At 49.1% G+C, this 141,329-nt stretch overlaps 8 protein-coding genes across 11 annotated transcripts; 4 read left to right on the top strand and 4 right to left on the bottom strand.

Annotated features, from left to right (window-relative positions):
- Positions 1-24,577: 24,577 nt before the first annotated feature.
- On the bottom strand, positions 24,578-26,801 carry LOC105696509 (histone H1-I). Its single transcript, XM_012419039.1, has 6 exons — positions 26,763-26,801; positions 25,959-26,272; positions 25,678-25,825; positions 25,423-25,605; positions 25,006-25,327; positions 24,578-24,816 (listed from the first exon to the last, which is right to left on the bottom strand). The coding sequence occupies exons 1-6, from the start codon at positions 26,799-26,801 to the stop codon at positions 24,578-24,580; spliced, it is 1,245 nt and encodes a 414-aa protein (XP_012274462.1).
- Positions 26,802-53,126: 26,325 nt separating this feature from the next.
- Positions 53,127-55,017, bottom strand: LOC105696667 (nascent polypeptide-associated complex subunit alpha). Of its 3 annotated transcripts, none has more exons than XM_012419299.2 (6): positions 54,902-55,017; positions 54,147-54,411; positions 53,951-54,070; positions 53,778-53,873; positions 53,549-53,707; positions 53,127-53,341 (listed from the first exon to the last, which is right to left on the bottom strand). In XM_012419299.2, exons 2-6 carry the CDS (start codon positions 54,399-54,401, stop codon positions 53,327-53,329), a joined length of 645 nt encoding a protein of 214 aa, XP_012274722.1. In that variant the 5' UTR covers positions 54,402-54,411; positions 54,902-55,017; the 3' UTR covers positions 53,127-53,326. The 3 variants fall into 3 exon arrangements, with proteins under 3 accessions (XP_012274722.1, XP_012274732.1, XP_023289166.1); XM_012419309.2 differs by having other exon boundaries at positions 54,894-54,991; XM_023433398.1 differs by lacking the exon at positions 54,902-55,017 and adding an exon at positions 54,668-54,686.
- Positions 55,018-56,086: 1,069 nt separating this feature from the next.
- Positions 56,087-97,957, top strand: LOC105698708 (zinc finger protein 423 homolog). The gene is made up of 10 exons (XM_023433410.1): positions 56,087-56,293; positions 60,760-60,855; positions 61,287-61,352; positions 66,720-66,791; positions 89,685-89,923; positions 91,180-91,322; positions 92,977-94,765; positions 94,932-96,017; positions 96,222-96,446; positions 96,525-97,957. Exons 1-10 carry the CDS (start codon positions 56,254-56,256, stop codon positions 96,906-96,908), a joined length of 4,140 nt encoding a protein of 1,379 aa, XP_023289178.1. The 5' UTR covers positions 56,087-56,253; the 3' UTR covers positions 96,909-97,957.
- Positions 97,958-98,870: 913 nt separating this feature from the next.
- LOC105698431 (lysophospholipid acyltransferase 5) lies at positions 98,871-101,307 on the top strand. The gene is made up of 9 exons (XM_012422678.2): positions 98,871-98,927; positions 98,992-99,136; positions 99,235-99,342; positions 99,432-99,554; positions 99,650-99,765; positions 99,850-100,008; positions 100,072-100,314; positions 100,397-100,705; positions 100,772-101,307. The coding sequence occupies exons 2-9, from the start codon at positions 99,022-99,024 to the stop codon at positions 101,042-101,044; spliced, it is 1,446 nt and encodes a 481-aa protein (XP_012278101.1). The 5' UTR covers positions 98,871-98,927; positions 98,992-99,021; the 3' UTR covers positions 101,045-101,307.
- A 21-nt stretch (positions 101,308-101,328) lies between these two features.
- Positions 101,329-104,725, bottom strand: LOC105698436 (extensin-3-like). The gene is made up of 2 exons (XM_012422692.2): positions 102,134-104,725; positions 101,329-101,465 (listed from the first exon to the last, which is right to left on the bottom strand). Exons 1-2 carry the CDS (start codon positions 102,587-102,589, stop codon positions 101,346-101,348), a joined length of 576 nt encoding a protein of 191 aa, XP_012278115.1. The 5' UTR covers positions 102,590-104,725; the 3' UTR covers positions 101,329-101,345.
- A 6,891-nt stretch (positions 104,726-111,616) lies between these two features.
- Positions 111,617-118,283, bottom strand: LOC105696690. Its single transcript, XM_012419384.2, has 7 exons — positions 118,210-118,283; positions 116,126-116,416; positions 114,056-114,355; positions 113,837-113,960; positions 113,364-113,514; positions 112,627-112,864; positions 111,617-111,902 (listed from the first exon to the last, which is right to left on the bottom strand). Exons 1-7 carry the CDS (start codon positions 118,281-118,283, stop codon positions 111,776-111,778), a joined length of 1,305 nt encoding a protein of 434 aa, XP_012274807.2. The 3' UTR covers positions 111,617-111,775.
- Positions 118,284-125,570: 7,287 nt separating this feature from the next.
- LOC105698799 (putative sodium-coupled neutral amino acid transporter 11) lies at positions 125,571-130,267 on the top strand. The gene is made up of 7 exons (XM_012423366.2): positions 125,571-125,706; positions 125,789-125,842; positions 126,719-126,806; positions 127,250-127,459; positions 127,534-127,786; positions 128,205-128,553; positions 128,709-130,267. The coding sequence occupies exons 1-7, from the start codon at positions 125,656-125,658 to the stop codon at positions 129,165-129,167; spliced, it is 1,464 nt and encodes a 487-aa protein (XP_012278789.1). The 5' UTR covers positions 125,571-125,655; the 3' UTR covers positions 129,168-130,267.
- Positions 130,268-137,410: 7,143 nt separating this feature from the next.
- On the top strand, positions 137,411-139,219 carry LOC105696728 (glycine-rich protein DOT1). Of its 2 annotated transcripts, none has more exons than XM_012419429.1 (3): positions 137,411-137,425; positions 137,846-138,514; positions 138,953-139,219. In XM_012419429.1, exons 1-3 carry the CDS (start codon positions 137,411-137,413, stop codon positions 139,217-139,219), a joined length of 951 nt encoding a protein of 316 aa, XP_012274852.1. The 2 variants fall into 2 exon arrangements, with proteins under 2 accessions (XP_012274852.1, XP_012274860.1); XM_012419437.1 differs by having other exon boundaries at positions 137,846-138,518; positions 138,969-139,219.
- The last annotated feature ends 2,110 nt before the right edge of the window (positions 139,220-141,329 follow it).

Genomic DNA, 141,329 nt, shown 5'->3' with positions numbered 1-141,329 from the left:
GGCCCGTTCCGGAACGTGGGGCCCATCGCGCCGATCGTCTCCCGGCCGGGCGAAAGGGGGAGGATTAAGTGGCCCATAATAAGAAGTCCCGAATGCGAGGTGGGCCAGGTTGGGGGGGCGTAAGTCCACCTCCGTGGGGCGGGGGCGGGGGACCGCGGGCCCCTAAAGTAGATTCGTCCCGAGCGCCGCTCTATACCCGATGAAGCGCGGTCCGGCCGAGGGCGGGGGAGAAAGGGAACACGGCCATGCCGGGAACAAGAAGAAAACGTAAGGGAGGAAGGGGAAACCCCGAGTGTCGGCACCTCGCCGCCAGAACGGACCACACACGTCGACGAGGGGTTCTCAACCCGCGGATCCCTTCGCGGGATTTGTAGGTTAGGTTTCTTCACCCCTTAACGCGCAGATTTTTTTAAAAGAACCGGCCAAAGAAATCAATTTTTTTTTATATGTAAAAAAAAAACACTAGAACGTTTTCTTGGCAAAGAAAGAAAATTCTGGATTTTATTCGAGGGTGAAAAATTATAGTAGCATAAAATACAACGCCGCTCGAATTAACTCGAGTGCATGAGTTAAGGGGTTAAAAGTGTCCGATCATTCCAAAACGTCATATATATATATATATATATATATTGTTACTTAAATTATGCATGATTGCAGGTACTTTCAGATTTTTTTTCGAGACTTTAATAATATTCGAGAGTGGATATTTTTTCGAGGGTACCTGGGATCGTGCACGGTGACATAACCTCACTCGTGGTGGGCATGGCGTTCCCATGCGCGTATCACTACGCGGCATCGATAATCGTAACAATTTTCTGGTGGCACCTCGCGCCGACCTCCGCCAATTTTCTACTTATGTCCGTCCACTCTCTCCTCAAGTTTCGCGAACGTATTTCTTTAATCGACGGAAGGACCAACCTCGCGAGTCTTTAAGCACACGCGAGTTCGCAAACTGCCCCGCGTCCTTCCCCGAATCCCGAAGTCCCCATGATAAGCGTTAAACATCGTTGTCACGGAAACTTTTCCACTTACTTTTGTAAAGGAAGAAAGTTTATCTTTCCTTAGATGCCCCGAGCAAAGCTAATAATCCGTTAATATCCACATTTATGCGCGAAACACTTCTCGCATGGTCCATCATTGACGTAAAGAGACTCGGTCGCGTTCCGCCCCAAATACCCGAATAAAATCTCACGGTCGAGCGTATACCTCTTCCTGGACCCCCTGGCGATAAGAAAACGTGAAAAATGTGTATCTTAGAAGTACGTGTCAATTTGAAGACAATAATTGCACACTTACGAGGCTTAGGCGCGCCTTGAGGCTTATTACCCTCGGCATCCTTCTTCGACTCGTTAGCCGCGCTGGACTCGATTTCTTCCTCTTCTGCGAACGTATTTCCCTCCCCTCCCGGTGGAGGAGATCCTCAAGGATTCCCTCCGCTTCTTCGGAAGGACTATCACGGATTCCTGCTTGTCGACGATCCGGCGACCCGATACAGTTCGGTCCCATCTCTCTTTCTCTCTTCCCCTTGCTCGAGCCGCGGTACTCGAAGAAGCCGCGGTTTCTTTTCGCCAACCATGCTCCCTCGGATCTCGGCTATTTCAATTAAACTGTATATTTATTTATAGCGGTCATAATGGCGCGCTAGCCGGATTCCTCCACCTCCTTGCGGTTCTCTGGTTAGGTCGTGGCTGGAAATAGCCACGTTTCTTTACGGGAAACAATCGCAACATCGTTTACACGTGCGCGCCGAGCCGCGAAATCCGGCGTTATGGGCGTCAAAAATTCGGGATTGTTGCCGTTCTTATTTTTTCTTTTTTTTTAACGCCGCTAACTGCGTTCTTTGTCCGTGAGGTACGGCTTTTCTGACGGGTAATGAACGCGGGACATAAAGGGGTTAATGTTTTCGGGAGGTGCTGAAAGCGCAGGCTCGACGGGGACGGCAAATCAAGCCTGATTGCCGCTTGTTGTGCCAGGAGACGTTTATGTCCGATCATTATGCGATGCATTTTGGACGACTGGGTCGTTATGGGCTCAGCCAGGCCCGAATGAGTCTCGCGCCAAGTGCACTTGGCGCGAGACTCTTTCCGCGCCCTACGGTTGATCCTGCGGAAATCCTCCCCAACAAAGGGGTAGCTCAACTCCCTTGCCAACGTTTACAGACCTAGGAAACAATTGCAAATAATCCACGTATGATAGATACCGAGGAAAGGGCAAAGCTGCCTTCCGCACCAAGTACATTAGACGCGAACCAAAATCGAATTATGGCTTCCTGCGCCCTCGGTTTAGAAGAAGGGGAAGAAAGAGACACCCGGATCTCGACTTCGCGGGGAATGCGCGAATTTTCGCATCCTCCGGAATTCCCCGGAGGGGTCCTTCGGGTTAATATTTTCGAGGGATTCCGGGACTCCACCCGGGGTGAGACACGAGAGGGAAAACAAATCACGGCGCGTGTCTCGCATACCGCCACCCTTGGGGAGCACCCTTATGTAAAACGCCAGACGTCTCTTCGTCCTCGGGCTTGGTCTCCGTATAGAAACGCGGGACGCCTGCGGACCTCGACAATTACTTCTTCATCGACACCTCTTTGATCTTGAAACTCGGCGCGGAGTTCTCTAACACCTTTCTTCTGATCCATCTTTTATGCATGTATTGTGATTTCTGCTGTCGCAAACAACTTTATTTGGAGGGCACCAGAAAATCCCCATATTTGTTTATGATATATCAAACATCTATCCATAATTATTGCTATCAAAATATACATCGAATCTTCGGTTTAGTGATACACGGCACGAGCACGAAGGAAAATTGGATTTAGGCGAAATGAAAGCGTCAAATCTTGGAGTGGGAAAAATTCTGATATCGTTCCGATGGCGTCGTACGTGGTCTCATTCGCGATATATCTCGAATATCGATGAATACGTACACGCAGATGGCTCGTAAAAGTGCATTGTATCTCGCGTAAGGGGAAAATCTCGCCTCTTTGGGTGGTGATTTGTCGAGGCCCTTTCCGGGGCGAGTAGCGCGTTCCTAGCCGGCAGCGGCCGTGACTATCGTTTAATCCGAGCGACGCGGGGCGCCACGGGATATGAGCTGAGTAAATACTGCGTGGGAGATAACCGGAGTGGTGCCCGTTTAAATTAACCCTCTACTAATCCGCCTCGGGTGCCCCGTAAATTATCCCGTGAATTATCGCATCGCGGATAATTGTTCCCCGCTCGGTGACGGTCGCGCCCCTCGGCAGAATCCCCACCTCCTATGGAGATGCGCAGCGACGGGGATGCTGTGCATCCATACGTGCATGTTCCATAACCTTCTCTAGAATTATTGTACAAGAGTACCTTGAGAGTTTTAGCGATCTAAGCGTTTCTTTTCCATTTTTTTGAGGGGCATTTTGGTTATCAATGTCGGTTGACGATTTAGGTCCTTTGCATGTGTAGCATGTATACATGCAAAGCAGGTATTGCATGTATACATTCAAAGCATGTATAGCATGTATAGCATGTATGCATGCTGTGCATCCATACGTGTATGTTCCATAACCTTCTCTAGAATTATTATACAAGAGTAACTTGAGAGTTTTAGCGATCTAAGAGTTTCTTTTCCATTTTTTCGGTGGCCATACTAGTTACCAATGTCAGTAGACGTCGAAGCGCCGGGAATTTAAATGCCGTTCATAGAGATGAGGAATTGGCATATATATCGGATATAAAAGAAAAAAAAAGTCCGAAATCGCGGAAAACCACGATACTTAAAATCGAAGGGATTTAAAATCCAGAATAGGAACGAAAAATTAAAAATCGAGAAAAACGGTGAGACCTAAAATCGGGAGAAGACTCGGAGAGATCCTCAAAAGAGGAAGAGGGGGATGCAGGGTCCTGACACGAAGGGTATTTTTGAGGATCCATACAAAAAAAAATCGAAGAGATTTAAAATCCAGAATAAGAACGAAAAATGAAAAATCCAGGAAAACGGAGAGACGTAAAATCGGGGGAAGACTCGGAGAGATCCTCAAAAGAGGAAGAGGGGATGCAAGGTCCTGACACAAAGGGTATTTTTGAGGATCCATACTAAAAAAAATCGAAGAGATTTAAAATCCAGAATAAGAACGAAAAATAAAAAATCGAGAAAAACGGTGAGATGTAAAATCAGGGGAAGACTCGGTGAGATCCTCAAAAGAGGAGGATGCAGGGTCCTGGCACAAAGGGTATTTTTGAGGATCCATACTAAATAAAACATCACTCGCGGTGGCGGTGGCGAACAGTCGTTAGTACGGCTGACATGTAGCTCGCACACGATCCGGTCGGTCGCGCGGTCGGTTTTGTCCGGTCCGGGATCGGCGTGTCGGTGATAGAGAAGCAAATCGCAGGGGCGTCCGTCACTGTCAGCGGCTCCGCCGACCCGGGGGGACGGTGTCCGGTCCCCGAGAAAAATCCCGCCCGAGAAAGGGCAAGAGGGAAGGGGACTTCTCGAGATGTACTCCGCATTCCCCGATCTTGTTTCGGCCGGAGGTACAGAAGTCGGGCCCGCAAAAAGGGTTAGCCACGGAGGAGGTGTTTCCGTTTCCAAAAGTTTCCAGAAGAAACCGGGACTTCCGGTCCGGGAAGAGAGGCTCGAGACGGAGGGATCGATGGATCGAGGAGGAAGGGATTTTTCATTCGGTTCTTCCACGCCACTTCTAGCCGCTTTTTCCTCCTCGATCTCCCACCGGCGATACGATCTATCGATTCCGCGCCCGTGAAATCCTACCGGGAGCTTTTGTGCGGATCCGCCTTTGCGGGATCCGCGCCAAGGCCGCGGGGAGCAAAGAACGACCGCAGATGGATCCGGGAGATAGTCCGAGATCGCACGCATCCTCCGATCGCGATTTGAATAACAAAACCCGCGGCTCGAGAACTCGAGCGCTCGGATTTCCGAAAGCCAAGGCTTCTCGAGGAAGGATCTTTCCTCTCTACCGAGCGATTACTCGATATTTTCCATCCCCAAGCTCGGAAACTTTCGAATTGACTGACAATTTAACCCTCTATGGGCCGAATTTTTGTTTTAAATAGTAAAAAATTGGGGGAACGAAAAATCAGCAATTAGGAACCTATATATGCAAATGAAAAAAAAATTTTTCATTTAAAATGGGACCTGAAAGTTACACGGGCTCATAGAGGGTTAAATTAGTACCGACTCTACCTTGCGAAGTCATGTGCCCATAACTATGAAAGTGGTCTGTCATATATTTTTTGTTTCGAAATTACATTGAATTAATTTAGTTCGAAATAATGTGGCGTGAAATAACTGATAAACTCATTTTTTTTTTTCAATTTTGACTTAGACCACTTTCATAATTACGGGCACATATCTCAGGTAAATTGAGAAAGAGCGAGAAATAACCCCCTTTACGAATGATCTATCTTCTAATTCCGTTATCTTCGTTATCGGAGTCCATGGCACCTTACTTCCATGGTTTCGCGCAGGGGAGGGAAAATGGCGGCGCTCGACGAAGGTCTCTCTTGAGTTGCTGAAAAAGTGAAGAAAGGAAAGAACCGCGAGCCAGGATAGGAAGCGATCGGGACGAATGCGGATAACAAGTTCGGCCTCGCGGGGCATCACCATGGGAACCGACATCGATCGTTGGGAGTGCCGGGAGCTCGCTTCTATAAAGCGCCGACACGGCCGCGAATTTTTTATCCCGCCTAATGGCGGCCCGATAAAGTGTAACGAGACTCGACGCACCCCTCGATTCTTCGATTTCGTTGCCGCCTTTATTTCGTCCCTTCGCCTTCTTTCTACGATCTAGCGACTTTGGGTAAAAACGTCGGAACACCGGCGAATCTCGAAACTTCAAGATGGCGGCGAAGAGTTGAGCAGAAACGGGAGAATTATGACGGCTTGAAATTTTTCGAAGAATTAGAACGTAATCTTCAGAAATATAGATAGTTCTCGATGCAGAATTTTTTTTTAAACAAAATGTTTCGTTTATATCCTTACTAATTCCTCGTCGAGGTATAAAAACGACGAAAAACCGGCGAATCTCGACATTTCAAGATGGCGGCGAAGAGTTGAGCGGAAAGGCGAGAGTGATGAGGGCTTGCAATTTTTTCGAAGGATTAGAATGTGATGTTAAGAAATATAGATAGTTCTCGATGCAGAAATTTTTTTTAAACAAAATGTTTCGTTTATATCCTTACTGATTCCTCGTCGAGGTATAAGAACGACGAAAAACCGGCGAATCTCGAAACTTCAAGATGGCGGCGAAGAGTTGAGCGGAAACGAGAGAATTATGAGGACTTGCAATTTTTTCGAAGGATTAGAATGTGATGTTAAGAAATATATGTAGTCTGAGGTTTGAAAAGAGGTCGCGCGTCCTCGTCCTTGAGAACATCCTCCTTCAGGTTCCACCCCCGATGGATTTAGTGAATCCATCCCCTAGGGATGCCGAATTCCTCGAGAAGGGCGCAGCAGTCGGATTCGTTAAGTTTCATAGAACCCTCCCGAAGAAATCAATTCGCCGCCCTGAATAAAGGACGAGGGTGGAGATACGTCCAAGAGGGGCGGAAGGGAAGTGCTAACGTATCAATCATTCGGCTTTCCTGACCTCTGACACGCATGAAGTGCACGTCGAAGAATGTACTCCGATATACAATGCCCTCCTCCGGGAAAAGTACCCTTGGGGATATTCCAAATGGATGCGGAATACGGAATTTCTTCTAAGGGGTAATTTCTTGATAGAAATTTCTATCACCCTTTCGCGGTTCCCGGAGAAAGAAGCGCCCTCGCCGGTTCTTTTTCCCGGAATTAATTACCAGTTGGCAAATTAGGAAAGGAGCACCCTGGATCCTGGATGATCTCGATCTGGGATTTTTGCTCGGCCCGACTCTGAACTCTCTTCATTAACGGCCGGCTTCCTTTGCGCTTATCGGATCCTACGGTTCACAATGAAGATCCCGGTCTTCCCGAGAGGTGTTACAGTTCGCGTTTAATTAGGGCCAACCCTGTGGACTGAATAAGTTAATTACAATGGCGAGCATCGCGCTGCTCCGAAAAACTAACCGCGCATTACTCACCCCGGGACGTACGTGAATATTCAGCTCTTCGGCTCTTTTGCGGATCAGCCGAACCTTCGGACCTTCTTCGGCTCTCCTTCTGGAACAGATCGCGAAGCTTCCCGTCGTGAATCGTCAAAACTTATCGTCCCGTGGCCCCCGTTCGTTAAGGACTGCCTTTTAAACGTCCGCGTGAAAAGTGGCTTCCTGCTACTTTTTTACGATTTCCTCGACGGGTCGCTTTCTGCTTTGCATTTCCCCCAGCTGTTCCAAACGACTCGGAACAGTCGGTGGATATACCTAAAACATTATTTAATTAAACATGTATTCTCAGAAACGTCGATTTACCTGGACGGCATCCTGAAAATTCCTGGAAACCTCCTCCACCTCTATCGGGATTTCCTTAAGGAGATGAACTCTTCGTTGCATTTTCCTGCAGTCGTATCTTCTTATGTATTGAAATGTTTGTATGTAAAAAATTATGAAATATATATCCGGACTCGTGACATATAAAAAGTCAAGATGGATGATTTTACTATTATCCGTTTCACCGGTCGAAAGCATTTCGACGACCTTTCTGTATCTTGTACCTTTGCAGTTTGTCGGAATAAAAGAAGCGTCCGTGTTCGAACATCCGGAAACTGCTTTTCCTCGGATTGGATTTAATTTTCCTCGCATCCTTCCGTGCGTAGAGAGCGTCGTCGCCGCGAAGAATCGACCCAGAAAAGTCGAGGGCAAAATTGGCAGCCTGTCGGGGTGACAAATCAAGCTGAAAATTGAATTCTGCAGAGTCGAGGGGTCGAAAGCCCCGTTCGCCTCTGGGGATGTTCATAGAAATCGTTGCCACGCTTCAATGCCACTAGCCAAGAATTCCTTGCAGCTCCGAATCGAAGTAACCTAAAAAAAAAGCAATGGAAAGTTCAAATCGAAAGTAAAACTCCTTATTGTAATTCCCAAAGAAAATTAATTACAAATTAATACCAAGACTGACTTCCGATGTTAGATCGACGTACCAGATCGATCGGAGAACCGATTCCAGGAATCGATCGCCTGCCTGCGTTCATAGGATGAATCGAGGCGACAGGCATCTAAGTATAAAAAAAATCGGGGAGGAAAGATAAATAAATTTCTTTCGTTGGAAGTAAAAGGTCCCTTTCTTTCCCAAAATTCAAGAATAAAGAAAAAGGTCCATAAAAATCGCCATCTGACAGTACCAGATCGATCGTCCATCGATCGATTGGCCCTGCGAAGGAGAACCGATTCCAGGAATCGATCGCCTGCCGTTCACGAAACGACGCGACCGAGAAAGAGACACGCGACGCGATGGGCAATGGCGACGGGAACGGTAACGTTTCCGTCGACGGTAACGAGCAATTCGGCCGGTGTGCCCGGCATTTATGTCGGCCGATGCAAATTTATTTAAATCCGTCGCAGGGCACCAGGCCGAGTTTAAGTGCCGCCAGCCATTGTATTCCCGTCTTAAACGTTCCGCAGGGCGAACTCCGGCCGATCGTAAAGCCGATCCTAGGCCCAAAATCGACGGGTGCGGATTTAACGATCGGTCGCAACTTCGACGCGAGTGGAGAATAAATTAAAACGAATGAAAAGCAAGTATCGCGCGTAAAAAAGGGTCGACTGTCAACGAAGAAACTGGAAAAGAAATGGGTTCCAATAGCAGGAATTTTCCTCGAAAAAAAGCCCCAGAAGGTATTACGTTTTAAGGTGTTACGAAAGCGGCCAATCGACTGATACATTTTTTCCAGGAGAATGTAGAAATTCCGAGGAAGGTCCCAACAGCCAACTTCATTTCTTTCTTTTTATACATATATAAAAGAATTATAAACATGTCCATGAGCCAAGAAAAGTGAAATTTCGAGCGTCGGGACCTTCTTTGGGACATTCATATTCACGTGGGATGGATTTCCTATGATTCGGTTTGGAGGGAAGTTTGAAAAACTGATTTCTAAGGTAACAATATGATATTCCTGAACGAGCGAGGGATGCGTTAAACGAGGCGCAAGGTTAACGGCGAGTTCTCGGCACGCTCCTGCAAACAAGCTCTCGAGTTTAGGCGCCATGACGGGACCCATGGAGAGGATATGTAATCGTTGCGACAACATGGCTTATCTCGTTAAGCCATGGGCACACCATAGAGCAGGGCCAGGTAACGAATTTCCTGTCGCCTCCATAAATACGCACAATGGCGCATCGGGGCTGTGGAGACTTCAACGAGCGAATCGGCGCGATCGGCCCTGCGATTGCAGTGGAACTTCAATTGTGTCCAACCAACGAGGAAGATCCCCATGTAATCGAAAAACTCCGAGCTAAACTCCCAGAAAGGTGGCCTCTAAAGAAACACTCTGCCAAAAGATTGATACGGCGCCTCGACTTTTGGAAAGCTCTGCGCGCCGAATTTCATCTATTCTCTGTAACAATAGTTTTTAAAAGTCGATCCTAAGTGAACGCGAGGAAGAAATTTAAAGTCAGGAGAGAGAGGACATTTCGATTGGTTTTAATGTTCACATAGAGGTCTGATATGGGAATTATTTAGGGGTTTATGGGAAGCGTCTCTTGAGCCGCGCGGGAAAGCTCTGCGCGCCAAATTTCATCTATTCTCTGTAACAATAGGTTTTAAAAGTCGATCCTAAGTGAACGCGAGGAAGAAATTGAAATTCAGGAGGGAGAGGACATTTCGATTGGTTTTAATGTTCACATAGAGGTTTTATATGGGAATTATTTAGGGGTTTATGGGAAGCGTCTCTTGAGCCGCGCGCGGTACCAAAATGGCGGCGTCTCGCGATCCACCGAGCGTAAAAACATTGCGTGCGATGGCAGCAACGATAGCAACGGAAGCCGGTTAGCAGTAAACGATCGGACTTCTCTGCTTCCGAAGTATCCGTCTAATCGAGGCCTGTCAGGAGCCTTCGACGGAGCGAGAAATTGTCTAACGAGAGGCTTTTTGCGAGATAGAGGTTAGGTGTTAAGCGCGTCGAGAGGCTCCGGTGCCAAAAGGATGTACAAGCCGGTTTACGGTTCACTTAGCCCCTTGCTTTGCAATTTTATACCGAGCCCAGCACGTGCTCTCCGCGTTCCCCGAGTACCTCTCGTTATTACGAAATGTGAGGTTAGGAGTCCGGCCAAACTTAGGGAAAAAAAAATAAAAATTAAAAAATGACCCCAAAGAAATTTTCAACCATTGAAATTTCATCTCAGGACTTTCCTTACACCCTTTCATATTCACGTTGTAGGGTTAAGCCCTTTTGCCGTATGGGTGAATTTCACCAGGGCGGGCAAGCAATATTGGACCAAACGTCGGACGCACTTATGGGTCCATACCGCTGGAAGGGTTAAAACGATTCGGCAGACTCAGGTCGAGGTAAAGTGGAAACTAGACGCCACTTTGACACCCCCTTAAAAGTTCCTTCTGAAAGGCTAGGTTGACCCGGAAGCCACTTTCATCCCACCTTAAACACCTCTGAACCGAGATCTCCAAGGAGGGGGCGGGGTCCGCTGAGGATCCAGGATCTCTCGAGATCCTTTAAGGCGATCCGCGATCCTTCATCGCGTACGCATCGCGGCAATTAGGCTGCTCCACGAATCGGTCAACGTCGTCGGCAGACATTAATAAAGACGCGGGAGAACCCCAGGACTCCTTCGTCCTGGTAATCTACGACGGGATCGGCCCGATGCCCGATGGCCTTAAAGCGAGTCTTCCTTCTGGCCCTGAGACGAGCTCGCCGATAATTATTCATCGAGACGTTAATATACTGCCGTATTAATTAGCCTAAGCGTGTAACCGGTAGCGAACTTACCGACCTGATAGCGAGAGGTCGTTTCGCGATTGTCGATCTATCGCAATTAGCTACCGACACCTGAGAGAGCTTCGACCTCTTCGGGGGCGAGAAATCAGCTGTTCACTCGGAAATCAGGGAAAATTAGTGATAACGATTTACATTGTCAAGTGACTGCCTTTCATTTCGTATGATAACAATGCGAGGGATGTTCGGCGTTAATTAGGTTTCTCCTTGCAATTTACACCTGATTTCCGGCATTAAGGTGGTATGAAAATTCCGTCAAAGAGGTTTCATGAAACTTCTCGCAGAAGTATGTCGAATCGTTTGACATTTTTCAACGTGAATATGGAGGCTACAAGGAAGGTCCTGATATTCCTGAAATTTCAAGTTATTAAAAATAACTCGTTTTCATTTGTTATTTTTAATAGAGGTTAATTAAAAAAAAAAAATAAGGTGCACTTCACACGATTTTTATAATCCCCCTAATTTCGCACACATCGAAATGCGAGCAACGAAAATTTGAAAACGTCAATGAACAAATGTTTTCATTTGTTATTAAAAATAATGGTGCGAGAAAGCACGTCGGATTATTACCGCGGAAAATGTATTTACATTCGTAAAATCCAGAAAAGTCATGAAATTCAAGAGAGCCATGAAATTAATCAACAGCAAGTGCAGATCATTAAAAGATCAATGACGGTTAACTCGAGTAGTTGCGATGTCTACATGAAATCGCTCCATCAACGGGTCGATTAACTCGTATCGGCGGAAGAGAATTGTAAGGTTAATTGAACCATAAATTAATTACTCGGGGAATTGTACATCTTACGGGCCCGCAAAGTAGAGGGACATTACACTAGAACACCGCTCAATTAAACGATAGTTAGAGATTAATGGCACTATTTGCAAGTGCACTTATTGCATTCGTTTCCGTCACCGAGACTCGTGTAGACGATTTGAATGCGCGCAATTGCGAGGCCAATTAAAGCATCACTCTTCCACAGGATGTGCGCACTTTCAAGGAAACCGTAAACTCCGATCGTGTTATAAATAAATTTCACGCAATTTTTAGACTCTAACGAGCCCTTAAGGATTCTGGGACAAGACGGTAAAATACTAGTCAATTAAACCCTGGTTAAATGTTCGCAACGCCACTTGAGAGGTGTACAAGTACTTGTCTTTGCACCCTAAAAGATGAAAGAGACAAGTAACGTTACCTATTTCCGAGTTCCAATTTGTCTCGATTAATTAATACATAAAATCAACCCCCTGGGACTAATTTAGTATCACGTTCGCATCGTTCATTTTATAGTTTCATTATTTACTCGGCTAATTAAAAGGTTCCCTCTGATAAAGTGCGGAAATATTGGCGCGATATTTAACTTAACGTAGATAAAAAATTGTGCGGAAGCATTGGCAGGATATTTAACGAAACGTAGATAAATAATTAATTTCTACGAAAGTAAAGTCATTTACGTCGAGTAGAGCATCGATGAAAGGGTCCGGGGGTTAGAGGAGAGCAGAGAGCGGGATGTTCCTTGATACCGATTTTATGCGGATGGACCGAGGGATGCTGCGGTGGTTTATGAGAGATTAGGGTGTTCCGCAGTCACGGAGAGGGTTGTAAGATTTGATCCGAGTAAGCGAGAGCAACCAATGCAGGGGCACGTTCGACCAACAGGAGTCTCCTAGGCGTCCTTCTGGACCACCAATGGGGACGTAAGTCGCGCCGAAATTTCATTCGAGATTTGCATTTCCCGTCAGCCGGTTAACGCTGCTCCAGGCCGAATAAATTCCCCCGGAATGTTCACAGCCTCCCAGCGCAAAATCGAAGCTTCGTCTAATGATGCGACACGACATACGCTACGCATCCCAGACTAAAGAGACTTCCCGAGACCAAAAATCGAAGAACGAGACGTGATCCTTTCTCATGCGTTAAAATGGCTTCTTCCTATCCAATTAAGGTGAAGTGAACCCCTTCAAATCATTCGATTCGAATACAACACTTTTTTTTAAGGGCATTAGACCAAACTGTCCCAAACTTTGACACATCACTCCTGATCATCTAAGAATTGTCCTGACACATTGAAAATTTGGATTTTTTTAGAAAATTTTTTAACTTACCCCAGACCAGAAGCAAAATGGCGTCGAGCTCTTATGTTTCGATCAATATACAACACTTCACCTTAATCGTGGAACTTTTTCCCGCGGGGTACTCGGATCACCCGAAGGGCCTAGCTGCGTGTGCCCTGTTCAGCGGCTGACGCGATACGCGTGGAACCGTCCCCATGTCCGCCGGAGTTCCATAATTCCCCATTGGATTTTTGGAATCTGGATAAAATTACCCTGAGTTACTGTCAAGATGCTCGATGCCATAGGAACATGATTAGGTATTTGACGGGAATTGCAACCGACTTCCCTGACTTAGAGAAGGATTTGGGCGACCTCGATTTCCCAGCCAGGAATACCCTCTCGCGGTTTCTATTCTAATTAAGTCGGCGGCTCTGTAAAAAACTGTCTCGCCGTCTTATCAGGACATCTCGAGATCCCGATGCGAGCCAGTATTTTCTGGATCGCGGGCCCATTTAGAATGCACGCATTCCAGGGTCCCAGAGATGCCGTGTTCTTCGGAGCATTCCTGGAGCGTCCGGGCCGTGGGGCCCTCTGGGCCCGCGAATCGTCCCCGGCACGCTAGCCGTCGTAATGACGGACGAGGTACGTCGGGGCCTTAATACAAACACGCCGAGATTAGGGAACTATCTAATTACAGGCATATAAATGAGCTACCCCGTGGCCGATCGTCCGGGGTGGGGGTCGCTCCCAAAAGGGCCCATCTCGTGAGGTGGCGCGGGGCCCGTCGCTCCTGCCGCTGCCGCTGGACCACCCAAGATGAAATTCGCTACAGTCCGTGCGATCCTCCCCACCTCTTCGAGGGTTCTCCGATCCCGACTTCTTCCAGGGTTCTCTCTTCTGAAGTGGGCCCGACGCCGGGCCCCGGGAACGGAACTCGGGAAACACCGGGACGGGCCGCATAATTACACCGCTCGGGCGACGGAGCAAAAACCGCGGCCATATTCTTTTTTAATAATAATCCCCGCTACCAGCTCGGCCCGGGGCCATCACTCGGAATCGCTCTTCTCTGGAATCCTTGCCGATGTCACCTGGTGGAGAACACTTACAAATAAATAATTTCGGCCCGCAAAGAGATACTAATTTTCTCACCTGGTGAATGAAAATAGGAAATAAATTATTCCGCTGGGTGGAAGTACTTCTGTGGAAACTATTGGAATTTTTTAGGTTATGCTTTTGAGATGCGGTTGGAGGATCCTAACCTCAAAAATGGGGCGCCGTCTGGTAGCGGAAACTTCTCTCGAGGGTCCTCGCTATCCCGGAGGCTGGGGATGAGATCCCAGCGATTTTCCCGAGAGAGTTATCGGCTCGCGTGAAGGAACTATCGTTACTTAGAGACCGGGTAAGAGGTAATAAATATCGCGATAAAACGCGATCGTGACGAGAGGGCGGCCAGGTAAATAATCGCAGATACGCGGGTGTAGAGCCGAGTCCTTCTGATATTTGCCTTCGCAGAGGCCAGAGGGAAATAGGAGGAAGTATCTAGACTCTAAATTATCTACTCCGTGATTTATAACCAGAGTTTGTCGAAGGTGCACCGAATTTTTCCCGTTACCTTCCTGAAATACGGTCTCTGGTTCGCCTCGACCTGCGGCGGCCATTTTCCGCACGATCGTTCGATATAACGTTGCTACGAATGTAAATTGCCTTATGAAAGCAGGAAATATTAACCGGAATCTTATCCTCCACTTCTATAATCCCCGAGGTTTATAAAACACATTATACGCGTTATTAAAAGGGAGCATTGTTTATCTGATACTTCTTGTACGGAGAGGGAGGAATACCAGCGGCGGCCATTTTGTATGCGGCGATTCGACGTAAAGGTTGAATTTAAAAAATCCCACTTGTAAAAGCATCAAATATCAATCCGCAGATCCTCTGTTCCTCGACTCCGGTTTTATTTTCGAGAAAGCAGAAGCCGTGTATACGTAATTATTTAATTTCCCGTAATGGCGTCGGTTCGCAGGTCCGCAACGCACGGCAAACTGCGGGAGGCAGTTATCGGACAAGAGCATTAATTTATGAACTTACCGAGGAGGAAAAGTATGACGGATTGTTCCGCGAGGAATTCGCGAAATCGCGGCCGGGAGAAATATTTCACTCGGTGTTAAAAATCGCGCTTGAGTTACAACAATGGCGTCGCCGGTAATTCCGACTCTGCCGAGTTTTCGGCCTCCATTATGGAACCTGCAATTTTCCCTCTTTTAGCGGGAAAAGTTATCGTCTCGTGTGAACGAGCTATCTCTGCTCGGGGACTGAATAAGAGGTAATAAATCCGGCGATAAAACCTGTCCGGGCCGAGAAGGCTACCTGTAAAGAATCGCAAATGTACAGGTGTAAAGTCGAGTATCTCTGATATTCGCCCGCGAGGAAATGGCCCGACTTATTGCCAACTTATCTTTCACTTAGTAATTTATACTTATATTCGTGTCAGTCGGGACTACTCCGGATTTCTTTTCCTCGCTTCGCCTGTTGTTTTTTTTTCTTTTCCCAAATTAATGATCGAGCGGCGTTAGGCAATCGTCGGCGCCATCTTGAAAAGTCCGAAACGCCGACGCGATTCAAGATGGCCGCTGCGCTTAATTTATTCTCCACTCCACGCGCGTATTACGGCGTCTAAAGGTGCCAACTTTTTAAGCCCTTCAATTCCGGCCGATTAATAAGCAGGGAAAGTTACAAGCACGAAGTTACCATCTTTACCCGGAGGCTGAGTAAGAGGTAATAAATCCGACGATAAACCGCGATCGTGACGAGAGGGCGGCCTGTGAAGAATATTTCAATATTTGCCTTCGCAAAAGAAACACAGAGAGCTTATACCTTCGATTTATGTACCGAGGGTGGAGACTTTTTTTTCCCCTCATTTCTCAACCCTTCCGAAACATCCAATTCGGAATTAACAATTCATTTCCTATTGGCCTCTCCTCCCCCTACGAGCTTTAGAAAATATATCTAAGAAGTTAAATTAAATGCACTTGTTATTTTTTCTTTTCCCAGGACATGGGAAATTATTTTTTTATTTCAAGATGTCGCTTTCCTCTCTTTTTGATGTCTGACAATGTTCGATGGTGTCAAGGAATACTTCAAGGTGAGCGATAGATACTTTGTAGAGTGTTTCTTCCACCTCTTCGTGGTCCGGTCTCGCAAGAGTGTCGGAAGATCGATCGTCGCCACTCGGGAAGATCGATCGATCGGATCGATGATCCACTCTCCGCACCTGCGCGGTCGGATGGCATTAAGGTTTCCATTCTCACCTACGCACCTCGATGACCACGAGGTGCGACACCTTGACGGACAACCTGGACAACATCCTCGTCAGGGCATCTCATTGTCCGAAAGAGACCCGATAACGTGACCCAAGTGATACAGATAAGCCTAAAGAAAGAAAAGCAGGGAAATATATTTCGTCAAGTCAAATAAAGAATAAATGTAGAGTGCAATAAGAAATTGTAAATTATTCTTAAAAAAGGAGCTGTAGATGATCTCCACTTGCGGGGATATTTTTCTCGGACTTCTATGCGGAATTAAAAATTTGCATACGCCCCAGGGATTATTTTATATTAATATTGGGAGGGCGCTGCCAAGATGAGAGCACCTAGAGATGTTACCAAGAGGAGGGAAGGTCCAGTCGGGTCCAGATCCGAAGGCCCAGCCTCACATTCGCATCCTCCCTGGTCCTGGTCGGCACCCCGCCACTTCCAAAGCGCCGCCCATTTTTTTATTCCCTCGGAAGATCCCGAGAGCACCGCTCTTCGAGGTAGCCCACCTGAATTCGAAGAGATCGCCATACTGGAAGGACCATCTCACCTGGTCCCTGAGCAGATCTTCATGGGAACCGCGAAATGGAGAGAGTGGGAGCTATAATTTTCGGCATAGGGGAAAAAACGTAAGAAACAAAAAGAGAGAGAGAGAGAGACACCAGCCAGGTTGATTTCGTCGCGCCGACCCAAGGGATACCTTTCTTACCTATCTATCCTCTTTCCGCTTCTGGAACACAAAGGAAAGTAATTAGAGTCGAAATAACCAAAGACGGGCCGAGTTAACCTGGAAAATGCCTTCCCCGTGAAAAACGGACATTCATGGAATAAAATGTTAGAAAGGAATAAAATCTAGTGGAGGACCTAGAAAAAGATATAATTACGCTGAGACTATTTTTCCTTCGGGTATGAATATTAATTTCTGGTGAACGGAGAGGAAAGGAAGAAAATGGCCGCGAGAGGATTTAGCTGCAAAGTTAATGTCCTTTTCTAGGTATTCGACGATTAATGCTACTCATATTTATCCATTTCTCCCGTTATAGGTCGAATATATGTGAAGGAAACCCCGCCGAGAATGGTGGACGCGCCTCGGTCCTAAATCACGGGAAGAACAAAATGGCGGCGAAGAAGGTCGCCTTAATAACTCGATAGAGATCCGCGGTAAATACATCCGCGTATATAAAATTCGTAGATATAAATTCGTAAAAACTTGCCCGGTCCCGAATTCGGATAATTATTCCCTAGAGCGATGTGGAGAGTCCCGAAGGACGCCACGCTGCGAGTGGCCGAAGTCCCTCTTAAATTAGAAGAAGAACAAAATGGCGGCGGGAGGGTTATAGATAGGCTTCATCGTCCCTTTCCCCGGTATCGATGGCAACCCGGACCGCAGCGGGCCCATAATCGTCTCGGTCTTTGGAGCATCGCTGGGAACATGGGACCACGACGATGAGTCCATAAAACAGAGGGGCAATGGGAACTCGCATCTGCCGACCACCATAAGGCGACCGGCCATTCTCCAGGAGAAAACCCGGAGCAGAGAAGTCCCCTTTTTCAATGGCGGACCGCCGATCGATCCCGCCGCAGGAATATAAATATGAGACCGTGGCTTTCTTACCAAAGGGCCCTCCTTCCACGTGGAAACCTAACCTCTTCCAGAACGCACGTGCGATACAACTATTTAAATCCCAATTTACTCAGTAGCGGCACGTGGGATTTTCTTACACCGTGAAAAAGTGCGATTGAACGAGATCAAGATTTCTTGAACAGTGCCAAAATGTTCCTTCGGTTCGATGACACATTTTGGTCCCTCTTGCCACGTGGAGGACCTAACCTCTTTAAGAACGCACGTGTAATACAAAACTCGTCGAGTTAATTGAATAGATATAGATATCCGGAAACGTATTTAGCGACGATAAATGCAAATGTTTTCCGTGTAACTTGTACATGGTGAACGTCATACTTGCAGGGAAGGCATTCAAGTCCGACAGTGAACAACGGAACCGACTTACGGAGGAATCCATTCACGTGAACATAGAAGAATCGGCAAGAACACGTCGTGAGAAAACCCACCGAGCACCCGAGACTCGAACCGCATCCGCCTCTTTTATCGACCGAGTACTCCGAAACTGTCGCGGACGTAATACGCGCGTCTTCCGTCAGGAATTATGATCCTTTGTACGTGACCGGAGAGCAAGCAAGCAACAGGGCAAGAAGACCGATTCCTCCTGCAGTTTTATCCTCGTTACCGCGAACCTGCACCTGCACACCCAGGTTCGACTCGGAAGAATCTTTGCGCCGGGTCATCACTTCCATTCCTGACGAAGAACGCGCAAATAGTGCCAATACGTGTACCAATTAACACCGCTTAAGAAGACCTAACCTAAAACGCGGAAATGTATACCGCCAACCCTATACTCATGTAACAGACAATAAAAACGATTTGAATCTGGTCCTGTTATTCTTGCCCCGTAACAAGTGAATAATAAGTGCAGCAAAAGTTCCTCTTGAATAATTGCTCTTTTTAACCAGCCAATTTCGGGCTTGCTAAACAAATAGGAATTAATATCTCCGTATTTAAGAATGTTTTTCATCCCTTTTCAGAATCTTTTTCAATAATTTAATGGGTGGTAGGTTAAAAAGGCAATAAGAGGAATGACGGTGTTTAGAACGAAGAAGCGCAATTCTTGGTTATTTGTAAGGTACCCGGGTACGATCGATAGATAACAAACAGATTCCGGTTAGGAGAAATGCACACCCGTCGGAATCGGTGCAAAAGCGATCCCGCGATGTGCAGTTTTATCGGCCCTACCGCGAACCGATAATCCGACTCGTCTTTGCGGGATATTATTATTTCCTACGTGAGGGGAAACTTAGCCGGGATCACGTACAACGGATATTTATCAGACGCTCCACCATGTTTCATCGAATCGCCTCGAAAGAACTAGAATGGCAAATCTTCCGATGGACGTCGACCTCGCTCACTTAATACTAAATATCCGCGATAATGCGTTAATTATCTTGAAAGTATTTCCCGGATTCAAATATCTACAGGTGAATATGTAGACAGATAGGAAAAACTCGTCCGCGCGAAGTTTCATTCAAGAATTTAAGAAAATCCAAGATGGCGTCACGACATTTCTTCGACTTCAGGTGCGAAGTTCTTAATTCAGGGTTAAAGAAAATTACCTCAAAAGTATTTCCCGGATTTAAATATCTCCAGGTGAATACGTAGAAAACTAGGAAAAACTCGTCCGCGTGAAGTTTCATTCAAGAATTCAGGAATCAAATATGGCGTCACGACATTTCTTCGACTTCAGGTGCGAAGTTCTTAATTCAGGGTTAAAGAAAATTACCTCAAAAGTATTTCCCGGATTTAAATATCTCCAGGTGAAGACGTAGAAAACTAGGAAAAACTCGTCCGCGTGAAGTGTCATTCAAGAATTCAAGGAATCAAATATGGCGTCACGACATTTCTTCGACTTCAGGTGCGAAGTTCTTAATTCAGGGTTAAAAAAAATCCCGGAGGTGGAGGGACTATCAAGGGTGAAGTTCGGGATTCTCTCGCTAAGGCGATGATGGGCGATGGAAATTTAATCCAGGAACAAAGGTGCTCGCGGAGAGGAAGCGAGTCCTGGAAACCCTGAAGGCGAGATGCGGATCTCTCGGGCGAAGGATCCTCCAGGACTCGCACTCGTGCGTGCTCGGGGGTACTCGTATGCGTGTATTCCTGGTAGTTTCCACACGCATAATCACCTGTCTCGTCCATCATGAGCCGCGAACCTGGCCAGATGTAATATGCTCGAGCCCACGCAAAACCCGTCCGACAATCCCGACGTTTCAACACACGCCTACGAGCGGTCGGCTCGCTTTCAAAATGTCGTAAGTCAAATTGCCCGAAGTGCACCTTCTCATCTTCGAGTACTCGGTTCGAGCTCGAACCGAGTTTGAGTTCGAGCCGAAGTAAAGCTACGATAAAGCTCGAGTGACGGTCGCAAGAAAAAAAATAACACGAGGAAGGCTCGAGTAAAAAATGATTAAAACGCGAGCAAGCCTCCAGTAATGCTCAAATCTACCGACTAACGAGCCAAGACCCCGGAAACAATTTTTTAGCGAACTCCATCTCGCGGAATATCACCTCTATTCGCGAGAACGTCGGATCGATATCTCGAAGACATGGGTCGGGAATCTTGTTCTCGTCAAGGAGGTTGACAAGGTGTCCGGAGCAACCTTCTCCTCGAGATAGACGTCCAGGCTCGCATTCAGCTATAATTGATCGACGTACCTCGTACAATTCGGAAATATCCGTATTCCTTGGGAAGTCCTTAATTTCGTTAAGGCAGTTGTCACGGGCGAAATGCAAGAATTCATTTTTCATAACTGAAATGCATTTTTTAGTCGATAACGGAGCATGATTCTATATCAAGTTCAACAATTGTACTGTGAAATCACGGTCTGATTTCGATTAAAAAAGGGATTTTGGTTATGAAAAAAGAGAAATTCTTAAATTCTGCATATGACCCCTTAATGATCTCGAAGGCTGACGGCATCAGTTTTCCGATTGCGATCGAGAATGAGCAGAGCACGTTAATTTTCTCCTTAATGGATCGTGAATAAGATCTGGGAAGATATTTCAGAACGTGTCATTTCCTCGATGTCGAGGCGGTATCGAGGATCTCGACATCGAGAGGTCGAGGCGATCCTCGAATTCCCATGATCGTTCCTCCACTCTTCCACGTGTCACCTTTCAAGGCTGATATTCGATAAAGATCCTCGCCAGCGATCTCCATGATGCGATCGGCCATGATTGGCTCCAATGGAGGGAACATGGTTCTCCTGTAGACATTATGGATCCCCGAATAAGCACCACCCCTTGGAACGAAATTCCTCCCCATGGCAGCTGCCCGGCGGGGTAAAATTCCGTCTGGGTTGGGCCCAAGACCCCGAAGGGCCCGACAAATTATTATTTCAACCATCCTCCATCGGGCCCCGTTTCCAAATAACGCGCTCTTCCCATGAAACCAGATAGGTCCTAAATAAAAAAAAGAAAAAAAAAATCACCACCATCAAGCGATGATTCCTCCAGCCCCATAAACGGTGAAGACTAAAAACGGAAAAATCGACGCCGTTCTACTGCACTTCGGGGATTTGAATGCCCCATTAGTCTCGATGAAGCTTAATTTTTCTCTGCTTTGTATAAAAGAAAATCAGGATTATTAAGCGATAATTCCTCTAATCCCATAAACGGTAACGAGTCGAGGCATAAACACAACGCGAATATGAAGAACCGTTCCACTGCACTTCGGCGATTCACGTTCCCCATTAAATTCCATGAAGCTTCATCTTTCCGGTGTTTTAGAGCGTCGTAAATAGCGGGAAACTAGGAAGAATACTCGTAAGAGGAGGAGAGGTTGGAGGAGGCAGAAAGAGACGGGGATTTTTCCGCCATTTCCGATGACGATCCCCATGGGATCGGCCATGATTGGGCCGACTCGGGGAAGACGTTCTATAAGGACGCTTATAGGAGCGGGACCTCGAGCAGCAGCAGCTGCGAAGCGATGTAAGGCCCACGTGGGTTGGGCCTAGAAGACAGAAGGGCCCAGAAAAGGTATACCGGAATAACGATCGGCCATGGCTCCCAGCCGGTTCGGAAATATCTTATGGGAAAGGCCGCTCCTCCCGATCGGCCTCCACCTCGGGATGAAGACGTATCGAGGGCTACGTCGAATTCCCGTCTCCATCTTCCTCCGGAAATTCGACCTCGACTAAAACTCCGCGTATTGCATGACTAAGTGACGTACTAACTGGCCCTAGGATAATAACGGAAGCAATCATGGGAAGGAGGCAATAAATCCAACGCCATTTTGTGCCCAGTCGAAGGGTTCGGTTTTTGCGCCGAGAAATGGTATTTGGATGTGATATCGATGCTCCAGTCTACGTGGAGGTCAATGAGGTTTCCGGAAATAACCTGCGTTATTCCAAACGGGATTTAACCCTCGGATTAAGTGTTAACGAACCTCCTCGAGAAGGAGACGGCGCCTCGTGGGTCTCGGGCTTGCGCAATGGACGCGAACACGGACGCGTGCAGCCACGTAACCTCGCACCTGACAGCTAATTTATCCGTAACCTACGAGTTTCGACTTTCCCACATTATCGCCTCGACAGCCTTAGCCCCTCCAGGGGCCGGGTGAGACACCGGAAGAGTCAGAATCGGTGAAAACTGACGAAACGGTCGAAGACGTCGCGGAGCGTCTCCGCCGCCATCTTGGATTGCCGAGTCCCTGGAAAAGAAGCAAGAATAATTCCGCATCAAATGTACGGATTATCCTGGGGTTTAGGAACCTCGGGGAGGGATTCAGCTCCTCCAGTTTGATTGTAAGAAAATTAAATGGGATCTTTTTCTTAGCGCCGACCTGCCGGGGATAAATAAACCGTAAAGGAAAAGCCGGGCTCTATTCCAGGGCCTCCATTAAATTAGTCATGGATCGTTACTCCGTGCAGGCACCGACAATTCACAATCCCCGAACCCCATTAGCCGGCATTCCTTGCCCGTAAACATCGCCTGGTTGATATTATTCAGCTAGCGAACCGATCGCTTGTCCTATTTCGCAATCGACCGACTTCGAGCGAGTTATTGCTGATCGTGTTTGCGCGCCGATTACCCGCGATTATACGCCAAGAGACCGCGGAGATTGGAAATTCGTCGCTGATATATTAATCCAAAGCCTTCTAATTAAAGCCACTCATAAGGCGACCCCGCAATTAAGAATGTCGGTTAATATCCTGAATTATGGATCTATCGAGTACCTGGACAGTGTTTTTCCCTATCCTCGATAAAAATTCTCTTTTTCAATCCGGTGTCGTAAATCCACCAATATCGCGAAACTCGACCGAGTTCCGCACCAAATACATCTACGAGGGCATAAAATTCCGATACCGATATTTTCCTGGGATCGCGCACGTGCAGTTATTTTTTAATTAATTTCATAGGTTCATAAATAAATTTTTTAAATGTTAGGAATTCATTCTTGCCAGCTATATGTTAAGTGGTAATGGACTTCTGGCTTCGTCGATCATCTCTTGTCGTTGTTTCGTCTAAGCGGGCAATTAATTCGATTTAAAGTACCGTGTAGAAAATTATTACTTAATGTTATGGAGCGATTACTCGCGTTATCAAGGCCGAGGGAACGATTTCCGCAAGTGGAAACGCGCCCAGTCCGCCCACTTCCGGCGGTGCGTTTCCGGCGCGATTCGTCGGGAAATCATTGACGGTGATTAGGGTATGTACACACGACACGCCCGCGTGCAATTACACGAGGTCGCGGCCGCCGGCCGTAATGCATGTGCATTGCATCGTGATTTATGGACTCGTCCTCTCCGTCGAGAATCGTACTCCGGTTCACCAGGAGTCCTTTACGAGAAATCCATCCTTATTATTAAATTAAAAAATGTCTCAATTAAAGCATTGAATTAATCAAGGAAAGAGTATTTTCATTAATACAGGGATTTGGTCACAACGGCAATTTCCTGTTGTATCACTTAATGTTCATGTACTTTGATTCGATGCCGGGAAGTACTTGTCATAATTAATGACTAATAAAATAAAATGACACAATAAAAAAAAATCGATATTTTTCTTCTTTCGGTTTCTACCTAAATTTCTGCAAGTTTTCCCATGTCGCGCATGTCCCGTAGAACCGCCGACTCTTTGCGAAGGGATAATTGCTTGAATTATGGCAATTACTCACTTCGTCCTGACGGTCCTTGACAGTTCTGAATTTTCTTCCCTTCAGGGCGAGCTCCGAACCCTTGACAAGAGCTTTGTTGCTGTCGAGGATGACAAGGAACGGAAACGAACCTTCGTGCATCTTCGTCATTCGACCCGAAACAGTTGTCATGCGTGGAAATATTAATTGCAGAATTTACATTTAACCGAAGAAACCTCGATGCAAAGCCCCTTCTGAAAAAAAAAAATAGAGCCGTGAATTAAAACAGATAAGTGTAGGAAATTCAATATCGGGTAATTAATTTATGTACGTTTACACTGTTTCTTTTTTAAATCGTCCAAACTGCAGACGCCTTCGGGACAGCAACACTTGGGGTAAGGATCGGATTTGCAGACTTTTTTGCGATTTCCTGGACACTCGCAAATCTTGCACTGTCCGCATATCACGACCGACTTCTTTTTCTTCTTCTTTCTCTTATCAGCCTCGGAGTTTTTTACGCAACACGACCGGGGTGTCCTTTTCTCGAGTCCTGTGGCCTTCTTCAACTTCTGATCCTGGCACACTACGGAAGCTTTGCTGGATTTCTTCCCGAATGAAACGTTCGAATTAGAGGAAATTTCCATTGAAAATGCGGTTTTGCAATGCTAAGATTTACATTCTTTAGAGTCAGAAAAGTTCTCTTCGCAAACGCCCTCAGGACAACAGCATTCCGTGTCCGAGTCATTTTCCTTTGCACCTTCGTTCTCGGGACACTCGCAGATTTCGAATTCCCCTCTGCAGTTTTCTTTCTTCCTCTTCTTCTTTTTCTTGCCAGATCCGGTGGGACAGCAAGACTGGGAGCTCTTCTTCTTCTCCGGTTTCGGCGTCTCCGTTTCAGGACTCGCTGGAAGGAAAAAGGATCCTCGTCCACGAAAAAATACCAAGGTGCGAAAAAACAACCTCCATTCATTTTACGAGCAAGAAGGGTCTTGTTCCTGATATTTTTTTTTTTTTGCCAAGCACGCACCTTTTTCCTTTTTCTTCTTCTTCTTCTTCTTTAGGTTTTCCACGCTGCAGACTCCATCGGGACAACAGCATTCTGGATAAGGATTAGAGTCGCTGGACTTGGCGGTATTTTCAGGACACTCGCAAATCTGGAAGTCCTTGCACTTGCCCTTCTTCTTCTCCTTCTTCTTCTTCTCCTTTTTCTTCTTCGGCGATTTTTTCTTCGCGTCTCCCGACCTTTTCGGGCAGCACGACAAGGAGCTCTTCTTCTTCTCCGGTTCTTTCCCAAAATCCCGGCAAATTTCCGAAGATTCGCTGGCCATTTTTTCAAACGAGCAGCTTTTTGCAATCTTCACGTTCTTTGAAGAACTTCCCCTTTCCCTGCATTTCTTCTTCGTGCTCGGTGAACTCTTCGAGACGACATTTTCGTTATCAATGTTTCCATCCAAGGAAATATATTAATAAAATTTCGATCAAAGGATTGCAATATTAAATATCTAGTTACCGACATGGCGGACTTCTTCGACGAAGATTTGCTGCTTCTGCAAGCAGATGCACTGCACCGGGAAATTGCACTTCCGCAATCTTCCAAATCGCATTGGAAATCTTTCTTCGAGAATTTAGAGTACATCTTCTTCATCTTCTTCAGGGACTTCCTCGACTTTTTCTCCAGGAATGGCAAAGCCTTCTGAGCACGGAAATACATTCTCAATCTCACAACCATGAAGTAAACTAACTATTCGAAATATAATTAGCTGACCTGAATTTTTTCCGGATCGAAGAAGCTTTTAATCTTGTCTTTCAATTCCTCCGAAAAAAATGGCTCTTTCGGCTCAGCCTTAGGTTCTTTGTTCTTGGGTTCTTTGAGTTTGGGTTCTTTGTACGGCTTGCAAATCTCCAACCTTGCCCTAAATCGACCTCCATTAATTAGCATGTTATTAAAATATCTTTCCACGTATATCGTATATATTCGTAAATATGAATTCATTAGAAAATACTTAACTTTTATATGGATACTTTTTAATTTTCATTTTTACTCACTTCGGCCTCTGACACATGTTGGGCAATGATTTTTTATGCTCCTCGTAATCCATTTTAACCTGCTGGGAACATTGAGCACTGCATCCTAATTTGCTCTTCATCGAAGTAGATGACTTCGAGTATGTAGAACTTTTAGACCGTTTTGAAGATCCTTTCGATGACTTTTCACAACTAGCAAACCTGACGGAATCCTTGCTTTCCGGTGGACACTTCTCATTCGATTTGCTGTCCACAGATTCAGCGCAAACATCCGGAAGCTCGAAAGCTAAAAGCTCCTCATTTAATGACAAACATTTTGTAAAGTCGATAATTAACTAAAAGGAGCCAAAAGGTCAGTACGAGTCTCCTTACCGCGGCTTTTCTCCTCTTTTTTCTTGCTCCTCTTTGAGCCCTTCTTCTCATCTTTGTCTTTTTTCCTCTTCTTGTCGGACTTTTCCTTCGAATCTTCTTTCGACTTTCCATTCTTAGACTTCTCATCTTTGGACTTGTCGCTCTTTGACTTCTTCTCTTTAGACTTCTTCGGCTTCTTTTCTTTCTTCGGGGCTTTCCCTTCTTTCAATTCTTTTCTTTTCCTTGACGAGGCACATTGCCAACCTGTAGATGACTTTTCTTCAACCGCCGAATCGCGAGTCTCGATTTCTTCCACTGATAAGGGAAATCAATTTTAAGCTGGGAGAAAATAATTTAAATCAGGATAGAATCTCTTACTCGTGGAATAATGTCTGCTACATTTCTTACGACGGCGCCTCGTTCATTTTTGAGCTTTTCAATTCCATTTTCGAGACCTCCTCGAACCTAACCTACAATAGAGACTCGAGAGATCTTCTTCCCCAGAAATTTCATATCTCTATGATAAGGAAATTCTCAAGAATTTCTTTTAATCCGTTTCAAGGAATCCAAACAAGTAGAATTTGTCATCAATTGCGTAAATTTCGTGCGAATGAGTTTCGAGTGGAATTTTGCTGCCAAGAAAAATGTCAAAGACAGTGACAAAGAAAGCAATGAAAAGAACGTCGTTCGTAACGTCATCGATTTTGGAGGGGCCTCAAATGTCAAAAATGTCATTCCATCCAATCCTTCTCAAATTTTGTAAATTCCCATTTTTATTCAGAATAATTTTTTGTCTCTTTCGGCTTCTTTACGCCGAAATACAGGATTGATTTTTTTGCGAGCCGTTATCTTGTACAAACCTAATTAATAAACCAGATTTATCCTATTCGTCTGAGACATCGAGATCATTTTTTTCTTCTTCTTCTTGTACTTCTTCATTAACGCAAATGGAGGTCGAAATGGATTCTCTTGGATTAACACTTTCCCTCAAAATCAAAAAAGTTTTCGACCCCATGGGTACGTCTCCTTTGACCGAGGCTGACACGCATCTAGCAATTGTGATAAGCATTCCGTTATCAACTTGCTTTATAATAAAGAAAATTAAAAACCTTCAGTAAGAACGGTGGAAAAAATCTGTAGTAAAAAATAGACAAAAACCAACCTCCTCGCAGTTGGAGTTCTTCCTTTTCTTCTTTTTCTTCAATATCTTCCTCTTTATTATATTTAGCCACATTTTTGGAATTCAGATTTCCCAGTTACTTTATCTAAAAATGAGTATGACAATTCGTTTCAACGTTTACATGAAAAGAAATTATTCTCGTACCGTCGAGGTCGATGATTAATCGTATTTGGGATAAATCGATGATTACCGATGTTCAGGCGATAGATATCTTCTACTATTTTTGTCTTTTGACATTGACCCGAACAGAAGTCGCAGAAAATTTCTGGTCATACTCGAAGGGTGTCCCATTAGCATAAGCTCTTGCGTATATGGATAATCCTTTAGCCGGTGGATTCTATTACAAAGAATGATACATTCACATCTGTCGGTACATTTGACTTTGTCAAATTGACATTGCCAGAAACGGGCACCCCGCCCTATTACTTCTTATAAAAAGAAAAATAAGAATAAACATTTTTCAGGATCAAGTATCAATCAACATCCACGAAGAAATAATTCCTCTAATCCATGGAAATATTTTACACGGCCTGAAATGATATTCATCAGGAATCATTCCTAAGGGAAGACGCGAAATAAAAATGGTAAAGTTATCACGGGAATAAATCGTAATTAGCAAACAATGCCCGTCTCTGTTCATCACTCTCGTCTCATCTCCACCAGTTTCGGTTCCCACGCGGTGCCCACAATGGTTTTCTCGTTCTCCGTCCATCCCTCCTTGGTTTCTGAAAGTTCATCAATTCTTACATCGTCAAACACTTCCTCCACCTCGAAGACGACTCACCCTTCCTGCCATTGAGGTCCTGGTCCTGGCTAACCACAGCATCCTCCCAGTCTTCGGCTTCCTCTTCGGGACCCTCCTCGGCTTTATCTCCTTCCCTCCTCGCCTCGTTGCACTTTTTGCCACACTTCGTCCGGGGTCTGGCCCTAAGAATCGCGAGGAAAAAGATTCAAATCTTAACCCTAACAGACTGCTAGGAAGTTACTCTTCTAGTTCTGCTCGGCGACACTTCTTCGAGGAACACGAAGAGTCCGACGTCTTCGGCTCCGCTCCATTGGACGAGGTCCGATTTTGCTCATTTTCCGGAACCGTTTCCGCCTTTTTCTCCGCAACAATTGCGGAACCAGCATTATCATTGTTTGCAGAACTTTCCATTGTTTCCTGATTGTCCTGTCCAGTCTGCGGTGGCTCCTCGGGCTTGGCTTCAGGGAGGAATCTTTTTGTCGGATCATCATCCTGTCAACATAACGATTTTACATTTTAAATATTAAAAATTATGTAGATACATTGAGATTTCTTTGGGGAAGGATGGCATTTTTTAAATCGATCCTCTTATCCATTATCTTATCAATTAAATGTTCTAGTTTAGTCTAGGGTTCGAATCCATTGTCACCTCGGCTGGAAGCAACTTGAAGACCACGCAAATCCCATCAAAGAATCCATGAATATGAGGCTTCTGCTCGTTGCAACAAAGTGCGTCCTTTTGTTTCATCGCCCTTTCCCAGGACTCGTCGTCTCCTAGGAAGTTCTTCAGCATCCCGATCTCCTGAAGACAATTTAGAAGAGCTTGCCGTGCGCTGCCAATGTCGGTGACAATTGTCACCGGAGTCTGGGTGCTGGTGTCAATTTCTGGTCCATCCTCTCCTAGACACCCGACACCCTGGACAAAGAGCAGAAACATCCCCCTAGAATCCCTTCTCCTCCCGAAACTTTCCACGGAGACAAATTGCCACAATCCTCCCAGTAACCAAAACTGCAAAATTAATAAACATGATCCATATATATGAATCATCACTTAGAGAATAAAAAATGATCGCGTCCAGTTTCAATGTCAGTAATTAGCCTAACAATGACGCTTACAGAAGTTGCCTGGATGCTGTAGCTTTGCGTTTCACTTTTCGTTTCACTCCCAGTTCCTTTCACGCGACTTGACATCGAATCGTCGTTTCTCTTGGAGTTAATCTTCTTAGTTAATTTCCAAATAGTTATTCTCGCTATTGTGGAAATTTATCTCCGCTTTATGGGAGTTTGTCAAGGATCTTTCGGTCACCACTTCGTCGGAACGTTGGGCAGCTTCCACGTCGTTGATGTACCTCTTCAGTTCCTGAATCTTCCGGAGAAGCTTCTCGATCTCGCGATGTCCACGAAGAGAAGACTTGGCGTCGCAAGGCGTCGCGGGCGTCGCTTTTCTACACCTCTTCTCTGCTGGTTTTTCACGCTGAAGAGCGTTTTGCATGCACGATCCTTTCTGTTCCTCATCTTGGTGATGAAGAAGTAGGACCGTGCTCTCGACTCGCTTCTTCAGCCTCTCGTATCTCTTCAGATGGACCTCGTCGTCCCTCGTAGTGCAGCTCTTCCCCGAAGAAGATGGACTTTCTGCGACAAGATTTGAGCGATCGGTTTTTTCCCGTACTCGAGAAAAAATTGGAAAAATTAAAATAAGAGCAAATCTTGCCTTCCCGAAGCTCCCTACAGGTCGCTGGATTATTCCTGGTGGTATTCCTCGCATTTCCTGCGGTAGAGAGGGGGATAAAAAATTCCACATTCAGAGATGAGGATGAACAATCGAAATAATGGATATTAAAGTCAATCTTGCCTTCGGGTGGTTTTCTGCAGATCGATGGACCGACACTTGTAGAAGTAGTCCTAACGTGTACTTTCCTTCGATTTCGATTACCCTCTGGAGCCATTTTTTGTGTCTTTTGTAGATGGTGGACCAGGTTAAGATTATGGAACCTTACGCTACGTGCCTGATAAGAGGACTCTTAGTTAAGACGAGACCATTTCAAAGGAAGGTTACCTCAAAGTGGAAGATTTAATTGTTTCCAAAGCGGCGACTTCATTGCTCACTTCTGAATAATTATTTCAGGCCATAAAACCGACGGTCGGCTCTCCTCCACTTATAGGACACTTCCATTTTGCCTTCCTTGGGATCGAAAAAGTGTGCCTGTAGAATTGAAATTTTACACGGGAAGTCACTTGACATTTGACGTGACATCTCAGAGCCGTCTACAGGATTTTACCCCGTACTTATACCCCATGAAAAATGAATTCCAAACCAACTGCAAGAAATTCCCGAATTTTCATTGATTTATTAAATCCTCGGTACCATCGAAAATCCACAATTTTTTTGTTAAACATGCAGAGGAACCTCCTATTCAAAATAGACAGAGTCCTCCATGGTAATGACACAAGGACCACTCTAGGGAATACCTAAACTTCGTTTCGGAATACCAAAAATCCGTGGGATCGGGTTTTCGAGTTTTTTGACGGTGAAGACGCGCGCATGCGTGAAGTCTCCTCCTTGCAGGCGTCGAATAGAACCGTGGAATGGGAAAGTGGACAATGGGAAATCATGAAAAGTCAGGAAGATCGGCCCGCGGAAAATCGGGACCCCGTGGTTCTTTGAGACCTCCTCCATTGAGTTGCAAAAGAGCGTGTCGAGTCGTCGCGCACCTTCTCATGGAAGAGACCGAATAGGATCCTGTAAAAGCTGCTTAAAATCGCTGGGACTGCAGGAAATTGGGTCATTCAAGTGCAAAACAGGCGTCGCGCTCGTTACGGCCAGTCTCGCCTTCCCTCGGGAATGGGTGCATAATTTTCTCTTAATAGACCTCGAGGGCATCGTAATTCCTGGAGGACGGTTAAAAGAATAAATGTTAAAATTACCGAGCCAAGGGAGAAATTATGCCAGTCGGCGAGGCATCGCTGGGCGATTCCTCCTGGAATATTAAATTATTTCCAGAGATTTATCCCGGGACCGAGAATCGAAGGGCAGCCTTCGTTGCATCTTCCGGACGGGAAGAGGTAGTTTAAAGGGACGCTTACCTCCTAAACGGAATTTTTAATAAAGAATTCTCCTCGCATCGCAAAGTAAAATAAAATGAATAGCCATCGATTGCATATCACCTGTAATCCTATATAACGTGTATGGGCAATGCCTAGGGTATTAGAAAAAAATGCAATAAATTGCTGCTCGATATCGTGGGATTTGTACCTCGGTACCAGAGACCGATTACCTCGATATCAGAAATTTCGGAGGGGTCAGCCATTGGGAGTACATTTCTCGGGCAGAAAGGGACGCTTTCGAAAATTCCATCCGCAGAGACCCTCGGGGATGAGAAAGGGCTTCGACTGCACGCGGCTCGAGAAAAGGTAACAATTACTTTATTTTGACTTTGCGGCCGCCGCTTTTTGTCCGCCATTGTGCGGAGTTCTGTCCGGGCGAAGATGGAACACCGAGGCGAGACCCCTCCAAGGTGTATTACTTGTCCGGAACCTGTCAGCCTGCCGGCTGAAGATCGGCAAGGATCTCCTGGATCGCGACAAATGGCCCCTGGCGCCCTTTGCGGCCTGCCGAATTCTATGGGGAATTTCTTCTGGGTCTTCCTCGGGGGCCACCCTAGCAAAGCACGCAGGAAACCCCTGGGCGCCTTTCAGAAAACGCGCTGCCACCATCTTCCCGAACAATCCATTCAATGAAGATTTACAGCGAGCGAGGTGTCGCCGGCCTGGAGGAGCACTCTTTGGGAACTTTCCCATATTTGCTCCTTTCCGAAATTTCGATCCAAAGATGCCCCAGGGAGATTACGTGACTCGATATCACCTCCCTCTCCTATTCTAAGCTCCTTTAAATTTTTCCGACATTTTTTTTCCAGCCCAACAATGGCACGATATGTAACAAAATCTATGAAAATAATCTAAATCGTGTATGCCCGTGAAGAACCACCGTCGCATTACTGCAATTTAAATGTACGTAACCCAAAACATGGGATAAATTCATTTATTAATATCTATATCATTTATTAATACCTATATCTATACTCCGGATTTTGTACGTAAGTCTCTGCTTGGAACGATGGCGTAACATTTACTAGGAGAGAGTGGGGTCCATCGGCGAGATGGAGAGGAAGCTGCGAGAGGACCTCCCGATGCTCGAATCTCCCGGTGGAGGAGCCAGTAAAATCAATCACGCCGTGAGATTGTCAACGCCGGGCCGAAGAGTTCAAATACTAATCGCCTTACGGGAGTCGGCCTCGGCCACACACCGTAAAATCCACTTGGGTGGGCCCACCATAAAGCGCGTTGCATTCTTAATATTATGCAGGACGCTCCTCTCTCTCTTTCTCTCCGTCATTGTCCCGAAGCATATCGTGCCGGTTAACAAAAAGGCGAGAAGAACGCCGAGGAAAATCGGCAAAGCGTCTCTGGGCCCATTGTCCGGTCGGGAGGAGATATCGAACGTGCTCGGGAAATCGAATGTAAGGCCAGAATCCCGAAACGAGATGCACAAAGTGGGCATATTTCCATACCTTCCACCCTTTTCCACCCTTTGCCACGGTTTTACAACCCTGCTTCCCATCTGTCGCGTCGAGAGCATCCATAGTCGTCGAAAAGAACTCCCGGCGTCTCAGGCGGAAGAACGGCAAGGAAATGTTCTTGGGGCGGGACTGCAACTGGCTACGTTGCGTAATCGCGAGCACTCGTAGAAACAAATGCCGAGAAGAGCTAAAGAGGGCACGAAGATGCACGTTTGAGCATTTCTCCTCGTTTCCAAGATAACTCTTGAAGTGGGTATCCTTTCCCGAGGACGAGACAATCGCCGCCATTAGTGGAGTAGCGGAAGCAAGAAAGTGCCCCCGTAGCGGCTCAAATGTAGCATTATATCACGTATGAAAAATCTAGAAACACGGAAAAGTGTATAAACATTTAAATCTCACTTAGAAAAACCGGGGCTAAAATGATACACATATCACGGCGTGTATCGTTCCAGTCTGATAAGGCGTTTAGTAGTAAAATGAAATCCTGCGCAGTTGTCTCACCCCTAAGTAAAGGACCGGATATCTTGAGATCAGCCCTAGATAAAAGAAAAAACTCGTCCCGGGGACGAGTTAAACTGGCCGAGGCGAGTTTCAGGACACCCACGCAATCTCAGGGTGGCCACCCCGAAAGGGCAGGGCGGCGCGTTTCATCCCCCGAGGGTCATAGATCACCCCGCTTGTCGCCCTGTTTACCGCAAAACGTCCAAACAAGCCGGTCTCTTCGTCTATTAGGCATCCCGGGTCCTCTCTGAAAAGATAGCCGAGCCGGGCATATAATAATGCCTGCAGGTGTCCGTAGGTGTATACCTCGCCATGACCGCGGATGACCATTGATGTCACCGCTCCTCTTTGGGCGTGTCCTTTGCAGGATATCTCCCCGAGAGGCCGTTTCGGGCCCGAACGGACCGGCAGTTTTCTCCCCAGGACCCTATCGATCCTATCTGCCGACACCGAGACATCCTTTCCTTGATCCGCCGACCCGGTCCTCCGGGGACCACCGGATCCATTTGGTCGCAGCATCTCCGCGAGGTCCATTAGTCCGGGACGTCTCATTTTTAAATCGGCTCCCGACGCTCCCCCGGATTTCGCATTCCGCTCCACGGGGACGTTTAATGGAAGTGACACTTTGGGAAATCTCGCCCGGAGGTAAAATGGAGAGAAGATCCCCTTATTAAAATTCCACCCTTTAAATTGTCATGCCGAGTCGACTTTAATTTTTTTTTTCGAAAGTAGTTTACCCTGTTCCTTGACTTTTCAACTTTACCTTACACCCCGTTTTGGAGACATTTTTGCCCAGCCGGTGATTCACTCCCTTCGACAATTGTTACAACGTTGTAGAAGTGACACCTGAGGAATCTCATTATTTCTACTCCTCTTATAAACGTTTCTACACTATTTTCATTCCTACTACAAAATGAAAAAGAAATTCGCTGCGTCGCTTGACGTCATCAATAAAGATTAACAATAAGGGTTAAAATTCATGCAACAATTTTTCCAGGAATTTTGAGAAGAATTACCCCTAATTCGATGATTTTTCGGCTTCGGAGGTCTAAGCCAAGTCGAAACCCTGGAATATAATGGTACGTCGCTTAGCAGACATATCCAGCACCACCCTGGGGGTATGTATTCATTACCGCGCTCGCATGTAGGGGCGTGCTCGTAGTGATTAGCTGTTTGGTTACGCCCTGGCAACAGCACGTACCGAGATGGAGGAACCACGGCTGGTTGCCGGTCGTTAGTGTTCTCCTCCAAGGTGGAATCCGTAGTCGTTCCCGTAACGAACACCCTTTTATAATTAGGACCTCGCGTTACGTCCCGAGAGGGGGAAGTCCCTGGAATCCCGGGAGAGCGGGACTCCTCCTCTCCGTAAAAAGAAACCCAAGGACCGTGCCACCTTTCCACGTGCACCGTCCAGATGGGCGCAGCAACCGGCTTTGTTTTGCCGTAGCTGCATTCAGCTGTTTGGTGCACATGGAGGGAAAAGGCGAGCCAGGACGAGGCTCGACGAAAACGACTTCTAACTCGCAAGGATGACGCGCGAGGGCAGCACCTACAAGAGCGACGCTACCCCTTGGTCGGTAGGGACTCTTTTGCTCCCCTATAATCAAGGGAGTGATGTAAATAATTATTGTCAATATACGTGCATCCGTAAAGGCGGTTGAGAGAGAAAAATCGGAGTTGATCCATCCATCGGTTCCAACATGGCGGCTCTCTCAGGAGAGAAGTTTCTCTCTGGGAACGAGCAGCTGCAGGGCTGTCTACCGTGTCTCTGGATCGTACATCACCGGGGCTGCATTCTTTATTCACAGTCAGACGTAATATCTGCCCCGTTGTTTGTACGGCGAAACAACATCAGCCGCTTTAACGAAAGCCTGGATTTATAGGGTGAACCCTCGAGGAGGGAGGAATTCCAGCTCGTGGAAGGGTGGTTCCCCAAAATCGCTGACAAGATCTGTCACGAAGGGCGGCTGCAGGATAACGACGTCCGTCAGGAGGATAATTGTAGGGAAATGAAACTCCTAACTAATTTTTCTTTTTTTTAATGAACTTTGATCAAAAGAATTTTCACGGCCGATACGTAGATCCTTCAACTCCGGGTGCACTTCATCCTTGAACAGGATAATTATGGAACAATGGTGAGCCTTGAAGAAGGACTTTTTTTTTATCATAGGAGTTTGTAGTCCCCTCGCGATTGATAGGTAGAAAGTGCACGATCCCTCGGATCCTTCGTTTCCTTGGCAGGGTGCATTTCGTCCTGGGCATCGGGATAATTGTTTCAGAGAGTGGACGAGGACGAAGGACCGGCCACCTAGGTCGGCCCTTCGGGGGAGCCTCAAAGCGCCGGTCTTGGGGCCTCCGGGGCGCATAATGGCGCCCGTTTGTCAAAACATGTCAAAACACAATCGGTGCCTCGAAATCCTCTCGTCCAGTCACGCCCTGCGATGCATCACGAGGCTCCTTGCTCTCCCTCCCTCGTCCTGCATCCTGCATCCTTCGCCCTCTCCCTCTTCTCAGGGCGCTATGCTCTCACCCGCTTCTTTCTTCTCGGACTTCTCGCTCCCTCTTCCTCCCTTCCTATTCGCTCCCTCTTTCTCACCCGTTCCTTTCTTCCCCGGTGTTTTCGGTTCCACCGTAAGGTGTTTCCCTAACCTGGTCCTTCTCCATGCTTTGCCAATCCTCGATTGGCATCTCTCGACGTATCCTGGATATGAAAAAGTAAGAGGAAATTAAAACAAGATGGACGTCGTTCTTCACCCCTCAAGGCGCGGCCAGGGCGACTTTATCGCCCGAGGGTCACGCATGCGCCCTGGAATAATTCCCGGCTTTATCAAGCCCGGCGATTAGGAGAATTTTATTAGGTGACAGGGACCGCGTCTGCGCCTCGCGTCGCGCACCCCGTAATGGCCGGCGGTCACGTGAGCGCGATCGCGTCCACCTCGAGGATTTACGGGATATTATTTCCCGACCGAGAGCTCGCACGGACCTCCGGAAAGCTCCAGGGTGTAGGCCAGGAGGGAACGTAGACGGGGCACGGGGTGGCACGTAATCGATACGCTAACGAGCCTGCAGTACGCGAGTTCATTGTTGCCTCGAGTTGCATAAGCCCCGCCATGTCGTGCCTTCGCGGGCGCGCCGGGAGAGGTCGCGCCTATCGCCTCCATCGACTAGACTCCCGAGAAAACCGAGTCGTCGACTTTATTTCCTCGGGAAGAAAATAAATTCCAACCTCCAGCTGAGAACCGACTAATGAGGAAATTATGAATTACCTTAATCTTATGGAAACATTATCACGGCCAATGCGGTCTAGGAGACGTCGGACTCCATGTGCGGCTCCGGTCTTCGGACTTTAACATCGGCGAGGCGTTATTCCGGCACCTTTTCAGCGTAATGTCTCTCGGGCTTACCGCAAGTCCGTGCATAATCGAGCAAGGTGTAATTATCTCAGGCCTTGTACCTGGTACCTGGTACCAGGGCGCCGGGTACCATCCAAGGCGACGAGGAGCGTATGTACTCTTCAAAATCGTCGAATGACAGCGTCTCGTTAGCTCCTCGCTCTTCAGCACCTCCATTACGGAAACTCGTCGAGTACTCTCGCCTCTTCGACATAGTCTTCGCTCCCCGAGGCAGCATTTCCTCTCGGCTGTAAACCGAGAGAGGTTACTCGTTAATGTACAAGTAGAGGGAGATTTTTACATCTCCGCATGTACCAGATCCAAGAACTGAGAATGGTACTCACTCTTCATGTCTCTGCGCCTTAACGCTTCTTTTAACTTCCTTCCTCATTGCGGCGGCTCCGTACAAGGCCCTGCACCAATTTTCAATTAATCCTCGACTACTTACTCCATAATGCACCGAGAAAAAAGAATATATATGGCTAAATCATTGTTGCAAGACCATTTTTGGGGGGTGCGTTTTAATCGAGCGTTCCAAAAACTCGGCCATTTCTCTCCGTGGAGCCTTTCCGAGGAAAATGCGACATGTGCACGGCAAATCGCGCTAAATGGCACAAATGGACCACCGCATCTGGCCATAACGGCGTGATGAATGCCCGACGTAACAAAACCATCCCCCAAAGCCCGAACAAACATGGCGGCCGCGGTCTCCCGCAAACTACGGGAGGGTTGGTCCACGAGGCGAAGGTACACACCCAAATTTGATTTTCTTGTCGCCTTACAATACTCAATTATCTCCGGGGGCAGAGCAGGACATCTGCTGCTCACCCTCCGAGGCTGAAACGACTTGTCTGGCCATTAACTTGAGCCATGGGTTCATGAACACGTTATGGCGAACCCAGGGAGGGTTGGTACCGCCGGTGGACGTTTCTTCCCCCTAGTTTGCACTTCCACGAGGTGGCGGGATTTCCGCATCTTCGGCACTTCCGGTCCGGAAAACATGTCTGCAGATTCAGCAAGACGTTCGTGTATAATTTTAATTCCAGGGGAAATTATTCAGATTGTCGAGCCGCCGCCATGTTGAATTTCCTGTGGCTCCATTGACCATTATACTGACGCGAGATATCTAGAGACTGTATCATCGAACCAAAGGAATGTTTCGTTAATTCAAGGGGTAATTAACTCCACTCAGATACCCTGGAATAAATTGGATTGGCAGCATGCATTCGGAATAATGACCATTTATTTCGGTGGAATATTTACCTTATTTCTTTGGTACTGTTCGATGAATTTCTTTCCTCGGCGCAGGAAGAAAAGTCTTGAATCCTGAAGTTCCAGGTGCGGCTCGGATGAGTTTGTTAGTCTCACCTCGGTGTCAAAGATTTGTGTGGTCAGAGAGCAATTCTTGCAGAGGACATATTTCGTAGAGGTAAGAGGGACCGGAACCCACCTACTCACCTACAGGGAGCACATCGAAGACCTAGTGGCATTACGCGTCGAATCGGGCCATGTCTGGTCCCCGGTTGGAGCGAACTCGTAACATAGGCCGGTCCTTGTATCCGCCATTGTTCGGCCCGCGAGAGGAGGCATGCGGCCATGTTCCCCGGGGTGTACCGGGCGACCGGTAAAAAGAGGACGCTCCGAAGGTGGAGACGCCGCGAGTGGAGAGAGAGAGAAAGAACGAGGGAGATGCTCTTAGCTGCAGGCCACTCCGAGACTGGTTTGGCCGCAGGTAATTATAGCCCGTAACGATCGGTTCGTCAAATCTGATCACCTGGACCCGCTCTCGGCTCGGCCAGGCCTACGCTAAATGAAGCTTTTATAGGCGCTGCCCGGATTGAGTTTGCCGCGGGATCAACACTTCGTCCTGGACCTTGCCTTCAGGGAGGAAACCGACGCCATTTCTTTTTCTTCCCTCGAAGTGACGCCCGCAAAATCCCACCACCTCGGCGTGGAAATAGAATTAATTACCGTAACACATTGAGAAAGGCTCATATCATAAGTACCCTAGACGATATTATACGACGAAACACCAAGATGGCGGCAGCTCTCTCCTCGACCTTGCTTACATTTTTTCAAACATTTATACACGCCGTTAGGATGGAATTTTCCACGGCACCTAGCCTAATAACAAAATACTAACAAACTCACAGAATTACCCTAGTACTTTTACTCTAAGCATCTGTGAAGATAAAAATTACTACCACCCCCCATTCAAACGACATCCCCAAACTTGGTCCCTTGGTTTCCTAAGAAAATCCTCCCAAGAAATCATCTAAGAGCCGTGCCCAACGCAACGAAGGTATGAAAGAACCTTTCCCTTTTAACCGTATGTTATAGAGTGAGGCGAATCGCTTTAAAAAGCCTTTATCTTAATCGATATGCAGCCCGTACGTGGTAGGTGACGAAACACCAAAATGGCGGCCGCGCGGCGTGGGCACACACCGCGTCTACGTGACCGGGCCGGGCTCGATCGCCGCGATGGTTGAGTCGTCACGTAATAACATAATGATAGGTGTGCCTTTTGTTTCCCAGCCGGGCGATATCCCTCGATAAAATCGTCCCCGACACTCGGGCGTTGCGTCACGCGATAAACGCGAGGGTGGCCGGCGTTGGTTAGATCCGGATCTCGCAAACTCTTCTCGCGGCCGGATCGCGGGAAAGTAGCCGTGTAATCTCCGTAATCTTTCTAATATCCAGGGCGCATCGTAATTGCGCTTTTAACTCACGTGTCGATTATGCCGAGCGCTTTCGCGATTCATTTACGGGGGGCAGGCTCGGGTCGTTTAGGTTAGGTTAGGTTAGGTTAGGTTAGGCGCCACCGCGATACTATTAATCCCGCGGGATAGGCGGCGGTGCTTTTTGCTCGCGGAATCGCAACTGCAAGGGTGGCGTTCTGCGGTTCGGTTGCGGTTTGATTTATCTCGAGCCGCTTCTCACGCAACCGCGATAATTCACGGCCTTTAATTTCTATTTTCCTCGGGCCGGGCTTGCCCGAAGAAACGGGGGCCTGGAAAAAAAAAGCGGGTTTTTTAGCGCGTTTTCTCGGTGCGTATCTTCGAGAACGCTTTAAGGGTCGTTTAATATATATATATATCAAAATATGAAAATATTTATAAAGCTAAGGATGAACGCGATGCTGGTGAAATTTGTTTATTTGAAATGACATGAAAAAATGTACAGCGTTGTTTAATAGGTGCATTGATCGTAGAGGGGAAATTGGATGCCCGGTAAAGAGAGGTATACGCTGAGGAAAAAGAAACGTTCATTGGACCGAAGAAATATTCTGTAAATTCATATAATATATTATACTGGAATAAATGTGACGTTCCTGTTGAATTATGATCGATTTCTTTGAGTTTGAGTGAAATAACTATTCTTTGAATGAAGAAAATAATTTTTTTTCTATGATTGTATTTTCTCAGAGGAGAGTAAAGAGACGCGGCGCTCGGTCGAAGTGCATGATCTTGTCGGAGACGCAACCTCGTCTCCTGATATTCCAAAGTGATGGGCTCGATCTCTCGATACTAAGATACAATGGACTCGATGATTCTCAATCTCCTGACATGCCGATATGATGGGCTCGGTGATTCTCAATCCCTGAATATCTCAGGCCGATCTGAACAAAGGAGAGAACGCACCGAGTAGCGTGAAAAGTCCGCTCGGAAATCTTTCCACCCCGTCCATTTTCTTCGAATTGATGGTCTTCGGGAGCTGGGATGATGTGGAGGTACACGCGCGAGAGAAGGAGAGAGAAGATGTATTAACAATGTCGGAGGGAGAGAGAGGGAGAGGACCTCGCAAATGACGAGGCGATGACGGGGCGTTACTTCGGTGACGTGGGAAGAGAAATGGATAACGAGCGGCAGCCAATGGAGGAGCCCGGAGGAAACGAGGAAGAATATCGATTATGGCTGTCGGATACCAAGTACAACGTGATACCGGATAATTCCTACAATCCGCATCTTATTAATACCCTGGACAACAACCTGTAACTGCTAACAGGCGAAACGCGATGTCCACTTCGTCCTCGCGATCCCAAAGACATTCCCTAGATTGCACGTTAAAAAAATCCCGCGCTTGATTTTCCTAACTGGAGTTCCATAGGGAACCAAAACTCCCTATACAGGGATGATAAACGATATTGCAAAGCCTCCGAGTGAAGAAACTCCGGGTTTAATTTCCCAACCCTCGGAAATGAGTTCTCCACGGAGGACCAAAATGGCGGCGCGTCCCGTCGGCGTCGGGTTTCCGCGATATTACAAAGCCTCCAATTGAAGAAACTCCGGGTTTAATTTCCCAACCCTCGGAAATGAGTTCTCCACGGAGGACCAAAATGGCGGCGCGTCCCGTCGGCGTCGGGTTTCCGCGTCGGCGGGAACCGGCGACGCCTTCTTCGGACTTCGGATCTAATCTCGGTGGATTTATCCTCGGCGGTGCCTCTCCAGCTCTCGGTGCCGGCACCTCGTCGAGCCATCGTCGCCATAATATCGCAGCAGCAGCTGCCGTTTTCAGGTACGCTCTTTGGTAGGCGGCGACTTATCTTCTTTACGAGCGGCCTGCCTTCGAGTCCCGAACTCGAGGCATTCCCGGTCAGGAATTCGAGATAAAATGGAGGGGCCCTCGAAAGAGCGCGACCAGGGTAAGAGGAGTGGCCATTTTGGGCCTTAATTAATTGGACGAGGCGTCGGGTTACCAGAGACCCTAACCCCGGGGAAGCCATGTTTCCCGTGCCGATTCTTCGGGAACGACATTTAAATTTCGGCCCTCCTCCGTCCCTCGTCCTTTTCGGGCTCTTTCCGCCTCTCCTCCGCCTTTCCGCGCTCCTTCTTTTTTTTTCAGTTTCGACCTCTCCCGTCTAGGATGCAGCCGAGAGACGTCTCCATATATCGGCGAGTTTATCGCTCGTTTTAAGTATACGGCCACGTTATCCTTCCCTTTGAGTATTCCTAACCTCCGTCCGTTAGGAATTCATCAAGACTCCTCTTCCTCGTGATTTATATTCCTCGCTCTTCCGCGTTTCCGCCTGCCAATTCATCCGGACAGCCTGAAAGGGATGGACGAAAAGGGATGCACCGACCCTTAGAAACTCTAACCTGGGTAAACCGAGAACGAATGCCCCGCTAATTGTACTTGACGAGTGTCCCTCCACCTGCCTCGTCAAATGAATTCATAGAATTCATACGCGCTCCCTAGACCCGGCTCCACTAAAATGCCCCCTGAGAAAAAAGAAAAAGTATCACCGAGCCAATGAAATATCTTCTCAATTCAACGAACAATCACTTAACTCGAGTAAACAGGAATAAATTGGACGCGCCACATCTTCGGCCCTACGACAATTAATCCGAGTTTATCCGCGTGGAGTAATCGCTCATTAGCGTTTATTCATTTCAGAATTGACGAAATGTTTCTTTGGTTCGATGAATTATTTTTCTTATTATCTCAGTGCATGTACTGTACGACCGCGTAGGAAATAGTAACGTTACGCGTTACGGTTACACGTGTAAACGGTATATCATTGCGCAACCACGTTTGGTGCATATGGATACGTCCAGGATGCATCCAAGATATATGTTTCGCTTAAGGTGCGTCCCGGAGGCGATTGTAATCTAGGCGGGCCCTCTCTTTTTTCTTCCTTCCCCTTTCCTTGCCTCTCCTCTCCGTTTCCCTCGATTGGGCCGCGTCGGCCGACACAGAGCGGCGTTAGATAGAAATCAAGCCGAGGTCCTGACTCGGTGGTACCAAGGTTTAGCATCGTCGGGATAGGATAACGTAGGACCCACTTAGCCACTAATGCTGTCGCTACCCGCCCTCCCGGGCGTAAATTATTTCCCGCCCGGGTCCGACTCGTCCGTTTGTCTCCCTCTATTCTCGAGGTCCTCCGGCGATCGATCTCGACCGGCCCCGTGTACATCGACGAGGGCATTAAATCCCCGAACACGCGATCATCGCTTTTTGCGGAGGAATCCGCGCAAAGGACCAGGGTCCGGCATCAGAGATTCACCGCAAACCCGAAAAATCCGGTCATTTAACGAAATCGTTCGATTGGCTGCAATCTCTCCTCTACGAAAAACATTATGCGATCAAATAGCAATAAATCTCCTATATATCAGTGAAGAAATCATATTAACACTAGCAGGATGCAGCGAATGGGGAAGAAACGCCCGGCGGCCATTTTGGTTCTCCCTGGTCCCCGGATCCTGGGCAGTGATTTATGGTATTTCCTCACGAAATTATGTGATCTAATAGTAACGAACCTCCCCATTAATCGCAAAATCGTGGAATTCACGGTTTTTGTATCGATTACCAAATTTCATTGACTAGTATCAATGCGCAGCGAATGGGGCGAAGAATAAGTCGCGCCGGCGGCCATTTTGGTTCCTCTCGCAGACGCCAATCCCGGTCTCCGGATCCTGGGCAGTGATTTGCGGTTTTTCCCGGCATCCCAGGGACCACGCGTCATTTCCTGCCGGCGATAATTTGTACCGGGCGATTTGTAAGGCGTTTTTAGACAGCCAGCTGGTGGACGGACGACGGATGCCCTATTATGTCGGTGACTTTTGAGAGGCACGCACCGGAGGAGGAGGAAGAGGGCCCAGAAGAGGAGTTACGAGGACGACAATGCTTCCTTGCAGGGCCCCAAGGCCCACGCGACACGCGCGCTTTTGTTGGGCCCCATTGTTGAGGTGCGCGGAGCTGTTTGGACAAATCCGACCCATTGTCGGAAGCCCCGGGCTCATTGTTGGCAGACTTGTCCGGAATGGCGCGCGACAACCATCGAGTGGGCGGCCGGATATGTTTTCGGCGCATCCGTACACCTTCGACGGGCATCCAAGGAGGTCCTGCTCCTTGGTGGAGGTCCTGCTGGCAGGACACGAGCTGGCCGTGTTTCCCTGCCGCACTTTTGGGACCATTAAAGCACCGGTCAAATTTTCCCCGAGTCCTTGACTGCAGCTGGCTCCCGATTTTGAGTCTTTTGGGTCTTGGGCTCTCCAGGATCCTCAGGCTTCCCGGACACCGGCTGTAAAACCACTGATCGTCCTCCGCCTCCTGTCAAAATAAAGGAAACCTATATTATACAACGGCAAACATACATTCAGAGCCATCGACAACAAAACCCACGTATATTACCCTCCGTTACCACAAATGTGCTCCCCCAACGTCCAGCTACGGCGCTAGCACCCAACACAACTTTTTTGTACTTCTAACTCTAATCATTAGATAATTAATTGATTTTAATTTACAGAAAAGTTCCATGAATTACTGCCTCCTTAGATGTCACATCCCCTTACGATAAACAATGCTCCATTTTCTGTTTCCAAAAAGAAGAAAAAAAAAAGAACTGCCGAAGAGGGTGATTTCTCACCTCCTTAAAATTACCCTTCGCATTTGGAAGTGCCCGTCGCACGTGTCGACGTCCACCCTCCTGGAATCATCCTATCCGTGGTTTTGGCAGGTTTTTTTTCTGGAACACGCCGCAGGAATGCGAACCGGAAGTCCAGGAGGGATATGTCGAGCGTGGCGATGATCCGCGTGCGATGCGCCATCTGGCCGATATTGAAACCAACCCCCGACGGAAGAACCTAAATCATTTTCCTATCCCTCGGGCGGTTCCTGGGGTCGCTAACTACCCCACAGGCCGCACCCTAAGCCAGGAGGCTCCACCCCTCGAAAAGACCTAACCTCTTCGCCAGGAACACCCTGCCGCGTTTTCTCACGTGGATTCGCGAGACTTAACGATCAGCGCGTGACGCCGCAAGGGGTGGTCCTCTCCAAAGTGAAAGAACAATGCCAGAAACCAGAGAAAGGCCGTTAAAATGAAATTTCACATTTGCGGACAATGGTGAGAAAGAGACACTACGCGGAATCACGCTCTATCACGAGGATTAGTAATTAAATTTAAATTTCAAAGTCAATAAGCGCGGTCCCGACTCCTTCGCGGGAGACAAAATGGCGGCGCGTGGAGGAACGAGAAGCGGTTATAGAAACACCCTCCTCGGGGTCGCAAGAAGCCCCTAAAGGCCAGACGAGACGTCCCTGACGTTAAGCCGCGTCCGCAGGGTCATTAAAATCGAGCGTGTCCTTAATAACGCGAAACGATCGACGCCGCGAGCCTGGTGAACGTAAAAGGCTTGGGTTTCCGCGGCCATCTTGCCGAGCGTGTGTATACGACTTCCAGGAAGAAGCGACGACGAGGCGATTCCACCACCAAAGCGGAAGGTAATAATGCAATTACACATCATGACCACCGGACGAGGCCTCATTAGCGAGCGATATTTTAATCGCAACCGGCCCTAACGACGCGGTGATTGCACCGATTCGCGACCAAAATGGCGTCCTTGTTCGCCCCTGAGTGGCGACAAGAAATTCAACGCGTTTAGTTTCGCGGGATCGCGAGGGCGTGGCGAGGTTCCAGGGGAAGAGAGAGGATGAAAAGGGAGAGAGAGGGCCCGCTCGGGAGCGGCACTCAATTCAGATAATGGAATGACTTGATCGCTGCCTCTGCTTCTTCCTGTGCGCGCCGAGGCCGCCATCTTGGATATTACGCGCCAGTTTTCCCCGAGTGAAAGGGACGGACGGATAGAAGGAACGTACGCGAGGGATGAATGGATTATTACAATTATCTCATGCCCAAACATGTCGGAGACATGCGTATGCAAGAGCGCGGGTGTTTAGCGCGAAACTCTGCCAAGTTTCCTGATTGAGTCCTGCGCGTCCAGGAGTCGAAATCGAGCGGGCAGGATCGGCGCCTATCTCGAGAGCTGCACCCCGTGCAAGGAAGTCTCGTCCTACCAGGACGAGACATCCGACAGGCAGCTACTCGGAGGAACGAAAAAAGAGCAGACCAAACGAGACGGCATCGTCATAACAAACAAGACAAGAGCAACGCGCACCATCGCCGGTTCCACGGCCCCCGAGAGCTCCCACACGTCCCGAGGACCCTTCCCATGAGTAAGAGAGAGACCGACGTATGGGCCGCGGCGAGGGTAAGACAGAGAGAGAAATACTTAACAAGTCCCAGCGCCAAGGAAGACAACAAGGAACAACGGAGGCAGAGGCAAAGAAGGAGGACCAAACACCGTGCGAAAGGGAAGATAGACCGAGCACCTACAAGGGGAGAGAAGGCGAGACAGCGAGAAGAAATGAGAGAGACGAAAAGACAATAAAAGACAAGAAAAGACTCGCAACGAGGGAGAGACAGAAATAGAGAGATCCAGGATTTACGAGATAGACGAAGAGAAGAAGAAGAGAGCAGGCATGGCTCTCTTGGGGGGAAAGGGGAGGAGTGAGGGAGCGAGAGAGTGAAAAAGAGAGAAAGAGAGACGAAGAGGAGGTGGTGCCGAGCGGAGAGCTTAAAAAGCCCTGCGTGGCGATGGCGGACCGGCCGATCTAACCCGACTTAACTACATAACTACATCTTTCTTTTACCTTCCCGAGCGAGGCCCGCGGCCTCTTTCTTCTCTCTCCCTCTCTTCGTTCATATCTCTCTCTTTTCTCTCTTCCCTTTCTCCGGACCCGCGCCTCTCCTCCGTGGACCCCTTCCCCCGCGACCTGGCGGCGTCTCTCTCCCTCCTTATGGTTTCTCGCACAGCTCCTTCTCTCTTCTCTTTCTCCTTCTCACCTCCGTCGCCGTCTCTCTTTCTCTCTCTTTCGCGCACCGCCTTTCCGTAATAGCGATCCGCCAGAGCCGCGCCGCTAGCGGCACGGAAAAAAGGCGGCCCTAAAAGAACTTCATATTTTTTATGCTCTGACAGCGACTTGGGTGGTCCAAAATGGCCGCCAATGATATAATATAGCGCGCTCTCTCGCTCTCTCTTTCATTCTTTCCCTCTCTCTCTCTCTTTCTCTCCGGCCCCTGACGCCGCTGCTCGTGCCGAGTCGCGGCGATGCTCACCAAGTGGTATATACCTGTGCAAGACCTGCTCGTGTACACGCGTACTTGTACCCTTATTACCCAGGCGGGCTGCGGAATGGAATTAGTAGGTACTCCTCGAGATGCGTTTCGGCGCTTTTTACCGACGATTCCAGATCCTCCGGGTGTATGCACGCCGTGGGAGCTGACTTCTGTGGCTCCGGATATCAGGAAACACAAAGGAAACTGCTCGTGGAAATTCAGATTCTCCTTTCCATAAATTTCCATCGGCGAAATTGTCCGTAGTCTGTTACCTGACGGGGAAATCAACGTAATTCTCAAGTCGGACTGGAATAAAGAAATGAATTAACGGAATGCGAAACTTACCTCGCGAGGCGACCGGAAGTTCGGCGTCGTTAATTGTCTTTCGCGTACCTGGTACGGCCGCCATGACAGGTCGATACCGACTGGCTTCGACTAATTGGCCAGGGAAGAGAAGCCTCCTTCGACTTTGCCGATCCGTGGTGCACGATTTCCTTCACTTTGACCCCACGACCTGAAATGCACGGCCCAGTGTACTCGGGACATGGAACGAATCGCTGGGTGATGGACATTCGACGCGCGAGAAAGACATAAGTGGACATTGAGAGTTCGGAGGTCGTTCCACCGCGCTTCGCGAGACCTCTTCATCGGGGGCCTCTTCTTCAGGAAGTTTAAAAGCCAGCCACCGTGGTAGGAAATCTCCCAGCGAGGCGAAACTGGCAGCTTTTAATTTAAGAACTTCCCTCATACTCCCTAAAGGAAGTACGTACGCTATGTGAAGGACATTTATAATTTCTGCTTCTAGGACTACGTACAAGAGGTGCGCCAATTTCATTACGTTTTCAAATAAAATCCACGTTTTCAATAATCACTTTCATTACGGTAACTCATATCACGCATGATTTCACGTTGTTGCAGCGGGAGGTCACGCAATTCTACCTCTATTTATTAATTTAAAAAAAATGCATGTTAAGTCAATGATACTGATTTAAATTATCCTAGACCTTCTCGATCCTGGTGCCCGTTTCTGACACGTTGAAAGGTGTATTTTGCAGGATTTTTTTATTATTTTCAATATTACCAGGGGTCGAAATGGAAACACCTCGAACGCGATCGAGCACACCTCCGAGTACGAGTTGCAACTTTCGATCACATTGGCCAGACTCTATCGATGGAGGTTTGATTTATCGGAAAGTTATCGTGCAGCCGGAACGTAAATGGAAGCATCGAATACCCAAGCTTCGAGGCGCCATTATCGTTTATGGCTTCCTGTCTATAGCGGAGCACGAAACGGCCCTTGTACGGTACGACGTGTGCGGTCTAACGATCCGTTCAACTTGGTCATCTTACATCTTTATTTATTGCTCCTCGACGAAAGTCAGCCGTCAAAAAGTTGATCCTCTCGCATAGCCGCGATCAGTCCAGCCGACGAATGGATAAAAAAATCCCAGCAAATCGTCCAACCAACGAAGGGCAACCCTGATAATATCTACTCCCCTAAAAAATCACAAGTATAAAATGTGCAAAATAAAACAATGACATCATATTTACTAAATCCACAAGCGCATATTACCATCGAAATTTTATAACACTATATTGTGTATACATAATATATATTACTGCGCTTCCAGGGCATTCCATTTGTCCCTTTAGTTTCTATGTACTAGTGTATGAATTTTATGAACATTTTGAACGGCAACAACCTTGGCTGCGAGCACCGACCGGTTACCGGGATCCCCGGGTGCCGTGTCGTTGGCGATGCCCATGGCGGCCATGGAGGCGTCGAACCGATACTCGCTAAACGCGAAACGATCGGACTTCTACGGTGGTGAAGGTAATTTGCAGCCGCGTCCGATGTAATTGAAGAGGAGCAGGAAAGAGACTTACCCAAATAGAGGTGAAAGAAGCAGCGGCATGAATTATACCCTGGAAAAGCACTCGAGACTCCGCGGGTGAAAGAGTGCAGACAAAATGGCCGCTCCTCTCGTGGCACTCCAACCACGGCAAAAACCAGAACAATTCGCTCCCCCTCAATAGCACCAAAAAAAAGACAATTATCGTTCAGTCAATATTCTCATATAATTGTTTAAAATCCATATCAATACATAACCTGGGTTACTAAATAACATCCGACGGTGAAATCAGGAATAAAAGAGTGCAGTCATAACGGCCGCTCTCTCCGAGGTGCCTAAATGCTCATGCGAACCAGAAAATCACTCTTCCGAGCTTCGCTCTGGGAAATACAACAGCCATTACATATTCTTACTCGATTTCCGAAGACATTTCCAGTTATACAAGCGTCCATGTTAATGAATTAAGTTTAATTGTGCCGCCAAGCGGGAGAGCAGGGTCAATCCAAGATGGCGGCGCGCGGAACGTCGGTACCGGAGAATTCGCTCGTTCGGATCGCCGTGATTTTTGAGGAAACGTGGGATTAATTGGTGGCAGGGCCTCGGAAGAGCTCATTAAAGGCGGAATCCGTCGGCTGGGGGATAGAGACGCGTCGGAAAGCAGCTTCAACCTTGGCCGTTCTTGGGGACCGGTTGGTCGGTATCCGCGAGCCCCTCCTTGCCGATGGCAGCCAGAAGGCGTCGAACCGATCGTCGCTAAACGCGCGAGAGAGGCGATCGAGTTCTCCCCTTCCCGAGGAGCGAGTTCTACGGTGGAAAAGGTAATTTGCTGCCGCGTCCGATGTAATTGAAGAGGAGCGGGGAAGGGATCCGGCCAAATAAAATAGTCTCGCGAGCCGGGGCGATACAGCCGTCAGATCCGAAGCGAGAACCGTGAAGAGTGGCCGCGGCGGCGAGAGAGAAGGACGCGCTTATGCGGGCCGCGCGGGCGCGAGAGAGAGGGCACTAGCCGAGCCATGTGGCAGGCGCAAACGGTGTGAGTAATGGCGTCGGCCGATCGCTTCCAGGGCCCTAAACGCGGACGCTCCTTACTCTCCGGCAATAACGAGGGGAACTATCATCATCGGAATCATTATCATCGGGTCCTCCAAGGGCCCGCCGATACCTGGTGGGGGTAATGACAAAATTATACCGAAACCTCGGCGAGGTGCATGAAGATATAAGGGCATCTCGGGTGTTGAAAACGTTCCCTTATCTCCAGGCATTACCGCTGATGAAGATGACGCTCCAGGCCCGAGTATTCGGCTAAACGGAATTCCTAATCGAGTCCGACCATTGCTCCAGATTCGCGGACCGCGGATAAGTTCGTAAGTCTTGAGAGGTTCGATCCGAAAAATCGGATGGAAATAATTATACGACGTCGTCTCTTGGATGGAAGGTGTCGAGATTATTCGAAAACGTTGGGAGCGATGTAATCTCCTTCCAGGTCGATCCTTGGGGATCTGTGGAAGACAGGAGGGGTTCTTCGGCCATACTTAAGAGCCCTAACCCGAGGGTTGCTCCACCTTTTTCAGAACTGACGCTCCAATTCCGAGGCTCCCCGGGTCGTAACCATCGGCGGACACGCCGCCGCTCGGATAGGAAGTCGGCGAGGAGAATTGGTTTCGGTATACCTCCCAGGATTTCCCGTCGGCGGACAAACATTACGGAACGAAAGCCGGCCTCGTAAAACCCCGAGGAGTCGGCGGGGAATTAGTAAACTGCCGCAAATGGTAGCTCTGCGGTGCCGCCTATCCCGAGGTAAACGAGATATTCCCTCCACGTTCACCCTTATTATTTTTCAGAGGTGCCCACCTTCCACCTGGATTACCGCGAAACGCGTGCTCGGCCGAGACCGGTCAATTAAAATCCCGATTATTATTTCTCTCGCCACCTCGGCCATTATTTCCTCTCGAGGGCGTCGATATTTTCCGGGAAGCTGGGAAGAGCTAGACGAGCGATCGTAGATGCACCAGGTGAGATCTTCTCCGGGAAAAGCTTTTTATATATACATATATATATATTTCGTATCATTTCAAAAATCCACCCCGGGAAAAGTATTTTATAACATTATATCCGACGTTCTCTTTGAACCGTTCACGTGTACCTATATATGTACGCACATTGAGGAACAAAAAAATTCCCTGAATCTTGAAGATATCAAAAAAATATTCAATTCATTCAAAGAATATTTTTATTTCCCTCAAGCCTAAATAAATTGTCACGGATCCGAAGAGACGTTGCACCCGATTTATTCGAGTTTATTCGAGTGAAATTAATTATCCTTTGAGTGAAGAAAATATTTCTTTTTTCAGTGTCTACTGTACGTCGAAGGGACATTGACAGTCCTGCCATGTATCAGCCCGTTAAATGATCTCGTTAATGACTCGGTACCTTCCGGCTTATCACTGGAAGCCTTCCCTGATAAAGGTACCCATTCAATCAGCTCTCAAAATATTTCTTTTCTCAATGTGTACTGTACGTCGAACGGACATTGACAGTCCTGCCATGTATCAGCCCGTTAAATGATCTCGTTAATGACTCGGTACCTTCCGGCTTATCACTGGAAGCCTTCCCTGATAAAGGTACCCATTCAATCAGCTCTGAAATTCGAATCCGCCTCTCGAGGCAGCGACAGGCTTCGCCGGAATCTCGTTAAACGTTCCCTCGCGGTTGATTAACGGCTTATCATAAATACGAAGCAAGAGCGCTTTCGTTTTCTCTCATTAACGCGCCTCGGTCCCAAGGCAGAGATCCTAGATTAATACGTTCACTTCTATTAATGATAGCCGCCCGTTCATCCGCGCTCTCTCGCACCTCGGCCACAATAAAGTTGCACGACTCGCAATTAGCCCTATCTCGTAGAAGCGATTGCCGGTAATAACGCCCGCTCGAAATTACCCAGGAGATGACCGAGATGATGACGACGTCGATGACAACGAGGAACCGGCTCGCGAATGGTAGCTGTAACCTGTTAACTCGGCCTAAGTGTTAATATTAATACCGATAATAATTAATCCGTGCGTATCATGTATACCCTCGATATGAACGATACCTATATTTCAGGTCTATCGTGATTATGGAAGATGAGCAACGGCTAGAAATCTTAAAAACAGTCGACTACCATCGCGATGGACGTGCCCCTTTAACCACTGAAACGGAAATTGGATTATTTTAACCCGTCATCGTGTCATAAATGTAAGTAAAAAATTTCCCACTTTACAACGTGAATATGGAGGATGGAAGGAAGGCGGTGGCGCCCATGAAATTTCATATTTGAAAAAAAAATGTTTAAAGTATCTATGAACAAATTTCATGGGCGTCAAGACCTTACTTATAGTATTCGTATTCTTATTGTAGAGTTTGAAAGGATTCGGTACACCCAGTTTGGCGAAATTTCATTGTTTCGTAAACGTGACCTCTTCGCCACTTCCACATCGCCTTAAGGGTCAACGCAATTTCCGTTTGTATTAATTATTTTTTGTTAATAATTGTGGGAGTCAATTGCAAGGTCCACGGATGTTTTCTAGATATAAGTTGAAAGCTGACGTCGAAGTCGCAGATGGAGGCGCAAGCCGCTGCCATTCCCAGTTTTCGGAAATCTCGTTTCTTCTACCGACACACATTCTCTTCCGTACGTGACGACCGGGCCAGCCTTTTTGCAGACAATAACGCGTCCTAAGGACCGAGGCACGTGTCGCCGAGTGGTGTCATATGAGACCGAAATCTCAGATATGAGAGAAGATTCCAAGGGACAGTAGTTAGGGCTGGGGTCGTAATATCGCGTTCTTCCCTGGGATACTTTGGGCGACACGTGTGTGAAACTGCTTGTAAAACTGCCCACGAACGTACCGCACGGCGCCCTCGAAAAGAAAATTTTCACCCATACCGTCCTGGAAACTCGAGGGAAAATCCATTAAACTCTCGTCAGCGGGCTCACCATTCGTTTAACTTATCCTCCCTAAATAAATTCTTCCCAACGATTGCGCTTTTTTCTCTGTCCTATCTTCTCTTATCGGGTGTCGCAAACGCTGAGTTCGGGAAAATATGAATTTTCATACAAAGGTACGCTTTCAGTGATTTGTGATTTTTATACCGTAATTTGATTAAATGAACATTAATCCCAGGTGATCTTTTACTGAATTACCGCGATGATAGCGTACTTAGAACAATGATTTTTTTTTAGCTTTTTCTAACAAGGAGAATTTTACAATCTTTACAAATATCATAATTGTTTCATTCGATTTGCTGGTAGTGCACGTTACCATGCTTACCGATTGAGTTAACCTTGTTTGCACATTGCCAGAACTTTTAATGTGGCGCCATCTGTCTATTGAAGCGTGTAACATGATGACAAAGCGCGCGATGTTTGAAACTCTAAATTACATTTTTTTTTAACAAAAAATTTCATAATGCAATTTCAGCCGCCGAAATAATTTGTCATCATTCTACACTTCCACATTGAAATTCCTTGTTTATCACATTTCAGTTTACTAATTTGATGTGTAAAAATACATAAACTTATAATCGAAATAAACTATAAACATTCCATCTACTTGCTCAAAACATGTTTAGATGAAAGCACTTTGGAAAGTTGTATGTTGAAATGAAATATCAATAAATAACACATTTAAATACTGTTCGAGATAGAAACTGAAATGTTTGGCATTCTTAATATGTGTTTACTTTTTGTATGAATTATATATATATACATGTCATTTTGTATTTGGATCATGATGTTAATCAAATGCAGATCCCTCCCACGTAATCAATTATTCCTTGCAGCGAAATAATATGACGGAAGAAAGTATAATGACTGGCTGATTCAACAATGACGAAGTGGTGACCTTATGGCGAGATCACATTGTCAACTCCTGCAATAAAGAAAAACCAAATTAGAACAAGAATAACCTCAGCGTAAACAGAAAGTTTCACATAAAAGTGATCAGACTGCCAAGTTTCTCTACATTGTATTAATTCTGACTGTGAAATTTTTTAGCGAAACCATTCACATTTCTCATCATTTGAAATTTTGTGTTTGGGTAAACACTGATACAGTACCCTCAATTTTTTAGACTCACCATGATCGCATTAACGATATCATTATCGTTATTTTTCAAAGCTTTAACAGCTTTGCCCCGAGTGACGTTAGCCTGACACATGACAAGATCTATGTCTTTGCCACTGACACCCGTTTCATCCACTTCTTCTTCAGATTCTTCGAGAATGGGCGCGACGACCTTTAAACAAAATATTTCGTCAAGTCTTTGCTAAATATGAAACATGGAAGAACCAAAATTCAATATTTACCGTTGTACTGCCGCCGGCCTCTGTGGCTGGTATAACTGGTGGTTCCTTGAACTTCTCGGCAGCTGCAACTTGCGCCTGCTGACTCAAATCTTCAATCTGAAAGAAATCCATTTTGACATAACCATAGTTGAACTCGACATACATTTTTCCACCGTTTGTTGTGCTATTCATACCTTAGCTTCTCCAAAGACAATATAGGTATCCGAAGCCGGATTTTTCAGAACATCTGGTTTATTGATCACGAACAATATGTTCTTCGATTTACGTATTGTTACTCGGTTAACTCCTTGTACCTATAAGAAACATTTAACAGAATAAAGAAATGATTCCCCTAATAAGCCATTCATTTATCCTCGTCATTCAACTAACCGGTTTAAGTCCGAGTTTACTCATGAGTTTCCTGGCCTTCTTCTCACCACGACTCTGTTTAGCCTTCGAAACCATGTCAATGGGGAGACCGGTAACGGTCGTCCCAGGGAATCCGACGGTACCGCCTGCACCGGCATCTTCCAACTCCGGAATGGTATCGTCGGAATCGGAATCGGTCCCAGAACCAGCCGCTGCCGCCTCAACCTTGGTAGGTTCGGAGGTCGCTGCCTTGTCCAGTTCTGTCAATTCCGGCATCTTATTAACGCTGTAATAAATTCATTGTCTAAACATTAAAACCATCCAACAAATACGCCAATAGAAGTCACCCCTAATTGCAATTTTCGAACGTCCAACAAAATATAACAATGGTTCTTATAGGCGAATAAGCTCGCCATGGCACCCAAACAGGTCGCGTAGAAATGCAAAACCTGAAAAATCCAGCTCCAAAAAAATATAACCTCTATCGAAAAAAATGCTTAACCACCTAACAAAGACGCTAATGTAGTAGAACTTGTTCGTACCTAACTGTGTACCGACAGACCGTTATTAAATAATTGTCATACGAGGCTTATTTGCACAATTGTCGCGAACGAGCCGTTGGCGAAACGCTGGGAAAATGCATGGCCATATCAATAACGAAACGTTCCCGCCGCCCTCAATACCGGCATCATGACGCTGTTGAAAATGTCCACTTTTCTCCTGCCCATTTATTCTTACTCGTAATTCCGCGATGCAAGCCATATTTACCGATTTACCTAGGATGATGCGAGGTTGGCTCCAAAACCCAGTTGAATCCAATCCTATTTCTGGCTGCCGTCGACTGGACACTCAATACACACACACGTAATCGCACACCCTTTTAACAAATTTAGATGGTTTTAGGAACACGAGCCCGGCCTCGCCCAATCCAGGAGCTGGATCGCGGCCAGAAGTCGCGATATATAGGGGTAACTCATTTCTGGTAGAGATGAGTTGCGCCGCCATTGAGGGGCAGGTGGCAAGTACATTAGCCGCCCGCACCAACCACCAGGTGTGGGGATTGACAAATATATTTTACCACTTTATTTATAGTTATTGCTTTATTATCACAGAAAAAGGAGCGGATTTTCACGTGCGCTCTAAAATTGGCCACAAAGTCACCCTGCCCGTAAGCAATCTCCCAACTCATCTCTGTATCAGAAACCATCCATGCTCCACATATCTAACTGCCGAACTGCTGCCATCTAGCGGGTCATTTGCAAAACTAGTCCACACTTTGCACGAATACGATTCTGTTACCCTATCAGTTTAAATGCAACTTACCGACGGCGAAGCACAGTTCATGAACTTTTTTGATATCGGAAGGAAAGGAAGAATTCCAGGAGAGGTATACACCGACAGTACCCGTCATGTACATGATAACATAACCTGTGCATGGAAGTTCGGTGCACTGCCGTTACGTGGAGGCGACTCGACGATTGTTCAGTGTTGCCAGGTCGAGATGAAGAAATTTCTTGAATGAATAATTTTCCAACTGTCCAGAAATTTCTATGACATAAGGTGGCGCCACTAAATAGTAGTGCAAGGTCTTGCCACAATTAACTGTTTCACTTTTTCGCAAAATTCAAGGAGAGACAAATTTTTCGAATGAATTCGGGTATTCGTAGTTTTTTCCAATCTGCGGATAAGTAAAAAATTGAAATTCTTTGTTTCTTCGGTCCATCCTCGAAAGAGTCTAAGTTTCCTCGGGTTGAGTTCAAAGTTCGTAATTGTTTTAATTTTAATTGGCAAAGGAGTGAAAATTTCTTTAGATACGTGTAAAAATCATCAGACGTGACAACGCTGCGCGCTCCTCTGGTTCCGCCGCCGGCCGAGTGGGGGCGAGCGGCGCGCGCACCCCCCGCGGCCAGGCGGCGCCGCGGAGCGCGTTTCACTCTCCGCGCGCCGCTCGAGGAGGGAAGTCGTGCGTCGTGTGCCGGAAGGGTCGCGTGCCGCGCGTGCGACCACGTGGTCTGCCGGGTCTCCGGGATGCGAGACTCCACGCTCCCCCGCCGCGTCGGAGCGCAGTGAAGGGAAGCAACCCAGATGCCACCGGAAGTCCACTAAAATTCGCCGATCGCTCGAGGATATGTCCAGGAGGAAGCAGGCAAAGCCACGATCTCTCAAAAGTGAGTTTATCCCTTACATCTCCCCCATAAACCATAAAAATAACACACGTCGAACCGAGAACCTCCTAACGTTCATTCGGTAAACAAACCCACGATAACCTAAACCTAACCTGTAAACATCACCTCCACGGTACAAAACAGAAGAATTTAGGAATTAACGAGAAAAAGAGTCTTACCCTCCGATATTCAATTCTCCATGAAAGAAATTTCAAACTTGACGTTGAAATTAGGAAGAAATTCCGGATATTTTACATTCGACTAAAAATCCTCCACTGGGGAATAAATCTGAGCGAGAGAAATATTCTTATAGTTATTATTCTTAGGTAATTTATTTCATTAAATTCGCGAGATTTTTGCGATAAGTGGGGTTAAAAAAGGGCGAGGGGTGTATATAGTCGCGGGGGGAGATAGCGATATGGAGCAGGGGCAGGCGGGGGGGGGGTCGGCCAGGATGGAATTAGGTGGAAACCCGCGGGACCGGAGGCTCTCCCTAGGGAATCGCCGGCCTCTGTAATCACCGGTTCTCCTATCCTATCCTCTATCCTATCCTATCTCGTCCTATCCCTATCCCATCCAATTCCGGGCTCGCTCGGTCGCTCTCTCCCTCTCTCTCTTTCCTGCGGACGCGCCATCGGACCCTCTCTCTCTTCCCCATAGTCGCGTTTCTCTCGCTATCTCCCTTTCCCATGGACGCGCAAATCCCGCTTTCTCGCTCTTTATCCCTCGATCTCTCTCTTTCACGTGCTGATCGGTTTATCTCTTTCTCTCTCTTTCTCCTATGATCACGACGATCGCTTTCTCTCTCTCTTTCCCATGACCGAGCAAATCGCGCGCTTCCTCTTTGTCGTTCCCTCTCTCTCTTTCCCATGGTCGCGGTACGCGCGCCGTCTCTCTCGCGCGCGCGGCTAGCCCAGCTGGACGTCGCAGTTCGTTTCGGTATTTTATATCAGGATAAATAAAACAATGAAGAAACCGCGCAATTCACTCCACTCCGTACTTCACTTGTTGGGGAGTTCCATAAATTAATAGATTAATGTTTCTAGAGAGAGGATTTTACTTGGTGACGATTAAACGTTTACCCCCTAGGGAAGGATGACATCAAGTCGAAGAATTAATTAAAAATTCATAAATAAATTCTGGCATTGCCAGAAATTTACGAAACTTTTGAAATTCGTCCTCGGACTCCCCAATGATCATGGTTTGCATTCGCAGTGGAAATTGTCGCATTGATACTGACGTACCGATGTCAAAGTAGAGTAAACGAGCCCCGGCAATACAAACCGGGTTTGTACCAGAACATTGTGTTTACATCGCGAAAGGAATTCGGAAATTAATCGGTCGGGTTTTCCATTCTCTCGTCCACACTGTGAGTGGACGAGAGAATTTCCGATTCGGGGTTAAATTAATTCCACAGGTGATTATTGGTGTATCTGGGCTTGGTAAAAAATTATGCCGGGGGGGAAGTAATGCTAGGCTAGACGCATCGCTCGTGTAGAGAATTCTTGCTCGTTTATTTATGGGTACCGACATTTCCGCGACTGGGGTGGGGTGTTATGGTAACCATAAACGTAAACGTATAATCCAAACGGGACGCAATGACCCGAATCACTGGGCATTATGCCGCGCCGTGAAACCCGTGATTGTAATTTGCGCGTGCAGCATAAATGCATAATTATTACCCCCCGAAATGAATTTACGCCCGTGGCAATTATTAACGACTGCCGGAGCGAGCGGACTCGGGCGGGAAATCTGGATATATTCGCGATTGTTCCTGAATTTCCCCAAATTTTTCTCCCGATCTTAATTAATAACCTCCTTCGTTGCGATCCGCTGGAATAGTGAAAATAGATAATAAAAATCCCTCATTACCTTATTTTTTTTTTCCTCGTGCGAGATCATCCCTTTCGAAGTCACTTAACGGCGAAAAGTTTCATGAACGACCTTGTTCCTGAATTTTCCCAATTTTTCTCGCGATCTTAATTAATAACCCACTTCGTTGCGATCCGCTGAAATGGTGAAAATAGAAAATGAAAGTGGAATTAATCGCTTATTATCATTTTTTTTTTTCCTCGTGCGAGATGTGGGAGATCAACCCTTTCGAAGTCACGGAACGGCGAAAAGTTTCATGAACGACCCCCCGCCGATTTCGTACCGCCTTAACGTTTCCGTAGAGTATTCGTAATAAGGGGAATTATTGCGGAGGTCGTGGCAAAATCACCGGCAGGTCTCTCACCTGAGCTTAACGAGCAGCCCCGAATTTCGTGGCCTTAAGCCCTTAAGGCCTTAATCGCGGCCACTTTCGCGAGGACTTAAGCCGGTGTTACTTTTTCGAGCACGTGCACGTATACTCGCAGGACTTAAACGCGGACAGGACGTGGCAGGACCTCGGATTACCTCGTCACCCTTTTTGTCGCACTTACTCTGGGAACCTCCTACCCGTTAATTCCGTTTTCATTTCTCACTTTTATTCTCTCCCTGTTCCGTCCGATGCACTCGAGCCACTTCTCTCTCTCTCTTTCTATCCGGCCCGAAGTCGTCGCGCTCATACCAGGATTCGTTTCTTTGGTCCTGAAATTAAAGTCCTAATGAAATTGTGAAAACTCAGAGATAAGTAGAATTCCGATAAGGACCTTCTCTCTGGTCCCAGTTTTTGGGGAAAATTTTCCTACCCCCGAAATTTAATATGCAATGTTTACCGCATTCGTGGGAAATTAATTGAGATCCTCAAGTATCGATTAATTATAACAATCGCTATTGTTTCCAACCCGGTGGTACATCCCGTAATTGTAATATACGTGATTTGGAATTTATGGAGAGGTTGGAAATAATTGAGAATTTCATTTTTTCGATTTATGAGGTCATGGTATGTTAAGGTTCGATACTCTATTTTTTTTTTTTAAATAAATGAGATTGGTTAATGTTCGTAATTTTCGGTCGAGGAATTCTTTCCGTAAAGTTTCCTCCGTGTACACGGGGTCGCTATGGGGAGGCAAGGGGATCCCTCGGGATCCAGCCTGGGGTTCGATCCCGGGGGACCCGGGACCCCCGTCTCTCTGATGGCCGCCGACCCTTGTCTTGGAATATCCTGGAATATCCGAGGATTTACTTAATTACATCCCTTCCGAATGGTCATCCCTGATATTTCGCGTCGCCTCAAGACCTCCTTACCCCCTTCGTATTTCTTAATTCCATGATTCCATATGATTTTTTTTTTTTAATCAGCGCCAAAAAAATAGAGGTTAAACTTGTTGCCTCGGAAAAAGAAATTTAAAGATCTTAACGCGAATCGAACACTCGAAGATCTAAACCGCACTTCATAGATCTAAACCGAGTAACGAGTTCCGGTAGAGTTCCGCGCCAAGTACATAGGTAGGTACTGCTAAAATCGCTCACCCAGTCTTTATCCGCGAAATTCAGGCTAGATATATAATCAGGGATTGAAATCGAGGATTCGATGAGAGATCTGTCTTTTTTTTATTTTCTCTTCGAGACTCCGAATTCAAGTCGAAATTCGGAGTCCGGGAATGCGCCAAGTATATAGGTAGGTACTGCTAAAATCGCTCACCCAGTCTTTATCCGCGAAATTCAGGCTAGATATATAATCAGGGATTGAAATCGAGGATTCGGTGAGAGATCTGTTCTTTTTTTTTTTTCACTTCGAGAGAATTCAAGTTGAAATTCGGAGTCCGGGAATGTCTCGGCGCACGGTCGGTACGGCAGGCAGGGGAGAGAGCGGAGCCCTCGGTCCCTCGGGAGTCAGCCCGGGTTCGATCCCGACGGGACCCGGGACTCCGTATCCCCGATGGCTGCCAGCCGAGCAGCCAACCTACGTCGCCTCTCGGAACGTCGAGGAATATCCTCGAATATCCCGGAATATATCCCCGGCCCCCTCTATCGATTGAGGGGACTCGGGACGAGGAGGCATCGAGACCCGGGGTCCGGGGTTCCCTGGGGATCTCTTTTCTGGCACCTGGGTCTCTCCGACGCCTCGCGGACGGGGGACTCCCTCTCGCCCGGCGAAGACGCCGCGTCCCCGAGGGCGTCGCGACGCCTTCCTCGAGTTTCGCGCCGACCGGAATGAGAGAACGTACGATCGACTGGGAGGCCGCATCGAGATGCCGGAAAGTGGTCCATTTTTTCGGAGGTGATCGGCTCTCTTCACTTTTCGTGAATTTCAATTTCTTCCTTTTTTCCGGGGGGTTCCTTTTATGTCGCGGGCTCGACGAAATTCTGGGCTCAAGTATTACCCACGGGATATGCACGGGAATTAATGTCGTATTAATCCCCGATACTCGACGCTTCGGGTTCCTCTTTTTTTTTTTTTTTTTCTTTTAATGCGACTTTGGCCGATCATTTCGCTTTATTTTTAATATGCGAAGAGTATTGACTTTATTTTTAATATGCGAAGAGTATTGACTTTATTTTTAATATGCGAAGAGTATTGACTTTATGGTTTCTCTGTACAGGGGACGAAGAATGGGACGACGCCAACGGCCGAAACGCGCCGGATACCTCCGATCGGAACGACCGAAGAGACCGGGCCGAACCTTTACCGATGAAACGTAAGACCGCACTTCTTTCTACTCTTCCTCCCCTTTTTCTATTTCTTTATCATTTCTCTCTATCTCTCTCTCTCTACAATTCGCGCTCGGTAAATCAAACGGCGTATGACGCTCCTTCGCCGGGGACCTCCTCCCGAATATTGCATTATGTATTCCGTATTACGTCCGTTCGCCATCTTGTTCGCCACCCCCCTCCGCGGAAAACTTCATTTTCACTCTCCTTTCGAAAATCCCCGGAAATTCCCGTTCCCTGCGAGTCGAAGAGTCGAAGAAAAAGCAGGAAGAGCGTGAAAAGAGACGCGAAAACTGGCGGTAGTTAAAAATGATTTTCCGAATTTCAGCCGATGACGATGAGGAGGACGAGGAGGAGGAGGAGGAGGAAGAAGTCGAGGACGAGGAAGAAGAAGAAGAAGAGGAAGAAGTCGAGGGAGAAGCCGAGGAGGAGGAGGAGGAAGAGGACGAGGAGCTTCAGAGAGCTTTCGGCCGACACTCCGTGGGTAAGTAAAAAAGAAATTCCCTCCCCCCACCTTTCGCTACTTTTCCTCCCTACCTCTCTTCCTAGATATGAAGAAGAAAGACGGGGAGAGAAAAAGGTCCGATAAACCCGCGACTGAGGAGTAGAAAGAAAGAAAAAAAAATCAATCCATCGCGAGTGGCCGATTTTATTCCCGGCCAACGAAATGCCGCCAAAGGAAAAGAGACACGGCGAGAACCTTGGGAAAGTCCTTTCCCCGGGAATGATTTCCCCGGGCAAAAATCTTCTAGTAAATTCCCCACCTTATCGGGGAATTTCTCGCGAGGCGTAATTAAACTGGAATTATTCGTCCGGGAATCCGTGCGTCGGGGGGTTGCGCGGGTCTGAATGTTTTAGGGGATGAAATTTAAGAAAGTTTTCCTCCCCCCACCCACCTTTCCCACGGTACTTCTACCGGTCGATTATTATTTCAAGTTACCTTTCGCCGAGGCGGCGCTGCACTCGCCCACACTCGCCCACGCGGGTTTACGCGAATTGCACGCGTGTACGTCGGACTCTCCTCTCTGCGGGAGGGACGCGGGGAGGGAAAACCGGCTCGGTGGAACCTCGAACGGGGCTGGGTCCCAGGGGAGCCCCGTGTCCCGGGGGACTCCCCCGGGTCTATCCGCTTACCTGAAAGCATCGGGCTCCTCCCCGCCCAAGCTAAACCTTCCGACCTCCTTCCGGAAGGGGGCATTTCCTTTCCTGGACGTTTCTTCTCTCTCTCTCTTTTTCTTCTTCTTCCACTCTTTCCCTCCCCTAAATAAATCTCGCCGGGGAGGCGCCGGTAACGGCCGGGTCGGTAACACCCTGCGAGGTAGGGCCCTGCGGCCGATAAACGCTTCCGGCCGCTCGACGGAGGGAACGGAGGAACTCTTTCCGTATTACAATCGCCCTTTTCTTTTATCTCTCCCTTTTCGTACAAAGTCAACGATCGGTCGATCCTCAAAGAAGGAGATCCTTCTTCCCGATTCCCGAGGGAACGGCCGCCGATTTTCCTGCGAGGCGATCTTTATCACCGTTTAATAATCCTTTCTCCTTTCTCCGTCTTTCCGGTATCGCGAGATGCGCCGGAAGTGACACATCGCCGATCGGTCGGTAAAGCAGCGCGCTCTAGTGCCGCGGTAATCGCTTATCCGCGAGGTAAAGGGGGAATCTCGGAGGCGCTGCCCCCCCCCCCCCCCCCCGGTCTCGGGTTCGTGAGCCGAAAGACGCCGTTTTAACGCGGCGTCGGCGTCGGCGTCGGCCGAGGGAAGGTCGGTATATTACGGGGAATGCCAGGGCATTCCCTGGGGGGCGAAGGGGGGCACCGCGACGCCGGCCGGCGCGCATGCGCCGGGCTGATTAGTTCTCCCACCCCGGGCCTCTCCCGAGTTCCCGAGTGTTGGCAGCGTCAGAGGAGAGCGCGGATTCCCAGAGGAGCTGGCCCCGCTCTCCCACCCACCGGACCGCGTCCTCCCCCCGAACCCCACCCACCACCCACCCACCCCCACCGCCCACTCGCCCCTGCCCGAGGGAGCCGGGGGATCCTATTCCCGGTACAGCCCGGGTATAACCTGCGTGTACGACCTGCGTACGAGCTGGGCGCAACGGAGAGGCGCCCGATTATTCCTACCTGGTACAGGTGTACATACATTACCTGGGTACAGGTGTGGACAGGTGCCTCGTACGCGTAGATCGTCTTGTTGGTGTTTTTAAAGTGACAGATCGGGCACTGACAATTTTTTTTATAGAGTGGAAAAGTTCAGGGGAACTGTAATCACACGCAGATTTTTCGGTCTCAATTGATCTTCACAATTGTTGACTCTTGAGTCATTTTTCGGGATTTTGTCGCGATGATCCGGTATTTCCTGGAGGGGCGTCAGCTTTTGTCGTCGCTTGAGATCTTTCCAATGTACTTGGCGCGGGACTCTACCGAGTCTCCCGATCACGAGTCTTTCGACGTTTCTTCCGTTCGGGGTGAAATTTTGATAGCGGTGATTTTTCGTTTTTTTTTTTTTTTTTTCGTTGGGAGGGAGGTACTATATTCGTAGTTTTTTTTTTTTACCGGGACGCGGATCGATTTTCCAAAAAGTCTCACCCGAGGGCTCGGAAAGTCGCCGGAAGGGGCTCGGGAAGGGCTGGGGAAGTTTTAAGCCCTGTTTCCTCGACGCGACTGTACCCGGCGATATAAGGGTGTCCCAGGTGACGAGCTGCCTCGGGCCGTGCCACGGCTCTACGTATCCCTGGGGACCGACTCGACTCTACTCCTCCCCCTCCCTGGACTCCTCTCTCTTGCTCTCTCATGCTCTCCCTCGCTCCGCCGCACAGTGGGCTGGAATCCCAAAATCCTGGCGAAATGTCGAAAAACCAAGTTCGTTGTGTTTTCCGTTTCAATTCGCGTTGTTTTGTAGAGCACGTGCGCCGGTAGGGCCTCCGGTGCGCGAAATTTTCCTACCCGGGCGTTAATTAGTGCGGATTATCTATAAAATTCTTAAGTTCAGCTAAAGTGTCAGGAAATGATTATTGATGCATTATTACGATAGGATGATTATCGATGATTGTCGGTGACGCGCTATCGGGAGGGCTGAACATCGGCCGACCTCGCGCGGTACTCCCTAAGAGTCGAAAGTTCAGCCGGCGGACCGACTTAACCTAACTTTTCGACGGGTTCTGCCCTAACTTTATGCTAATCCGTCTAGCATTCGACGTGGAGACTTCCGCACCTCGCGGTGGCTTCCGCTTTCCCGTGGACGTAACCGCGGCGGCGACCTGCATTGCCGACTTCCCTTTCCTCCCCTTATCGCGGGGGTGGGTGGAGGTCGGCAGTCTTTGTCGCCGATATACCGAAGTCGATCGGCCCCCTCGACGAGATCTAGAAATGGAATGTGGCGATTGAGCGTACAAAAGCACTGAAATCGGTCACCCTTACCCAAATGCATCGTTTCGTAAGGTAGCGTTTCACAAGAAAAAAAAAAAAAAAAAAAAACAACGTATCGTCAAATTATGAATCGAGCGGGCAAAATCAATGACATCGGTCACCTTTGCGACATGCATCGTCTCGTGGGGGTGCGTTTCCTAAAATCGTTTCCACGAGGTATCGTCGCAAACCTCTGCCGAGCCGCCATCTTGGATGCCGAAAGTGGACTCCATTTCAGGGAGGATTGGGGGGGGTCACCCGAGATACGTGGAAATCCGAACGCCATATTTATCATAAAACCCATCGAAAACCCCCAGGGGGGGGGGTGAGTCGCCCCCGCCCCCCGCGAGTCGCCGGGAACCCTTGGCGCGATCAAACGTTAATGTCCTCCGTCCACCCGAGCCCCGCGGGGGCTCGTATCTCTTACGAATCTCTCTCGCGACTTCCCTTTCTTCTTTTTTTTTGCTCCCCTTCCTCTCCAGGTCCCTCGCCCCCGGAAGTGTAACCGCGCCCGGAGTATCCGGTCTGCTGGAATTGTCGGAGGCCCCTGTAATCCCCCGACAGGGTGCACGTCGGTCTCGATAGGGACATCCTGCGGAATGAACATTCCGCGGGTCACCGCGAGGTCCTCTTCGGGATGTTCGCGGGGGGTGGCTGCAGGGAGGAGGGACCCGGGGAACGGGGGAAAGGGGAGGAGGGAAAGGAAGGGCCATCTTTCTAAGAAAGAAATTAAAGTTTCCCCTAGGGCATAGTCGGGCTAGGGTGGGAGGCTCCGCGCGGGGTCGGCGCGGGGTGGCGCGAAGAGGGAGCCGGCCGGGATGGCCTACCGCTCTATCGCTCGCGCCGTCCCCCTAGGGATATCTAGTCCCGCGACTGGCAACGACTAGCCCTTGGCAATGACGCGGACTTTCTCTCTCTCTGTCTCTCTCCTGTACTCCGATGACGAACTCTCTAACGGGTGCCCCTAGAGGGAGAGCGTAGGGAATTAAGGGAGGGCCTCGAACCCGAAAGAGATTTTACCTTCCCTGGGTATCCTTCCCTTTATTTTTTCCTCTTTTCCGATTTACTACCTACCCCAAACCTGATTCTTGCGATGGATGCCCTCTCTTGGATGAACGATCGGGAATCTCGGTAGAGTCTCGCGGCGAAATACTTATCGCCAAAATTCGGCAGACTTCGATGCGACGAATTTGTTGGGCATTTCTTTTTAAAGAAGGGATCCACGGTCGGTCGGTAAGGTAGAACTAGGGAGAAGAACGAGGGGGCCGACGGTGGGAGGCGAGCAGCGCCGGTCGCTTCCGGTCGATCCCGGCGCCCGTGAGGAAAATCCAATTTGGGGGAAATGAGAACCACCGTGCGAACCACTGCGCGCAGTCCCTGGGGACCACTGGGAGCAGTGGGAAGCCTCTGTGCCCGTACCGGGGCTATACTCGGGGTACCGGTGCTAGGGGAAATTCCCCGAGGAGGTAATTACCCTCCCCGTCGGCCCCCTCCGCCGCCCCCGCCGACCCCCTCTGCCACCGCCGCGCTCACCCACGAGCAACCAGCTACGAGCAACTTCAACTCCTGCAGGAGTTACTCGCTAATACAAAACTAAACCGGGCGACCGACCTTACCGGTCGAGCGCTCGGCCCGCACTGCGCGGGCGATCGCGCCTAGGCGTCACGTGACGCGCCTCGCTCACGTGACCCGCCGCGCCGCCATCTTGGTTCCACCGGTACGACTCTTGTAAAGCGGGAAAGACAAGTTTTTTTTTCTCTTTTTTTCCTCTTAATCTCGCGTTGCTACCCGATTCCGGTGTACGGTTCGAACGAAGCGACGTCCTTTCGCGAATTTCCGACGTCTATCGGCGTCGATTGTCCATCGGCGTCGATTTCGCGAGTATAGCGCGGAAGTTAGGGTTGACGCGAACGCGGGGCCGACGTAACGGGCGACACTGGTTGCCGGCAGAAGCGAAATAACATTGCCGGTCCCGACCGGGAACGGCTACGGGAGCCAATATCACCGGAGTATGGCACCTATGGGAGTTTCCACCTTCCGCCACCCCTCTGGAGTACCAGTACTCCCCTACAACCCCCCGCGGTCCTCCCTGCCCCTTGCACCCTGTGTATTTGTACGTGTACATGCGCATGCACGTCTGCGTGTATACACCGCACCTGTATACACCCTGGATACGGTGTACAGCGGTATAAAGTGCCGCGTCGGAAAAATAAATAAGTCATTTGCGAACGGTAACGACGCATAACACCGGGTCATCCTTTTGGGCTGGCGCCGTTTTAATGGCCGAGGAGGATGTCCAGGTTTAGAGGCGCGAAAGTGGTTAGGACGGTGTTTTTAGGGATTTTAGTGGTTGGTGAAATGTGGCCCGTGCGGTCAATCGGGGGTTTTATCGGGGCGCCGGTTTTGGTAAGTTCGGATTAAAGGAGCAGAGGAAAAATCGTGTGTTTTCAGATTATCTGCAAGATGGAGGGCCACCCTCGGTGCCGGGGGCGGATCTGGAGAATCGCAACAGCCCCGATAGCGGTGAGTCCTTTAACAACGTTAATACGATATTAAACCCCCACGGGGGATTCGCTAAGGGAGTACGTGAGGTGATGCACAAGAATTCTCTCGGGGAGTGCTTTTGTCCCCCCTTAAATGACCCCTTGGCTAGGGTTGGGCGGTTAAAATTGCGCGCCCGGCATTTGTACTTGGGTTTACATTTTTTTCGATGGGAACACGTGGAAGTTTTACTTACCCTTTGGGGAGCCGTAGATGGGTACCTAATTTTGGAATCTTCCTGGGTCGGTATCGCAGAAAGCATAGACACTGAAACCCCAGGTTAACGTTCCGTACTCGGGCCGGGGTGCGCTCGCGGTCCGACGAGCTTGTCCAACGAGCAAACACTTAATTAACCCTTCCAACCTCTCAAGGAGTGAAATACTACTAGGATTTGACTGGATCCTCTGGCCGGCGTTGCTAAGACACTCCTTGTGGCCGAATTAATCCCCTTTGGTCCTATCTTAACGTCCAAACGCCGCGCCTTTAGGCGGCGCAATGACTTTTCGCAATTGCGAAAAAAAACGAAAAAAAAAAACACCTAACCCTTATGGTGACGTGAAAGTGGCATCAAAGAGGTCCCATTGATGAAACCTTCGTTTTAAACCTAACACTGGGAACACAGTGGATATAAGCAAGGTCCCGACGCCCATGAAATTTCAACATTAAGATAATTCGTTCGTGGCCTCTTTCGAAATCTTGTATAAAAAAAATGAATTCTCCCGAGTGTCAGAACCTACCTTGGGGTCTTCTTTTGTGCATGGGGTAAATTCTGGGGGGGAAAAAAGTAGGTTCGCCCAAACGAGGAGAACACTTTCACGAAGGATTGACCCCTTAGATGCCACTTTCGCTTCTTAGTCCTCACCTATGATTCGGAGAACGACGTATTTTTTTGCGGACATGCGATTTACGAAACCTCGATGTTTCATCTATTTTTTTTTATTTTTTTTTTTCTCCCCGTTTTGGAACGACTCCACGCACGCTTTTGTCGGGTCCTTGCTGGATGGTCGGTAAGGGCACTGCTCCCCCCGATTCGCCGAAACGCTTCGCGGGGTGAAAATTTAATGCCGGTCCGTCTTTGAGCCTGGCCTACGGTCACGGCATCGTCATCCATTATTAGGGAAGTTTGCGCCTCTGTTTTAAGCGGACGCGACGGACGACGGTCGCCTCGCTAATTCACGGAAATTGCCTCCGCGTTTGCTCTTCTCCCACGTTTTCCGGGCCGCGTCCGTTGCCCGCGGAATTAACGGCGAGACGTTATCGGTCGCGATTCTTCCCGAGAAGTCTGACCTCCGTATCCTCGATCCGGAGGTGCCGTCAACTTCTGCCTTCTAGCTTCACTTTTCGAATTTCCCTCGTTTTTATTCCTGATCTTTCATTCATCGATCTTCATTCCTCTCGCGTAATAAGAAGAATTCCCGATGTCGGTCTACACTATTTGCCGCAAGAATGAAATGCAGTCCCCTGTTTTGTATTATGATTTTTTTTTTCTTTTTTTCTTTTTTCCCATTACAACCTTTCGGTACGACGCAAACTCGGGCCGCGCAGTGCTGGACGGACGTGTATCCATTTCCATTTCCGAAATTTCCCGCTGTCGTTTCCATTTAGCGAGCTCGGTCAGGGGGGGAAAGGCGTCGGCGAGTCAGCGATAATTAGCTCGGACGGACGTGGACACGCGCGAGCACTTTAAATGTCCGCCGGCCGAGAGAGCATTCCCCTATATTCCCCTATATCACCATATAAGTGGGTGTACATACCCCCCCTGCATCCCTTCGTTCATTGTTTCGTAATGGCGGGCTGCGCTCGGTGTCCTAGACCGCGGCTCGATGTCGCCAAATCAGGGATCTGCTCGTAAAATCGACGAAATCGCGCCGATACGGTCGAATGTCATGGACCAGCCAAAAGGACCAATTACACGTGTCTTGTACGGTTGCCGCGGATTTTCCGATGTACGGTTTCAAACTGTTTCGAGTTACCGCTAGAGGCGAGGGCAGCTCGAGGAGATCCCTGGTTTACCGACGCCAAGCAATTCCGGATCCTCCCTGACCGTCCTTCTTTCTCGGCCGGTAGTACGGGACTCGTGTCGATAGGACGCTCGACCAAGGAAAAGAGAATTAAATGTAAAATGTTTTACATTTAAAAATGTAAATCATTTGTAAATGTTAACAACTCCTTTAATTAGTGACCCCATGAATGGACGCCTTCTGGGCCAGTGGGAGTTTTCTCAAGTTTCGCTTTTCGCACCTGCTGGCGCAGGGGGCATTCTAACCTCACTTCTCCCCCTTGGTCTATTTCTGCCCCTGCTTTACGCCCCTTACAATGCCTTAGCGTGCATTACATGCAACCCGGTTATTTCTCCGGGGAGTTTTCTCCCGTGAATACCCGAATACGCACTGTACGTACGTACACACGACGACCCTTGGAAATAACCTCGCACAATTTCGCAAAAGTGCGTACAATCGCGCGAAACTGTACTCTGAAAATCGTCGTTTCGAAGAATCTTACTTTTCATGGTTTTTCTTTATGCCCGACTTGATTCTTACCTCGAAATCAAGAATTAGATGCGCCTGGGGCTTAGTGACACCGTGGACAAAAAAGTCTGCAGGGAGATTGACACTTGCCATTTTTTTTTCTATGGTTTCTTTTTCGAGGGTTTTCATACGTAGAGCGGATAAAAAACGAGTTCGGGAGGGAGGAAAAAAAAAGAAGCCAGGGGTGAGTCTCACGAGTCAAAGCGATCACTACGCCCCAGGGGATTGTCTAGGAAACTTTAGGAAAGAATCGGGCCAAAGAAATTCGGCGTCGCAGGTCCCCTCTTTGCCGACCACCGATACACGTAAAAAAGAATAGTATAACGTGAAACCGCCGCTAAAAGGAAATTAATTGCCACATCCAAATTCAATCTTAAGGGGAGATAATTGCTACGAGAAATGCGCTCGTAAGATCGCTTGCGAAATTACGAAAAAAAAGAAAAGTATCGGATTGAGGAATAAGTTCCCGCCGTTTTTAACGTAACATAACGTAATTAAAACGACGGGAACTTACTCCTCGACCTAATATATAAAAGGCGTTATTAGGGAGGGAAACGCGAGAATTTACCGTGGCGGAAGTTCGCAAGACGCGAGGGGGAAATTCCCGTTTCCGAAGCGACTAGGCGATTTTTCCCCGGCCTCGGAGCGTGTCCTTATTAAGGTTTATGAGAAATTTCCGTAGAGCATCGCGCGGGCGTCGCCAATCCTTGCAAAACTAAAGTCCGCCCAGTGGCCGGCAATTATCCTCGCCTCGACCTCGGCCGTAGCGAGTCTTCGACTTCCGGCGCGCATCGGCGTTACATCGGCACTTACGATTTCGCCATTACCCAGGGGAGGAGGCAACGGAGCGCCGCGTTGTAAACCGGGCCTAAATGCCGCAACGACCGTTACTTCCCCTCGTTTTTTTTTTTTTTTTTCTCTAAAACTGTTACAAGTTTTCAAACCCTCGAGTGTTTTTTTTTTTTTTCCCTATAAAACTGTTTATAGAAATTTTCAATTTTTTTATTAAAAGCGACTCTCACATCCCCTTAATAACCCAAACGGGAATTTGGCATCGACTCAGGTTTCCTCATTTCCTGCGGTTTACGCAGCGCGTCGCGGCGTCCGTCTTCCCGGTGACGGGTCTCCACTGTCAGCGTGGAGTGCAAAATGGCGACCTAACGAAAAAGGACCGCGGCGAGGTAGGGTAGCCGTGGTCCGTCCGTCGCCGTAAAGTGTAACTCCTTCCCCGTGGGGCCGATCCCGCGGCGGAAGGGCCGCGCGCGACGCGTCGCGTCGCGTAGCGTATCGCGGAAAGTGAAATACAAAACGCGTCCCGCGGACGGACGGCCGCAGGACGAGGGCGCGCAGGAATGTCCTCAGGGATAAGATCTGCCGACCCGCGGTCCTCGGTTCCGCACGGGGGGAAACGCAGCGCGGAAACGTCGGGCCGCGACTTATCGACTCGGCCGATCGAGCGGGCGTCGAGGGGCCGTCGCTCCCGTCGACGGTATCGATCGGATCGATCCGATCGATCATAGTTGGCCAGTCGTCGCCGACTCGACGCCGGACTGTTACTTACCCTCCCTCTGGTGTCCCCCTCTCCCCCCTTCCATCGCCCCCCGCGAGGAGCGCAGCGCGAGCGCGTGCGATCCCCTCGCGGGACCTCCGCCGACTCACCGGCCAGCGGCGCCGAAAAGCGGGAAAGCTCCGATTGGCCGCGGAGTGGGGGAAGGCACGACGGCGGGGAGGGGAGGGGAGGCCCGGCCCGAGAGTAGGGGAAGCCCGCGGCGGCTCGCCGCTTTAATTGTCCGGAGCCTCGGCAATTCTGCGGTTTCCAGTCGCAATGAGGCGAGGATCGAAGCAATTTGACCCCGGGCGGGGCGGGTGAGGAAACCAGGGGGGGGAAAAATCCCAACCTCAGGATCGCCGCAACGTCCTCGAGGATGCGGCTCGCGCGCGCCCGCGCACACCTCGAGGATAGGCCGGACGAGCGCGTATTTACGCGCCTATTAAGCCCTCGCCCACGCGCAGACCACAAAGAGAGACTTACGGCTTACGGCTTACGGCTAATTGAATTCGCGTTACACGTTATATACCTGCCCACGTGGACCCGCTGGCTTCAGAGCCCCGGGTATATACTTAACTCGTTATGCGTACTCGCGCATTACCGTATCTACGAGGTCTCACTTTTCCGACCCTCGAAAAAGCCGAGCGGAAGGCTCGACAAGTGATAGACCTCGTAGGGTGACAAGTCCGCACGTACGCACAATTATACGTCACTTGTTTCTTTGAATAGTGACGGCAATATTTTTATAGCTCCCTTTAAAAATTCATTTGTTAAATTGGTGAGCATTTTTTTTTTTTAACTCCGATGGTTAGATCGTCGGTGGGATTATTCCTATAAGTGGAATATTTCATTGCTGAAAATGCAAATATATATATTTTTTTTCTCGAGATACGGTTGCGGGGAATTATTTATTTATTTTTTTTTAGTCTTCCTTATTTTTCTTTGTATTCCCTTGGATGGTGGGGTGCGTTTCGACGGCCTGGGAAGGCCTCGGGGTAACGAGCGATGGAAACTCTCCTGGGCGGGCGATTACTCGCTCGTAAAGCGCTAATAAGAAGCCCCGAGTGCGCGTGCGCGCGGAAAGGAAACTTTTTCCTTTGCCGGTTGGCGCGGTCTTAAGGGCCGAACTTCCGCTTCGCGTATGATCTATTCGAGGCGACCCGTTTCCCAGGCAAGGGAAGAATGGCCAAGGCAAAGTGGCCCAAGGTACGAGTAACGACTGCTCGGATCAGCTCCGGACACTCCTCGCTGGTGATGGAAAACTATGCCTCGGCGTTATTTGCCACAAATCACCGAGCGAGACGTGACGTCCAGGTAAGGGGAGTAAGCGTCACTCTAACCCAAGCGGTCGGCGTTAAACGAAGAATCCCCGATGACGAAAGCCGATGAATTGCAAATCGACGGGCTGCCGTGACAATGTTTTACCCACGAGGCCGATGCTGACGCTTTTTATTCCCGGGTTTCTTAATATACATTTTATAGACATTACGACTAACGTTTCGTGCACGTTGCACTGACGTATAATGGACGTTTTATAGACACTTTATGCACGTTACCACTTCCCAACCCCCAAAAAAACGAATAACCGAGAGACCACGCATGACACCTAGCAGTCTAACCGTGGTTCCTTTTTAATACCTTAACTTAAACTACCCCCAAGCCATTAATCCTTTAAATGGCTGTTATACTTAACGTATAGAGCCGAAGGACCGACGCTCGTAGGATAAGTGTCTCGACGCGACGCCATACGTCTCGCGGGGGGTCGCTACGAAGAACGGGAAAAGGGCGAGGGGGTTTCTTACATAAAGCATAGGCCGAAACGGGGCCTCAGGGTGTCGTCCTCGAGACGCTCCTCGCAAAGTCGCTCCAGGACCCATGGGGTCCATGCCGAGAAAAACTCATCGGCGGGTGTTAACCGCGGTGCACGCCTCTGGCCGCTACACGTCCTCGCTTACGACGTACGATCTGCACTGGGAATGGGGAGAAATCGAAATAAGGAAAAAGGGAAAAAATAGCGATCGATCCCACCCCTTGCCTGGAAAAAAAAAAATCCCCGACTCTGGAGTTCATTCCAAGACGATTCCAATCGACGGGTTTTCATTTTTTTTTTAGAACCTTAAGGGAGCAGTTCGTAACAATGGGGAGGTACTTCTCTCAAATTGCAATTCGGCGTCCCGAAATCGGAAGAAATCGAAATCCAGGACCTCCCTCGGAAACTGCGAAAAAAAAAAAAATCACGCGAATCTCAGAATCGTCGGAAATTTTATTCGAGGAGGGATCTTTTTTTAACCCTTTTTAGACTGGATGGGTGAAAAGTATTTCGACCCCTGCTCCGAAGGGCGGAGAGAGTGATAGCATGCGAAGCGATAAGGGGGGGACGTACTTTCCTCAAATTGCAATTGGAGCAACACGTTTTTCCGAGTACGGGAGGGAGGGAGGGCGATTCGAGACCAGCCACCCCTGCCGGGGCAAAGGCCAGGGGAGCAACAATCGGAAAACAGGGTTGCAGGTCCGGGGTGGTCCTGGACCGGCTCGGCCAGGGGCCGCTACGACCGCCCAGGAGTCGCCGAAGTGCCGTTCGAGGACTCCCATTTCCCAGGATCCCTCGGCTGCCATACGGGAGCCGAGCGATGCTCTCTCCTCTCTTCTCTTCTCCTCTGCAGTGCGGTAATCATAATTACACCTAGGGGTGCCTTCTTACGCCCCCTGAGCCCTGCCCCTCGCCCCGCCGCCTACACCTCGCGGGGGAGGACAGAACTCGCGAGGAGACCGCGGAATATGAAATTCCCAAAAGTTACAACATTTCTGTCAGAATTTCTAATATCTCCCCCCTTAACCTGGAACTCTTTCCCCCGGTTCGTTATTAGGCTCTATAATTAACGTCACTCCGGAGTGAATTAAGAAATGGGAAAATGTACCATTAATTATGTATTACCCCGGTAAGTGTGTATGATCTCGTCCGTGTACTTCGATGATCTCGTCGAACCTGTAGGTTTTAAGGGCCTTCTCTTGTACGCAAATTAATTCTCTGACCCCACTTCGGAAAGGATCCCCATGCATGCAGACACTCGTTTCGCAGACTCGGAGCTTACAGCGAGCTCAATTACAAAGTGAAACCGCGGCTTAGCGTAACGCATCCCTGGGAGCCATTTCTCTGGCACGGCATTATCCCTGCCCCCGGTCTCTCCCACGTATTAAACCGAATCGATCGAGTCGCGACTGGCCCGATTATAAATTAGTAGACTTTTATTAGAAAAAAAAAAAAAAGTGGAAAGAAACCGTACCAAAGACCCGGAACGACTGGTACCCCTTCAACGACCGATTTTCCCATTTTTAACCGAATCGCGACGTATCCGTAAATTCGAGAAATCTGCAGAAAAAAAATGACAGACTCTACAAAGCGTACGTACGTTAATTGCGCCAAACATGGATCGGCGATAAGTTCTCCAAATTGAGAAATAAATGTTTCTCAAATCGGAGTACCGAAGAGTGGCGGTACAGTATTCGATGCCGTTTATAAAAATGCATTTGGCGCGAAACCCTACCGAGTATCCTGATAGAAGATCGAAGCTTCCCGTGGAATTTCCAGAGAATTGAAAAATATCACCGAATTCTAGGGGGGAAAATTCCTAGGGGAGGTTCGAGAGAGCTACCCCATGAGAAAATGGGATGGGGTTCCTTCGGCCAGGGTTTTTCTGGCCCCCGCAGGGCCGCGGCCTTATATTATATAAGAGGGAGACGGGGATACCCTTGGACCGGGAGCCCGAGGGAGAGGGGAGGATCCGTAGCCGGGAGAGGGATAATGCATTGAATTAGACACAAATGCACCCTGGGCGCCAATTGGACGGGCTTCCAGTGCCCCGGCTCCATCTCTCCCTGGAGGACCACCACCACCGCCTTCTGGATATATCCGGGATGCCCGGTCGCCGTCCCGGACACACGCCGGGAACCCGGGAACCCCGGAACACCCGGCCGTCCTGCCCGAGCCCGGAACGACCTGCGGAATTATGCTAAAGCGCTCGTAAACGAAACCGGACAACCCGAGCATTTTGCATATTACCGCTTTAAGAGGCCGCCGCCTCGTCCGACTCCTGCGGAAAACGACGCGGGTCCCGGGACGCATCGTCCCTCTTATGTCGCGACTGACAATGGATCTATGGATCATACAGAAAAAAAAAAGGATTTATTGAACCGGAGAAACATTTTTTTTTATGGTATTAAAAAAAAAATGTTAAGGCCGCCTCGTCCGACTCCTGCGGAAAGGAGTGCAAGTCCCTCTTATGTCGCGACTGACAATGGATCTATGGATCATACAGAAAAAAAAAAGGATTTATTGAAACGGAGAAACATTTTTTTAATAATATTAAAAAATATGATAAGGCCGACTGTTCCGACTCCTGCGGAAAGGAGTGCAAGTGCCTCTTATGTCGCGACTGACAATGGATTTACGGATCATACAGAAAAAAAAAGGATTTATTGAAACGGAGAAACATTTTTTTTAATGGTATAAAAAAAATGTTAAAGCCGCCTCTTCCGACTCCTGCGGAAAGCAGGGCTAGTCCCATCTAAGTCGCAACTAACGGAGGATCTATGGACCACCCTGGAAAAAAAATCTTTATCGAACCCGAGAAATATTTATTTGAATGGTATGGAAAAATAGAGAGAGCTTCTTTTTTCCTCTTTTCAATGAGCTTTAAAAAGGAGATTCGAGGGGTGCAGGTTGCGAGCTGGTGGGCGATCTTAAGAGGCGCTCATAAATCGACGGCACGCGCTCCGTAGTAATTCTCACATCCAACAGGATCTTCTCGAAGGATTTGGTACTAAGCAGATAAGGAGAAGACCACGAGGGAGAGAACGATCTTGTAAGACGGCGTTGCGACACGGCTCGCCGCCGGTTTTGGTCGTTCTCGCATGTTTTATTAGAACCACCGGTGACGTCCCCTGAATATTGATGTCGGCGGCGATCTCGAGGATCTTTACGGTCTCTAGGATTATCCAGAATCTCCGAGGTCCTGCCGAGGAGAATAAAAAGAATCGAGGGAGCACGAAGGGGATTTTTAAAAAAAGGGAACAGACCGCGGTCCACTCTCGAATCTCTTTACGACTTCTTTGGCGATTTTCCTCTTGTGTCTTTCTTTCCCCCCTTTCTTTTTATTTTGATCCTTAATTTATCTTTGGACGAGCGCCGTGTTTTCGGACCTATCGAACCCGTTCACCTGCAGACCCAGCACCCGAACACCCCGTGAAGGGAAACTCGAGTCCGAAACCAGATACCCCAATCATCTTGTCACGGCTCGTAGAAACCCGTATAGAAATTTATACAAAGGGTGGCCCACAATAAACCGCCCCCGTAGGACGCCCTCGAGGATGCTTGTCCAAAAACGCGTCCGAAAATGCGTCCTAAACGATCCAGGGATCCTTTCGAACGGCAACCCTTTTTCCACCACTTGCCGTTCCGAGTCAAGTGGTCTCGTGGAAATTTCGATTTATCCTATAAGGGGTTATTTCAGTCGAATTTTATTCATTCTAGGAATGAACGAAATATATAATACTTGGCGCGAAACGCGACCTTCGATAATTCGGATAAATAAATGAACCTGTCTCTCCCCTCGAGGGCACAGGTTACCCCTCGGAGGGTTTCGGTCCTCGTGTGATTTTTTCCAAATCCAAGAATGGCCAACCCTCCGATTCGGGCTCACTTTGTTTTACGGGCCCCGATATCGAGTTTCGCGCCACCTATGCCTTAGGGACATAAAGGAGAGACACCATCGGGGCCTATCGGGCCCCGTTGGTCCCCGTTGGTCCCCGGAGGGTCCAAAGCTCCTGCCAAGACCCCCGGCCAGGACCAACGAGGCCCCGACAGGAGACGGACAGGATATCCATTCTATATATTAAATACAACTGGGCCCTTTCCGCGAGGCGGCTCCCCAAAAAGCCCGCTCCGAAAGGGCCCCGCCAAGGCACGAATAATGGGCGGTTCTGATTTTTGTCTTTGAAAACGGGCGCCATTGTGTCAGCCCCGGACCACGGGACATCCGATACACGCGTCGGTCCCGAATATCCCGAAGGACTAAGGACTTTACACGTGAAAAGGCCGACCCCGGGGAAACGGAGCGCGACCGATTAGCGACTCCGTTCCCGGGGAACCACCGGGAACAACCGGGAATCCCGGCTTAATAGCACGCGACCTAGGCTCCTCCAGCTTCCACCCTTCCTGGGAACCCGAGAACTTCCGGTAGGATCTTCGGGTTTATTGGACCCGAACTCCAGGGCTTTTGTCCGCCCTTGGCGACCTGGACCCCGCGGGAGGGACGTCTCTCGTTCTCGATCACCGGACCGGTGGAAACTACCCCGGTCGGGGGTGGACTTCCCTTGTCGCTAGTAATCGCTTCTGGGAGTTTGAAAATGCCATATTTTGGGGCGCGATCCTGGGAAATAGGGCATATCCTTCATCTGGCTATGTAGAAATCGATGAAACCTACCTCTAGGTTTTGCGCACGTGGAAGACGCTTGGGAGAGTTTCGCGACAAGATCATATGATGGAATATATAAGCACCATACCCTGTTAAAGAAAAATTGGTTTCCTCAAAGAAACACGTCGGTAAGGGTAAACGAGCGTCGTTTTAATCAACGATTTCATTTTTCTTCTCGAGGGAATAATTGTTTCTTGCAATTGTATGTGATTCGGGGTGGCAGGGCGGAACTCTCACTTGGGGCATTACATGCGAAGTTTAGCCCGACAGAAAATCTTTTCTCCGGAGTCTCGTTGTGATGTCATGACTTTATGGGGTTGGCAATTCCTTTTTCCGGGTTTATTGTAAAATTTCATGGAGAAAATTTGGAAACGTCCCGCGGATGTCCGGACTAGGGGAGGACTCATTTCGGTCGCCGACTGAATTCGATTTCGGTAGCCGGCTTGTCGATGAGAATCCGGAGGGTCGTCACTCGAGGATAGAGAGCGCATATCATCTTAAAGTTTAATTGAGTCTTGGTCCCCCGAGGCGAGGCCAGGAGCCAATCTTACTCGATCCGCCCTGAGCATTGGATTCCCCGGGGACTCGATTCCGACCCCAGGTCGATCCTGGCTCGACCCCGACTCGAACTCGACTCGACCCTACCGGGCTTTTCTCTCCATCCTCGTCTTATCGGTTCTTTCTTTTCTCCTTTTCGCGCGGGGGGGTCTTCCCCTCTCGGCCCTGCTCAACTTTTCTTCCCTACGATCTTTAGCAGTCCTTTCTTCGAGCCTCTTATTTTTTTAACCTCACCAAGATTCACTGTGAAATCCTTCGTCCCTCCTCGTCTTCTCTTCTAATGATAAATTTCATTAGGGAGAGAGAAAAGGAAAAAAAGGAAAAAAAAGGCTCACCCATGGTCGACATTCGCGAGTTTATCTGTAAATATCACCAAGTATCTGTAAAAAGGGAACAAGTGACCGTTTAATTGTTTAAAATCTTAACGCCAGTTGCATCGACATCCGTAATCAAAGATTACTTAACGCGTGATTGCGGATGATCGCCCGACTTCGGATTAAAATAACGATAGATCTTAATTCCACCCTGATCACTGTTGTTACAATTACAGCGTATCGCCGAGTAAAATTCGGATACTTACCGAACACTCTCATCGAGCCGGGAAAAGTATTTTTAAGCAATGGCGAGACAATTGCAGAAAAATTGTACGGTGTCCCCAGGGTGTTTAGCGGCCGTTGAGCCGTTTACTCGGCAACCGTTAACAGTAAACGACCGATCGGCCATCTCGTCGAAAGAGAGTACCGAGCCTAATCGTTCGCGGGTCTTCCCACAGTACGGAAGGCGACCTCGGCGTTTTCTTGCGACTCCGGCTCTTACGATTGGTCTCGCTCCCGGGGAAAACGTGACCGACGTCGGGGCCCATCACCTCGCTCTCCTTAATTTCACTCGGCGTAACCTTCCCGTGAAAATAAGGTTCGATCGGGCGATTTCCCCTCGGCATCGCGATCGATTCGACGCCTCGACCCGCGATCCGGATTTCCGTAGGGAATTTCATTAGGAATTTCATAAAAAGGAGTTAAGCACCACCGAAAGGTGAAATGTGCAAAAAGTATTTCATTCCTTAACACACTCGTCCGAAGTTCCGATATCGCGACTTAGGACGTTTTATCTGAAAAATTAATTAAAAAAGAGAAAAAAAAACCAGGTGGCAGCACCTGGGCCCTGCGCCATCTTGAGAAGGTCAAGACCGAGCGGCGAACCCCGCGGGGCCCTCCGAAGGGGGTCCCGCTTCGATCCGGAGGGCGTCCCCGGGGCGCCCTCTCCCCCTTTTCTCTTTTTCTCTATTTCGCTTCTTTTTTTTTCTCCCTCCCTCTCCTCTTTCACTTTTTAACGAGGTGCCCTCGCACCCCGGGACCGCCCGTCGGGAGACATCTTTCCCAGGAAGCCGACCGGGAGGTCGTCGAGCGGGGGAAACGTCTTCCGGAACGGCGATCCCGACACCCACGCCGGGTTTCCGGTCGATGAGACGCCAGATTCGGGACTTATGAATATTAATGAGCCGGGACCCCTGGGTCCGGGGGGCTCGAGGTGACACTACGCTTCTCCAGCCTCGGGTCACCCTATCTCCCTTTCCGCGATCGTTGAACCCTCGTCCTTTTTCCTAGTCCTCCTTTCCTCCTCTCCTGGATTATTCGTTCGTTCGGTATATTCGAAAGTGGATCTGTAAAATTGGAGAAATTAATTTCCCGTAACGACACGGACCTTGCATTAATTAATTAAAGGATGGCATTACGCTTCCGCAGCCTCGGGTCACCCTGTCTCCCTTTCCGCGATCGTTGAACCCTCGTCCTTCGTCCTAGTCCTCCTTTCCTCGTTCCGTAAATTCGAAAATGGATCTGCAAAATTGCTTCCTGGAATTTCGGGGACGACTTTTTGTCACGGTAAGGTCGAAAGGGGGACAAAGAAATAGGCGGAGGGGAAAAAATGGCGACTCGGTCGTCGGTGGGCGCGAGGCGGGTGCACGACGTCTTAATTCCTGGACAAGGAGACTCTCGATCTTCCCCGGGATCCCGAGGGAGATCGTAATCTGAGATTCGGTCAAGAGTCGTACCTTCGGGCACCTACCACCACCTACCTTCCACGAGGACTGTGAAACTCACCTCCGAGGCGACACTCTACGCTCGCTTTTGCGCGTCCACCTCGAGGCCCATTAATCCTGGCAAGCTTCGGTGGGATCTCCTGGACCCCCTCGGGACAGGTCCTGGGGGCTCGTCCTCGAGCGATTAACCCGACGGGGATAAATCCCCCGGCATATTTATTCCTAATAATTCCCGGAATTTTATCGCATTCTTCTTTTCACCTTTCTCGAAAGAGAAACGCAAGGAAGACTTTCGGGTTATGAGGCTTCGATGAACCAATTGTCACGTTTCTTTCATACCTATGTGTACTGGGAGACATCAATGCCCTCCCATCCTGCATAGGCGATGCCGTATCTCCAGGGGAGGCATTCATGTCCGCCATTGTACATGGATATGTAATGTAAAAATAATAACAGTACGTCAGAATTTATTGCAAGGGGTGGAGGCAATGGTTGCAGGGGATCGGACAAATCTGACGATTCTGACAAATCCCATGTCTTATGGCAAGAGAGAGAGAGGAAACTCGGCGACGCAACAAGTAGTTCCTCTACCCTGCGCGACTCCTCGACGTCCGCGTCGCGACGCTCCTTCCACCCTTGATCCTTGACCCTTGACCCGACTTGACCCCGGCTTGATTTCTCGGTTTACCCCGATCAACCCTACACCCCTTTACCGGCGCCATGTCCACCCGAGAAAGAAATATGTCGATCCGGTCCTCCTCCTCCACTTTTCGAGCCAACCGTGTAATCAACTCGACCTCTCGACATTTTGAAACGAGGACGCGACCCTACTTCCAAATTGTGGAGGTCGATTCATTTTGGCCGAGGACTTTCCTTGTAACTTTTCGCCGCGTTACGACAATTACTGTAAAACGGAAATGCCCGTCTCTCGTTCTTGCGCTCGCACATGAAGTGCGCTTTTCCTAGGCCATGTGCCGCCCCATTTCGAGACCGCGTCCTTTAACGTTAAATAACTTCGATTATATTGAACATAACCTCTCCAGGTAAAATATCTAAGGATGAGCGAGAAGATCGGCTGTGCCGATAATGCCATGCCGAAAGGCATCGCAAATCGGAGCGCGACAAAATGGTGGGAACTTCGATCTCGCCTTTCGCGAGGAAGGAGACTCTCCCTCGATCTTTCAGGTCATCATAGTGTATACATATGACATAATCAACATTATTCATTAATTTGTTAAAATCCACGGTTCGGAATAGAAGAAAAAAAAAAAAATCCTACGCGGCGATTCGACCATTTCGAGATCTCGAAATCCCGACCTTCGGCCGCGGTCCGGTGCCTCCGCCAGGTGCGCGCTCACCTGACCGTGTTTTTATATTCTTTTTCTTTTCTTTTTTCGGCTCTATCCGGCGATGCCCGGTCCACCGGAGCCGAATCCGCCGAGCACCGACAGGTGGCGCCGCGACTCGAGATCGGTCGCGCTCGGGTGCACTCGGGCGCGCTCGGCGATCGCGACCTGCGTCAGGGGCGAACCGTGACCGAGATAAACGCGTGCCGGCGCGTGTCCCTCTCGGACCTCCTCCGAGAAGGCCGAATCGTACCCCTCGAACATGACTCGTCTCGAAAGTCCCTATTGAGTCCTCCGAAAGGTTTCGAGAGGCTACTTTCTTCCGGGACGTTCGTAATCTGGGAATAATCGACTCTTCTGCGAGATCGTTTCCAGGAGGAACACCCACGTGAAACCCTGGCTCTCTTTTTTTTTTTTTTTCTTTCTCGACGGTTTTCCTCGACGAGGGCTCGATGACTCGCACTCCGAAAAGCAATCGCAAGAGAGACGCCCAGCGGCGTGACGAAAAGATTTGGATAGAGGGAAGAAAGGTGGGGAATGGTCTAAATGATTTCGTCAGCGGCCAATTTGCGGGTGTCGGCGAGTGCTTCCCGAGATGGATCTCAGGTGCGTCTCCAATCGATCTTCTGCAGGATCGATCGGCCGATAGGACACCTGCCCCGGATATTCGATTATCGATTCTCCTCCGAGTCAATTTAAGCTCTTCGATTTTTATAGTCATTCCATCTCGGGGAGGCTGGACAGGGTGGAGGGAATTTACAAACCGGAAGCAGAAACGGCCGGAGGACACTTCCGGTTGTAAACCCGGGACAGGGTCCGGGAGGCCCATTGTCTTGGAGATGGTCTTTTGGCGAATCTAGAATGGGCGAAATAGCCGGTGGTCAAGACGTGGAATCGGGAAGATATACGAGCGAGAGGGGCGCCTCTTAGAGGGAACCTCCACTTCCGGTCAGGAAAGCTTCACGGGTTCACCCGGAGAGGATTTCCGCCCACCCCTTACCTCGAGAAATTTACCATCCCGGGTTGATTCTAAGGAGCTCCAAGGAAACGCATCCTGAGGATAATTCCGACCTACAGATCTATACAATCTGAGTCCGTTTTGAGGAAATCTCCTTAATGTTAAGGCGATATCAAAGTGCTCATTTATGAAACTGCTCCGACCCAAGTGCACCGATTCGTTTGAAAATTTACCAAGGACAGCCATGAGACCTAATTTTAAAGATGTTTCATTTTTCATATAAAAAACGCGTGGCATAACATCGAATAATTCGGTACCCTTAGCTCGGCGGAAAGTTTCATAAAGACCTCTTTGACGTCGCTTCCACATCGCCTTAAGGTTATCCCGAGGAAAACTTCGAAAAATCGATATACATATCGAATATCGAATTTTTGAAGGATCAAGGACTCGAATTCGCAAATTAAGGCCAGGATCCCGGAAAACCGAGGATATGCGGTGAATGTCGAATTTTTGAAGGATGTCAAGGACCCCCCCGAATTCGGCCGAGGGGGCGCGATGGGTGGTACCCGTCGAGTCCTCGGCCTCGTCCACGGGGGGCAGGGGGCCAGGGTATTTTAGGCGCCAACCTCCTCCAAGGCGAAATAAGGTACCACGAGGTTCCATAAGGTGCCACAGAGCTCCAGCCGCGTGTGAGAATCCATTCCGCGCGATTTCACAGAGTCACCAGGGGGGACCATGGGCGCCCCCCGGGGCCTTTTTTTACCTTCCTCAGGACTAGTCGAACACCCGGGTTTCGCGATTATTCCTTCCTGGCCTTGCTCCGTGAATGCGACGGACGTTTTCGGTAATGCGCAGCAGACTCGAGGCATTTAACCGCGACTTTCAATTCCACATCTAATCCGCGTACTTGCAGATATTCCGAACGAGAATTCTGCTCCGTCCTCCCGTTTCGCAATGAAACCTCGGAATATGCATTTTGCATTTAAATTCACCCGTGAATTTATCCATTTCTACGTACACCATTCTACAAGATTCAAACATTTATTTAACGCGTTGTGAATTTTGCACTCATCGTCGTTATATAAAAAATATGCACACAAGAGAGATTTTTATTTTCGCTCCGAGTGGCGTTAACACTATTTCTGCCAAAAAGACACCTTTTAAAGTTTTAGCTTGAAATTATTTTCAAAGTTTAATAATTCTTTCTCAATTAATGTCTTGAGTTTTCGTATAATAATTGTTAAATTTATTTAGCGGTATCATTTTCCTCCAGCTCATCAAAAAAAAAAAAAACCTTTTGGTCGAAATAGGTATACACAAAATCCTGGTAGAAATAGTGTTAATAACAACCTCCAGATTGCACATTGCACAGAAATAAAGTTAATAACAACCTCCAGATTGCACATGGAAAATGCAGATATCGATATTCAAGGCGATCCAATTTCTGCGTCAGGGGGGAAAAAATGAGTATTTGGAAAGAGGAGTCGAGAAGGCATGCAGGAGTCGTCCTTTTCGCGCATAATCCCGAAGAGTCCTTGCCGAAATCTCTCCCTCCCTCTTCTCGGCTCGGCGCAACACGAGGCGGCGGAAGGGACGAGTGTCGGTCCTCGGTGGCTCAGGTGGTGGGTGTACTCCGTTCCCACGACGGGCCGCCGCGTTTCCACGGCGGGGCCGCCTCCCGGCCAATCGGGCGGCCGCTTTCCCGTGGGACTCTCCCTCTCCGCCGGCGGTCCGAGTCCCGGTCGGAAACGGGCCCAGGCGCCGCGACCAACGGCGACCGACTGAGCGCCAGCGCCGACCGCCGGGCACGCCGCTCTCAGTTTACCCGATTAGCTCGACTCGACTCGACTCGACTCGGCTCGGCTCGACTCGACTCGGTTCGTTTCTTCTCACCGCGGAACGCGATTTCCTCATCGGCCGAGAGCCAGTGGATCCTCCGGGATTTTTATTTATTATTTTTTTTTTATTTTTTTCAACGCGAGATTCGCGAAGGAACAACCGATAGGACGCCTTGGACGACCTGGACACGTCAGGAACTGACTTCGGGCCGGTTCGAAACCAATCGGACATTTGTTAGACTCGTCGCAGTTTTTTCTTTTTTTCTTTTTTTTTTTCTGCGAGGATAAAGTGAGGACTTCGATCATTTGGACGCGCCAGGGTATGTGACATGTAGGTGACATTCGAATGTCTGGGTAATACGGTTTATTGTGAGAGTTCCGGACAAGTCCGGGTGAGTCCGGGGTAGAGTGGGATTTTGAGACCATCTCTGCGACGCCATTGAGGAAGAGGAGCCTTCCCGGAAGACTCGGCAGGATCTCCGGAGAAAGGAGGACTATGGTCTCCTGAGACTCCCGGAAGTCAGGATGCTCTTCAAGGGCAACAGTTCCCGTCTCGAGCTCCTCATCGGGAAGATCCAGGCCCACAAGGAGTCCCCATCTCCTTCGCCGCCGCCCACCTCGCGAGACCGGAACTCCTTGCCAGAGGTCAAAGGTCTGACTCTGACTTTCCGACTTCCGGTTCTCTCAACCTTCTCAAAAATCACTTTCTGGGGAGAGAAAAAAAAAGAAAGAAAAAAAATTTATTATCTCTCGTGGCGGATGTATGGCCATTATCGACAAATAAGTAAAAGACGTGTCTTAAAATGAGAAATTATTTTATCAGTAGTTTTTTTTTCGCGGAATCATTTCCACTTGACTTTGACTCGCGAATCGATATCGATCGGCTTGGAGATCGAATCGACGTTTCGCCGATTCCCGATGACCCGATTCCGAATGACCGTTCGCTAATTCGATCCACGAGAGTCGATCGATCGTTTCGATCCTGAAAAATCGAGGCCGCCTCGTTAAAACTAGAATTAAGAATCGGGAGAAGTATCCTAAAAATTCCAGAGAAAAAAAAGAGGCAACCCTGACCCCATCTCGCATGTTTAAATTAATTAATAACCAATTTCCATTCTCAATTTTGCACCCTTGACATTGCAACATCTAATGGAATAATTTGAATTAATTCTACAGTGGCCGTAAATTCGATGTATTAAAAGGGGTGAATTTTTTTTTACTTGGCAGAGATATCCTTTTTTTTTTAATTTACAGTTAATCCGACACTATTTTTCTTTGAATGTGGGGCACTCCTCTCGAATCTCCATTTCCGGTCCGAGCTCCACTTGCTCGTCCCACGACACGGAAACGGTGTCGATCGTTTCGTTGCGGTTAACAAACCGTTAAAGAAACGCGGGACTGCGGACACGGTCGTGCGCGACTCCTTATTATTTTATTCACTTTTTTGCAAGGGGAATAAGCGGCAAAAAAATCGGCACGGAATTCTTGAACATACGAGGGAGAGAGAAAAAAAAAAGAAAATTCCCTTCGAACGTCCCGGAAAAATTCGACGACGATCGTTGCGAATTTACCATTGAGAAATTTGAATTCCCTCTTAACTTTTAATTCATGTAACTTTGATTCGTGATTCAGTGCAGATGGATACTGCAAAATTGAGCTCGCTTATAATTTCCGTCTAGAAAAGTGGAATGCAATTAAATGTAAAGTCGTGAAATCGTTCATTTATATGTACCTGCACATGAGTGGTTAGGAAATAAGTGGTTTTATTTGTGAGTCGATACCGGAAATTCGGGTAGGTTCTTCGGCAAATGCAATTGCAAACGCGCCTTTGTGCTCCATATGTCATGGTTAAAGGCGGCATTAATCGGCGTCCATTAATAAGCGTAAATGGCGCCGAGGAAACGAGATACGATCTCGCGATGTGATGTATATACCGGGATGAAAAAATTCATTGAACCAAATAAAATGAAATAAATTGTCAGGGTCCCAAAGAAGTGCTGCATCCCATCTACTCGAGATTCTTTGAGCCAAGTCAATTATTCCTTGAATTTAGAAAATATTTCATTATATAAACTTTTCATTTCATTCTGTCTTAAAGTAATGGTTTAAATCCCCGGAAACGTGAAAACTGACTAAAGCGGATTTTAATGTCATTCTTTTTTTTTTTCACGACGCGGTCCGCAAATCGTTCCTTTTTTAAGCGCCGGACTTTTGGCTCGGTCGAAGCAACCGGCTGGGCTTCCAATTAGTCATTGGCACGGGATTCGTGCGGGAAAAGAGGATCTGTAAACATTGTCTTGACAAGAGATTCGCGATTTTATAACCACCCGAGGGAGGGCGATCGAAAAAGTGCAGGAGCGATTCGCCCGGGAGAAATTCCACTCGCGCCTCGATGTCCCATATGTCACAGTTAAAGGCGGCATTAAAAGCCGCGTCCATTAATAAGCGCCTCCGAAGGCCCATAAATAGCTCGCAGGAAACGCCATTGTTCCACCATGAGAGTCTCCTCCGAGGACCCTCGCTCTGCCGAAACATCCCTCTTTCATTTTTTCCACAAAAATGACAAACATTGTCTTCGGTGGTCCTCGACAAAAGAACCCCCCGAAAATTTCCGGATTTTTTATTGTCCCTACATAGAAAAAGCCTTAAGTTTGCCTTTTCGATATCGCGCCCACCTAATCAAAGAGAATAATATTCATTAATATTGCACCCCGCGGCGAAATTTTCTTTTTTTTTTTCTTTTTTTCTTTTCTGTGGGACGCGACAATATGCACGCGCTTATTTTTCCATTGAAGAGATTTGCATTTTTATTAATGTATATGTGGTTTTTATCGAATTCGGAGATCGTTCGGTTCGAGGTGGAGTCCCCGTCAGGGTAACCTGCGGAAGGGGATTTTTCTATTTTCTTTTCAGCTAGGTCGGGTGCTCGATCTGTCGCGATTAAGTCGGCGAAGGGGTTAGGAGCGAGGCCTATTAATAAACGCCCGCGAAGGACCATTAATAGGCCTCGAAGAAGGTGACGGACTCGGACGGGCCGATTGGACAGGTTTGCGTAGTAGGGCTCTAGAGAGCCGGACGAAGACACTATTCTCGCGGGGATGACACACGCCGGAGTGCCGATAGCTCGGAATTAGCCGCTAAATAAAGAGATATCCCCGCAGGGGTGGCGTTCGCTTTTGGCTTGTAGCTTTTTTGGCGAGAGCTTTTGGCGCCCGGCCGCTCTTAGTCACACCTTGCCTGCGATTAGACCAGGTGCGGGGCAAAAGGTGCACCCTAAACGCCGTTTAACGAGCCGTCGATCATTTTCTTTCCTTATCTTTCCTCCTCATTTTATCGATCAAATCCGTCCTATACAAGTAAAAACGACGGAAGTTTGGAACGACTTAACCCCTTGAACACGGAGCCCTTTCTACATACGGGCGAAATTCGTCTGACCGTGCGCGCAATATTGGACCAAACGTCGGGCGCCTTTAGGCGCTCTTAGTAGCCAAAGGGTTTAGGGGGGACGAAAGTGACACTTTTCTCCTAATTGGGTGCACCGAATCATTTCAAACTTCACCACGCGAATGTGGAGACTATTAGGAAAGTTCTGGCCCCCCATGAAATCTGAAATTTTTTTTTTAATTTATTTTCATATGTCGTTTTGAGATCGAGAACAGGAATAAGAAAGTGGCCGAAACTGCACGCACCGCTATTTAAACGCCCTGTAATATGATAAAATTGAATAATAGCATCATATAATACCGTCGATCCCGTTGGACGATGAATTTGACACACGAGTTGGATCCTTCCTGTCAAAATTCCGCGGTCCGGGAGTTGGTCTGGATCGGTGCGGTCGCTTAAGTCCCTCGTTGTAAATGACGCGGCTAGTTGGCCGTTTCCTCATTTGCCGGCAACTCGGCGGACACCCACCAGTCAATTTAAGAGATTTTACGGAATCCTGGCCCCCGAGTTCGCCACCCAGCGCGGCCCGTTCAATTACTCGTATCCTCCGCCCACAAGACCCTCGAGCGGTTCCTCCGAGTTACGCGTTGCCTCCTAATCTCGAGATTGGAGTTCCCTTAGACGTTATCAACGAGCTCATTCTTCACTCCGAGTCACTTCTCGGTGATTCCGAAAGAGCGTAATTCCAGGTACGGTGACTCATTGGTCTCTGAATTTTCCCCAGAGCCTTGAAGCGTGAGTAGTCAGATCCAATTTTGTCTTCCCGTGAAGCGACTTGGAAAAAGAAGGAAAAATTAAGAAAAAAAATTCGGGCGAAGGAAATAAATTATAGGAAAAATATTCATTGAAGGGCTAGACATATCTTTGGAAAGGCTGATAGAAAAAAATAGGAAGGAGCGAATTAAACCAGGGGAATTAAGGATGTAATGTTGGGAGGAATGGAGGAAATAAACGAAACGTACCCTCGAAAGGCGTCGACTCGGCCGACCTCGGGCGTCCGTGTCCCTCGGCATTAATTCAAGGAACTCCTCGGAGAGTCCGAAAAATTTCGTAAAGCCCCATATGGGAAACTGGTCCCTGGAAATATCAAGCCGGGAGTTGATATGCTCCAGTCGTCCCGGGCCGCGGTTCGCGTAATGGCACCAGTTTCACCGAGGCGAGGGCTCGTTACCGAAACGATAAAGCCGCGTAACGGGCTCGACTTAACCGAGGTCTCCTCGGGTTCTTAAGGTGGCCACTTCTCTCGGGTTCGTAAGGTCGGCACTTCTCTCGAGTTCGTAAGGTCGCGAGAACTGGTCCCGTTCTTGCGTCACGTCTCTGCCAGGACTCGGCTCGACCGAGAAACTGGCTCCTGCCTTTACGCTCCTTTGATTTTTACCCACCCTCTCCGGCAAATCTTCTTACACTCCAAAACCATCGGCCGATACTTAAACGATGATTTTTCTCAAACCGATGAATTATTTTCAAATTATTACTCTCAGAATCATTTTTTTTCCCCTCAATTTCTCCATACGACCGGCATTTTATTTTTCAGAGTTTTGCCGCGGACATTTTTTTTTTTCGTTTTTTTTTGTTTCCACTTGTCGGCCATGTTTCAAGTCGGAGGACTCGGCTCTTTGGAAATCATTCCTTTCTCAGTGATTCTTCGCATCGGTCACGATTCGGGGTACCGACCGCCGAGGATCGCTAAGGAACGCTTAATCTCGATAAGCTCGCCGCGTCTCGAGCGCAGTCCTTAACGGCGATTTATAGTTTCTCCCCTTGTTGAAACGAAAGTCCTGTCATTCTTCGACCCGCGCCCTCGCTCGTCAACGAGGCTGTCATCTCCGAGGAAGAAAAACTGCTCCGCGCTCCTGCCCGAGACGACGCTTCCATTAATAAAAAGGAAAAATAATGTAACTCCACTCCTTGGGAATTCATTTCGGTCATTAATTCTCTGTATTCGTTTCGCGTGATACCATTGTACGCACCATACAAATCCAGTGGTGTCGTAAAAAATCCAAACACTTCTTTCCAGTCCGCTCTCCTCATAAAATGTTTCCTATTTGTTTGAAGTTGCCACGTTTGAAACAGAGCGACCGGTTAAAATTATTAGGATCGTTGAAAGGAACGGGAGGTAAATAATATCCTAATGTTGTTGCAGAGGCCTCCGGAAGCGGAAGTTCGTCCTGGAGGAGCGACTCGGGCGGCGCGGCCGGCGCGACCGGAAGGCCGGCGTCGCGTCGCGGGGAGACGCCATCTTCTTGCGCGACGCCGACCTCGGCCAGCTTCCCCTCGGAGCCGGAAGTCGACAATGAGCCCAACGACCCTGCGGCCCCATATCCCTGTCAGTTCTGCGACAGGACCTTCCCCAGGCTGAGCTACCTCAAGAAACACGAACAGGTCGGTTTGACGGAAAAAAGAAAATGTCTTCCTACCCCAGACGCGACGCCGTTAACCAATCACGGAAAAAATCCGCTGAAATTCAGGGGAAATTAATAATCGAGTAAACCCATTGCTCCATTTCTCCAGAATAATTCCTTCCTCCGAGTCTTATCAATTTCCTCCGCTCCTACTGGAAGCATCTCCAAGATGGCGGCGCGAGTCGTCGATTTTTCTGCTTTCCAGTTCGCACCTCGCTTCCGCAACCATTCCTCGGCGTCGTGGAGGTCATATCTCGGGGTCATCTAAGGGTCATCTCGAGGTTGAAATCTGTAGCACCGTGTGACAAGTCGCTACCGGGTCCATCGAAACGGTTACCTCCGGGTGCCATTGGCTCTTGGCCGCTGTCGGCCGCCATCTTGAATTTCAGAGGAACCGTCTTTTCCACGATGTCACCACATTTTAATTATTTTAATACCTCCGTAGTTCTTTTTATGCACGGTTTAAGCTCGTAAATAGCGCTGGGAGTATTGGGAAAAAGGGAAATTCAGTAAATCGGGTAAAAGAAAGGGTCGAATCTCGGCGTCCCTTGAAAGGACCCAACGTCGCTCCTTCGGGAACCCAAGGGACGCTACGTGCCGGTTACACCGTGTCTCCGTAGTTGGTACGTGGGTCGTACGTGGTGGGGCCTGGTTTTTGAACCGTTGTTTTATGCTCGTCGACGACAAAGGGCCCGAGTGTGCGGGACCGTATCGGTAACGGCCATCTCGATGGGTGACGCTTTAAAATCTTCTCGGACTTCTTCTTCACGAGGCGAGATCGCCGCTTCGTCGGCCCACCTGGGTCTTCCGTGTTCCTGCCGATGTCGTACTATTCCTTATCCCCTTCTTTCTATTTTTTTTTCCCCCATTTAATGAAACCGTCCACCGCCTTGAGATCCTCCCATTCCTGAAACACACGTAACGACAAATAATAGCGATTTGTAACTTCTGCAATTAAATCAAACGAAATCCTTCTACATCGTTCACGCGTCATCCGCAGATCAGATAAATCTGTAGAGATAGGTTTCCAATGATTTATCGTCACGTGTGTAACTATCTTTAAGGTGGTATCTGAAGTGACAATCTTTTAATATACTTTTCGAAAAACCTGGCTCGTCGAAACGCTTGGAAATTCAACATGTGAGCGTAAAGGCCCCGAGGAAAATCCTCATGCGCTTGAAATTTCATTTTTTTTTTACAAGGAATAATGATCGCGTCAATTTTTCGATTTTTCAGAGCCATGGCGATCAGATGCCGTACAGATGTAGTTGGTGTGCCAGGCTGTTCAAACACAAACGGAGCAGAGATCGCCACGTGAAGCTGCACACCGGGGACCGGAGATATCGATGCCCGCACTGCGAAGCTGCGTTCTCCAGGAGGTAGGTCCTTGGAAAGTATCCAAACCCGAAATGACTAGGGTACTTCAATTTGATTTCCCCCAGACCTATCGACAATTACCCCAACACATTAAATTACCTCATACGCGGAAACATATCTCATAAATATCACATAAATTTATAAAATTCATTACGTGTATAATGGAGGAAAAAAAAACATGGAGTGCAATTTATAGCTGAAATTTGTAGGGAAATAGGTAAAATGGGCCATTGAACCGTTTTTAATCAAGTAAGTGATACTGTGCCGATGCAGGAATCTGGCTTAAATCTGACTTCTTAGAGTTTTCCTGTTATTTTCTATACCAAGGACCTAGAATTCCCAAGGTAAAAAACGTGAAGGGGACGCCGAAGAGGGCCAGGGTGACCGAAGTGAGTAATGGTCCCGCTCGGGTGCAGGGTCAAGGGACATTTGTCAAGCTTTGCTCCTCGCGAGTAGGAGTACTCCCGCGTTATCCTATTGAAACGTCCTCGTGTATATTGAAACGCTTAAGCCGCGGCTCACCGAAGTCGTCTTCGGGAACAAGGATGTTCCCCGAGGCGAGAGGACCTCGGGAGAACGTAGACGTCGACTCACAAGGGGCCCGGCATCGGTCAAGGGGTCCGGAATCTACGCCGAGGTCTTAGGCCCACCGCGAATGGGCCTTAGGCCCTTGTCGTGACCCTCTCCGAGTGTCACTTTGTAACGTGAGAAATGTTCATATTTCGAAATTTTTAATTTTCACTAAAAAAAAAAAAAATAACTCCTTCGTCCGGTTATCATGTCAGGAATTCGATGAATCATTTTACTGCAGCGGTTGTATCGTGACGAGGAAAAAAATCAACGCAAAGCCTAAGGATATAAAAAAGTACCAAAAATGAAAATAGAAGAGTTAGGTTACGATGAGTTTTTCTGGTTTTCACTATTTCCCAGATATTAAAAGAAAAATCTGTTCCCTCGGGGATTTCACCCTCGCATTTTACTTCGTGACGATAAAATGCGCAAAATGTGGGGAAAGGACAAGTACACAGAAATGAGGAATAGAAGGATTAGGGTGTGTGTGCCCGAGGAAAGGGATCCGTTCCATGAGAGGGTCGCGATGAGAACCGCCGAGGAACAGAGATCTCTTTTGTCGGGCAGCTCGAACAGGCCGAGGCGAGGTGGCAGGACAAATAGAGACGTGGCTTAAAGATCCAGAGACGCGATTGTAATAGCGACTAACAGGTAGATTAAGCGGCGGTCGAGACCCGGCGAGCCTGACAGGACTCACCCTCGGAATGATCTTTTTCGATCCTTGCTGGATATCGGTTCGGCATCGTCCGCTGTCGTTTATGTGGAACCTGCAATCCGCGACACGAAGTAAGGATAATGGATCGCCCCGTGGGGGGAATCGATACAAAGAGTGGAGCCGAAGAACTGTTAAGGGTGGAGCCTGCGTTTCCGATCCGTTTAATGCAACCCTCCTTTAGTCACGGCTTGTGGACCCGGAAAGGGCGGTTCGCCATTACGGAAGCCATCTTCGACGAGACCCATCTTGTCTATCCATTTGTCCTAATAATCGCCAGGCCAGGGCCAGACAAAAGTCCAAAACGTGGAATTATAAATGAGAACACACAGCGTTATCCAGGACTAACCGCACCCTGGACTTTATCCTTGCAGCGACCACCTGAAGATCCACATGAAGACGCACGACACCCAGAAACCGTACCAGTGTACAGCCTGCTCCAGGGGGTACAACACAGCAGCCGCCCTGACATCCCACATGCAGTCGCACAAAAAGCACCCCACTTCTGGTGGAGGTTCGCTATCCGGTTCGAAGGACCTGGGGGATCCATCCGACCCAGGTCGTCGCAGCGTGTCCTCGCACAGTGCCTCATCCCCGCCGATGGCGAGTTCGCCATCCCCCAGCTCGGCTTCAAGGAACCATTGCCCAACGAAGAATCCCCAGCTGGCCATCAGCACCTCGACGACGCCCATCCTGAGCAGCCCCTTGAAGCTAGCCTGCATGTACTGCACCAGAGACAGCTTCACCAGCATGCAGCAGCTGCAGATGCACGTGCACACGATGCACAGGGCGATCCTGAGTGGGGAGAGTCTGACGGTGCCATCGCCGTCGCCAGGAAGGACGTCGGAGGCGTCTAACGCATCCAGGGTCCTGGAGAGGCAGGACAAAATCGAGGGCCAGGAGAAGTCGTCGAGGGATCAAGAAAGGAGGATCCTAGAGGACCGCGAGAGAAAGAGGGCCAGGGATGGGGGGTTCTCCTGTGGACAATGCACCATGAGGTTCTCCGGACTGAATTCCTTGAGGGACCACCTGGTGACCATCCACAGAATGGACGGCTTCGGCTCGGCGCTGATGATGTGTCCCTTGTGTGGGATTCCCTGCTCCTCAGCCGCGAGCTACGCGGAGCACTATGTCCTGAGGCACTGCGAGAACCAGCGGATGGGGTCGGCAGAGTCGTCCTCGGATTTTGAGACCGGGAACGGAGCCTTCCCCAGATCCAGGGAGACGAAGGGTGCCGACATGGAACCTGCCGACTTGACCAGCAGACACCTGGGGGGATCTTCCGATGGTTACTCTGCAGGCACCCTGTTGTGTGGTCAGTGTGGGGCCGCGCTGAAGGACTTCGAGTCCTTCAGGGAACACCTGGCTGGACACCTCCAGGCAGACCACAGGACCCAGGAAACCCCAGGGACCCCCTGCCCTAAGTGCGAGGTCACCTTCCACGACCGGGAGGAGATGCTCGCTCACCTGACGAAGCATTACTTGGGACCCACCACCAAGGAGTACGCCTGTGGAGCCTGCAATAAGTTCTACCCTCATCCTGACCTTCTTCAGAGGCATCTGCTGGACTCTCATGCCCACCACCTGTACAGGTGCGCCCTTTGCAGGGACACCTTCGACTCTAGGGTCGCCATCCAGGTGCACTTCGCCGTGAAGCACAGCCAGGAGTGCAGGGTCTACAGGTGCAACACTTGTTCCGGATCCAAGGGAGAGGTTTCGCCAAGTGCCCCGCCGACTTCTACATCTGACAGGAATGGATGCTTTGCCAGTGAGGCTGAAATGGCGAACCACGTTAGGACCGTCCATGCTCCCCCTAAGGTGGTCAACGAGAGTCCTGGCCCTGTTCCTGGACGAGGGCGGGACCGGGGAAGTCCTATTTCTGTCTCTAACCCTGCGATCCCGGTGCACGGGTCCAACCCTAGATGCGTTTTCTGTGGACTTTGCTGCTCGTCGGACTTAGAACTGCAGCTGCACCTCGCCAGTCATTCCAGCGCATTGTTCCGGTGTCCTGTTTGTCGCGAAGGGTTCGCCGTCGAGTTCCTGCTGGATAGACACATCGCCCAGGTGCATCATCAACCTGGAGAACGGCAGGCCAACGCGAGACACGTTCCCAGGGAAAATGGCAGGATCCATCATCGTCCTCCCAGGATACAGGAAGACTCGGTAAGTGTTCTGCCTCGGGTAGATCAACGACATCTCCATTCTTTTATTTTATTCGACTTGTTCATTTGATTTCCATATTTCAATATTTATCTGGAGGTAAAAGTCCCTTCTTTTTGATCCCTCCTTCATCTACCATAGACCATGATTTTTTTTCTGAACGTTCCAGAAATCCCAGAAACGCGGACGTTCCCCGGCGTCCAGCAATAACAACTCCTTGAACCAAAGGGACAACAACAACAAGCGTGCCAACCTCAGCCTGGGTGTGCAACAGTGCGAGTTGTGTGAACGAGGGGAGTTTGCGAACGAAGCCGAACTCCAGGCCCACAAGAAGCTAGCTCATGCCCCAGTGAAACTACCAACCAAGTCCCTGCCATCTTTGAGCCTGACTTGCGCCTACTGCGGCGAAGTCTGCAGGTCGAGAAGCGAGCTGGAGTCGCACACCCGAATCCAACACGCCTCTAACGAGCCAGGAGGTCGACACAAGTGCAACATCTGCGACGAGGTGTGTCCCTCCGGTGCCAGCTTGGCGGAGCATAAGCTGAGGAAGCACTGCAAGATCCAGCTGAGCGACACCTGCGTCGTCTGCAGGGGCCTCCTGGGTTCAGAAGGCCAGTTCCTCGAGCACATGCAAAGGCACAGCCTGGAGAACGTGGACCCCCAGCAGAGGCTGGACGGGGCCCTTCCACACCTCCCAGCACCCTGTGTCGTGTGCAGACAGACCCTGGTCAGCGACCTGGAGTGCCGGCTGCACGCCAGACATCATCTGGGACCTGGAATGGGGTCCAGGAGCTCAGGGTCCAGCCCCAGTCCCGGCAGGAAACCTCAGAACCCGGCTTGTTGCCTTTGCCTCCGGGAGTTCCCGCCTGATGACTTCGTCGGGCTGACTTCCAGCCACTCGGGAACTGGGGGACAACCCCTAAGGGTTTGCAAGCCCTGTTATGTCAGGCACTCCCAGGGATTGCCCATCTTGCACTCTCCGTATGAACATGTTGGAAGCTCCAAGGGGGACAAGACCTGGGATGGCGTCAGGGATCAACGGGATGGCGATGGCTCCTCTAGGAGCGACGACAACAAGCCTGCTGATAACGCTTTGCCTGCTACTGCTGATAACAAGAGGTGTGGGGATTGTGGCGTCAAGTTTGAGGCACCTGAGGATGCCGAGAAGCACAAAGCAGCGGAACACTACAAGACGACTGAGCTCGACAAGGTCTCGGAGAACGGTCCCAACACCTACACGTGCATTCAGTGCCAGGTCTGTTCTGGTACCTGGATTTATACTTGAGATTTTCAACTGGTAGCAGCACTAAAATCGCTAATCGTGATGGACTTTTTTTTTTTCACGGGCATTCCACCGATCTGCCTGAAATTTTAGCACATAACTTATGAGCGCCTAAGAAATCTGATAATGGAATGGAATCACAGAAATTAAGAGCATGGTTCTTTTCGTCGCTTCCAGGTCTCCTACCCTACGGAAGCTGGCATCAGGCAACACGTGAGAAAGGAACACCTCGAGTCTTCCGATAAAGGATCATTGGATGCTCTCAGATGCCACCTTTGCCTCTTCGAAGCCAACAGTCCCCTGCAGTTGCAGGGTCACCTCATAGAGCACACTTTTGCCGGCTGTGCCGCCCTTAGCTGCTACATCTGCCAGGCTCTCTTCACAGCACCTATCGGGCTGCAGGTAATTCTGAAAATCCCATCAGCACGTAATTCAACACCTGTTGTCATATTTCATCATAACATAATGTTTAACATTCAGAACCACATGCTCCAACAACACGGCCTAGGTGCTCGTCCCTACGACTGCTCGCACTGCGGCTTGAAGTTCTTCTTCAGGGCCGAGCTGGATCACCATGCAGTCACTTTTCATCGCCGGAATGATCCCTCGTCTCCTGAAAAAGGATCCAAAGGACCTGAAGAACAGCCAAAAAAGGCGGAGAACCAGGATATCGGCACCCATGATAGTGGTGTTACCGTCAAGGAGGAACTTACCAACGCTGAAGAGGAGGAGGTCAACGTAGACGGACACGCGGAACAGGAACGGCTCGAGGACTCTCTGGAGAACCAGGATCCTCCGGAAGAGAAGCCCCTGGAGAACCAAAAAATCACAAAAGAGAACCAGCGTGAAATTACCGAGTCGTGATTCATCCTGAAGAGAGCCATCTGTGTTCCCTCCAGGTCCGGGGCCAGGGATTTCCTCTGCGAAGTCCTTGGAGAACAAATGGCTCCTCTTTCGTCCTGACAGAAGAGGATGTGAACTCTGTCGCAGCAATTTGACGTTCTTGACGATCGGTTATTTTGGAACCAACCGTACTATGGTTCTCATTGTCGAGTCCACAGATTTTTTAACTGTACGTCTAGATCGCTAATAGGGTTTTTTAGCGATCTAGGTGTACAGGACAGACGCGAAACATTGTTGGTATTGTTTTGGAGAGACAGGTCGTTTCTCGATGTTGATCGACATGCTTTTTATTTCCGTGCTGTTAAGTTTATTTAGACGTAAGTTTAGCCGAGGCCAACTCTTCGTTTTCTCCACGTTTATTCGTTTCTAACCGAGGGTGAGATTTTCTTATACTGTTGCACCCGATCCAATTGTACATAATTGTTTCCCATTATGTTCTCGAGGGTTTACCGTAAAGAGTAATTTATCGGCGTATAAATGTATTTGGCGTCGAAACTCTAAAAACATTCCAAGGAAGAAATTGCGGGTAATGAGGAAAACTCACTTCTTGCCGGCTCGTTAGTTTGTAACTTTTAACCGAAGTCGGTCAAGAGGTACGTTTTAGTATTATTCTCCTAGCGTCCTAATCCTTTCAGTGCTTCGTCCTCGATTCTCCGAAATAACTCGTCGATTATTCCCCGACCGGGATTACGTTTATCCACAATTTGGACGCGTCCCTCACCCTTGTTACGTTTAACTTAATTCTATGTACTCGAAGGTAACATTTATTTCGGCACGTTACGTTTATTTATTTAGAGGTCTCCGAGTGGAGTGGCTGCTTGCGAGGATAACTTTGGGTTTAGCGCTAAGCCTTTCGGCTTAAGGTGCATACAATGTACGGCGTTATCGTATAAGATTATTCCTATCAGATACGAGGGGACCCTCGGTCGCGTAGGATCATTAATCGCGATAAACATTAATCGACGCGAGTTTATCCTGTAAATAGCTCGTACGACAATTAAACTTTTTTAAACCAGCTCAAGGTTTCCTTCGCCCGTCCACGTTCATCGAAGGTCATACAAACCTCATTTAAAGATCTGTAAATTAGGACGTTCAATTGTAATACTTAGCGTGAGTTAGTATTTAAGAAAGAAAGTTAGAAAAAAAATCGTTCAAATCTCCCACGAGGGAGAAAAAAAAATGGAATACTTCCACGACTTTTTTAGTCGGTTTTCAAGCTGAAAAAGTAGTTCGACGGGGAAGGTTGTTCTCTTCAAATTGAGCTCTCGAGCTAGTGGCTGCGCTTTTATTTATTTTTTTTTTTTTTTCAGAGGAGATACAGGGTTGAAAGCTTTAGTTCGCTTGGCAAGTGCGTTAACCGTCATCCTCCACCGGGAGTCGCACACGACGAGATCGCGCGATCCTGCCCGTCAGTATTCTCCCAACTCATATCTGCAATTATTTTTTTCATTTTGTTTAATATCAGGAACGTGGTTCGTAGTGCCGCTCAGAGATGGCGCCGCATCCGCGTCGCGTTTCTAAGGCAAAGTCCCATTGAGCACGTCGAGTGTCATACAAAGCGCGGTTTCTATTCGGCTTTGCATCCTCAATGTGTTAACGCGTCGCATTCGGTGTGACATTGAACGCGCTTCTAGAACTCTCGCCTAAAATGGCGAATCGAATTCCATACATATCCACAGCTGAAGGGGCGCTCACGTCCAGAGATGAGTTGGGAGATTGCTGACGACAGAGATGAGCAGGGTGAAAGCTAACGTACGAAACCAGAGGGCAGCACAGGATGCGATCGCACGATCCTGCCCGTGAGCAATCTCCCGACTCATCTCTGCTCACGTCGCATTAGAATCTCTAGTTACGCTTATAGTCTATGACTATTCAGATTTCTCTAAAATTATCTTGAATTATCTGAAATTTTCTGAAATGGGCCGACGCGCTCGTCGCGGCAGGTCGTTCCGATCTCCATAGTCCACTGCGAAAGTTGAGGTAATTATTACTAATTAAGTAATTAGTAGCCGCCATTGGCAGGTATTAACGATCAGTGAAAAAGGTGCCAGCAGGTGTGATAAATACGTGGAGAATGGCAGGAGTAGCAGAAAAATCGGTGGACTGGGCCGAGGGTGGAATATCGAGGATCGCGAACATCGTCAACGCTCCAGAAGCGGCTGTACGGTTGCTCTGCTCAATTATACTTGGTAACGAAACTGTCACCAATCATCAATGATCCTATAGCCCTCCGATCAGGGCACGGAGAGTTTTTCTTGATTTAATCGGACCAACTACGTGCTTTCAGGTTTTCCTTTTGCACTGATCCACAGGTATGCTCTCTACGGAAAGAATCCAAACTTGCAGCACATCTACTTCATTGTGTGTGGCTTTACGATAGGATATTGGAACTATGGTAACGTATCATTTGCTCGGAAGGTTTAAAGTGTAATAGACGGTTCACTGAACACCCTGGGTCTATTAATAGCTTTTGATCATTCATAGAATGGAATGTGTTACATTCTGCGTCGGCAGTATGTGTCACGTACTTGACGCTGAAGGCACTCGGGGGAACGATTCAAGCTGTGGTGATAACATTTGTTTATAACATGATCCATCTCATGATCGGTGAGCATCTGATATATAGAAAGTACCAACACGTGCATGAAATTTGTAGCAACAAGAATGTTCTATATTTTCTGTCGGAAATGACATTGTTTTAGGTTATTATACCACAAGTACGCTCGATTATGACATAAAATGGACGATGCCACAATGCGTACTAACTCTGAGGCTTATAGGGCTAGCATTAGATATTTACGATGGCCAGAAACCAAAGGTGAGAAAGTTTACTTTTAATCCGTCAAATGTAACATGATCTGCAAAGCCTACGAAAGCCTGAAGCTTTCTTTATTTTCTGCAGGACAAGTTATCATCTACTCAACAAAAGACTGCCCTTAATAGACCTCCAACATTCCTCGAGACCGCAGCGTTTGTGTATTTCCCGGGATCTTTTCTGGTTGGACCTCAATTCAGCATGAAGCGATACTTGGACTTTGTAAACTGTGAATTCATGAAAGAAGTACGTGTCTTCATCTAAAACAGGGAAGATAGGAAAAGGCAGTGACGGAGGGTTTGGTTTCAGGACCAGAAAGGAGAATCGACACAGCCTCTGCCCCCGAATTCTTTGAATGCAGGATTCCGAAGAGCATTCCTTGGTGTTGTTTACATCGGACTGTACCAAATAGGAACTCTCTACATCTCCAATGACTACGTAGTGAGTGCTGAATTTCTACAGCAGGGCTTCCTTCAACGATGCTTCCTCCTCGGTCTGTGGGGTCGAATTAACCTCTACAAATACATCAGCTGTTGGTTGCTGACGGAAGGGGTAAGGAAAACTAATAAACGCTTTCCCAAAGATTAATAATCGACTTATGTATCGCTTTTAACTCTGGTTCTTCCCTCCTCAGGTGTGCATAGTCTTTGGAATCACGTACAACGGCAAGGACGATCAAGGACACCCTCGATGGGACGGATGTTCAAACGTGCACCTGTTAACCTTCGAGAACGCCACCAAGTTCAACCATTACATCGAGTCGTTCAACACGAACACGAACCACTGGTGTGCCGAGTACATTTACAAGAGAGTGAAATTCCTAGGCTCAAAGTTATACAGTCAGATCGTGACACTAAGTTTCCTAGCGATATGGCACGGCTTCCATTCGGGCTATTATCTCTGCTTCCTGATGGAGTTCATCGTAATCTACTCTGAAAAGGGCGTAAGTACTTCAGGGTCGAAAAGATCTTCATTTCCGCCTAGAAGACTTCCTCATTTCGATTTCCAGGTGGAGACTCAGCTGGCAAAGAACGAAGCCTTGCAGGCGGCCCTGGAGAACCCAATCTTCCGACTAGCCACCTGGGTACTCCTGAAGATCTACACCCTCGTCTTCATGGGCTACTCTCTGATTCCATTCGTCCTGCTGTCCTACGATAGATACCTTCCAGTCTACGCCAGTGTCTACTATTGTGGACATATCTTCTTCCTCTCTTATCCAGTCCTGGCGCCTCTCATCAATCCGCTGCTTCGAGGCAAACCATCCAAGCCGCACCAGCAATAACCCATTTCTCGCACCTGGAAGGCCAAAACCCCGGTCGGTCGCTTCGGAGACACGACTCGATCCTTCCGAGCATTCCCTCCTTCTCTATTGGTCCGATCGCACAAGTTATCCCGCAAGTGGGACGAAACCAACTCGTACAAGCCTTCGCGAAATCGGCAACCAACTAGCGCGACACGCAAAGACACGTTCTTCCGAAGAGGAACACACTCCTCCGAGGTCGTCGGTATATTAAATAAAAAATCTGTGTATTTTTGCGTAAGAAAGTATGAGCATGGGAGGGATGATCTCATGGAGTGGTCGGCTAGTACGGTCCGAAGGAACCTCCCCCAGGGTGCGACGGGGGTGCGCCATAACTGTCCGGGGGTGGCGACTGTGGCGCTGACGGCGGCGGCGGCCCGTACTCCGCATTCTGCTGCTGCTCCTTCTGAAAGAATCGCGAACCGTCCCCGTTACTAACACCGCGGATACTTTCTGCACATTTGACATGAAAGGAAAAAACCCCATTATAAAAGGTACCCACTTGCGGTACCTTTTAGATAGCGTGAAACCGACGCTGAAAATCGAGTGTTACGTAGTTATGTGATTAGTCTTTATCTTGCCGAAAGAGGCTATTTTTTTTTGTTCCTCACTTTTCATGGGATTGCAGCGTCGGTAATGGTAGAAAGTACTACTAGAGGTTACTATTACCCAACGCCGATGGGTTGGTACCTTTACATTGCGCGAGATACGTGAAACTTCAAGTACCTAAAATCGCGATCGCTCTTTGTAGACCTACAACGCGTATACGTAGTACTATTTTTACGCGCTTCACTCTCAACTTCGCCGAGGAGGTTTCGTGACCGAGATTGAACGGAAGTGATCGTCTTAGAGTGAAATAACACGAAGCAAGAAGATAGAAAATAAGAAGCATGAAGATGAAAAAAAAAAATAAGAAGCATGAAGATAAAAAGAAATATGAAGCACGAAGATATCGCACAACACGAGACCTGAAGACGTCTCGACCCATGGAGCACAACGAAAAGGCCATAAAACTTCCATTACACGAGAACTCAAAAACCAGCTTTGAAGAAGAAGTCACCTGACACGTACCTGCGTCTTGTACCTGATGAAGTAGACCTCGGGTTTGCTGGGCTGCGTCGGCGGCTGCGTGGGAAGGACGACCTCGGGGGCCTCCTCGGGTTTCTTCACCAGGACGTAGATGAGCGTCTTCTCCTCGTCAGGAAGTGGAAGAGCAGGCAAAGCAGGAGCCGTCGGGGTGGGTGGCGTCGGGGCCTTTATGAAGACGATCTTGTAATGCTTCTGCGGTGGCTGCGGAGGTGCGGTGTACTTTGGAGGTTTATATTCAGGAGCCTCGGGTGGCGGCACGTGAACGTAGACATGTTTGTGGACGACGGGCTGCTGTTGCCGAATCGGTGGACCGTAACTGCTCTGAGGATATGGACCCAACGAGGAGGGTCCTGACGGTGGTAGATAAGAGGACGGTGGTTCGGGTCGAGCAAGGGCGCACCCTGCGACCGCCACCACCAAGATCAGCGGGGACAGCATCCCCGTGGCTCTTTCTCCTGTGTCCTGACGACGCACGCTGCGAGTCCGGGACTCTTTACGCACCTCGACTACTTTACCCCAAGCCAAGCCGACGAATCTCTGGAAACGTGACAACACCTCGACCTGATAAAAGAACACGTAATCAGCACCTCGCCTTTATTGGACCGTTCCATAAGTTCGAGGGCGAAGTAAAAATTCAATGGTTCCTTTTTTCCGCAACGGAACGAGCCATTGATGTGTTTGGCGCGAAACTCCACCGAGGTATCCGATGTCCTGCGTTTCTTGCAGTTTAGGTGTGAGTGTACAATGGCGGACATGAATGCCTCCCCTGTAGATACGGCATCGCCTGTGCAGGATGGGAGGGCATTGATGTCTCCCAGTGTACGTTATAAAGAAGCTGCGAACTTATGGAACGACTTGGTCATTTTGCGGTACGATAGGGTGTGAACATTATGGGGATGCTCTACTGGGTGTTTAATTACCGTTTGTAAATCTGGGCACCGTGTGGCAATGGATTGGTGTGCGATTCCGGGGTAACCCACGTTTACGTGTACATACTGCGTTAATATACGGTTCGCACGCGATGGCTACTTTCAACGCGTTACGTCAAATTGGACGCGGTTATTTCGAACTACGCGGGGAGAGTGCGGCGGCGCTTTCCTAATTTTATTCCGCTTTGTTATCGCGACTTAACGCTTTCGCGATTCCCTTTCGCGCCCGCCCCCTCTAAGTGGGACCATAGGCCCCATAGACCTGGGGTCTAATTATTATGGTTCACAGAGCGGTGCAAGTTCCGGGCAATAACAAACATCTAGATAACCAGGGTTCGAGATACTCCACCCCTTTAACCCTTTCTCAGCCATAACCAAATAACCGTTTACTTATATCATACCTATGGTTCGCTATAAATACTGACGTTAACCCTAGAATTACCGAGCTCAATAAAAATGACTGGTTTTAAATGACCCACCGTAGCCAAGAAAAATCCGCTGGCAGTTCTAGTGTTAACCCTTTGACGACTAAAAGCGTCCAAAGCTTAGTCTAATATTGCCAGCACGCATTGATGAATCTTTCCCATGTCGAAAGAGTTTCGTACTCAAAGGGTTAATAGCGATAGGGTTAACGCAATCAACACCAAAACGAGTGTCTTGGCCCTGAATGCGTTACCTAAAATCTTCCAACATACTCACACTGAGTCTCACGTCTCGTTCGTATCCTGGCCCGCGAACAGGTTCAGGACGTCTGCTCCAATTTCGGATATCTCTGCGACCGGTCCTTGATCGGCTCAAAAAAAAAAAAAAAGAACCGGCGACCGACTTTACGCGCCGCTAAAGGAGAAAGAAATAATTTACCGCGGGCGAATGGTCGAGAAAATGAAGTTTATATGTACCGATATCTACCGTGAAACGCACATACCGTAGGGTAGGTCCACCGCGCTCGCGAGCTCCCCTACGAGTGGCGGGTGGCGGCCCCGGCGCGGCGCTTATATACCCCTAGCGGCGCTCGGAAATGGCAGGTGGCGCCACTTTGGGCGGCGGCGGGATTTCGCGGTTCGCGCTTTTCCCTGATCCACGGGGAACCGGCCCCGTCGAAGGGGGGCCCATGGCGCCAACCTCGCGGGGCCCGAATCGGAGCGATCTCCTTCGCTAAGGATTCGGTGTGTGTGAATTCGGTCGGCGTGGAAAGTGCCACCGGCCCAGAAGTGAAACCGAATGCGCGCGCGTCCTCGGGACGGCGCTCGAATGCTTAAGAGGCCACCTTGCGACAGCGGCACCGGCTTCCGCGTTACGAGGACGATTTGCGATCACCGGTACCCCCCTGCGCCCCCTGCGATCGAAAATCGAGCGTGCGTGCGCGGGGCCCGGTCCGGTCGCTCTGGCGAAACGGACGCTCTCTCACCCCGGTATTTCATGCGGCCATTCGAGAAGGAATTATGTATTAGGCTTGGCGTGCGGTGCCACCGGTTTGACGAAACTATCCCATCGCGTATTCAGCACCCCTGCTCTCCGAATCCGATTTTTCGGAAATTTAAAATGTATGTATAAGCACGAAGCGCTCACCTAGTCGTTATCTGCGAAGCCTATCCTAGCGCGTCAGATTGAATATGAATTATTTTTTTCTAGAATAGATATGTTACACACATGCACACCTTTCATCAGTGCCTACCCCGAGGAAGCGTTTGCAAAACGTCGATCCCCCTGGCGACGATGGGCGCGGGTCATTCCAAGCCACAACAAATTTAAGGAACAAATCGGAGCGCAAAAGCGTAATGTCTTTCGATATATCACACTTGGCCTGCCGTTTGGTCCTACAGGTTTGACGAAACACTATCATCACGTATTCGGTGCCCCTGCTCTCTCGATCTCTTTCTCCCCTCTTTCCGAGGTACAGGTCCAGGTACGAAATCGAAAGCAGCTTTCGGATAATGGAGGCCTGGAGGCCAAAGAGGAGGGAAAATGATCTGAAAGAAACGTCTTTGGGGTAAAAAACCTTAATGGAGAGTGAACTTGTCTTAGACGCAGCTCTTGGACACTCGGCGAAGACGCGCTCCAGGAACGGATACGGTACAGCTTAGGTGTAATTAACTCGACTTTCACCTGCGGCGGTACGCCGTATACCTACAATGGACGGACGAACTTACTCGGCGCTCTTAAATGGGATGTTTTATTAATCTTCGCACCCGACGTCACGCCGAAAGCGCGAGGTAAATACAGGGGTTAGACGCCATGGCGGTCGCCTCGCGGTTAGCGCGGCGAAACGTGAATCCCACTCCCTGGATTAATCCAGAAGGAAAATAGATCTCCCAAAGATTAATCCACCTCTAATTAGAGTGCTCGGTACTCAATTAGCATCCTCCACCTGCGTAGATGTGCCTTCGACGTCCCCGATTCTTGCGATTTATTACCCTCCTATTAAGGCGATATGAAAGTGCCATCGGAAGAGGCAATTGTTCGCGAAACTTCAAAAGAAACCGTCGAATTGTTTGAAACTTCACCTTCAATATGCAGACCCTACGAAGAAGGTACCGACACCTATGAAATTTAATTTACTAGCAGAAAAGTGTTAAATGTCTATATGAAAGTTTTTTAAAAATTGTAATTTCATGGGTGGAAGGGCATTCCTTATAGCTTCGGGGTTCACGTTGTAGAGTTTGAAACAGTCGGAGAAAAGTCACCAACGAAACCTCTTTGACACCACGTTCATATCACCTTAACGTGTCCGTGGGTTAAGGACGGAACTGAGCACTCTCGTCAACCTCTTCTTCGGGGAAGAGTGGACTTTGAAAATCTACAGCCTCGCGGATGGGAAGGGCACCAAGAGTTCGTTGCTGGTTGTAGGTAGGCTCTTCGGGAACCTTATAAATCGGCGACAAGGTTGACTTGGGCAGCTGGTACTCCGCAAGGTATTCATCGGCAACCGCATCGGAGGTCGGCTGCGACAACCGAGAGTGCCCGGTTACTCCGGTTTCTCCTCCATTCGGCAAACCCGCCCACCTGGGATCAATTATCGGCCTGAATCCAGAATTATCAGCTGGTGGCACCCTAACTCTAACGTAGGACCCCCGGGTCTCTGGGAGATAATAAGTAACCGACGCAGGACCTGGTGGGTACCTTCCCGGAGCTGATGGAACCTTTGGGTACGTCTCTTGCCCGAGGAACCCTGAAAAGAAACCACCACTAGGTGCACTAGGTTCCTCATAAGCCACGTTAGATGTCTGTTCCTTGCGGAATCCTGGGAACTTGGAGAACAGCTTTGAAAGGAACCCTGGGGATGACTGAACAGGAGTTGTGTCGATTTCTTCCGGGCCCCCATCTTCTTCAGGGTCTGGCAAGAAATCCGCTACTCCACCCAGGTCGTCCAGGAAACTCAGGTCGACTGGCTCTTCGGGGTTCCTGGTAACCGATGGAACCTGCGGAATAGGCGCAGCCGATCCTGGCTGGACCTTGATCGGTCGAAGATCGATTCCCTGGTATTTGTGCACTTTCCAGACCGGATAACCGGTAAGGTTCAGACGTTGCGGCAAAGGTGTGTCGCCTTTGATGAAAAAGTTATCCCGAGTGTCTGCTTCGTCGTCGCTGACGAACGGCCAGATACTCCTTATGGGTCGGGTTATTCTGGTTGCTTGGGTCTCGAATGCCGTTGCCAGCAACGCAATCGCCAGCAACATCGACGGGACCCTGATGACCACCTGCGCAAAAAAGAGAGCAAGTTACAAACACGCCAAAAAACTGAAAGTCCCACGGACCGATCTTACCAACCTTGAGGAACATTTCTCCTGAAGCGGCGAGTCGACGGTATAAATTAGGAAATAAATTACCGGTTAAATAAATAAATAAATAAAGGACTCTCTGGACGCACCGAGACAAAGTGATGGCCACCGTGGCTCTTCCGGACTTAAATAGTCCCCTGAGTGAAACCTTACCCTGGTGATCCGTTAACTTTTGGAAATCCGTTAACGCCTTCGGCTTTGGTTAGGCGTTTGATAAGCCCTCAAAATTCCTGGCACTTTCTCGGCCGGGGAAAACGCAGATTCGATCTCCCAACGGGTGCTTCGAATCGATTCCTGGAATGATTCTGGGTTTCTTCGACGCCGATTTCCCCCGGACGCACATCCTGTCGATGGGAATGCGTAATTACTTTTCCTTTTAGATTTCTGGGCTTACGGGCTTTGCAATTTCGTATTTTAATGCGCCTGCATTAACATCTTAATGGCTCGTCTGTTTCAGCTCTGAGTATTTAGGTCGTGGAGTACGTGTACTGTTGCTGAAGCGATTACGTGGCCGATTTTAATATATTTCATGGACGATGAGTTATCCTCAATATACGCACCTCCAAAGTGAACGTGAGTACATGTATGACGGATGAAATTTCCTAAATGCTGGACAGGTTTCGGGCAAACAAGCGCCATTTTCGCGCGATGGTGACATAACCGTCTATAACGGTTAACGAGGCGATTCTTAATTTCCATAACTAAAGTTCAGGGGGACGAGTAACGTTTCGCTTGTAGGTAATTAACCTGAAACTTATTAAAGCTGTTGCGTGATCGGGAAGTAATATCGTTCCGGTGAGATGCGATTTTATCGACCGAGGATAACGCTTTCATCGAATTGTACGGCTGAAGGCGCGTAGGATAACGAGAGGCGACGAAACGTAAAAGACGCGAATCTTAGAGGGCATAAAGTTTCGCCCTCTCTCCGTCAGATGGCGCCAGGCGGATTCACGAACTTAAAAAAAAAAAGAAGACGCCTTCGCTGACCGCGAATCCGTGGCGCCACCTGACAACGGCGGAAAGAAATAACGCTTCCACTCTTAAATATGAATAGCCGAATGAGTTCTTATATACAGTTATTTATATTGCACAATTATTCGTGATGAATAGATGTTGAGTTTTTAACTAAAAAATTCTAAAAACCATACTAGACTAAATTACCAGTATGTGGGGCGACAACAGTCGGTGGAATATCTTTTCCTGCGAATATCGATCAATGAAGCAATCTGTTTCCAATCATTAGTAATTGATTGGTAATTGAATATGTAACGTAGCGACCGTGAAATACAGTTCGCAAGGAGAGAAGCCAGCGTAAAAAATGAAATATACTTCGATAACTGGTAGTTGCATCCCTAGTATACTTACGAGATCGATTTACGTTCAAGGGTACACATGGAAGGCTTGCGGTCCCTCACCCTGTCCCATTTTAGCCCAACCTATATCTACCCTATCCGTTTGCCTCGCACAGAACATTTTTCGAACAGACCAACCATAAAAGCGAGACGTAACAGCCGTAACACCGCGGCGCCTGCAGCTCATTCCTCCATAACCTCAGTTCCTGTGAAATCACATCCGGGATGTACTTTTTAAAGTTTAATTCGGTCCTTAACCAAGTTTTTTTACAATTTAAAAAAAAAAGGAGGAAGTCGATGGGTCTTCAAATTATACGGTACTTTCCGTTCCAGGGACGGAAGTGTGCCCCGCGGCCTGGACCGAGATATGGAACGATGGACCAGGAACGAATCTGCAAAAGAAGTGAGGATATAACGATCTACAACTTCTTATCCTGCCGAAAATGGTCCAATTTAAATTTTTCGAGCTACTTTGGCACAATTTTAAAGCGTGCGGTGAGAAAAGAAGAGTAAAAGGCATCCCTGCGCAAGAGAAGCTCGAGAGGAACGACTGGCGGCCATCTTTCTTTTCGCCATCCTCGCGTGCCTTAAAGGGATATAAAAAAAAATGAGAAATGCAGTAACTATTGCCGACCTATTCGATTATTATGGTCGTAAAATGAATCCATACCATAATTTCATGATCTTTAGCGGTTTATCGTACTTTAAAATGCATTATAAATATACTTTGACTACCGTTGTGTGTGGATGGCGAGGCAAGATGGCCGCTGTAGTCCTTCCCTTCAGTCCCCAAATGAGGAATTTAGGCTTCATACTCGATCCCTTTCATCCTAGATTCATAGGAAGAGCTGGGATTAGCGCCACGCACCGTTTTACGAGAGTCGGGGAGTAAACGGAGCATTTAATAAAGAGAACCTTTCTCGGGTGGCGCGCGCAACCGGCTGGCGCCGTCTGGGCGCCGACGGCGTCGCGTCCTCGCTTCGATCTCGCCTCTTCCTCGCAATCGAGCCGGAAGCGAGCCAAGGACACCATCCGCCACCCCGCGGAGGAGCCTCCGGTCGACGCCACTCATGGTGCACCACCAAATGGGCTCGGTAATATCGGACTCAATCAAAAGCTCCACCGATCCGTCAACCGACCTCTAGGATCCTGTTTCGGTTTACTTTAGGGACGACCTTACTCCTCCACCCATTGGGGTACAGGATATCCACGTACAACGACCACGTCTCAATCGTACTGGGCACGAGCCAAAAAATTACTGATAGAGGATATAGACGAGATGAAGAGGAATTAACAGACCTCTGCTTTCATGCGAAATTAGCTCTACAGCGAGACCGTGAAAACGACTTCTTCATGGAGTAAGGGGAATCCGCGAATAACGCCATTATCCGAAAAGGGGAAATTAACTCGGAAGGTATTTCCCGATTTTGTCAAAGTATATTCCAAATTAACGCCAGAACTACCGAGCCCAGTGGAAATGAATAGGTTTAAATGGCCCAGCAAAGAAAGAAACATCCATCAGTAGTTCTAGGGTTAATTATTTCTCCCAAGATATGGAGTAGTACGGATTCCTTCGTTTTTTATTCCAGATTTTTTTCAAGGTAGCTAGGACAACCAACGGTCAGCCATTCGTTCCATTCGACTTCCTTTCCGGAAGTCCTTCTTCGAAAGGAAGCTGCCAGGAGACGTCCTCTCCTCGGAGGAAGTTCTCGGACCGGAAACACGCGATGCCATTCGCTCTCGCGTGCGAATCGACCGTGCTCGCGAGATGCGCCCTCTTCCTCCACCTCCGACGGGGTAGCCGCGCATGCGCGCACCGCCACCTCGCCGGCGGCCATCTTGGCCACGCGCCGCGCAAACTCGGCGGAATCAGGCGGATATAACTGGTCTCGGTATCGAACAGAGGTTCAGTGTAACCACACGACAGAGCGGTCGCGCGTCGCGGCGACCCGGCGCCGACTTCCCGGACTTCCGGTTCGCGACACCGCTCCGCAATTCCGCGCGGCGGCCAACCTGTTGCGCGGGGAATTGGCAGGATTTCCGCGGATGCGGACGGAAGACGCCGAAGAACTTTCCGAGGCGAAGATGGCCGCGTGTCGCGTGTCGCCTCGACCTCGTCGCTGGGCCTTGGTCGCCATCTTTTTTCCCCGTTGCGGAATCGTTTGCGGCCTCGCCGCAGCTGTCGCTGCCGGCGCGGCGGAGCTAACGCGCACGAGGTTCGCCTTCTACGTGTCTCTTGCCATCCGCGAATCGATCGGATGCCCGGAGAGCGAGCGGAAACCGGCCGAGTGCCCGAGGATGACCGAGGACGCCCGACCGCGGCCGAGAATGGCCGAAGGCTTCGCCGAACCACGAAGGACCCCGAAGGACGCCACGCGAACCCCCGAACACCTGTTGCACCTTAATTCCACGGGAGAAAAATCACGGACAGGGTTTCGTGCAACATTTAAACGAGTCCCTCGCACGCGTAGGTACCTGTTGCGCGAAAATTTCATGAAAAATTCACGGCGACTCCTTGGTGGCCCTAGATTCGGGAGGGGAGGGAGCGGCTGGCGGGGGTGCGCGCGTTCCGCCCGGAATCGACCGCGTCATCTTGGACGAGGCCACGACGGAGTCTCTACCTCGACAGGTTGCTCGTAATGAGTCGTAACGACGATTTTTCGACGTATTGTAAGTTCTATTCTAATTAACGTTATATGAAAGCGACATTATGAAACGAGGAAATGTTTATAATACTTTTCTCCTGACTGGATGCACCGAATCATTTCGTACTTGAACACCTGATTTTGGAGGACCTAAGGAAGAACCTGGTGCTCGTGAGACTTCATGTTTAATAAAAAAAAATTTTTATTCTTCCCAGAGAAGAACCCCGGATATATAGATTTTTTCAAAAATGAAAGTTCGGGATCCATTATCACGTGTTCAACTGTCAAATGATTCGTTGCACCTCATTTTGGAGGAAAGCTTTATTTATATTTTGAAGGTTTATAGAGGTAGAATGACTCTTTCATATCATGGCCTTTAACGTTTAACGAGTACAGTATGTATAAGGTTATGATAATGGACTTTTCCATGCGTGGCCTAGAGGTGAGGGATATCTGCACCCGATTTTTGCGATATTTTTGGCCGAAAGACCGTCCTCGGAGCCGACATTTCCAATTATTCCCAGTTATCGCGAATCCTGTCTGACTCGACTTTTGTCTCATCCACTTTGCGCTGCACGCCGCGCATGCGGTAGCGCTCGAGATAGGAACGACCCTAGGAAGAATCGATTGTTGTTCCAGAGAGGTATCGATACCCTCCAAGAAATACGCCGATTAAGTGAGGGAATTTCTTTTGGTTCCTTTGAAGAGGTCTTGTACCGACTTAAGGGCCTAGATTTGGGAGTTAACGCATTTCCGGTGATCTCGGATTTATTAATGTACATTCATAGACTTCTATTCTACATTCGATCGGCTATCGGAGGGACGAGTGTCGCAATGCGTGCCTCTTGTCTTTTTGGTACCCCTGGTCATGTCGTTTTTGCATCCAGGTTGGCATCCCCGATTTCGCCGAGAGTCCGAGTCAGTTCCTTTGAGGCTTGATCACCCGACTGGCTGGTGGCGGAAATTTGTCGAAAGCCGCGTTGTCGAATACCGGCAACAGATCCCTAACCCTTTGACCCGTGCCAATGGCGGCCAGCTCGAACCACCTGTCGTCAAAGGATAGCGACCTGTCGTTAGACTCGTCGAACTCTCGTTAGCTAGAAGAGATGCTAGCTTATCAAACACCCACACCTCGGTGCACCTTTAAGCCCGGAACTTTGGTTCTCATCGGAAAGTCCAATTCCACTTTCCTTTAGAAGGGGTCTTGCCTTTCCAAGATGGACTCGACCGAGAATCCGCAACTTATTAGGTCGAGGAATAATTTCCCGCCATTCTTAACGTAACGTAGTTAACACTGCGGAAACTTATTCCTCAACGTAAGGAACGGGATGAAAAGAAAATTAACATGATTCTACATCTGTTCAGTGAACCTAGGTGTTGATGAATCTCCATAAAAAAAGACAAACCCCGAAATCGCCCTTAGAGTTACCTTAAGGCGATGTGAAAGTGGCTTCTCGTATATGAGACTTTTCTCCGACCTAGGTGCACCGAATTGTTTTAAGTCATCCCACGATGACGTGGAATGAAATGTACCGAGGAAAGTTTCATTGATTAGGGGCCACTTTCGGAGGAAGAAAATTCGCCTTCTCGCATGCTCTCATGCTCTCGTGCTCTCTCTTGTCACTAAAGCGAGGGGGATTAACCATGCAATCGGGTGAATTTCTCTACGGAGGTATAATCAGGCCGGGCATTCCGGAGAATCGCAGTTCCCTGCATAAGGTGGACCTTCTGTGGTAGCGGCGCGTAAAGAAACGCGGTTGCGTCTCGCACCTAGCGGTGTTCTTGTACTTGGCGAGCGGCCGAGGCACGGGCTGCGGATCCACCATCTCCGTGGGGAAATAAGTAGCCCCATAAAAATCCAAACCACGGCTAACGAGGGACGAAGTCTCCTCCAAACTCGCCAGGGTGATCCTCACCACAGGAGGACCCGTGTAATTGGTGCAAGACTCGTTCACGGTTTGCCCCGTCGACGCAGCATCGAGCTTCAATCTCTCGTTAATTGCCTTCACTGCGAATGGTAAAAAAAAAACTATATCAAGTAAATCCATAAGTCCAGAAAGAAATTTAACTTGCAGCGCACTTTTTCTAATTGCACCAGGATCGATCGATCAACGGGGCGTTACTGATTAATGATCCGTTTAAGTGCAAGACATACAATTTTAATGCCAAGTTGAACCCAATGACTTTCTTTGAAATAATTCACTTTATAGAGACACATACATATTTGCATGTAATTATATAAAAATCCTGGATTACTGAAAAATGTTATACTCTGACTTTGGAAAACTTCCAGATGGGCCTAGGGTCTTTTTATTATTTTTAATTGTAGGGCTTGCTGTTTATTTAACTTCGTTAAGAGTGGGTCTTGCTGATGAAAGCAACCAGGTCTCGTGATTCCACTGCCGGGGAATTTGCCTTCTGCTTCGAATTCGAAATGAAAGCAGGAAATTACTGAGTGGACGAGATCGGGGAACGCGATATCGTGGAAGCAGACGAAAAGGACTCACGCACGGTTCCCGTGTTGAGAGGTAACCTCGTTACCTCGACGATGGATCGATACTTGTAGAGAGCGTGTCGGATGTCATCCTCGGGGACCTCTTCAGGGACGTCCAGGACGTAGACGGTGAAAGTTTTCGCCGGCCGGCATGGAATGGCAACCTAGAAGAGGGTGAAACAAAGTGAAGTAGGAGCAAGGTTGTTGAATTCAGTCCAACCTGAAAGTCTCAAGTTCACGTAAACCGGAGCCATAATTATACCACGAAATTAATTCCATACATACGACTCGGGACGTAACATTTTTCTTTCTATCTTAAAAGGAAGCATAAAATTAAATTTAAAAGGTGTAACTGCGAGAGCATTGAGGAATTAAAATCCAGAGAAGAAAAAAAAAGAATTATGGGTAATTCATGAAAGTGGCGTCAATAATGGAGGCGATGAAAAATCATGCGGTTGTCCCTAAGGGGGATGGAATAAAAAGTACCTTCTTGTAAAACCGGGCTCCAGTCACCTTGTGGAAGCCCTTCTTGTAAACCGCTTGAAAGTCGTCGATGTTGCTGAATTTAAACAATATCCCAGTCGCGGTCTTGGTCAGAGAGAACGTGCCTCTGCAAACCGGAATCTCGGATTAGAAGAAGAAAAGAGAAATCGGGTTCGTCGGACACATTTTCCACGTTTCTTCGACAAGATCCTTCGAACTCACCGGAAGTTCATTTTCTCGCAGATACTCGCCGCCTTTTCCATGCTGAGTTCATGGCTGGGCGTCAGTAAAAAGGCGCCCTTGGTCAGAAAATCGGTCTCGCTGATCTCGGAGTCACTTTCCTGTTCTTGCCACTCCTGGTGCGGAATTTCTGCACCCCCGGTATTTCCGGTGCTTACGGGGCCCCCGGAAGTCGCCGCGACGCCGGACGTCGGACGGCCCGCGTCGTGGTTTAGTCGCGAGAGAGAACCGCTCTTGACGATCGACGTCGACATCGTCGTATCGTTTCTGGCCGAGATCGAACTGAGACGTCGTCACGGTGGCTACATCTTTTATACCGGAGAGGGATCGGTCGAGGGAATCGGCGTTACGCGACGTCGGCGTCCGCGACGTGCTCGAAATGCGTTTCGTCGATTACGAGGGGATTGGCGATCGCCCGTCGTATTTCTCCACGTTTTCGTCTCGTTGCGGTCGTTACGGTCCCTGTAACCTTCATTACGACCCTCCTCTTCTTCGCAATCATCGCCCACGTCGGAAACGCGGCGGCCATCTTGGACGCGCTTGCCTCGCCACTTGACGCGCTTCTTTTTCGCCCACAAAAAGCCCACGGCGCCGATTATCGCACTCCCCGTGCTCCTCGATCGTCCAAAAAAGTGCCCGGCAATTGTTTAATCGACTATCGAGCCAATTGTCGCCTTTGCGAGGAGTTTACGACAGAAGAGTTCGCCGGGCCGAAGAAGTTCCGCCGATCCAAGATGGCCGCCCTCCCGGGCAACCCCGACCTTCGCGCTCGAGCGGTTGCAAGAAGAGATCGCCTCATTTCGCGCATCGCCGACCACCATATGCGCATAGATTAAAATTTAACACAGAAATGTCTATATTAACTGGACGGAGAGAATCAAGTGGAGCAATCTCTTCTCTTCTCGCGAGTCTTCTTCTCCTTCGAATGGAATCGCCCAAGATGGACGCTCGCGCTCCTTGATGGGTCTTTCTTCATATTTATTCCCACCGTTTCATTTCTTTTCCTGATTTTTGTATAGGGCAGGGTATATTCGTAAGAATTGTCAAGTTCAAATCGGACGCTTCGTTGTCCTTCGGCCATCGAGGTCGGAGTTAGGTCGCTTAATGGTCCGGTGCTTCCTGGCACTCCTTCGGAATGGTAGCCATCGGCCCTAATGGCAGGAATTTAGACCGACGTGGCAAAGGAACGGCGACGAAACGGCATGGGGAGAAGAAAGTTGCCCTCTCCTCGGCGGGGAGGCCATTAAAATTAATTTACTCGAGCGCGGCGTCGGGAGAAACTGGCAGACATTACTAAGAAACATGGCGGTCGGAGCTCCGCGAGAACAAGCACCGCTTAGCGAGCTCTCCGATGAAATTACCGAATTATGAAATTAGGAAGTCATGAGGCAGCTAAAAATTACGGCGAAGTGGTATATACAATACCCTCGAGTACATCACGGATGAGTTTACCATATTCCCTCTCTTGCATCCAGGGAATTTAAGAACTAACCCATCCGCCTCAAGGAATTCCTAAAATACCAAGCATTATCTCTTTATTCCTGCACCTCCGACCTGAACCCCCGTAAATAGGTGTTAGGTGTTCAAATCCACGGAAATGATCTGGAACAATGGCGTGGTGCTCTTGGTGGAGACTCGCGAGGTCCCTTTGCGCTTCGATTTCCGGGAATCCCCGTTGTTTCTTTTTTTTTTCCTTTTTTCTCTCTTGATCCACTATCGCGCCAATGTATTTGGTGCGCCACCGCTATCGTCATCGCCATAGCCACCCCTTGCACGAGCCACGTAGACGCCGGCCCAACCCATGTTCGCGAATGGGTGCGGCATCTACTTTGGCTAATGCGTGGGTGCGACCCAAGTATAATGGTACCTTAAGTAATCGTTTATTACCTCGCCCGCTCCTACCCGTGGCCTCCGTTTTTCCGCCATCGGATCGACGGCGGCGCCGCTCGTCGCCCTTAACGTCCTTAACGAGGATAATTCCCGCCGAATAAATGGATTCCCACTCGGTAAATGTCCATTTCCGATTCGCGGGCTCTCCTGCGTCGGCATTACTCGAGGGGACGCACCTCCAGGTGGTGCCCTAACAGTCCGCCGTCTTTATATCTTCCGGGAATATCTTTCACGGTTCCCGGGCAGCCATTCTTGAATTTAGGAACGACGTGGCTCTCCAACCCGTGAGTTTGGTTTTTCCCTGCTAATGGATCGTCCTTATCGTCGGCCAGGTCGAGGGGAGCTGCATTTCGAAATTTCGGGCAGGTGACTCGACACAGCTGCTGCTGCTGCTCGAGGAACCGCCACCCTTCCCTAGGTGGTTCGCGTAAACGGGACACAGGGCCATCGCTCCTGTCGACATTAAGCAAATGTCGCGGGAAACCACGCCGTTGGCCCTTTTAATGTCGAACGCCCCCTCGAAATGTCAAGCTACCCCGACATCGAGGCTTTATCACCGCTTCCGAGGACGGCCTGACTCTTCCGGTTATTTCTTTCTTTTTTCCTTCCGTTCCAGGAAACGCACTCTCGATTCCAGACACCGGAAATAAGGACGGTTGGCGATCGCTCCTAACTATCCCAGTCCTCTGCACAGGTCACTTCCGCTTCTTCGACTCGATTTTTCATGCACTTCCACTACGTAACCAAAATCCGGGTACCTTTCATTTACCCAAAATGGTCTCCTTACATTTCAGAAATTCACTCGAGGAATGGGATGGGAAATGAAAAAAACTGAATTTAGTCATTTTTATTCTTAGTCTGGTTTACATAGAGATCCACGTTGTAAACTGCAGGTCCGGGCTCCTTCTCGTAATCTACAAACAAAATACGATGACTGGTATTTTAATTTAATCAAATCGACCCTAGATAACCAAACCATTAATAAATGACGTTATGATTTATAAGTTTCGTTATCTCGTGGGTATCTAAGATTGAAGGGGGAAAAAATCGAGGGGAACCAGGTATTTTCGTGCACGTGGGCCAGAAATGGGGTAGAGTCTTCCGTCTCGAGAACTGTCGCGTTCCGTCTCTCTCTCGTCTCGTAGGATCGATCTGTCGACGCCCTTCGGCTTTGACGCTTCCTTGTGTCGGCTCCTGTGGCTTTCGGACTCTCCTGGGGAACTTCCCCGAGGTCTAAGAACGGAGTCGAGAGTCAAGAACCTCTCCTCGGCACTCTTGAAAACCTGCACAAAGAATGCCTTCCCTTTCCCCGGTGACCGTCCCTTCGAGGTCCCGTTCGGTGGCGCCCCCTGCCGCGCCCCTCGCTCGCTCTCTTTCCCTCCTCCGGGCCGCGCATAGCGCCCTCTCTTTCCGCCCACTCTCTTCCGTGGCTCCGGCTACCTCCGGCCCGATACATGCCGCATTACATGTACACTCGTACCTAGCCGCCGAACCCGGTGTACAGTCTCGTTGTTCACGTTTCAAGGTACCAAGTAATACCACCGGTCCTCATTTGTCGTTATTTCTCATTGTTCGAGGTGCCGGATATAACCCGCGCTAGTCGTGAAAGGGTTAAAATATCACAAGTCTGATGAAAGCTTGCCAGCAATTTATTATGGTTAGACACACGTAATTAATTGAATTAACATGATATTTCTTAGTCGCGATGACACTCTTCTCGGTGTATCTACCGAAAGGCCGTCGAAAGATAGAGAGACGCCGGCAGCAACCCCGCGGCCAGGTGCGCGTGCACCGAGCGGTAGCGCCTTCTCTCTCCCTCCCGCGCGCGGCCGCTCGCTCCGTCCTCCTCCCGCCCACTCTCCATGGCGTGGCGCCTGCTTCCCACCTTCTCCACTCGCGCCCAGGCCGCGGCATCGAACGGCCGCACTCCTACGCCTTCCCCTCCGGCTCGCGTGCGCCCGCCGAATGAGCGGCGCGCGCGCGTGCCCGATTCCACCCGGTTCCACCCGGTTCGCCCGAAATGGAACCGTCGATTAGGCTCGGTTACACGGCCGAGCTGACGGCGCGCCGAGTAACGGGCCACCGCGCAGACGCCGCGCGTCGAAGGGCGCGACTTAAGCCCGACTCACGCGCGGCCGCGTCGCCGACGCGCAATTTCGTTCGAATGCCATAAACGGACTGCCGAGGCCGGATTTTCCGCGAGCCGCTCGGCGCCACGTGTAATCCGACCTTAAGGCTAACCTCACCCGTCCTGACTCACGGAGGTCAGATCTCGATCGCGGATGAGGCGAAATCTCACAGCCAGTCGGTACCTAGCCATGGCGCCGCGTGAACGCGACGCGACGCCGTCTCCGGGAACGAAAGTGGAACCTTAATAATTAACCGCTCCATAAGTTAAACCGAGGTTAAAGTTCCAGAATCTATCCCTAGCGACGAGGGACCACGCGTTTATCATCTCTATTAAGACATTTATAATTAATTTAATCGCTCCTCGTCACTTTCCAGTTTCATTAAAAAGGTAAACTGTGAGGAAATAACTCAGTTGGACCAGAGAAATATTTCTTCGAACCTGGGAAGGTTTCATTTAAATGTGGAAATATTTTTCCTGGATTTATAGAACGAGGATTGGAAATAGGACTATGTGGGAATCGATGCTAAGCCACGGGTATTAAATGTGACCGAGCGATTTTGCCGTTAGAACTTTGTTTATCCACTCGCTTCGGGGAAATTGTGCCTTAAGTCCGCGCATGCGCGACGGCGGTGACCTCCAGGCTCCACAGGTTTTATACACAACGTTTGAGGAGCTAGTGACGGGTCGAACGTTGACTTGGAACGTTAGTGGGAATCCATCGGTTACGAATCTGCGTCCGAGTGACACGCCAAGCTCGGTAGGAAAAAGAAAGTCGCGAAGTTCCGTTCCTTCTTGCGTGGCGTGCGTGCTTAGAATACGTTTCCATTTCCGAGGTACAAACACGATGTCGTCAGAAACTGACTTGGCCGTGAAATCCTCTCCAGGAGCATGGAACTGGAGTAAGAAACATCGTTAAACGCATTCCCTGCAGTTAAAACAATATAATCCACGTATTAACGGGAAGAATTCCGCAATTAACGTCTCTCGAGGTTAGCTTCTGAGTCCCCTCTTGGCAGGGTACCTGGATACAGTTAAACGTTAAAAAATCAAAGGTAATTTAAGAAATTAATTATGTATATACTTCGTAGGTCGATTATCAGTAGGTTTCCGGTATAAAATCCCGACCTAGAACTCTGGTCCGTTTACACCGTTTGTTTACCTCGAGTGACGTCCTCACCGGTTTTGTCGGGTATAAAACTGGAGTAACCGTCCAACGCATTCTCTGCGTTGAAAACTCTCCGCTTGTGCGGTATCAAGTTTACAATTCGTTCACAATCTTACGTGACAAACCTGCATAGAATAATTCCTTCAACGGTGAAGGACATCAAACTGATAATTTAATCACAACTTTATATAGTATGGATGCGTGACTCTTCTTAGTCTATTTTTTTTTTTTTAATAGGGTATATTAAATTTATAATATCATCGCGACCTTCCATGATAAATGTGCATGATTTTTTAAATCCATTTAACGGAGCACGTCGACCGAATGAAATGCGACCTTTTTGCTCCGTCCGTCTCTTCGTAGATCCCCGATACGTAGAGGGGTCAGGAAAGCGCTCGGAGGACGCCTTGGTGCGCGACGCCGGGGTCGGTCGAGCCTCGCGCGTGTACATTTGTGGACATGAATGCCCTCCCTACAGATATAGTCCCGCTAGTATGCCATGAGGAGGCATTCCTGTTCGTCACTGTACACGCCGTGCCGCTCGTGAGCCGTGACTATGGGCATATCGACGAGATCCGAGCGCGGCCGATCTCGTCCGAGGCCGAGCGACTCGGGCCCTGCGCGCTCGACCTAACCTCGAGGAAGCATAGTTGCATTCAAACGGCCACGTCCCGAGGAGGTCCGAGGAGCCCTTCGGCCGCTCGGAAGTGCGCGAACGTCCTCACGGACGTCGGAAGTGACTCGCCGGCCGCGAGAACCGAACTCGCGGATTAGTTCCCATCTCCCGTCGCGACGCGGCGCCACGTGCGCGCCGATTTATACCTCCTCCCCTGTCGAAGCTAGAGACAGCGAGCGGAAGTGGATTCGGCACGTCAGCTGAGATCGGTACGTATCAAATGCAGAGAGGGAGGAACTTGCGTGGGTTATTTTCATATTTCGAGGTTGCGAATAGCATCGAGAGGAGGGAACTTCTTTCGAACGTTTCTTTTTTGCCGATAGATCGACCGCCATGTTGCGAGGTCAGATCGTATCAGGGTTTGGTTCCTCGCTTTCGGTTGTACGGTCTTTGTAGTCGGCTCGGTTTGCGGAGTCCATGGATCCCTATGTTCGTGGGGTCGAGAACTCGCGGGGGGCAGTGGTCACGTGGTCAGGATCTGGACCAGTCCGACCTCCGTGGAGGATAAAAGCCTCCGATGCGAGGAGAGATATTATTCACAGAGGTGTATTTGCACATTCATGGGACTATTCGACGGGGTGAAGGTTTTGACTTCGTGTACGGATTTTGCAGGCGAAGTGGAAATGTTCACGCGAAGTGAAGGTTCGGACGTCGCGCGAGGATTTTCACTTTACGTGAAGATTTTAACTTCACGTGAACATTTTCACTTTACGTGAACATTTTCACTTTACGTGAACATTTTCACTTTACGTGAACATTTTCACTTTACGTGAACATTTTCACTTCACGTGAACATTTTCATTTCTCGTGAGAATTTTCACTCCAAATCTTACACATATTTTTTTTTCCCCTTTCGCGGAGGTTTTCAATTGACGCGTTTTAGGGGGAAACGGTTGAGAGGTACTTTCGAATGTACCTGGGGAACCCGGGCGAGTTCCGGAGGAACGGGCCCAAGGTGGGACGACTCCGTACCCGAGTAGACCTGGACGCGTAGGAGGGACGTGCTTTCCGCACGGGTGGGCCCGCCGTTGTTGCGCCGTTACGCGGACGGAAATAGAAACTCGTCACGACTCGGAACGCGCCGAGCTCGCCGGAAGGCGACCGACTCCTCTCCGGTACGCTCCTCGAAGACGGCCTCTTCCGCATCCTTCCGGTTTCCACCGTTTCCCCCCCGCCGCTTTTTCCACTTCCTTCCGGTTTTCCGTCCCCTTTTTTCACATCCTTCCGGTTTTCGCCGTTTCTTTGTACTCCTCGAACCCTGTGCCGTTCCACTTGCCGCTTCGTTCGCTTGTTTCCGGTTTTCACCGTTTCTTTGAGCACCTCGATTCCGCGTCGCTCCATTTATGTCGCTTCAGTAGGTTCGTTTCCGGTTTCCACCATTTCCTGGGGCGCTTCGACTCCAAACCGGGTTTTCCGCTTAGTTCCACTTTCCGCCGCTCCCTCGCGCGCGCGCCATCTTCCTTCCATTTTCCGGCGTCCCGCGATCTCCGGAGCGCTCTCCCTTTCGTCCCAGTTCCCTCCAGCTGGCTGCAGCGGCGCTTTCTCGGTCGCTCGGTGGTATCGGTCAAGGGCGTCGCGTCGCGACGCCGCGCGACGTGGAAGTGGAAACGCGAGGTACTTCTAACCTCCGCGGAAGGAGCTAGGCCACGCTGAAAAAATAACCCTAGTTTTTTTTTGTACATTTCTCGCTTCTTAGATGGCGGCACCTGAGCTTAGCTTTGCCGTGAGGAATCGCCGTGAATTATGGGGAATAACATGAAAACGTGACGAGCGATCGCCGGGACTTAAGGCCCTTTCCATGCAGGCTTTGCGGAGTCCATTCAAACGTTATCCGTATACGTTGTCTCGCTTGAACTCAAACTTGGTAATAATGTCAGGTGTGAACTCAAACTTGGCAACGGTGTCAGACTTAAATCAAACTCGGCAACGATGCCTTCTCTCGAGATCGCCGCGATTATCAGCGTACACGTGGTTTCTTAAGAAGCTCTCGAGAGGAAAGTAGAGTTCCTCCGACTTCCAGGAGCTCTTGTAATCGGCATGAAAACACCCAATATTCACAAGGACGTGGAATCCTCGTGGTTTCTCCAAGCCCGGAATTTCAAAATTTCACCTCCATTTAGTAAAACGCAGAATGGCCTGACATTCTTTTGTTAAAAAAAACAAAATGAAATCTCGATCCTTCCTGTATATAACTCTGTAGCGTCGCGGTCGAACTTAACGCGTATCATCGCATTACTCCACGCTACGAGTATCTTGATCTGAAAAATCCAAGGGCCACTTTAAAACCCTTCTACCGCATTCTCCAAATACCCTTAAGGTCGAACGTTAATTACTTTCATCCCTGACCGTCGGAATAGTGATCAATAAACTCGTGGAAGTTGTATTTCAATCCACGATGTATTTTAATCCGCAGTTTCTTTCGACGGTTGATAGGGATTTCCTGGAAATGCAGTTATTACCGAGCTAGCGCGAGTGCCGGGAGATAAGATCGATAGTCAGGATCGAATCGTCATCGCGGCTTCCCTACGTCCGAGTTTTCTGCCCGCGGGGAGATCTCCCGTTATCGCTCACCGGCGCGGAACGGCGCGGCGGTCGCGTCCGCGTCCGCCGCGAGTTACGTCATCTGGCTCGCTCGTAGTTAACGGCGGCGCGCGGCGCTGCCTCCGGCGGGATCCCCGAGGAGCGCGTAGGAGAGAGTAACGGGAAATTCCTGCAGCGGCGCTGCAACGCGAGCGAAAAAGACGCTCTCTCTCCCCCTCTCTCTCCTTCTCTCAGGGCGCTCGCTCAGTGTGTCTTTCTCTCTCTCGGCCGAAAGGTGGCACCGCCGCGGGGTGGGGGCCGGCGGGGGCGGCCGCGGGGTCACGCTCCGGTCGCTGACTTCCCAGGCCCCGTAGCGCGCCTCCCCCCGGCGCGCCGCTCCATTCCCCTCTATTCCGCTCCTCTGATTGGCCGGTGGAGCGGCCCAACGGAATAGGTCACTCGTGCCGCCGAAGGCCAAAGGGCGAAGGGCGCGTCGCCTCGTACCGTGGACTTAGGATACTCCGACGGACCCAACTTGATATTCCTTTCATATTTCCTGGATATATCTGAAATTACCTACGTATTCTGGTAAGGCTTAGAAATCCTAAAACGGCGAACAGAGGACCTCGCTGTTAAATACACCCCCATATTGCGCCGCGCTAGGTTTTGAGGTTAACCGAGCGGGAGGGAGAACGTGACCCCTATGTTTTTTCTGCTGCCTTTATGCTCAGTCCTCTGTCCATGGTTTTTGTATGTACGGAGTGTGTTTCTTAGGTTAGGTTAACCTATCTTTCCCACCCTATGTTCTCTCGATATTTCAGAATCTTGACATTTCAATGTATAGTCATATGTGCGAGCGATTTATCGATAGTACGAACGTCGTTTATTTTCGATATTTATCGTCGATATTTAACGAAAGATCGAGGGGGAAGTGTGGTTATCGTCGCGCCGTTTAATTGGTTGAATGGCGCGCCCTTGTTTCCGCTGGAACGGAAGTTCGTTACCTCGCGGAAACAATGGAGCCATTTCGACGGCGCCGTCTGAAAGGACCACCCTGTATGCGCACACCTAAACGGCCATTGACGTAATCTCCAGTAAGTTGGATCTCTACGGCTCGTTAAACTCCGATTCAGTTACCCGGCCTCTACATTAAATAATCGAGTTACTCGTTTTCGCCCTCCCCGCCGAACGGCCGTCCCAATTATATTCCTGCGATCTCGTTCCCCGCCGTAAATCTTACTCCCGGTAATACGTAATCGCACGTAATAACCCGAGGAAAGGGGCCAGTTCTCTATACGGTTTCTAGACCCCCTTAACGTGATATGAAAGGGTCATATTGTCATACTTTTCACATCATCACATTTTTTTTTTTGTGAAAAATTAAATTTCACGACCATCGCGATTTTCCTTAGGGCCTCCATAATTACGTGTTAAAAATGCAAATAATTCGGTGCATTTTTTATTGCATTTCTCACATGATCACATTTTTTTTATTGTGAAAAATGAAATTTTCTATGTGTACGCGGTTTAATAATGTGTAAACCGATTAAATCGTAAATTCTTCAATTACATGAACGTCCGTGTCCATTTAGGGCGCGTACTGTTCACGAGTTTGCGCCACTGTGCCTCAATGTACATTAAGTACATTAAGTAGAGTCGCGACTCGTTCGAATTAACTCGAACTTCACAATTAATCCTTCCAAGCTGTTTAATCCTTTGATTCCGTGTGCGGTTTGATATCGATCTCTCGTGCGAAACAAAGCATGCATGCAAAGAGCCCATTCCGGTAATTATCCGGCCTGAAGTTAATACTGGAACATGGCTAATCGGGCGTTTAAAAGCGAGTTAACGGATACAGGGCACACTTAAACCCCGTTTAGAGTGGAGAAAAAAAAAAGTACCCGCGTAACGATAAAAAATAAAATAGGTACCGACGCTCAGCCTCGCCTTTAATACCCACGAATTCGGGAAAAATCATGTCTGAATTTGATTTTATAATTAAACCTTCATCCCGTGAATTTTCTGTTTAGGTTTCCACGCGAGGAGTTTCGACGGTTTAACGCGGGTTTCCTGTATAACAGTATCCAGTCTTTCATGACGAGGACGCCATGATGATTACGCCGAGAAGTAGCGCTGCCACGAAAGCGTAAAAGAAGAAAAAAAAGAAGAACCGAGGTTGAAGAGCCACGGCCATTGTTCCGCCAAGTTCGGTTGCGGTCAAATCGAGAGGCCTCGAATCTCACCTCTAAAGTGGTTTTTCCTGTCCGAGGCTTAGAGGGCGCCTTAAAATTCGTTAAACGACGTGTAGAGGGAATGGCGAGGGTCGCGGGCGGGCCTGACTCCTTGCTCCACCCGTAAAGTCGAAGAGGATGAGCAAAGTTTCAGGTGTGTCCGCGGTTTCCGCGAAAGGAGCTCCACCAGAAGAACCAAGATGGCCGCCGGAAGTGGAAGCGGCACGCCCGGCCATACTCCTACGCCTGAAGTTTGCTTTGTACCTGGCGGTCGGGCTCTCGATCGGTCTAGAGAGGATAAAGGTGAGCAAAGTTTCAGGTGTGCGAGTGCGCCGAGATCGACGATCACCATCCTGCTGTGCGAAAAATCGGCTAAAAGAATCAGCGCGCTCTCATTAATATCTTAAGACGATAGGAAAGTGCCATCCGAAGAGTCAATTATGAACTTTGATTTTATTAATTTAGTAAACGCCTATAAATAATTTTTGTTCAAATCGCAATTTCACGGGTGTCGGGACCTTCCTCACAGCCTCAACGTTCACGAGGTTGGTTTTTAATCGATTCGGTGCACCCAGTCCGGAGTAAAGTGTCGCGGAGGATCGATATCTGCGGATTCCACTCTCCCACCCCCTTAAGTAATCGTATAAAAAAATACGCGACGAGAAGACATCTCGAGGACGATAAACGCGGAAAAGGGTCGCCAACGGCGCAGGGAGCCAATCGATACCCGGGGTCCGCGCGGATCCCCGGGTCCGGGAAACGAGGTCGGACCGGGAGTGGAACTCTCTGGAAAAGCGGAACGCCGCGGCGGCTCGACTCGGCCAGGCGGCGTGGCGGCGCGTCACCGCTCGCCAGACCGTCAGTCCGCTTCGGGAGGCGCGCCGGGAAGGACCGAGCCCCGAGACCTCCCGCGCGCGCGCGAGTCGGACCCTCCTCCCTCCCCCTCCCCGAGGACGACCACTCGCCGTCATGGACGAGAAGAGGCACATCCTCGACGGCGCCAGGAAACTCTCGGACGCCGTAAGTATAACCTCCCACCTTGGTGAGTACTCCGGCCTCTTAAAACATTCTCCTCTTCATCTCGCCCTCTCGTTTCCGACAGGGTGGCAGCCTCTGCTCCGACGACACCTACGACGACACGCGCCATCTTGTCAGGGTAAGGACCGATCTCGCTCATTTTTCCACTCGAGGTCTTTCTCTCTTTCTCTCGCGCCCGGTGATCACCCCGACGCTGATAAGTGGCCCGAGGGCGGCGCGCGCATGCGCAGAACGACCTCCGATCGATATGCCGACTGGTGTCGCGCGACCGGAGATGCTCCGGGAGTACGTCCTCGTTTTTCCCGGATTTCATGGGTTTCTTCCGCGAATCCGGGGAGACGTTACTCGATACGAGCTTATCTGATATTCCGAGCTTCTTGGGAACAGTTATGTAATACTTATCGAGGAAGGGTGCCATTGTACTAATCATAAGTCGGTCAAACAGCCGACCTTAAGGTCTTATGGAAGGGACTTTCTATGTACATCGAAACGTCGAAATGTTCATTGCCAAAGTATGTATATGAACGCGATGCTCGTGAAATTTTGTTTTTAAAAAAATTGCTGCGGTCTTGACTCTTTTTTTTTTTAGAAGATTTTATTTATTTTTTCGAAAATAGAAATTTCACGAGCATCGCGTTCTTTTTTAGGGCTTCCGTAACCACGTGCCGAAGTTTCATGTCATTCGGTCAACCCAGTTAAGAGGAAAGCTTCATTGGCGAGATTTCTCGGAGGCCACGTTCATATCATCTTAAGGGCGGTCTGAGTCAGAGATGAATAATCTAGAGTTATGAATGGGGTAATAAAGATGACGGGGAATGCGAAATTGCGCAATGTCGAAGGTCTTTCCCACGTCTGCGGAATAGTTGATGACTTTAGTCGGGTGGAATTCTTCCATCGCGCTTATCTGAGCTTCCTCCTCGGTAAATGGCTCCTGATAATAGACCCGACGATGTCTCGCCATTTTCTCAGGAGACTTTCCCCTTTGCCCTTTCAGGAGGAAGAGGAAGATTCCGGGAAGTTCAGCAGCCTGCCTCTGGCTAGTTTCAACTTCATCAACTCTATAATAGGAAGCGGCGTGATCGGTGAGTCGGGACCCGACTTCCGGTATATAGGAACTTCCGTCTCCTTCCATCCAAAACGATCTCCATAAATCCATCGCACTTTTCTCCCGTTCGAGTCTAAATCTTCGCCGAGTCGATATCCCAAGATAAACATGGAGAAATAAAATAAATGACTCCCGAGTTGCCTGACGAAAAACTAAACGGAGATACTTCAACCCTTAAAAAAATTGGGTAATCTTCACCCAATCATGAGTATACCCTAATAAGATAAACGTGTCCCTTAGAAAAACGGACGCGCATATTTTTTTCCTCATTTTTATTATCATCATATACCTGCGGTGATAAGAAAGAATTGCACGCGCTAAATGCAGATTATGATAATGATTTATTCCTGATGAGTCAAGATGGCCCAATTTCTGTTTAGGGCTGAAATTTGGAATTCATGAATTCCCCTGATTCCTCAGGTATACCATATGCACTCCACCAGGCTGGATTCGGACTTGGTCTAGGACTCCTAGTCCTGGTGGCTCTGTTGACCGATTACTCCTTGATCCTGATGGTGAGGAGCGGCCATCTTTGCGGAGAGATGAGCTACCAAGGTCTCATGAGAGCCAGCTTCGGCCGAGCTGGATTCTACATCCTGACGACTCTGCAGTTCGTCTATCCCTTCGTGGGTAAGGCCGATGAATGCGTTGACGAAACTTCCTTTGCCAGAGGTCCACCTTAACGCGTCTCTCTCCTCGAGCAGCCATGGTGTCGTACAACGTCGTCGTCGGCGACACGGTGACCAAAGTCCTGGTCAGGGTTACCGGTATAGAGGACACCAACATCCTGGCCCATCGTCAGACCGTCGTCCTCCTGGCGACCCTCTGCATCACGATACCTCTTTGTCTCTACAGAAATGTAGCACGCCTCGCCAAGATCTCCTTTCTATCCCTGGTCTGCGTTGGATTCATCCTGGTGGCCATTTTTGCGAGGATGGGGCCGGTTTCCGCTATCGTGTGAGCATAAAATGGGAATTATACCGATACCTATCATAGTATCGAGACCAGAAAAATATCGGAGTAATTTCGTACTTGATGGTATCCGTACCTGATAAGAGGGCACAATCCATCCATATGTGTAATCGGATTTTCAGATTTTATATTTCTATCCCATATAACACGGAGATTGCCTTTCTGGAGCATTACCACACGGCGGGACGAGAAATTAACTGAGCGGTACTGCTAAGTTAAAGTACCCATGTATATCTAAATAGCACATCTTTCTTACCGCATCGTTCCGCCATCCGCTCGCAATACATTCACGAGGTTGGGCACGGATCCATGCGCTCCATTATTATTTTTTTTTTATTCTTATCTGGTTCGGAGATGTTTCGTTAAGGTGACTTTTTTCACACCGCTTTCCCATCGCCTTAAGGCCGAGCCACGAGGACAGCTGGAGGTTCGCCAACTTTAGCGGCGTCGTGCCAGCAGTCGGCATAATGGCCTTCGCCTTCATGTGCCATCACAACACCTTCCTGATTTACGGCTCCATCGAGAGGGCCACCCAGAGAAAATGGGACGTGGTGACCCATTGGTCCTTGCTGACCTCTCTGGCGGTGGCAGCGGCCTTCGGGATCGCGGGTTATGCCACCTTTACGGCTTACGTCCAGGGCGACCTCATGGAGAACTACTGCTGGGACGACGACCTCATGAACCTCGCCAGGCTCCTCTTCAGCGGGACGATACTTCTGACGTTCCCGATAGAGTGCTTCGTTACCCGCGAGGTGAGGAATTGCACTTTTGGGATTTATTTTTCGTGGCAAAAGAGGTCTTTTGGAAATCTGTGCGTTAAGGGGTTAAAAGAATGCCTTATTCGGTGCGACCTTAAGCGCGCAATTATCTCCAGGACATTTAATACATGTATGTAAAAAATCCTCAGGTGATCCTGACCGCGCTGAGAGGGACAGCGGACATCCCGTCCGAAGGCCGGGATGCAGGATACGTGACCGGCTCCGACAGGGAGTACCTGGTGGTGACGCTGAGCATCGTCACCGTGGCGTATCTGGTCTCCATGTCGACCGACTGCCTTGGCGTCGTCCTGGAGTTGAACGGCGTCCTGGCGGCGGTGCCTCTGGCGTACGTCCTCCCGGCTCTTTGTTACTTGAAGCTCGAGGAAGGTCCCTGGGTCTCGGCCAGGAAGTTGCCGGCCTTGGGCCTCCTGCTGGCAGGAGTCCTGGCCGCTGCGGCAGGCCTCCTCCTCGTCGCCCTCCACGACGAGACCGACTCCTGCGTCCACGGCAAGGTGATGCCGTATTGCCTGGACAATTCCACGGCGACGACCCTGGGACCGACGGGGGCGTCGCTCTTCGCGATCCCCGGGTCGAACCTGACCTCGTAACTCGGAGTTTGAGCTTACAAGATCGATCCGTCCAGGAGCGCAGCTTCTGGAGGTCGAAGGACCGTCTACGACCGGGAGGACGAGGACGACTCGAGGAGCCGGGGCGAATGACGTGCCAAGAAACTGAGGACGGGCGGTGGTGGATTTTAGGTCGAGAAGACGAGTGACGAGAGTCCTGGCAAGGAACCCGAGACAAGTACTGGAAAATTATGCGTTGGGAGGTTCTTGGACTCCTGGTGGAGGTACATGGACGAGGGCGAAGAGACGCGTGCCAAATGGCAGTCGGTGGAAACCTAAGACCCGCGATACGGAAAACTTGCTGATATGAACTGGAACGACGTTAAGCCCACCCTAGGAACCACGGCAAAACGTATTGGAAGATTCTTGTACTCTCGATGGAGGAAAGTAGACGAGGACGAAGAGATGCGTGCCAAACGGCGTTGAATGGAAACTCGAGACCTGAAAACCGGGAACCTGCGCCTCTGGTGGCATTAACTCGAACAACATTGACTATGACCGCATGATGGCCTCGAAATGGGATGTCAAAAGAGAAGACGTTTAGTTTGGTAAAGTCCCATGGGTCTTATGAGGGGATGAGACCGCAATATGCAATGGACACCGAGGCCAGCAGACGCATTCCCATACATACTATTAGTATATAATCGATTGGAACCGCACCTACGGTTGCTGGGAATCGATTAGGTCGTTTTCTGCAATCGCTGGTCGACCTCGAGGCTGGAACTTGTTCGTTCCTCTGGGAAACGCTCGTACCTACGCATCTGTGATTATTATTTTTCGACTATTACTTATTTTTGTGATACAAATATACACCGTGGATGTACATATACAGGCGTTGATATCTACCCGAAGACGGGTAGGGCTATATGTGTATATAGAGGCGACGTGCCGAAGATATTGTTTGTTGACTCGAAATGGTAACTAGGGACGATTGGACGTGTCTAGGGAATTTAGATGAGGGATCTAAAAATGTTCATCCCCAGGCGGGCATTTCAAATTTCATTTCGACGTTGGGCTTTATGAGGTGCGCTCTTGATCTGCGCACTCGCGCCGCTTCTAAAATAAAGCGACTTTATCTTCGATTACGACTACATGGCTCTCTTCCGGCTCCTCTCCTGGGTTACTCTTAGTTGTCGGAAAAATAAATGCCTCTCTTCCCCCTCTTCGACCTGAAAAAAAAAAAATGTTTCGTAATTACAAATCACGGATTTACGGTTTCTACTATTATTCGAGGAAGATATGTTCACGCATTTTCATACCTTTCGGTGAACTGTCGTCGTCTTAAGGTGATATGAAACTGGCGAATCTGAGGTCTCGTTTATGAAACTTCTCTGAATTAGATCTACCGAATTATTTCAGGTTTTAACACGAGAATTAATGCACACGTGAAAAACTCGAACTTCCTGTAAATAAAGGTAATATTACTTGATTTCAAAATTTCGACCGGAATTCGAGTTGCAACTTTCCCGGGCGTATCATTTGCATGTTAAAAAATGAAATTTCATTGCCGTCGAAACCTTCTATTGATAATCACCTTTTCAAAAGCCACTTTCATATCGCCTTAACTGGCCCTGAATAAATTAATTCAGACGTGAAAAACTCAAATTTCCTGTAAATAAAGGTAATGAGTTGATTTGAAAATTTCTACCGGAATTAAAGTTGCAACTTTCCCGGATGATTAATTTGCATGTTAAAAAATGAAATTTCATGGCCGTCGAAACCTTCCATCGACGATTACCTTCGATGGAAGGCTTAACTGGTCTTGAATAAATTAATTCAGACGTGAAAAACTAAAATTTCCTGTAAATAAAGGTAATGAGTTGATTTGAAAATTTCTACCGGAATTAAAGTTGCAACTTTCCCGGACGTTTGGTTTCCACCGAGCGATTCATTCGCTACATTACCGGGGAGTTTAATGCGCGATGGGGCCTAACGGTCGACGGCCTTTTGGGTCTATTTTCGAGCTGAAGAAAGTCGCGTGTCAAATCGTCTCTCCAAGCGGCTTCTCCGACCGGAAGTAACGTTCTCGCATTCCGGAGAAATTCGGAGACGCGGCTCATCGCGCGGGCAAATCCGATTCACCGAATCGGGGGAAAAGAGGGAAATGAGAGGACGAGATGTAAAAAAGCCGCGTAATAAAAGTCGGAAGCGAAGTCGAGCTCATAATCCGCGCATTCCGACGCGGCCTAGAAGTCACGTACAGTCGTGGACATGAATATCTTTGCGGAAGAAGGAAATCCCGCGAAGAACCGCGATAAGCGTAGCCATATTGCAAAGTAACGTACGAGATAACCTAGCTAGGTTATGTTAACCGGCGTAACAAGGTATACGAACAAAGCGAGGGTTACCTCACCGTTTAGTCAAGGTAACATGGCCGACATAACCTCCTTGCACATACATGATCACTACTTATTACACCCTTTTATATATATACCGCAACTATTGGCAAGGTTACCTTTTCCCATTCGATGGAGAAGTTTAATTATCTCGGTTAATGTTAATAGAATATTTTAACAAAAAATAAACCGTCCGATAGAAATTATTTTTTTTTTTTCCATGGCAGGTGCATCCAGTAGATGACGTTCATGTCCGTCTCTGTACGGGAATAATAACGTAACCATCGAGCGTTTATTACCGATCTCGGGGAATTACTCCGGAAATTGGCCCCGAAAGACGATAACGACCCTCTATGCCCTTAGGCGGACGGAAACGGAAGTGGACTGCGCGGTTCGCTACCGAGCGCTCGGGAGATCGCGCCGCGCATGCGCGGGCTTATCCGCCAGAAGATTCCCGACTACGTACCGACTAATGCGAGAACTTTCACCGTCGCAGTGCCGAGTCGACCGTTCCCACGATCCGGTCGCGGATCGATCGGAAGCCTCGAAGATGACACAGAGATTTACAATTTCCCGGAATGGCGGGATAAATATACGCCCTTAATATTAAATAAAGGGATGGAGGTCGCCGAGATAGGTCGAGGGTGAAGATCGAGACGCAGGGGGAGGTACGCGTGGCGGCCATCTTTTGTTGCGACCTTAGTTAAAAAGAAACATTGGAATTTCATTTATTCCCCGTACCTTAGTCAAATACGATATTCCGATTCTATACGTTAGTTAAGAATCAGAATGTTATGTTATGCATGTTATGTATGCAGTTAATGTATCCACGAGTTTACGATACAGGAATTCACGGTTAATCTAAAATTAATCCAGGAATTTATAACAGGAATTCACATTGAAAACATGAAATTTATAGTTTCACTCCTTACGTGATAAAATTGAATTCTACAAAGCTAAGAAGATTGTCAACGATAACTGCTATCTTTGCACCTCTCGTCGCGCACTTCCAAGATGGCGTCGCTCGCCATGGGGAATTCGAATGCGCGCGCAGCAACGAAAGATGGCCGCCGCGTCCTCGCTTCTTCCTGCGTCTGGAATCTGACTTTAGGCTTAATTTTCTTTTCGCCCAGGCCCCCTGTATACGCGGATTTCGAGATGGAGATAAACGGTGCAAATGGCGGCGGGTTATTAAATTCCCAGGGAAGAATTCCTCGGAGCCGGAATTGCGGAGGAAATGAGGGGAACGCGGTCGCACGCGCGTGTAAATATGCGCGCACGGTGGGAGGGTTCTCATAATTTCTCTTCCTAGGTTACGAGAGCGCCGCTCGTTTTCGCGGTTCGGCGCGCGAGTCCCCGCGGCCGCGTTCCGAGTTTTCGCCTCGACTTCCTCTTACTTTCCTCCGAGCAGCTGTTCGCGGCCGGTCGACGCAACTATTCGCGCTATCGATGACGCCACCACGCGAGAAACTCTCACCCGAGGTACGCGTTTCGGCCTTTTCTAACAAGAAAACCACCGGCTGACGCGACCTCTCGCGCGGAGGTTCCAGGTTTCCAGGAAGTTCCACTTCTTCGACCGTTGAACTCCTGCTGAGAGAGGCCAGGATAAATCGTAGCGATCGGTGACCCGTGTCGGCAAACCGAGTTCCATGAGCTCTGATGAGCTCCATAAGTCGTTGCGATACATCCGATCGGTACAGACTTAGAGGTTAACCCTAACCTCTAGCGCAGTAAACAGTTCCTATGAACCCCTCGCAGTGAATAATTAAACTAGGGTTAGAAGGATTAACCTGGCTTTGGTTGACGCGGGAATGACGCGTAGACGTAGATCTCGATCTAACGTCACGGATTAAAAATCGCCGCGATTCATCGCTACGTGCACGGCCACCTTAACGTCAGCGCGTCAGTTAAATCCGAAGAGATTCATCGCAGGATTTATCGCCTGATGTGTAGCCACCTCAAGAGTCGAGCCCCATATACCGAGCGGCGATTCCGGGGATTTCTCCTAACCTCGATCGACGGGGAGATTAAAAAGTTCCATTATGTTCCCGAGAGGCGAGCGCTTGGAAACAAGACGCGATGGAGCCCCTGCAGATCCCTGCAATCCCACGAGTCCGATTCTTCCTACCGAACATCCTATTAAAACCACTGGAGTGATATTCACGTTAAAACCAGTGAACTATATTCCTATTAAAATCACCGATTTATATTCACATTAAAAGCAGGGAATCATATTCAAATCTAAACCCCTTTCTCTCTCGTCGCAAGGATCGTTCCATATATATAGTTCAGTAATTCCTCCCCTCTCCAGCAGCCAACCCGCGTCGAGTCGCGCCCGACTTTACCGACCGATCGGATCATCCGGAGCATCTCGAGACTCTACGTCGAGCTGCGCCGGGCCGAAAGGTCGAGCCACTAAACGCCGGATAAAAAAGGCCTCGTAGGATCTCTCCTCTCGCCGGGGACGCGTCCATAGGCCACTCGAGGACGTAACGCGTGCTTTCTCCTGGGACGAGGTGAAAACTCTTCGCTCGGACGTCGTTTCGCGCGAGACGTCCTCGGGAAACGACGCGGCACCTGCCGTTTCGCAAAGTCCCTCTCCTAAGCCCAAAATGGCCCTCGCAAATCTCAAACAACCTCTCCTACATTTACCATAACGCCGGCCCTTCGAATTGCAGGAAGTCCACTTATCGAAATGAAACGTGACGTTTCATTTGATCGATTTCATAAGCCCGTTCTTAATGTGATATTTATGGGTGGGGTGGCATCCGTTAAACGGCCTTAAGAACCTCATTTATCCCCAGCGTTCTCCACGGGACGTCGGGGTGTCTCATCTTCTCCTCGTGACAAAACAAGATGGCGGACCCCTTAGTCGGTAACGCGGATTCCGCGATTCCGGTGGGGGCTTTTTAATCCGATTTTGCAAGCGGCCCTTTCGCGAGCACGTGGGACAAAGTCCGGGCCCGAGGAGGCTGCGAACATCGCCCGCGGACAGAAAGGCCGGGAGAGAGGCAACTCGCTCGCCTCTCTGGTCAAGGAGTAGGTCGCCGAGGCGTTCGGACTCGTCCTCTCGATGCAACGAGAGCGCGAGTGTTCTCGAGAGGACCCATCCAGCTTTCTCGGTCCCCAGCCTCTTCCTCGAGATCCTCCTCGCCGGACGATTCATCGTTCCCTCGATTCCCTTCTAAGCAAAATCGACCTTCTGCACCCCGAATACTATTTTTAATCGCCACTTTTTAACACAAATCCCGAGATTTCGCATGTCCTGGTTTAACGTACTTACCCAGAACTTTCTATTAACCCATTAAATGCCGACCGAACTCGTTAGCACTTGTAAAACGACGATATACCTTTGTTTGGCACTAAAAGGGTTAAGGTGATATAAAGGGATTTTCTATATATATCAATACGTGGAACACTCGATTGTGGTCCAGGAGAGGAAACCACCCCTTTGTTTTCTTTATTCCCGGGTTTCCGTCCTCGGAATAGTGCGCGGGGTCCATACACTCTCCATGTTCCTTGTAATTTTATTAGCCCGTAAAATCGAGGTCTGGCGAGATTTCGACCGTTTGGCGAGTCTCCCGGCGCGGCTGGTCTCGTCGGTAAATAACAGGTGGCGGTAGTAGTAACCTTGATCTCCCTTTCGCCGATCCGAATGGTCGGGTGAGCTTACTCACTCGGTGGCAACGCGTGAGCGCGTGTCAGCGCGAGTGCCCGGTCGCGCGTAATCGTTCGCGCTAACTGCCAACCCGAAGCACCACGAACTGGTTAACGAGGCGACGGAAATGCTTTGGCCTTCCCGTTTTCGCTCGCCCGAGGGGTTTGCTAGTCCAATGATCCCATCCAGCACAGGGGGTTTGCTGGCTCAATGATCCCATCCAAGATAGAGGGTTTGCTGGCTCAATGATCCCATCCAAGATAGAGGGTTTGCTGGTGTATTAATCCCATCCAGCACAGGGGGTTTGGTGGCTCAATGATCTCATCAGGGTTAAAATACCCGGCGTCACCGCCGCCATCTTGGACATCTCGTTTCTAGCATCATGACGTCATATCATCAAGATACGGCGTGACGTCCCATTTATGTCTTTACGCGGTAGATGTTCACGGTAGAGCGGGACGAAACGCCAATAAGCGACCAGGTAAATCCCGTGAACACTGCCATCGTGCGGTAAGGTTAATAAAAGTAGTACTGGTTGCGCTTGGCACGCGGTAAAGAATCCAAGATGGCGGCCGCTGGTCCACTTCTGGCGTAGTGACACGAAGCGACCGCTTGTTGGATGACTAAAGCGTAAGTCCTGTGACGACTAAACGCGTTACTGGCTGGATTACGAGGGAAAAGGGGATTGAACATCGATGGCGCTGATTTATACGGCGGCCATTTGCATGGTCAATGGTAGCGACGCCTCCGCCGCCTCGGGGGAAAGTTTCCTTCCGTTTGGCCACGGACGCGCTGACCAGAGATATTCGGGTCAAACGGATTTCGGTCTCCTCTCTATCGACCGTGATCGTGCCTCGTCCCCCTTTCCCCGCGTACTCTCTCCTGCTCTGGAGCAGGCCATCGAGTACCGGTTTCGCAAGAGCCGGACAAAGAGGGCGTCTTTTCAAAGATGGCCGCCGAAAATCGGAACTCGAGGAGGAAGAGGGACAACGACCTCTCCTTATTTCTGCAAGTGGAAATCGCTCGGTCGCGTCCTACTCGTGCCACTCGTATAGAGGTTTCCCAGGACTTGAATGCGTTCGTTTATCTAACCTAACCTATCTCGTGGGAGTCGAGGTGGGCGAAGGATAGATACTGCCAGGGTCCAAAGGCGGACCGGAGCGAAAACGAAAGTAGAGGCGAAATTGAGAGTTCGGAGGGAAATCTGGGAAATGATAGTTTGATGGGGAGGGATTACGTATTGTTCTTCGGGATTTAGGTTAGGTGGTCGCGGGGAAGGTCGCCGGTCACCGTCACAGGTGGCGCCGTAATCGGGAGAGAGATGGACAAGGACGAGCGAAGGAGCGACCTCTGTTGGACGTATCGGGGACAGGGCGAAGTGACGACGAACGCCGAAAGAGCCATCCTGGACTTTAAGCGTGAAAACGAAAGTAGGACCGAAAACGAGAGTATCGCCCGACTAGGAATCGGGGGTAATGAGGTGGCCGAGCTTCCCATTCTCGTAACTCGATTTTTGAAATCGGCACTGAAGAGGGATGTCACTCTTGTGAACAATTGCTCACGTCCTCGTCACTCGAGGAAGGTCCATTCAGATTCAGTCAAAAGGCGGAATAAAATTTGAATAAGTAAAGTGCCTTGGGTTTTCTTAAACTCGATGCAAGTCACGACGCCACAACCGAAGCTATCATCTCTGGTCACAGTCGATTATATCATTTGTAGTCGTAGACGAGCCATCGATGGCATAGTAATTAGTCCCGTGAACTTATCCAGGACATAAATCTTCTGTCCAACCTGACGCTTTGGGCTAACCTTCCGTATCGCGAATACCGGTACATTTGCACTTGGCGCGAGACTCTACCAGATCTCTTTCCGTCAATTGGGCAATTCAACGTCCCCATGGAAAAAGCCATGAAACCGAAAAGCGAGATGGCCACGGGCAAGAATCGTTGCCCAAGTGCCTCCGCCATTCGCGCAATCATCTTTTTCTTTTCCGGCACCGTCCGGGAGGCATCCCCGCGGCGCCGGAGCCCCGGGCCCGCGGTGGCGACGCCGCCGTCGGTCCTGGCGCATCGGATGGGTGATGGGTCGCGTCGTCGGAGGCGCGAGTGGGGTCCTCGCTCCTCCGGCCGACCGGTATAAAAGGGGGCCCCCGGACAACGGGAGAGCATCAGTCCTCGAATCAAGGAAAGGCGGTATCATCGGTGGCAGCCAGTAGCAGCACCAGAGGAACCATGAGGGCATTCGTGGTGAGTCCCTACCAAACCCTAGTGACGAGCAAATTCCGTGTTGCTTATTCCTATACAACCTACGTGCCATACGAAGACCATATAAAAGCACTTTTCTCCTTCCTGGGTGTACCGAATGGTTTCGGACTTCACCACGTGAACACGGAGACTATAACTAAGGTCCCGACACCCATGAACTTTCGTTTTTTAATTCTACTATTAGAAAGAAAATGAAAATGTTCAAAGGTCCATAAAGAAATTTTTGGAAAATTTCAAGTCTCATGGGTGGAAGGACCTTTGTTTGTGGTCTTCGTATTCACGTTGTAGTTTGGAACGATTCGATACCCCCTGTACGGAGAAGAGTCTCGGGCCACTTTGATATCACCTTGAGTGCCTTATGGCGTTCTTTGGACCCCTTTAACTCTGACTTCTGGTTTGCAGATCGTGGCGCTGGCCACCTTCGCGTCGACGATGGCGCGCCCCGAAGCCGGGTACTCGTATTCCCAACCTAGTGGGAGTTACGGAGCTCCCGGAGGCGGCAGTCTGGGTGGCGGCCTAGGCGGCCTGGGAGGCGGTCTGGGTGGCGGTCTGGGTGGCGGCCATGGCGGCCTCGGAGGAGGCTTTGGAGGCCTCAGTGGCGGCCATTCCTCCGGAGGATCCTTCGGAGGCACCGGCTTCGGAGGCGGTGGCGGCTTCGGGGGAGGCAGCGGCGGCGGTTTCGGCGGAGGCAGCGGCGGCGGTTTCGGCGGAGGCGGCGGCGGCGGCTTCGGCGGTGGTTTCGGTGGCGTGAGTGGTGGCGGTGGTTCTCTCATCCAGAAGCACATCTACGTGCACGTGCCGCCTCCAGAGGCACCCGAAGACAGGCCCTCCAGGCCCATCGCACCTCCTCCTCCACCCCAGAAGCACTACAAGATCATCTTCATCAAGGCGCCGACCCCACCCACACCCACCGCCCCGGTAATCCCGGCTCTACCGCAACAGGACGAGCAGAAGACGCTCATCTACGTGCTGGTCAAGAAACCCGAGGAGGCCCCAGAGATCAACCTCCCCACGATCGCACCCACTCAGCCCAGCAAGCCCGAGGTCTACTTCATCAAGTACAAGACCCAGGTGAGTCTTCCTTATCAATAATTCACACATAGATACAAGGATTCTTCCCCTAAACCTTACACCACGTCCCTAAAAACTCACGCTTACTCTTTATCACACTTGTACTTGGCGTGAAACTCATTCGAGTTCTTTAATTCTCCTGGTCGTTTCCACCGCGTACGATGAGAAAATAATCGTCAGAGCCAAAGAAATATTTCGAATATTTCAAGAATAATTCCGAATAAATGTTGCAATTTATTCGAGGTTGAGGTAATGAATTATTCTTTGAAGTAACAGAATATTCCTTCGGTCCTCAGGGTATACCGAGTATAAGGCCTCTCGCTCACTTGTCCCATGGGGGACACATACTTGGCGCGAAACTACACATTCCATTTTCTCTGCCACGCGGTTCCATATCTATTCTTGAGAATTAGTTCTTAATTTTTAATATCTTTCCAGAGCGAAGTGACGGGAGGCGGCGGCGGCGGTGGTGGCGGCGGCATCATCGGCGGCGGCGGCGGCGGCATCATCGGCGGCGGCACCGGCGGCGGCGTCGGCATCGGTGACGGCCACGGCGGCGGAATCGGCGGCGGAATCGGAGGCGGAATCGGAGGCGGAATCGGAGGCGGAATCGGAGGCGGACATGGCGGAAGCATCGGGGGCGGCACCGGGCCCAGCGGACCCAGCTCGAACTACGGACCCCCCGGAGCATCCGGACCCTACTAGTCAATTCGTCCCACTTCGACCTCCGCCCTTCATTCTCCTCCCCGAGGGTCGCGACACACCCCCCACGACGATCCACTCGGTGAATCCCCCGCGAAGACCCCGCACCACCCACCGGGGCCCTGCGGCCCCCCACCCGGGGGGCCCGTCCCCCCCAGGCCTCGCGCGCCCCCGTCGTCGCGTCGGCCTGTGCGGCGCCGACGCCGACGACGACGGCCTCGCGACCTCCCTGACGACGGCCTAGACCGCCCTGACGACGACGAGATTTCTCGCGATCACGATGCCCACGAGCTTAATCTTAAGAACGACGACGAGGAGTTTTTTATACCTATTTTTGCAAGAAAACGGTGGCGAAATAAAGCTTTTTTTATGTATTTTTACATAATCCCAGAAGTTGTTAATACACGACCCGAGCCGGGGAAATAGTTCTAACGCGCGCTTAAGGCGGTGAGGTAGCCGGTCGAGTCGAATGTGCCAGTTTTCTTGAAAAGTCTTCAAGAGAACTGGCGGATATTTTCGGACATGACTCGGGCATGCCTGACACATGTCCCTACACTCCCAAAATATTGAATCGACGTGTGCGTGGAATTGCCGCGCGGTACTTCTGGAAACTCGGTAGAGTTTCACGCCAAGTATACACAAGTGCGTACGTATTGTAGGTACTTTACAGTGTATGGCTCTTCTGCGGTTTCTCCGGCGAGAGTCGCGAGTCCTCGCACGCGGTTTTCTCCCACGCTCGCGGAAGACCCGCGCCAGGAAGCCGGCGATGACTGTAAACGAGCGCAAATGAAGGCGGATAACGAGCGTGGGGGAAACGGAGACTTTCGCTGGGGCTTCGCCGAGGACGCGAGGATGCACACGCGGCCTCCTAATGGCGGTGAGGAAAGGGAAAGGGGAGAGAGCCCTCGAGGCAACTTTCTCGGGAACGACGAGAGTCTTCCTCGATTCCGGTGAGCCGTCGATGAGCTTTGCCGGAGGCGTGAAGAGGCGGAAGAGGACTTTCGAAAGGTCACTCGCCGACCTGCTTAGGGGTTTCTATAATACGGTCCACTCTAACACCGAGTCTCGTGTTTTCTCCGACTTCTTCTTTCCATGGAGTCGACTCTAGACTTGCGTAACTTTCCCAGGGGGAATAATGCGGATTTTTGGACGAGGTCTCACGGCTTCGAGTCAATGGCTCGCGCAATGAGAACCAATAGCCAGAAAAGAGCGATATTCCCCCCGACGCTTTTCCGCCAGTTTCTCGGCATTCGGCGTTCCTCAACATTAACATCAAGATTTGGAGGATATCTGGAAAAACAAGCTCAACGTCAGGACAGGGCAAAAGTTCATGCATTCCGTAAATGTTTTAGGGAAGTCAAGAGACTCGGTAGAATTTCCAGCCAAATACATTTGTGTTTCAAGTATTTCACGTTTGGTACCCTCGTTTAAGTTGTGTCGAGTAGGTGAAGAAAATTGTGGCACAATGTCCTGTGGGACGAGAAAGTCAAGGTCGCCGAGGGCTTTAACACTCTCGACCCTCCGTGGAAAATATCCGGAAAACCGTTAGGCTTCTATAGTCCGAAGGTTCACCTTGAAGTACACTAAAAGGTACTAGATTAACAAAGTTTACCCCCACCGTCCATCACAGGATTACTTTGGTTGGCAATTTCGACCGTCCAGAGGAACGGACGCGGTCAGTTTCGGTTTGGACATTGACTGCTTCTTTTTCTTCTGGTATATTTGTCGGAGCATACATCTAGAAGAGAAGCCAAAATGGAGCCGTCGATCACCCGAGCTGCACCTGTAAGGTAACACGTCCTGTTACCTGTAAGGTAACACGTCCATGTTAAAAATCAAGTGACACGAATTCCTACTCTTATAAATACTCGGTAAAAGATTGCCATTAATTTTAACCCGAGGCCCCGGTCGATTCACCTTTTTTACCCGTCGTATATATTACACCTCGATGAATGGAATCCTTACCCAATTAGCATAATTCCGACCATCCTCTATTCATGACAACGAGTACAGAGACTTCTAGTGCGTTAAAATGACATAAGCAGTCTCGACGAAGAAACGTTATTACAATTTTCTTCTGAATTATTTTCTTTACATTGCTTTACGTCCGTTA

The sequence above is a fragment of the Orussus abietinus genome, unplaced genomic scaffold (assembly GCF_000612105.2).
Source record: "Orussus abietinus isolate OABI.00-Male unplaced genomic scaffold, Oabi_2.0 scaffold13, whole genome shotgun sequence".
In the NCBI taxonomy this organism is placed as follows: domain Eukaryota; kingdom Metazoa; phylum Arthropoda; class Insecta; order Hymenoptera; family Orussidae; genus Orussus; species Orussus abietinus.
This window is presented reverse-complemented; position numbering and strand designations above follow the sequence as displayed.

Coding starts and splice junctions, on each gene's coding strand:
- LOC105696509 (XM_012419039.1), bottom strand. CDS start 26,801: ATGAAATTTCTGGGGAAGAAGATCTCTCGAGTCTCTATT. Junction 26,273..26,762: donor AGATCTCTCGAGTCTCTATT/GTAGGTTAGGTT, acceptor GGCTCCTTTTAG/TTAATTATCGACTTTACAAA. Junction 25,826..25,958: donor AACATGTGTCAGAGGCCGAA/GTGAGTAAAAAT, acceptor AGGTCGATTTAG/GGCAAGGTTGGAGATTTGCA.
- LOC105696667 (XM_012419299.2), bottom strand. CDS start 54,401: ATGCCGGAATTGACAGAACTGGACAAGGCAGCGACCTCCGAACCTACC. Junction 54,071..54,146: donor GTAAACTCGGACTTAAACCG/GTTAGTTGAATG, acceptor TGTTTCTTATAG/GTACAAGGAGTTAACCGAGT. Junction 53,708..53,777: donor AGGCCGGCGGCAGTACAACG/GTAAATATTGAA, acceptor TTTTGTTTAAAG/GTCGTCGCGCCCATTCTCGA.
- LOC105698708 (XM_023433410.1), top strand. CDS start 56,254: ATGTCCAGGAGGAAGCAGGCAAAGCCACGATCTCTCAAAA. Junction 56,294..60,759: donor AAAGCCACGATCTCTCAAAA/GTGAGTTTATCC, acceptor TTCTCTGTACAG/GGGACGAAGAATGGGACGAC. Junction 96,018..96,221: donor ACACGTGCATTCAGTGCCAG/GTCTGTTCTGGT, acceptor CGTCGCTTCCAG/GTCTCCTACCCTACGGAAGC.
- LOC105698431 (XM_012422678.2), top strand. CDS start 99,022: ATGGCAGGAGTAGCAGAAAAATCGGTGGACTGGGCCGAGGGTGGAATA. Junction 100,009..100,071: donor ACTGTGAATTCATGAAAGAA/GTACGTGTCTTC, acceptor GTTTGGTTTCAG/GACCAGAAAGGAGAATCGAC. Junction 100,315..100,396: donor GTTGGTTGCTGACGGAAGGG/GTAAGGAAAACT, acceptor TTCCCTCCTCAG/GTGTGCATAGTCTTTGGAAT.
- LOC105698436 (XM_012422692.2), bottom strand. CDS start 102,589: ATGCTGTCCCCGCTGATCTTGGTGGTGGCGGTCGCAGGGTGCGCCCTT. Junction 101,466..102,133: donor TCATCAGGTACAAGACGCAG/GTACGTGTCAGG, acceptor TTCTTTCAGAAG/GAGCAGCAGCAGAATGCGGA.
- LOC105696690 (XM_012419384.2), bottom strand. CDS start 118,283: ATGGCTAGGTACCGACTGGCTGTGAGATTTCGCCTCATCCGCGATCGA. Junction 114,356..116,125: donor CTGGAGGTGCGTCCCCTCGA/GTAATGCCGACG, acceptor ACGACGTCTCAG/TTCGATCTCGGCCAGAAACG. Junction 112,865..113,363: donor TCTCAACACGGGAACCGTGC/GTGAGTCCTTTT, acceptor TACCATTCGCAG/TGAAGGCAATTAACGAGAGA.
- LOC105698799 (XM_012423366.2), top strand. CDS start 125,656: ATGGACGAGAAGAGGCACATCCTCGACGGCGCCAGGAAACTCTCGGAC. Junction 125,843..126,718: donor ACACGCGCCATCTTGTCAGG/GTAAGGACCGAT, acceptor TTGCCCTTTCAG/GAGGAAGAGGAAGATTCCGG. Junction 128,554..128,708: donor AGTGCTTCGTTACCCGCGAG/GTGAGGAATTGC, acceptor AAAAATCCTCAG/GTGATCCTGACCGCGCTGAG.
- LOC105696728 (XM_012419429.1), top strand. Junction 138,515..138,952: donor TCATCAAGTACAAGACCCAG/GTGAGTCTTCCT, acceptor ATATCTTTCCAG/AGCGAAGTGACGGGAGGCGG.